The sequence below is a fragment of the Taudactylus pleione genome, unplaced genomic scaffold, assembly GCF_031769625.1.
Source record: "Taudactylus pleione unplaced genomic scaffold, aTauple2 ptg001881l, whole genome shotgun sequence".
NCBI classification, from domain to species: Eukaryota; Metazoa; Chordata; class Amphibia; order Anura; family Myobatrachidae; genus Taudactylus; species Taudactylus pleione.
Genome location: NW_028286278.1, coordinates 41002 through 185180, shown reverse-complemented (window position 1 = coordinate 185180; position 144179 = coordinate 41002). Strand labels below are relative to the sequence as shown.

The following is a 144179-nucleotide window of genomic DNA, read 5'->3' as shown; positions in this document are numbered from 1 at the left end:
GGAACATGTAGTATTATTATTACTGTGTACAGATAAGAGTGATATCACTGGGGACAGGTAACTGATACCAGAGGGGATGAGGGAAAGTGTAGTATTATTATTACTGTGTACAGATAAGAGTGATATCAGTGGGGACAGGTAACTGATACCAGAGGGGATGAGGGGAACGTGTAGTATTATTATTACTGTGTACAGATAAGAGTGATATCACTGGGGACAGGTAACTGATACCAGAGGGGACGAGGGGAACGTGTAGTATTATTATTACTGTGTACAGATCAGAGTGATATCACTGGGGACAGGTAACTGATACCAGAGGGGATGAGGGGAACGTGTAGTATTATTATTATTACTGTGTACAGATCAGAGTGATATCACTGGGGACAGGTAACTGATACCAGAGGGGATGAGGGGAACGTGTAGTATTATTATTACTGTGTATAGATCAGAGTGATATCACTGGGGACAGGTAACTGATACCAGAGGGGACGAGGGGAACATGTAGTATTATTATTATTACTGTGTACAGATAAGAGTGATATCACTGGGGAAAGGTAACTGATACCAGAGTGGATGAGGGGAACGTGTAGTATTATTATTATTACTGTGTACAGATAAGAGTGATATCACTGGGGACAGGTAACTGATACCAGAGGGGATGAGGGGAACGTGTAGTATTATTATTACTGTGTACAGATAAGAGTGATATTACTGGGGACAGGTAACTGATACCAGAGGGGATGAGGGGAACGTGTAGTATTATTATTACTGTGTACAGATCAGAGGTGATATCACTGGGGACAGGTAACTGATACCAGAGGGGATGAGGGGAACATGTAGTTTATTATTATTACTGTGTACAGATAAGAGTAATATCACTGGGGACAGGTAACTGATACCAGAGGGGATGAGGGGAACGTGTAGTATTATTATTACTGTGTACAGATCCGAGTGATATCACTGGGGACAGGAAACTGATACCAGAGGGGATGAGGGGAACGTGTAGTATTATTATTATTACTGTGTACAGATAAGAGTGATATCACTGGGGACAGGTACCTGATACCAGAGTGGATGAGGGGAACGTGTAGTATTATTATTATTACTGTGTACAGATAAGAGTGATATCACTGGGGACAGGTAACTGATACCAGAGGGGAGGGGGGGGGTACGTGTAGTATTATTATTACTGTGTACAGATCAGAGTAATATCACTGGGGACAGGTAACTGATACCAGAGGGGATGAGGGGAACGTGTAGTAGTATTATTATTACTGTGTACAGATAAGAGTGATATCACTGGGGATAGGTAACTGATACCAGAGGGGATGAGGGGAACGTGTAGTATTATTATTACTGTGAACAGATAAGAGTGATATCACTGGGGAAAGGTAACTTATACCAGAGTGGATGAGGGGAACGTGTAGTATTATTATTATTACTGTGTACAGATCAGAGTGATATCACTGGGGGACAGGTAACTGATACCAGAGTGGATGAGGGGAACCGTGTAGTATTATTATTACTGTGTACAGATAAGAGTGATATCACTGGGGACAGGTAACTGATACCAGAGGGGATGAGGGGAACGTGTAGTATTACTGTTATTACTGTGTACAGATCAGAGTGATATCACTGGGGACAGGTAACTGATACCAGAGGGGATGAGGGGAACGTGTAGTATTATTATTATTACTGTGTAGAGATAAGAGTGATGTCACTGGGGACAGGTAACTGATACCAGAGGGGATGAGGGGAACATGTTGTATTAGTATTACTGTGTACAGATAAGAGTGATATCACTGGGGACAGGTAACTGATACCAGAGGGGATGAGGGGGAACGTGTAGTATTATTATTACTGTGTACAGATCAGAGTGATATCACTGGGGACAGGTAACTGATACCAGAGGGGATGAGGGGAACGTGTAGTATTATTATTACTGTGTACAGATCAGAGTGATATCACTGGGGACAGGTAACTGATACCAGAGGGGATGAGGGGAATGTGTAGTACTTATTATTATTACTGTGTACAGATAAGAGTGATATCCCCTGGGGACAGGTAACTGATACCAGAGGGGATGAGGGGAACATGTAGTATTATTATTATTACTGTGTACAGATAAGAGTGATATCCCTGGGGACAGGTAACTGATACCAGAGGGGATGAGGGGAACGTGTAGTATTATTATTATTACTGTGTACAGATCAGAGTAATATCACTGGGGACAGGTAACTGATACCAGAGGGGATGAGGGGAACATGTAGTATTATTATTATTACTGTGTACAGATCAGAGTGATATCACTGGGGACAGGTAACTGATACCAGAGGGGATGAGGGGAACGTGTAGTATTATTATTACTATTACTGTGTACAGATAAGAGTGATATCACTGGGGACAGGTAACTGATACCAGAGGGGATGAGGGGGAACGTGTAGTATTATTATTACTGTGTACAGATAAGAGTGATATCACTGGGGACAGGTAACTGATACCAGAGGGGATGAGGGGAACGTGTAGTATTATTATTACTGTGTAGAGATCAGAGTGATGTCACTGGGGACAGGTAACTGATACCAGAGGGGATGAGGGGAACGTGTAGTATTATTATTATTACTGTGTACAGATCAGAGTGATATCACTGGGGACAGGTAACTGATACCAGTGGGGATGAGGGGAACGTGTAGTATTATTATTACTGTGTACAGATCAGAGTGAAATCACTGGGGACAGGTAACTGATACCAGAGGGGATGAGGGGAACATGTAGTATCATTATTATTACTGTGTACAGATCAGAGTGATGTCACTGGGGACAGGTAACTGATACCAGAGGGGATGAGGGGAGCCTGTAGTATTATTATTACTGTGTAGAGATAAGAGTGATATCACTGGGGACAGGTAACTGATACCAGAGGGGATGAGGGGAACGTGTAGTATTATTATTATTACTGTGTACAGATCAGAGTGATATCACTGGGGACAGGTAACTGATACCAGAGGGGATGAGGGGAACGTGTAGTATTATTATTATTACTGTGTACAGATAAGAGTGATGTCACTGGGGACAGGTAACTGATACCAGAGGGGATGAGGGGAACGTGTAGTATTATTATTATTGTGTACAGATAAGAGTGATATCCCTGGGGACAGGTAACTGATACCAGAGGGGATGAGGGGAACGTGTAGTATTATTATTATTACTGTGTACAGATAAGAGTGATATCACTGGGGACAGGTAACTGATACCAGAGAGGATGAGGGGAACGTGTAGTATTATTATTATTACTGTGTACAGATAAGAGTGATATCACTGGGGACAGGGTAACTGATACCAGAGGGGATGAGGGGAACGTGTAGTATTATTATTACTGTGTACAGATAAGAGTGATGTCACTGGGGACAGGTAACTGATACCAGAGGGGACGAGGGGAACATGTAGTATTATTATTACTTGGTACAGATCAGAGTGATATCACTGGGGACAGGTAGCTGATACCAGAGGGGATGAGGGGAACGTGTAGTATTATTATTACTGTGTACAGATAAGAGTGATATCACTGGGGACAGTTAACTGATACCAGAGGGGATGAGGGGAACATGTAGTATTATTATTATTACTAATGTGTACAGATAAGAGTGATATCACTGGGGACAGGTAACTGATACCAGAGGGGGACGAGGGGAACGTGTAGTATTATTATTACTGTGTACAGATAAGAGTGATATCACCGGGGACAGGTAACTGATAAGAGGGGATGAGGGGAACGTGTAGTATTATTATTACTGTGTACAGATAAGAGTGATATCAGTGGGGACAGGTAACTGATACCAGAGGGGATGAGGGGAACGTGTAGTATTATTATTACTGTGTACAGATAAGAGTGATATCACTGGGGACAGGTAAATGATACCAGAGGGGATGAGGGGAACGTGTAGTATTATTATTACTGTGTACAGATCAGAGTGATATCACTGCGGACAGGTAACTGATACCAGAGGGGATGAGGGGAACATGTAGTATTATTATTATTACTGTGTACAGATAAGAGTGATATCACTGGGGGACAGGTAACTGATACCAGAGGGGATGAGGGGAACGTGTAGTATTATTATTATTACTGTGTACAGATAAGAGTGATATCACTGGGGACAGGTAACTGATACCAGAGGGGATGAGGGGAACATGTAGTATTATTATTATTACTGTGTACAGATCAGAGTGATATCACTGGGGACAGGTAACTGATACCAGAGGGGATGAGGGGAACGTGTAGTATTATTATTATTACTGTGTACAGATCAGAGTGATATCACTGGGGACAGGTAACTGATACCAGAAGGGATGAGGGGAACATGTAGTATTATTATTATTAATGTGTAGAGATCAGAGTGATATCACTGGGGACAGGTAACTGATACCAGAGGGGATGAGGGGAACGTGTAGTATTATTATTATTACTGTGTACAGATAAGAGTGATGTCACTGGGGACAGGTAACTGATACCAGAGGGGATGAGGGGAACATGTAGTATTATTATTACTGTGTACAGATAAGAGTGATATCACTGGGGACAGGTAACTGATACCAGAGGGGATGAGTGGAACATGTAGTATTATTATTACTGTGTACAGATAAGAGTGATGTCACTGGGGACAGGTAACTGATACCAGAGGGGATGAGGGGAACATGTAGTATTATTATTACTGTGTACAGATAAGAGTGATATCACTGAAGACAGGTAACTGATACCAGAGGGGATGAGGGGAACATGTAGTATTATTATTATTACTGTGTACAGATAAGAGTGATGTCACTGGGGACAGGTAACTGATACCAGAAGGGATGAGGGGAACATGTAGTATTATTATTACTGTGTACAGATAAGAGTGATATCACTGGGGACAGGTAACTGATACCAGAGGGGATAAGGGGAACGTGTAGTATTATTATTATTACTGTGTACAGATAAGAGTGATATCACTGGGGACAGGTAACTGATACCAGAGGGGATGAGGGGAACGTGTAGAATTATTATTACAATTACTGTGTACAGATAAGAGTGATATCCCTGGGGACAGGTAACTGATACCAGAGGGGATGAGGGGAACGTGTAGTATTATTATTATTACTGTGTACAGATAAGAGTGATGTCACTGGGGACAGGTAACTGATACCAGAGGGGATGAGGGGAACATGTAGTATTATTATTACTGTGTACAGATAAGAGTGATATCACTGGGGACAGGTAACTGATACCAGAGGGGATGAGGGGAACGTGTAGTATTATTATTACCGTGTAGAGATCAGAGTAATATCACTGGGGACAGGTAATTGATACCAGAGGGGATGAGGGGAACGTGTAGTATTATTATTATTACTGTGTACAGATAAGAGTGATGTCACTGGGGACAGGTAACTGATACCAGAGGGGATGAGGGGAACGTGTAGTATTATTATTATTACTGTGTACAGATAAGAGTGATATCACTGGGGACAGGTAACTGATACCAGAGGGGATGAGGGGAACGTGTAGTATTATTATTACTGTGTAGAGATAAGAGTGATATCACTGGGGACAGGTAATTGATACCAGAGGGGATGAGGGGAACGTGTAGTATTATTATTATTACTGTGTAGAGATAAGAGTGATATCACTGGGGATAGGTAACTGATACCAGAGGGGATGAGGGGAACGTGTAGTATTATTATTACTGTGTACAGATAAGAGTGATATCACTGGGGACAGGTAACTGATACCAGAGGGGATGAGGGGAACGTGTAGTATTATTATTACTGTGTACAGATAAGAGTGATATCAGTGGGGAAAGGTAACTGATACCAGAGGGGATGAGGGGAACGTGTAGTATTATTATTATTAATGTGTACAGATAAGAGTGATATCACTGGGGATAGGTAACTGATACCAGAGGGGATGAGGGGAACGTGTAGTATTATTATTACTGTGTACAGATAAGAGTGATATCACTGGGGACAGGTAACTGATACCAGAGGGGACGAGGGGAACATGTATTATTATTATTATTACTGTGTACAGATAAGAGTGATATCACTGGGGAAAGGTAACTGATACCAGAGTGGATGAGGGGAACGTGTAGTATTATTATTATTACTGTGTACAGATCAGAGTGATATCACTGGGGACAGGTAACTGATACCAGAGTGGATGAGGGGAACGTGTAGTATTATTATTATTACTGTGTACAGATAAGAGTGATGTCACTGGGGACAGGTAACTGATACCAGAGGGGATGAGGGGAACATGTAGTATTATTATTACTGTATACAGATAAGAGTGATATCACTGGGGACAGGTAACTGATACCAGAGGGGATGAGGGGAACTTGTAGTATTATTATTATTACTGTGTACAGATAAGAGTGATGTCACTGGGGACAGGTAACTGATACCAGAGGGGATGAGGGGAACATTTAGTATTATTACTGTGTACAGATAAGAGTGATATCACTGGGGACAGGTAACTGATACCAGAGGGGATGAGGGGAACGTGTAGTATTATTATTATTACTGTGTACAGATAAGAGTGATATCACTGGGGACAGGTAACTGATACCAGAGGGGATGAGGGGAACGTGTAGTATTATTATTACAATTACTGTGTACAGATAAGAGTGATATCACTGGGGACAGGTACCTGATACCAGAGGGGATGAGGGGAACGTGTAGTATTATTATTATTACTGTGTACAGATAAGAGTGATGTCACTGGGGACAGGTAACTGATACCAGAGTGGATGAGGGGAACGTGTAGTATTATTATTATTACTGTGTACAGATAAGAGTGATGTCACTGGGGACAGGTAACTGATACCAGAGGGGATGAGGGGAACATGTAGTATTATTATTACCGTGTAGAGATAAGAGTGATATCACTGGGGACAGGTAACTGATACCACACGGGATGAGGGGAACATGTAGTATTATTATTACTGTGTACAGATAAGAGTAATATCACTGGGGACAGGTAATTGATACCAGAGGGGATGAGGGGAACGTGTAGTATTATTATTATTACTGTGTACAGATAAGAGTGATGTCACTGGGGACAGGTAACTGATACCAGAGGGGATGAGGGGAACGTGTAGTATTATTATTACTGTGTAGAGATAAGAGTGATATCACTGGGGACAGGTAATTGATATCAGAGGGGATGAGTGGAACGTGTAGTATTATTATTATTACTGTGTAGAGATAAGAGTGATATCACTGGGGACAGGTAACTGATACCAGAGGGGATGAGGGGAACATGTAGTATTATTATTTCTGTGTACAGATCAGAGTGATATCACTGGGGACAGTTAACTGATACCAGAGGGGATGAGGGGAACGTGTAGTATTATTATTATTACTGTGTACAGATAAGAGTGATATCACTGGGGACAGGTAACTGATACCAGAGGGGATGAGGGGAACGTGTAGTATTATTATTACTGTGTACAGATAAGAGTGATATCACTGGGGACAGGTAACTGATACCAGAGGGGATGAGGGGAACGTGTAGTATTATTATTACTATTACTGTGTACAGATAAGAGTGATATCACTGGGGACAGGTAACTGATACCAGAGTGGATGAGGGGAACGTGTAGTATTATTATTATTACTGTGTACAGATCAGAGTGATATCACTGGGGACAGGTAACTGATACCAGAGTGGATGAGGGGAACGTGTAGTATTATTATTATTACTGTGTACAGATAAGAGTGATATCACTGGGGACAGGTAACTGATACCAGAGGGGATGATGGGAACGTGTAGTATTATTATTATTGCTGTGTACAGATAAGAGTGATATCACTGGGGACAGGTAACTGATACCAGAGGGGACGAGTGGAACATGTAGTATTATTATTATTACTGTGTACAGATAAGAGTGATGTCACTGGGGACAGGTAACTGATACCAGAGGGGATGAGGGGAACGTGTAGTATTATTATTACTGTGTAGAGATAAGAGTGATATCACTGGGGACAGGTAATTGATATCAGAGGGGATGAGGGGAACGTGTAGTATTATTATTATTACTGTGTAGAGATAAGAGTGATATCACTGGGGACAGGTAACTGATACCAGAGGGGATGAGGGGAACATGTAGTATTATTATTACTGTGTACAGATCAGAGTGATATCACTGGGGACAGGTAACTGATACCAGAGGGGATGAGGGGAACGTGTAGTATTATTATTATTACTGTGTACAGATAAGAGTGATATCACTGGGGACAGGTAACTGATACCAGAGGGGATGAGGGGAACGTGTAGTATTATTATTACTGTGTACAGATAAGAGTGATATCACTGGGGAAATGTAACTGATACCAGAGTGGATGAGGGGAACGTGTAGTATTATTATTATTACTGTGTACAGATCAGAGTGATATCACTGGGGACAGGTAACTGATACCAGAGTGGATGAGGGGAACGTGTAGTATTATTATTATTACTGTGTACAGATAAGAGTGATATCACTGGGGACAGGTAACTGATACCAGAGGGGATGAGGGGAACGTGTAGTATTATTATTATTGCTGTGTACAGATAAGAGTGATGTCACTGGGGACAGGTAACTGATACCAGAGGGGATGAGGGGAACATGTAGTATTATTATTACTGTGTACAGATAAGAGTGATATCACTGGGGACAGGTAACTGATACCAGAGGGGATGAGGGGAACGTGTAGTATTATTATTATTACTGTGTACAGATAAGAGTGATATCACTGAGGACAAGTAACTGATACCAGAGGGGATGAGGGGAACGTGTAGTATTATTATTATTACTGTGTACAGATAAGAGTGATATCACTGGGGACAGGTAACTGATACCAGAGGGGATGAGGGGAACGTGTAGTATTATTATTACAATTACTGTGTACAGATAAGAGTGATATCACTGGGGGACAGGTAACTGATACCAGAGTGGATGAGGGGAACGTGTAGTATTATTATTATTACTGTGTACAGATAAGAGTGATGTCACTGGGGGCAGGTAACTGATACCAGAGTGGATGAGGGGAACGTGTAGTATTATTATTATTACTGTGTACAGATAAGAGTGATGTCACTGGGGACAGGTAACTGATACCAGAGGGGATGAGTGGAACATGTAGTATTATTATTACTGTGTACAGATAAGAGTGATATCACTGGGGACAGGTAACTGATACCAGAGGGGATGAGGGGAACGTGTAGTATTATTATTACTGTGTACAGATAAGAGTGATCTCACTGGGGACAGGTAACTGATACCAGAGGGGATGAGGGGAACGTGTAGTATTATTATTACTGTGTACAGATCAGAGTGATATCACTGGGGACAGGTAACTGATACCAGAGGGGATGAGGGGAACATGTATTATTATTATTATTATTACTATGTACAGATAAGAGTGATATCACTGGGGACAGGTAACTGATACCAGAGGGGACGAGGGGAACATGTAGTATTATTATTATTACTGTGTACAGATAAGAGTGATATCCCTGGGGACAGGTAACTGATACCAGAGGGGATGAGGGGAACATGTAGTATTATTATTACTGTGTACAGATAAGAGTGATATCACTGGGGAAAGGTAACTGATACCAGAGTGGATGAGGGGAACGTGTAGTATTATTATTATTACTGTGTACAGATAAGAGTGATATCACTGGGGACAGGTAACTGATACCAGAGGGGAGGAGGGAAACGTGTAGTATTATTATTATTACTGTGTACAGATAAGAGTGATATCACTGGGGACAGGTAACTGATACCAGGGGGGGTGAGGGGAACATGTAGTATTATTATTACTGTGTACAGATAAGAGTGATATCACTGGGGACAGGTAACTGATACCAGAGGGGATGAGGGGAACATGTAGTATTATTATTACTGTGTACAGATAAGAGTGATATCACTGGGGACAGGTAACTGATACCAGAGGGGATGAGGGGAACATGTAGTATTATTATTACTGTGTACAGATAAGAGTGATATCACTGGGGACAGGTAACTGATACCAGAGGGGATGAGGGAAAGTGTAGTATTATTATTACTGTGTACAGATAAGAGTGATATCAGTGGGGACAGGTAACTGATACCAGAGGGGATGAGGGGAACGTGTAGTATTATTATTACTGTGTACAGATAAGAGTGATATCACTGGGGACAGGTAACTGATACCAGAGGGGACGAGGGGAACGTGTAGTATTATTATTACTGTGTACAGATCAGAGTGATATCACTGGGGACAGGTAACTGATACCAGAGGGGATGAGGGGAACGTGTAGTATTATTATTATTACTGTGTACAGATCAGAGTGATATCACTGGGGACAGGTAACTGATACCAGAGGGGATGAGGGGAACGTGTAGTATTATTATTACTGTGTATAGATCAGAGTGATATCACTGGGGACAGGTAACTGATACCAGAGGGGACGAGGGGAACATGTAGTATTATTATTATTACTGTGTACAGATAAGAGTGATATCACTGGGGAAAGGTAACTGATACCAGAGTGGATGAGCGGAACGTGTAGTATTATTATTATTACTGTGTACAGATAAGAGTGATATCACTGGGGACAGGTAACTGATACCAGAGGGGATGAGGGGAACGTGTAGTATTATTATTACTGTGTACAGATAAGAGTGATATTACTGGGGACAGGTAACTGATACCAGAGGGGATGAGGGGAACGTGTAGTATTATTATTACTGTGTACAGATCAGAGTGATATCACTGGGGACAGGTAACTGATACCAGAGGGGATGAGGGGAACATGTAGTTTATTATTATTACTGTGTACAGATAAGAGTAATATCACTGGGGACAGGTAACTGATACCAGAGGGGATGAGGGGAACGTGTAGTATTATTATTACTGTGTACAGATCCGAGTGATATCACTGGGGACAGGAAACTGATACCAGAGGGGATGAGGGGAACGTGTAGTATTATTATTATTACTGTGTACAGATAAGAGTGATATCACTGGGGACAGGTACCTGATACCAGAGTGGATGAGGGGAACGTGTAGTATTATTATTATTACTGTGTACAGATAAGAGTGATATCACTGGGGACAGGTAACTGATACCAGAGGGGAGGGGGGGGTACGTGTAGTATTATTATTACTGTGTACAGATCAGAGTAATATCACTGGGGACAGGTAACTGATACCAGAGGGGATGAGGGGAACGTGTAGTAGTATTATTATTACTGTGTACAGATAAGAGTGATATCACTGGGGATAGGTAACTGATACCAGAGGGGATGAGGGGAACGTGTAGTATTATTATTACTGTGAACAGACAAGAGTGATATCACTGGGGAAAGGTAACTTATACCAGAGTGGATGAGGGGAACGTGTAGTATTATTATTATTACTGTGTACAGATCAGAGTGATATCACTGGGGACAGGTAACTGATACCAGAGTGGATGAGGGGAACGTGTAGTATTATTATTACTGTGTACAGATAAGAGTGATATCACTGGGGACAGGTAACTGATACCAGAGGGGATGAGGGGAACGTGTAGTATTACTGTTATTACTGTGTACAGATCAGAGTGATATCACTGGGGACAGGTAACTGATACCAGAGGGGATGAGGGGAACGTGTAGTATTATTATTATTACTGTGTAGAGATAAGAGTGATGTCACTGGGGACAGGTAACTGATACCAGAGGGGATGAGGGGAACATGTTGTATTAGTATTACTGTGTACAGATAAGAGTGATATCACTGGGGACAGGTAACTGATACCAGAGGGGATGAGGGGAACGTGTAGTATTATTATTACTGTGTACAGATCAGAGTGATATCACTGGGGACAGGTAACTGATACCAGAGGGGATGAGGGGAACGTGTAGTATTATTATTACTGTGTACAGATCAGAGTGATATCACTGGGGACAGGTAACTGATACCAGAGGGGATGAGGGGAATGTGTAGTATTATTATTATTACTGTGTACAGATAAGAGTGATATCCCTGGGGACAGGTAACTGATACCAGAGGGGATGAGGGGAACATGTAGTATTATTATTATTACTGTGTACAGATAAGAGTGATATCCCTGGGGACAGGTAACTGATACCAGAGGGGATGAGGGGAACGTGTAGTATTATTATTATTACTGTGTACAGATCAGAGTAATATCACTGGGGACAGGTAACTGATACCAGAGGGGATGAGGGGAACATGTAGTATTATTATTATTACTGTGTACAGATCAGAGTGATATCACTGGGGACAGGTAACTGATACCAGAGGGGATGAGGGGAACGTGTAGTATTATTATTACTATTACTGTGTACAGATAAGAGTGATATCACTGGGGACAGGTAACTGATACCAGAGGGGATGAGGGGAACGTGTAGTATTATTATTACTGTGTACAGATAAGAGTGATATCACTGGGGACAGGTAACTGATACCAGAGGGGATGAGGGGAACGTGTAGTATTATTATTACTGTGTAGAGATCAGAGTGATGTCACTGGGGACAGGTAACTGATACCAGAGGGGATGAGGGGAACGTGTAGTATTATTATTATTACTGTGTACAGATCAGAGTGATATCACTGGGGACAGGTAACTGATACCAGTGGGGATGAGGGGAACGTGTAGTATTATTATTACTGTGTACAGATCAGAGTGAAATCACTGGGGACAGGTAACTGATACCAGAGGGGATGAGGGGAACATGTAGTATCATTATTATTACTGTGTACAGATCAGAGTGATGTCACTGGGGACAGGTAACTGATACCAGAGGGGATGAGGGGAGCCTGTAGTATTATTATTACTGTGTAGAGATAAGAGTGATATCACTGGGGACAGGTAACTGATACCAGAGGGGATGAGGGGAACGTGTAGTATTATTATTATTACTGTGTACAGATCAGAGTGATATCACTGGGGACAGGTAACTGATACCAGAGGGGATGAGGGGAACGTGTAGTATTATTATTATTACTGTGTACAGATAAGAGTGATGTCACTGGGGACAGGTAACTGATACCAGAGGGGATGAGGGGAACGTGTAGTATTATTATTATTGTGTACAGATAAGAGTGATATCCCTGGGGACAGGTAACTGATACCAGAGGGGATGAGGGGAACGTGTAGTATTATTATTATTACTGTGTACAGATAAGAGTGATATCACTGGGGACAGGTAACTGATACCAGAGAGGATGAGGGGAACGTGTAGTATTATTATTATTACTGTGTACAGATAAGAGTGATATCACTGGGGACAGGTAACTGATACCAGAGGGGATGAGGGGAACGTGTAGTATTATTATTACTGTGTACAGATAAGAGTGATGTCACTGGGGACAGGTAACTGATACCAGAGGGGACGAGGGGAACATGTAGTATTATTATTACTTGGTACAGATCAGAGTGATATCACTGGGGACAGGTAGCTGATACCAGAGGGGATGAGGGGAACGTGTAGTATTATTATTACTGTGTACAGATAAGAGTGATATCACTGGGGACAGGTAACTGATACCAGAGGGGATGAGGGGAACATGTAGTATTATTATTATTACTAATGTGTACAGATAAGAGTGATATCACTGGGGACAGGTAACTGATACCAGAGGGGACGAGGGGAACGTGTAGTATTATTATTACTGTGTACAGATAAGAGTGATATCACCGGGGACAGGTAACTGATAAGAGGGGATGAGGGGAACGTGTAGTATTATTATTACTGTGTACAGATAAGAGTGATATCAGTGGGGACAGGTAACTGATACCAGAGGGGATGAGGGGAACGTGTAGTATTATTATTACTGTGTACAGATAAGAGTGATATCACTGGGGACAGGTAAATGATACCAGAGGGGATGAGGGGAACGTGTAGTATTATTATTACTGTGTACAGATCAGAGTGATATCACTGCGGACAGGTAACTGATACCAGAGGGGATGAGGGGAACATGTAGTATTATTATTATTACTGTGTACAGATAAGAGTGATATCACTGGGGACAGGTAACTGATACCAGAGGGGATGAGGGGAACGTGTAGTATTATTATTATTACTGTGTACAGATAAGAGTGATATCACTGGGGACAGGTAACTGATACCAGAGGGGATGAGGGGAACATGTATTATTATTATTATTACTGTGTACAGATCAGAGTGATATCACTGGGGACAGGTAACTGATACCAGAGGGGATGAGGGGAACGTGTAGTATTATTATTATTACTGTGTACAGATCAGAGTGATATCACTGGGGACAGGTAACTGATACCAGAAGGGATGAGGGGAACATGTAGTATTATTATTATTAATGTGTAGAGATCAGAGTGATATCACTGGGGACAGGTAACTGATACCAGAGGGGATGAGGGGAACGTGTAGTATTATTATTATTACTGTGTACAGATAAGAGTGATGTCACTGGGGACAGGTAACTGATACCAGAGGGGATGAGGGGAACATGTAGTATTATTATTACTGTGTACAGATAAGAGTGATATCACTGGGGACAGGTAACTGATACCAGAGGGGATGAGTGGAACATGTAGTATTATTATTACTGTGTACAGATAAGAGTGATGTCACTGGGGACAGGTAACTGATACAAGAGGGGATGAGGGGAACATGTAGTATTATTATTACTGTGTACAGATAAGAGTGATATCACTGGGGACAGGTAACTGATACCAGAGGGGATGAGGGGAACATGTAGTATTATTATTACTGTGTATAGATAAGAGTGATGTCACTGGGGACAGGTAACTGATACCAGAGGGGATGAGGGGAACATGTAGTATTATTATTATTTCTGTGTACAGATAAGAGTGATATCACTGGGGACAGGTAACTGATACCAGAGGGGATGAGGGGAACGTGTAGTATTAATATTACTGTGTACAGATAAGAGTGATATCACTGGGGACAGGTAACTGATACCAGAGGGGATGAGGGAACGTGTAGTATTATTATTATTATTACTGTGTACAGATAAGAGTGATATCACTGGGGACAGGTAACTGATAACAGAGGGGATGAGGGGAACATGTAGTATTATTATTATTACTGTGTACAGATAAGAGTGATGTCACTGGGGACAGGTAACTGATACCAGAGGGGATGAGGGGAACATGTAGTATTATTATTATTATTACTGTGTACAGATAAGAGTGATGTCACTGGGGACAGGTAACTGATACCAGAGGGGATGAGGGGAACATGTAGTATTATTATTATTATTACTGTGTACAGATAAGTGATGTCACTGGGGACAGGTAACTGATACCAGAGGGGATGAGGGGAACATGTAGTATTATTATTATTACTGTGTACAGATAAGAGTGATGTCACTGGGGACAGGTAACTGATACCAGAGGGGATGAGGGGAACATGTAGTATTATTATTATTACTGTGTACAGATAAGAGTGATGTCACTGGGGACAGGTAACTGATACCAGAGGGGATGAGGGGAACATGTAGTATTATTATTATTACTGTGTACAGATAAGAGTGATGTCACTGGGGACAGGTAACTGATACCAGAGGGGATGAGGGAACGTGTAGTATTATTATTACTGTGTACAGATCAGAGTGATGTCACTGGGGACAGGTAACTGATACCAGATGGGATGAGGGGAACGTGTAGTATTATTATTACTGTGTACAGATCAGAGTGATGTCACTGGGGACAGGTAACTGATACCAGATGGGATGAGGGGAACGTGTAGTATTATTATTACTGTGTACAGATAAGAGTGATATCACTGGGGACAGGTAACTGATACCAGAGGGGATGAGGGGAACATGTAGTATTATTATTACTGTGTACAGATCAGAGTGATATCACTGGGGACAGGTAACTGATACCAGAGGGGATGAGGGGAACGTGTAGTATTATTATTATTACTGTGTACAGATAAGAGTGATATCACTGGGGACAGGTAATTGATACCAGAGGGGATGAGGGGAATGTGTAGAATTATTATTACTGTGTACAGATAAGAGTGATATCACTGGGGACAGGTAACTGATACCAGAGGGGATGAGGGGAACGTGTAGTATTATTATTATTACTGTGTACAGATCAGAGTGATGTCACTGGGGACAGGTAACTGATACCAGAGGGGATGAGGGGAACATGTAGTATTATTATTACCGTGTAGAGATCAGTGTAATATCACTGGGGACAGGTAATTGATACCAGAGGGGATGAGGGGAACGTGTAGTATTATTATTAATACTGTGTACAGATAAGAGTGATGTCACTGGGGACAGGTAATTGATACCAGAGGGGATGAGGGGAACGTGTAGTATTATTATTACTGTGTAGAGATAAGAGTGATATCACTGGGGACAGGTAATTGATACCAGAGGGGATGAGGGGAACGTGTAGTATTATTATTACTGTGTACAGATAAGAGTGATGTCACTGGGGACAGGTAACTGATACCAGAGGGGATGAGGGGAACGTGTAGTATTATTATTACTGTGTACAGATAAGAGTGATGTCACTGGGGACAGGTAACTGATACCAGAGGGGATGAGGGGAACGTGTAGTATTATTATTACTGTGTACAGATCAGAGTGATATCACTGGGGACAGGTAACTGATACCAGAGGGGATGAGGGGAACATGTAGTATTATTATTATTACTGTGTACAGATAAGAGTGATATCACTGGGGACAGAAAACTGATACCAGAGGGGATGAGGGGAACGTGTAGTATTATTATTATTACTGTGTAGAGATAAGAGTGATATCACTGGGGACAGGTAACTGATACCAGAGGGGATGAGGGGAACATGTAGTATTATTATTATTACTGTGTACAGATCAGAGTGATATCACTGGGGACAGGTAACTGATACCAGAGGGGATGAGGGGAACGTGTAGTATTATTATTATTACTGTGTACAGATCAGAGTGATATCACTGGGGACAGGTAACTGATACCAGAGGGGATGAGGGGAACGTATAGTATTATTATTATTACTGTGTACAGATAAGAGTGATATCACTGGGGACAGGTAACTGATAAGAGGGGATGAGGGGAACGTGTAGTATTATTATTATTACTATGTACAGATCAGAGTGATATCACTGGGTACAGGTAACTGATACCAGAGGGGATGAGGGGAACGTGTAGTATTATTATTACTGTGTACAGATAAGAGTGATATCACTGGGGACAGGTAACTGATAAGAGGGATGAGAGGAACGTGTAGTATTATTATTACTGTGTACAGATAAGAGTGATGTCACTGGGGACAGGTAACTGATACCAGAGGGGATGAGGGGAACATGTAGTGTTATTATTACCGTGTAGAGATCAGAGTGATATCACTGGGGACAGGTAATTGATACCAGAGGGGATGAGGGGAACGTGTTGTATTATTATTATTACTGTGTACAGATAAGAGTGATGTCACTTGGGACAGGTAATTGATACCAGAGGGGATGAGGGGAACGTGTAGTATTATTATTACTGTGTAGAGATAAGAGTGATATCACTGGGGACAGGTAATTGATACCAGAGGGGATGAGGGGAACATGTAGTATTATTATTACTGTGTACAGATAAGAGTGATATCACTGGGGACAGGTAACTGATACCAGAGGGGATGAGGGGAACATGTAGTATTATTATTACTGTGTATAGATAAGTGATATCACTGGGGACAGGTAACTGATACCAGAAGGGATGAGGGGAACATGTAGTATTATTATTATTAATGTGTAGAGATCAGAGTGATATCACTGGGGACAGGTAACTGATACCAGAGGGGATGAGGGGAACGTGTAGTATTATTATTATTACTGTGTACAGATAAGAGTGATGTCACTGGGGACAGGTAACTGATACCAGAGGGGATGAGGGGAACATGTAGTATTATTATTACTGTGTACAGATAAGAGTGATATCACTGGGGACAGGTAACTGATACCAGAGGGGATGAGGGGAACATGTAGTATTATTATTACTGTGTACAGATAAGAGTGATGTCACTGGGGACAGGTAACTGATACCAGAGGGGATGAGGGGAACATGTAGTATTATTATTATTTCTGTGTACAGATAAGAGTGATATCACTGGGGACAGGTAACTGATACCAGAGGGGATGAGGGGAACGTGTAGTATTAATATTACTGTGTACAGATAAGAGTGATATCACTGGGGACAGGTAACTGATACCAGAGGGGATGAGGGAACGTGTAGTATTATTATTATTACTGTGTACAGATAAGAGTGATATCACTGGGGACAGGTAACTGATACCAGAGGGGATGAGGGGAACATGTAGTATTACTATTATTACTGTGTACAGATAAGAGTGATGTCACTGGGGACAGGTAACTGATACCAGAGGGGATGAGGGGAACATGTAGTATTATTATTATTATTACTGTGTACAGATAAGAGTGATGTCACTGGGGACAGGTAACTGATACCAGAGGGGATGAGGGGAACATGTAGTATTATTATTATTATTACTGTGTACAGATAAGAGTGATGTCACTGGGGACAGGTAACTGATACCAGAGGGGATGAGGGGAACATGTAGTATTATTATTATTATTACTGTGTACAGATAAGAGTGATGTCACTGGGGACAGGTAACTGATACCAGAGGGGATGAGGGGAACGTGTAGTATTATTATTACTGTGTACAGATCAGAGTGATATCACTGGGGACAGGTAACTGATACCAGAGGGGATGAGGGGAACGTGTAGTATTATTATTATTATTACTGTGTACAGATCAGAGTGATATCACTGGGGACAGGTAACTGATACCAGAGGGGATGAGGGGAATGTGTAGTAGTATTATTATTACTGTGTACAGATAAGAGTGATATCACTGGGGAAAGGTAACTGTTACCAGAGTGGATGAGGGGAACGTGTAGTATTATTATTACTGTGTACAGATCAGAGTGATATCACTGGGGACAGGTACCTGATACCAGAGTGGATGAGGGGAACGTGTAGTATTATTATTATTACTGTGTACAGATAAGAGTGATATCACTGGGGACAGGTAACTGATACCAGAGGGGATGAGGGGAACATGTAGTATTATTATTACTGTGTACAGATCAGAGTGATATCACTGGGGACAGGTAACTAATACCACAGGGGATGAGGGGAACATGTAGTATTATTATTATTACTGTGTACAGATAAGAGTGATGTCACTGGGGACAGGTAACTGATACCAGAGGGGATGAGGGGAACATGTAGTATTATTATTATTACTGTGTACAGATAAGAGTGATGTCACTGGGGACAGGTAACTGATACCAGAGGGGATGAGGGAACGTGTAGTATTATTATTACTGTGTACAGATCAGAGTGATGTCACTGGGGACAGGTAACTGATACCAGATGGGATGAGGGGAACGTGTAGTATTATTATTACTGTGTACAGATCAGAGTGATGTCACTGGGGACAGGTAACTGATACCAGATGGGATGAGGGGAACGTGTAGTATTATTATTACTGTGTACAGATAAGAGTGATATCACTGGGGACAGGTAACTGATACCAGAGGGGATGAGGGGAACGTGTAGAATTATTATTAATGTGTACAGATAAGAGTGATATCACTGGGGACAGGTAACTGATACCAGAGGGGATGAGGGGAACGTGTAGTATTATTATTATTACTGTGTACAGATAAGAGTGATATCACTGGGGACAGGTAACTGATACCAGAGGGGATGAGGGGAACGTGTAGTATTATTATTATTACTGTGTACAGATAAGAGTGATATCACTGGGGACAGGTAACTGATACCAGAGGGGATGAGGGGAACGTGTAGTATTATTATTATTACTGTGTACAGATAAGAGTGATGTCACTGGGGACAGGTAACTGATACCAGAGGGGATGAGGGGAACGTGTAGTATTATTATTATTACTGTGTACAGATAAGAGTGATGTCACTGGGGACAGGTAACTGATACCAGAGGGGATGAGGGGAACGTGTAGTATTATTATTATTACTGTGTACAGATCAGAGTGATATCACTGGGGACAGGTAACTGATACCAGAGGGCATGAGGGGAACGTGTAGTATTATTATTACTGTGTACAGATCAGAGTAATATCACTGGGGACAGGTAACTGATACTAGAGGGGATGAGGGGAACGTGTAGTATTATTATTATTACTGTGTACAGATAAGAGTGATATCACTGGGGACAGGTAACTGATACCAGAGGGGATGAGGGGAACGTGTAGTATTATTATTACTGTGTACAGATCAGAGTGATATCACTGGGGACAGGTAACTGATACCAGAGGGGATGAGGGGAACGTGTAGTATTATTATTATTATTACTGTGTACAGATCAGAGTGATATCACTGGGGACAGGTAACTGATACCAGAGGGGATGAGGGGAATGTGTAGTAGTATTATTATTACTGTGTACAGATAAGAGTGATATCACTGGGGACAGGTAACTGATACCAGAGGGGATGAGGGGAACATGTAGTATTATTATTACTGTGTACAGATCAGAGTGATATCACTGGGGACAGGTAACTGATACCACAGGGGATGAGGGGAACATGTAGTATTACTGTTATTACTGTGTACAGATAAGAGTGATATCACTGGGGACAGGTAACTGATACCAGAGGGGATGAGGGGAACGTGTAGTACTATTATTACTGTGTACAGATAAGAGTGATGTCACTGGGGACAGGTAACTGATAGCAGAGGGGATGAGGGGAACGTGTGGTATTATTATTACTGTGTACAGATCAGAGTGATCTCACTGGGGACAGGTAACTGATACCAGAGGGGATGAGGGGAACATGTAGTATTATTATTACTGTGTACAGATAAGAGTGATATCACTGGGGACAGGTAACTGATACCAGAGGGGATGAGGGGAACGTGTAGTATTATTATTATTACTGTGTACAGATAAGAGTGATATCACTGGGGACAGGTAACTGATACCAGAGGGGATGAGGGGAATATGTAGTATTATTATTATTACTGTGTACAGATAAGAGTGATATCACTGGGTACAGGTAACTGATACCAGAGGGGATGAGGGGAACGTGTAGTATTATTATTATTACTGTGTACAGATAAGAGTGATCTCACTGGGGACAGGTAACTGATACCAGAGGGGATGAGGGGAACGTGTAGTATTATTATTACTGTGTACAGATCAGAGTGATATCACTGGGGACAGGTAACTGATACCAGAGGGGATGAGGGGAACGTGTAGTATTACTGTTATTACTGTGTACAGATAAGAGTGATATCACTGGTAACAGGTAACTGATACCAGAGGGGATGAGGGGAACATGTAGTATTATTATTACTGTGTACAGATAAGAGTGATATCACTGGGGACAGGTAACTGATACCAGAGGGGATGAGGGGAACATGTAGTATTATTATTACTGTGTACAGATAAGAGTGATGTCACTGGGGACAGGTAACTGATACCAGAGGGGATGAGGGGAACATGTAGTATTATTATTATTTCTGTGTACAGATAAGAGTGATATCACTGGGGACAGGTAACTGATACCAGAGGGGATGAGGGGAACGTGTAGTATTAATATTACTGTGTACAGATAAGAGTGATATCACTGGGGACAGGTAACTGATACCAGAGGGGATGAGGGAACGTGTAGTATTATTATTATTACTGTGTACAGATAAGAGTGATATCACTGGGGACAGGTAACTGATACCAGAGGGGATGAGGGGAACATGTAGTATTATTATTATTACTGTGTACAGATAAGAGTGATGTCACTGGGGACAGGTAACTGATACCAGAGGGGATGAGGAAACGTGTAGTATTATTATTACTGTGTACAGATCAGAGTGATGTCACTGGGGACAGGTAACTGATACCAGATGGGATGAGGGGAACGTGTAGTATTATTATTACTGTGTACAGATCAGAGTGATGTCACTGGGGACAGGTAACTGATACCAGATGGGATGAGGGGAACGTGTAGTATTATTATTACTGTGTACAGATAAGAGTGATATCACTGGGGACAGGTAACTGATACCAGAGGGGATGAGGGGAACGTGTAGAATTATTATTACTGTGTACAGATAAGAGTGATATCACTGGGGACAGGTAACTGATACCAGAGGGGATGAGGGGAACGTGTAGTATTATTATTATTACTGTGTACAGATAAGAGTGATATCACTGGGGACAGGTAACTGATACCAGAGGGGATGAGGGGAACGTGTAGTATTATTATTATTACTGTGTACAGATAAGAGTGATATCACTGGGGACAGGTAACTGATACCAGAGGGGATGAGGGGAACGTGTAGTATTATTATTATTACTGTGTACAGATAAGAGTGATGTCACTGGGGACAGGTAACTGATACCAGAGGGGATGAGGGGAACGTGTAGTATTATTATTATTACTGTGTACAGATAAGAGTGATGTCACTGGGGACAGGTAACTGATACCAGAGGGGATGAGGGGAACGTGTAGTATTATTATTACTGTGTACAGATCAGAGTGATATCACTGGGGACAGGTAACTGATACCAGAGGGCATGAGGGGAACGTGTAGTATTATTATTACTGTGTACAGATCAGAGTAATATCACTGGGGACAGGTAACTGATACTAGAGGGGATGAGGGGAACGTGTAGTATTATTATTATTACTGTGTACAGATAAGAGTGATATCACTGGGGACAGGTAACTGATACCAGAGGGGATGAGGGGAACATGTAGTATTATTATTACTGTGTACAGATCAGAGAGATATCACTGGGGACAGGTAACTGATACCAGAGGGGATGAGGGGAACGTGTAGTATTATTATTACTTTGTACAGATCAGAGTAATATCACTGGGGACAGGTAACTGATACTAGAGGGGATGAGGGGAACGTGTAGTATTATTATTATTACTGTGTACAGATAAGAGTGATATCACTGGGGACAGGTAACTGATACCAGAGGGGATGAGGGGAACGTGTAGTATTATTATTATTATTACTGTGTACAGATCAGAGTGATATCACTGGGGACAGGTAACTGATACCAGAGGGGATGAGGGGAATGTGTAGTAGTATTATTATTACTGTGTACAGATAAGAGTGATGTCACTGGGGACAGGTAACTGATACCAGAGGGGATGAGGGGAACATGTAGTATTATTATTACTGTGTACAGATCAGAGTGATATCACTGGGACAGGTAACTGATACCACAGGGGATGAGGGGAACATGTAGTATTACTGTTATTACTGTGTACAGATAAGAGTGATATCACTGGGGACAGGTAACTGATACCAGAGGGGATGAGGGAAAGTGTAGTATTATTATTACTGTGTACAGATAAGAGTGATGTCACTGGGGACAGGTAACTGATAGCAGAGGGGATGAGGGGAACGTGTGGTATTATTATTACTGTGTACAGATCAGAGTGATATCACTGGGGACAGGTAACTGATACCAGAGGGGATGAGGGGAACATGTAGTATTATTATTACTGTGTACAGATAAGAGTGATATCACTGGGGACAGGTAACTGATACCAGAGGGGATGAGGGGAACGTGTAGTATTATTATTATTACTGTGTACAGATAAGAGTGATATCACTGGGGACAGGTAACTGATACCAGAGGGGATGAGGGGAACGTGTAGTATTATTATTATTACTGTGTACAGATAAGAGTGATATCACTGGGGACAGGTAACTGATACCAGAGGGGATGAGGGGAACGTGTAGTATTATTATTATTACTGTGTACAGATAAGAGTGATCTCACTGGGGACAGGTAACTGATACCAGAGGGGATGAGGGGAACGTGTAGTATTATTATTACTGTGTACAGATCAGAGTGATATCACTGGGGACAGGTAACTGATACCAGAGGGGATGAGGGGAACGTGTAGTATTACTGTTATTACTGTGTACAGATAAGAGTGATATCACTGGGGACAGGTAACTGATACCAGAGGGGATGAGGGGAACATGTAGTATTATTATTACTGTGTACAGATAAGAGTGATATCACTGGGGACAGGTAACTGATACCAGAGGGGATGAGGGGAACATGTAGTATTATTATTACTGTGTACAGATAAGAGTGATGTCACTGGGGACAGGTAACTGATACCAGAGGGGATGAGGGGAACATGTAGTATTATTATTATTTCTGTGTACAGATAAGAGTGATATCACTGGGGACAGGTAACTGATACCAGAGGGGATGAGGGGAACGTGTAGTATTAATATTACTGTGTACAGATAAGAGTGATATCACTGGGGACAGGTAACTGATACCAGAGGGGATGAGGGAACGTGTAGTATTATTATTATTACTGTGTACAGATAAGAGTGATATCACTGGGGACAGGTAACTGATACCAGAGGGGATGAGGGGAACATGTAGTATTATTATTATTACTGTGTACAGATAAGAGTGATGTCACTGGGGACAGGTAACTGATACCAGAGGGGATGAGGGGAACATGTAGTATTATTATTATTATTATTATTATTACTGTGTACAGATAAGAGTGATGTCACTGGGGACAGGTAACTGATACCAGAGGGGATGAGGGGGAACATGTAGTATTATTATTATTATTACTGTGTACAGATAAGAGTGATGTCACTGGGGACAGGTAACTGATACCAGAGGGGATGAGGGGAACATGTAGTATTATTATTATTACTGTGTACAGATAAGAGTGATGTCACTGGGGACAGGTAACTGATACCAGAGGGGATGAGGGGAACATGTAGTATTATTATTATTACTGTGTACAGATAAGAGTGATGTCACTGGGGACAGGTAACTGATACCAGAGGGGATGAGGGAACGTGTAGTATTATTATTACTGTGTACAGATCAGAGTGATGTCACTGGGGACAGGTAACTGATACCAGAGGGCATGAGGGGAACGTGTAGTATTATTACTACTGTGTACAGATCAGAGTAATATCACTGGGGACAGGTAACTGATACTAGAGGGGATGAGGGGAACATGTAGTATTATTATTATTACTGTGTACAGATAAGAGTGATATCACTGGGGACAGGTAACTGATACCAGAGGGGATGAGGGGAACGTGTAGTATTATTATTACTGTGTACAGATCAGAGTGATGTCACTGGGGACAGGTAACTGATACCAGAGGGGATGAGGGGAACGTGTAGTATTACTGTTATTACTGTGTACAGATAAGAGTGATATCACTGGGGACAGGTAACTGATACCAGAGGGGATGAGGGGAACGTGTAGTAGTATTATTATTACTGTGTACAGATAACAGTGATATCACTGGGGACAGGTAACTGATACCAGAGGGGATGAGGGGAACGTGTAGTATTATTATTACTGTGTACAGATCAGAGTGATATCACTGGGGACAGGTAACTGATACCACAGGGGATGAGGGGAACATGTAGTATTACTGTTATTACTGTGTACAGATAAGAGTGATATCACTGGGGACAGGTAACTGATACCAGAGGGGATGAGGGGAACGTGTAGTATTATTATTATTACTGTGTACAGATCAGAGTGATATCACTGGGGACAGTTAACTGATACCAGAGGGATTGAGGGGAACATGTAGTATTATTATTATTACTGTGTACAGATCAGAGTGATATCACTGGGGACAGGTAACTGATACCAGAGAGGATGAGGGGAACGTGTAGCATTATTATTATTACTGTGTACAGATCAGAGTGATATCACTGGGGACAGGTAACTGATACCAGAGGGGATGAGGGGAACATGTAGTATTATTATTATTACTGTGTACAGATCAGAGTGATATCACTGGGGACAGGTAACTGATACCAGAGGGGATGAGGGGAACATGTAGTATTATTATTACTGTGTACAGATCAGAGTGATATCACTGGGGACAGTTAACTGATACCAGAGGGGATGAGGGGAACATGTAGTATTATTATTATTACTGTGTACAGATCAGAGTGATATCACTGGGGACAGGTAACTGATACCAGAGGGGATGAGGGGAACATGTAGTATTATTATTACTGTGTACAGATCAGAGTGATATCACTGGGGACAGTTAACTGATACCAGAGGGGACGAGGGGAACATGTAGTATTATTATTATTACTGTGTACAGATCAGAGTGATATCACTGGGGACAGGTAACTGATACCAGAGAGGATGAGGGGAACGTGTAGCATTATTATTATTACTGTGTACAGATCAGAGTGATATCACTGGGGACAGGTAACTGATACCAGAGGGGATGAGGGGAACATGTAGTATTATTATTATTACTGTGTACAGATCAGAGTGATATCACTGGGGATAGGTAACTGATACCAGAGGGGATGAGGGGAACATGTAGTATTATTATTACTGTGTACAGATAAGAGTGATATCACCGGGGACAGGTAACTGATACCAGAGTGGATGAGGGGAACGTGTAGTATTATTATTATTACTGTGTACAGATCAGAGTGATATCACTGGGGACAGGTAACTGATACCAGAGGGGATGAGGGGAACATGTAGTATTATTATTACTGTGTACAGATCAGAGTGATATCACTGGGGATAGGTAACTGATACCAGAGGGGATGAGGGGAACGTGTAGTATTATTATTATTACTGTGTACAGATCAGAGTGATATCACTGGGGACAGGTAACTGATACCAGAGGGGATGAGGGGAACATGTAGTATTATTATTACTGTGTACAGATAAGAGTGATATCACCGGGGACAGGTAACTGATACCAGAGGGGATGAGGGGAACGTGTAGTATTATTATTACTATTACTATGTACAGATTAGAGTGATATCACTGGGGACAGTTTACTGATACGTCCCCCTCTTCTACCCTGTCCCTTTTATATTAGAGACCACCTCCCCCTCTTCTACCATGTCTCTTATATACTAGAGACCACCTCCCCCTCTTCTACCCTTTCCCTTATATATTAGAGACCACCTCCCCCTCTTCTCACCCTGTCCCTTATATATTAGAGACCACCTGCCACTCTTCTCACCCTGTCTCATATATTAGAAATACCACTCCCCTCTCACCCTGTCCCTTCTATATTAGAGACCACCTCCCCCTCTTCTACCCTGTCCCTTATATATTAGGGAGAGAGACCACCTCCCCCACTTCTACCCTGTCCCTTATATATTAGAGACCACCTCCCCCTCTTCTACCCTGTCCATTATATATTAGGGACAGTGTAGAAGAGGGAGAAGTGGTCTCTAGTATTTAAGGGACAGTATGAGGGGGGAGTGGTCTCTAATATATAAGGGACAGGGTGAGAAGAGGGTGAGGTGGTCTCTATTATATAAGGGACAGGGTGAGATGGGAGCAGTCTCTAATATAGCGGTCTCTCTCTTTCCTGTTCTCTGTCAATGTGCTCATTCCTGTTCTCTGTCGCTGTTCTCATTACCATTCCTGTTCTCTGTTGCTGTGCTTATTCCCATTACTACTCTCTGTCGCTGTGCTCTGTTTCTGTTCTCTGTCACTGTGCTCATTCCTGTTCTCTGTCAATGTGCTCATTCCTGCTCTCTGTCAATGTGCTCTTTCCTGTTCTCTGTAGCTGTTCTAATTCCCTTTCCTGTTCTCTGTCGCTGTGCTCATTATCATTCCTGTTCTCTATCACTGTGCTCATTCCTGTTCTCTGTCAATGAGCTCATTCCTGTTCTCTGTAGCTGTGCTCATTCCCATTCCTGTTCTCTATCACTGTGCTCATTCCTGCTCTCTGTCAATGAGCTCATTCCTGTTCTCTGTAGCTGTGCTCATTCCCATTCCTGGTCTCTGTCACTGTGCTCATTGCTGCTCTCTGTCAATGGGTTCATTCCTGTTCTCTATAGCTGTGCTCATTCTCATTCCTGTTTTCTGTCACTGTGCTCATTCCTGTTCTCTGTAGCTATGCTCATTCCCATTCCTACTCTCTTTTCGCTGTGTTCATTCCCATTCTTTTCTCTGTCACTGTGCTCATTCCTGCTCTCTGTCAATGTGCTCATTCCTGTTCTCTGTAGCTATTCTCATTCCCTTTCCTGTTCTCTGTCACTGTGCTCATTCCTGTTCTCTGTCGCTGTGCTCATCACCCTTCCTGTTCTCTGTCGCTGTGCTCATTCCCATTCCTGTTCTCTGTCGCTGTGCTCATTCCTGTTCTCTGTCGCTGTGCTCATTCCTGTTCTCTGTCGCTGTGCTCATTCCTGTTCTCTGTCGCTGTGCTCTTTCCTGTTCTCTGTCGCTGTGCTCATTCCCATTCCTGTTCTCTATCACTGTGCTCATTCCTGCTCTCTGTCAATGAGCTCATTCCTGTTCTCTGTAGTTGTGCTCATTCCTGTTCCTGGTCTCTGTCGCTGTGCTCATTGCTGCTCTCTGTCAATGGGTTAATTCCTGTTCTCTGTAGCTGTGCTCATTCCCATTCCTGTTTTCTGTCACTGTGCTCATTCCTGTTCTCTGTAGCTGTGCTCATTACCATTCCTACTCTCTGTCGCTGTATTCATTCCCATTCCTGTTCTCTGTCACTGTGCTCATTCCTGCTCTCTGTCAATATGCTCATTCCTGTTCTCTGTAGCTGTTCTCATTCCCATTCCTGTTCTCTGTCACTGTGCTCATTCCTGTTCTCTCACTGTGCTCATTCCTGTTCTCTGTTGCTGTGGTCATTCCTGTTCTCTGTCGCTGTGCTCATTCCCATTACTACTCTGTCGCTGTGCTCATTCCCATTCCTGTTCTGTTGTTGTGCTCATTCCTGTTCTCTGTCAATATGCTCATTCCCATTACTACTCTCTGTCGCTGTGCTCATTCCCATTCCTGCTCTCTGTCACTGTGCTCATTCCTGTTCTCTGTCGCTGTGCACATTCCTGTTCTCTGTCGCTGTTCTCATTACCATTCCTGTTCTCTGTCACTATGCTCATTCCTGTTCTCTGTCGCTGTGCTTATTCCCATTACTACTCTCTGTCGCTGTGCTTATTCCCATTACTACTCTCTGTCGCTGTGCTCATTTCTGTTTTCTGTCGCTGTGCTCATTCCTGTTCTGTGTCACTGTGCTCATTCCTGTTCTCTGTCAATGTGCTCATTCCTGTTCTCTGTCGCTGTGCTCATTCCTCTTCTTCGTCACTGTGCTCATTCCTGCTCTCTGTCAATGTGCTCATTCCTGTTCTCTGTAGCTGTTCTCATTCCCTTTCCTGTTCTCTGTCACTGTGCTCATTCCTGTTCTCTGTCGCTGTGCTCATTCCCATTCCTGGTCACTGTCGCTGTGCTCATTCCTGTTCTCTGTCGCTGTGCTCTTTCCTGTTCTCTGTCGCTGTGCTCATTCCTATTCCTGTTCTCTATCACTGTGCTCATTCCTGCTCTCTGTCAATGAGCTCATTCCTGTTCTCTGTCACTGTGCTCATTCCCATTCCTGGTCTCTGTCACTGTGCTCATTCCTGTTCTCTGTAGCTGTGCTCATTACCATTCCTACTCTCTGTCGCTGTGTTCATTCCCATTCCTGTTCTCTGTCACTGTGCTCATTCCTGCTCTCTGTCAATATGCTCATTCCTGTTCTCTGTAGCTGTTCTCATTCCCATTCCTGTCTCTGTCACTGTGCTCATTCCTGTTCTCTGTCACTGTGCTCATTCATGTTCTCTGTTGCTGTGGTCATTCCTGTTCTCTGTCGCTGTGCTCATTCCCATTACTACTCTGTCGCTGTTCTCATTCCCATTCCTGTTCTGTCGTTGTGCTCATTCCTGTTCTCTGTCAATATGCTCATTCCCATTACTACTCTCTGTCGCTGTGCTCATTCCCATTCCTGCTCTCTGTCACTGTGCTCATTCCTGTTCTCTGTCGCTGTGCTCATTCCTGTTCTCTGTAGCTGTTCTCATTCCCATTCCTGTTCTCTGTTGCTGTGCTCATTCCTGTTCTCTATCACTGTGCTAATTTCTGCTCTCTGTCAATGTGCTCATTCCTGTTCTCTGTAGCTGTTATCATTCCCACTACTGGTCTCTGTCGCTGTGCTCATTCCTGTTCTCTGTCAATATGCTCATTCCCATTACTACTCTCTGTCGCTGTGCTCATTCCCATTCCTGTTCTCTGTCATTGTGCTCAATCCTGCTCTCTGTCAATGTGCTCATTCCTGTTCTCTGTAGCTGTTCTCATTCCCATTCCTGTTCTCTGTCGCTGTGCTCATTCCTGTTCTCTGTCACTGTGCTCATTCCTGCTCTCTGTCAATGTGCTCATTCCTGTTCTCTGTAGCTGTTCTAATTCCCATTCCTGTTCTCTGTCGCTGTGCTCATTATCATTCCTGTTCTCTATCACTGTGCTCATTCCTGCTCTCTGTCACTGTGCTCATTCCTGTTCTCTGTCGCTGTGCACATTCCTGTTCTCTGTCGCTGTGCTCATTCCCATTCCTGTTCTCTGTCATTGTGCTCAATCCTGCTCTCTGTCACTGTGCTCATTCCTGTTCTCTGTAGCTGTGCTCATTCCTGTTCTCTGTCGCTGTGCTCTTTCCTTTTCTCTGTCGCTGTGCTCATCACCCTTCCTGTTCTCTGTCGCTGTGCTCATTCCCATTCCTGTTCTCTGTCGCTGTGCTCTTTCCTGTTCTCTGTCGCTGTGCTCATTCCCATTCCTGTTCTCTGTCTCTGTGCTCATTATAATTCCTGTTCTCTATCACTGTGCTCATTCCTGCTCTATGTCAATGAGCTCATTCCTGTTCTCTGTAGCTGTGCTCATTCCCATTCCTGGTCTCTGTCGCTGTGCTCATTGCTGCTCTCTGTCAATGTGTTCATTCCTGTTCTCTGTAGCTGTGCTCATGCCCATTCCTGTTTTCTGTCACTGTGCTCATTCCTGTTCTCTGTAGCTGTGCTCATTCCCATTCCTGTTCTCTGTCACTGTGCTCATTCCTGCTCTCTGTCAATGTGCTCATTCCTGTTCTCATTCCCATTCCTGTTCTCTGTCACTGTGCCCATTCCTGTTCTCTGTCACTGTGCTCATTCCTGTTCTCTGTTGCTGTGGTCATTCCTGTTCTCTGTCGCTGTGCTCATTCCCATTACTACTCTGTCAGTGTGCTCATTCCCATTCCTGTTCTGTCGTTGTGCTCATTCCTGTTCTCTGTCAATATGCTCATTCCCATTACTACTCTCTGTCGCTGTGCTCATTTCCATTCCTGCTCTCTTTCACTGTGCTCATTCCTGTTCTCTGTCGCTGTGCACATTCCTGTTCTCTGTCGCTGTGCTCATTCCCATTCCTGTTCTCTGTCATTGTGCTCAATCCTGCTCTCTGTCAATGTGCTCATTCCTGTTCTCTGTAGCTGTTCTCATTCCTGTTCTCTGTCGCTGTGCTCATTCCTGTTCTCTGTCACTGTGCTCATTCCTGCTCTCTGTCAATGTGCTCATTCCTGTTCTCTGTAGCTGTTCTCATTCCCATTCCTGTTCTCTGTCGCTGTGCTCATTCCTGTTCTCTATCACTGTGCTCATTTCTGCTCTCTGTCAATGTGCTCATTCCTGTTCTCTGTAGCTGTTATCCTTCCCATTACTGGTCCCTGTCGCTGTGCTCATTGCTGTTCTCTATCACTGTGCTCATTCCTGCTCTCTGTCAATGTGCTCATTCCTGTTCTCTGTCGCTGTGCTCATTACCATTCCTACTCTCTGTCGCTGTGTTCATTCCCATTCTTTTTCTCTCACTGTGATCATTCCCATTCCTACTCTCTGTCAGTGTGCTCATTACTGTTTTCTGTCGCTGTGCTCATTACCATTCCTACTTTCTGTCGCTGTGCTCATTCCTGTTCTCTGTCGCTGTGCTCATTCCTGTTCTCTGTCACTGTGCTCATTCCTGTTCTCTGTCGCTGTGCTCATTCCTGCTCTCGGTCACTGTGCTCATTCCCATTCCTGCTCTCTGTCGCTGTGCTCATTCCTGATCTCGGCCACTTTGTTCATTCCCATTCCTGTTCTCTGTCACTTTTCTCATTCCCATTCCTGTTCTCTGTCACTGTTCTCATTCCTGTTCTCTGTCACTGTTCTCATTCCTGTTCTCTGTCACTGTGCTTAGTCCCATTCCTGCTCTGTTACTGCGCTCAGTCCCATTCCTGCTCTCTGTCGCTGCGCTCAATCCCATTGCTCCTCTCTGTCGCTGTGCTCATTCCCATCCCTGCTCTGTGTCACTTTTCTCATTCCCATTCCTGCTCTCTGTCACTGTTCTCATTCTTGTTCTCTGACTCTGTGCTCATTCCTGCTCTTTGTCACTTTGCTCATTCCCATTCCTGCTCTCTGTTGCTATGCTCATTCCTGTTTTCTGTCACTGTACTCATTCCTATTTTCTGTTGCTGTGCTCATTCCCATTCCTGCTCTCTGTCACTTTGCTTATTCCCATTCCTGCTCTCTGTCGCTGTGCTCATTCCTGATCTCGGTCACTGTGTTCATTCCCATTCCTGTTCTCTGTCACTTTGCTCATTCCCATTCCTGCTCTCTGTCACTGCGCTCAGTCCCTTTCCTGCTCTCTGTCGCTGCGCTCGATCCCATTGCTCCTCTCTGTCGCTGTGCTCATTCCCATCCCTGCTCTGTGTCACTTTTCTCATTCCCATTCCTGCTTTCTGTCACTGTTCTCATTCCTGTTCTCTGACTCTGTGCTCATTCCTATTTTCTGTTGCTGTGCTCATTCCCATTCCTGCTTTCTGTCACTGTGTTCATTCCTGTTCTCTGTTGCTGTGCTCATTCCCATTCCTGTTCTCTGTTGCTTTACTCATTCCTGTTCTCTGTTCCAGTGCTCATTCCCATTCCTGTTCTCTGCTGCTGTGCTCATTCCTGTTCTCTGTAACTGTGCTCATTCCTGTTCTCTGTTGCTGTGCTCATTCTTGTTCTCTGTCACTGTGCTCATTCCTGTTCTCTGTCGCTGTGATCATTCCCATTCCTGTTCTCTGTCACTGTGCTCGTTCATGTTCTCTGTCGCTGTGCACATTACCATTCCTGCTCTCTGTCACTGTGCTCATTCCTGCACTCTGTCACTGTGCTCATTCCCATTCCTGCTCTCTGTTGCTGTGATCATTCCCATTCCTGCTCTCTGTCGCTGTGATCATTCCCATTCCTGCTCTCTGTCACTGCGCTCAATCCCATTCATGCTCTCCTTTGCTGTGATCATTCGCATTCCTGCTCTGTCGCTATGCTCAATCCCATTCCTGCTCTCTGTCGCTGTGCTCATTCCCATTCCTGCTCTCTGTCGCTATGCTCAATCCCATTCCTGCTCTCTGTCGCTGTGCTTATTGCCATTCCTACTCTGTCGCTGTTCTCATTCCTGCTCTAGGTCACTATTCTCATTCCTGCTCTCTCTCACTGTGCTCATTCTTATTCCTGCTTTCTCTTGCTGTGCTCATTCTTATTCCTGCTCTCTGTTGCTGTGCTCATTCTTATTCCTGCTTTCTGTCGCTGTGCTCATTCCTGTTCTCTAACGCTGGGCTCATTCCTTTTCTCTGATGCTGTGATCATTCCTATTCCTCTTCTCTGTCACTGTGCTCAATCCCATTCCTGTTCTCTGTCGCTGTGCTCATTCCTTCACCTGCTCTCTGTCACTGTGCTCAGTCTCATTCCTGTTCTCTGTCGCTGTGCTCATTCCAATTCCTTCTCTCTGTCACTGTGCTCATTTCTGCTCTCTGTCACTGTGCTCATTCCTGCTCTCTATCACTGTGCTCATTCCTGTTCTCTGTCGCTGTGTTCATTCCCATTACTACTCTCTGTTGCTGTTCTCATTCCTGTTCTCTGTCACTTTGCTCATTACCATTCCTGCTCTCTGTCCCTGCGCTAATTCCCATTCCTGCTCTCTGTCGCTGTGATAATTCCCATTCCTGCTCTCTGTCACTGTGCTCATTCCTATTCCTGCTCTCTGTCACTGTGCTCACTCCCATTCCTGTTCTCTGTTACTATACAGATTCCTGTTCTCTGTCGCTGTGCTGGTTCTCATTCCCATTTCCTGTGTAGGATCTCATTCTCTGTTACTATACAGATTCCTGTTGTCTGTCACTGTGCTGGTTCTCATTCCCATTTCCTGTGTAGGATCTCATTCTCTATTAGTATACAGACTCCTGTTCTTTGTCACTGTGCTGGTTCTCATTCCCATTTCCTGTGTAGGATCTCATTCTCTGTTGCTATACAGACTCCTGTTCTCTGTCACTGTGCTGGTTCTCATTCCCATTTCCTGTGTAGGATCTCATTCTCTGTTACTATACAGACTCCTGCTCTCTGTCACTGTGCTGGTTCTCATTCCCATGTCCTGTTTAGGATCTCATTCTCTGTTACTATACAGACTCCTGCTCTCTGTCACTGTGCTGGTTCTCATTCCCATTTCCTGTTTAGGATCTTATTCTCTGTCACTGTGCTGGTTCTCATTCCCATGTCCTGTTTAGGATCTCATTCTCTGTTACTGTACAGACTCCTGTTCTCTGTCACTGTGCTGTTCTCATTCCCATGTCCTGTGTAGGATCTCATTCTCTGTCACTGTGCTGGTTCTCATTCCCATTTCCTGTGTAGGATCTCATTCTCTGTTACTATACAGACTCCTGCTCTCTGTTACTGTGCTGGTTCTCATTCCCATGTCCTGTTTAGGATCTCATTCTCTGTTACTGTACAGACTCCTGTTCTGTCACTGTGCTGGTTCTCATTCCCATTTCATGTGTAGGATCTTATTCTCTGTCACTGTGCTGGTTCTCATTCCCATTTCATGTGTAGGATCTTATTCTCTGTTACTGTGCTGTTCTCATTCCCATTTCCTGTGTAGGATCTTATTCTCTGTCACTGTGCTGGTTCTCCTTCCCATTTCCTGTGTAGGATCTTATTCTCTGTTACTGTGCTGTTCTCATTCCCATGTCCTGTGTAGGATCTCATTCATTGTTACTATACAGACTCCTGTTCTCTGTCACTGTGCTGGTTCTCATTCCCATTTCCTGTTTAGGATCTCATTCTCTGTTGCTGTGCTGGTTCTCATTCCCATGTCCTGTTTAGGATCTCATTCTCTGTTACTGTACAGACTCCTGTTCTCTGTCACTGTGCTGGTTCTCATTCCCATGTCCTGTGTAGGATCTCATTCTCTGTTACTATACAGACTCCTGTTCTCTGTCACTGTGCTTTTCTCATTCCCATGTCCTCTTTAGGATCTCATTCTCTGTCACTGTACAGACTCCTGTTCTCTGTCACTGTGCTGGTTCTCATTCCCATTTCATGTGTAGGATCTTATTCTCTGTCACTGTGCTGGTTCTCATTCCCATTTCATGTGTAGGATCTTATTCTCTGTCACTGTGCTGGTTCTCATTCCCATTTCATGTGTAGGATCTTATTCTCTGTTACTGTGCTGTTCTCATTCCCATTTCCTGTGTAGGACTTATTCTCTGTCACTGTGCTGGTTCTCATTCCCATTTCCTGTTTAGGATCTCATTCTCTGTCGCTGTGCTGGTTTTCATTCCCATGTCCTGGTTAGGATCTCATTCTTTGTTACTATACAGACTCCTGTTCATTGTCACTGTGCTGGTTCTCATTCCCATGTCCTGTGTAGGATCTTATTCTCTGTCACTGTGCTGGTTCTCATTCCCATTTCCTGTTTAGGATCTCATTCTCTGTCACTGTGCTGGTTCTCATTTCCATGTCCTGTTTAGGATCTCATTCTTTGTTACTATACAGATTCCTGTTCTCTGTCACTGTGCTGGTTCTCATTCCCATGTCCTGTGTAGGATCTTATTCTCTGTTACTATACAGACTCCTGTTCTTTGTCACTGTGCTGGTTCTCATTCCCATTTCCTGTTTAGGATCTCATTCTCTGTTACTGTGCTGTTCTCATTCCCATTTCCTGTTTAGGATCTCATTCTCTGTTACTGTGCTGTTCTCATTCCCATTTCCTGTTTAGGATCTCATTCTCTGTCGCCGTGCTGGTTCTCATTCCCATGTCCTGTGTAGGATCTCATTCTCTGTCACTGTGCTGTTCTCATTCCCATGTCCTGTTTAGGATCTCATTCTCTGTCACTGTGCTGGTTCTCATTCCAATGTCCTGTTTAGGATCTCATTCCCATGTCCTGTGTAGGATCTCATTCTCTGTTACTGTGCTGTTCTCATTCCCATGTCCTGTTTAGGATCTCATTCTCTGTCACTGTGCTGGTTCTCATTCCCATGTCCTGTGTAGGATCTCATTCTTTCTTTCTGTGCTGTTTTCAGTTCTGTTTTTAGTCACTGAGAAGAGTCTTGTTCTTATTATCCGCCTTTGTACAGGTTCTCGATCTCACAGTTCCCTGTTCTCGAATGACACTATTTTATATCTGTTCAGTAACACAGGGAATAATTCTTCCATATTTGTTTTCTATTTTAGAGACTCCATTTTGTCTAAATCTTACATTCATCAACTGACTTCCAACATCAATACTCCTTGTTGAACACAGAGCTACCAAGGAACTGGATGAAACTCACTTAAACCTGGTGGATTATGGCTCTGATTGTACATATCCTGTCCTGCTTGCTGGGTCTTGGATCTTGGGTTGCCATCAATGGGGTTTGGGTGGAGCTGCCTCTTTTAGTGCCCTATACTCCTGAAGGTTGGGAGCTGCCCTCCTACCTCTCTCTTCTAATTCAGTTTGCCAATATTGGACCACTAGTAGTTACACTTGCCCACAAGTTGCGCCCGGGACTTCTCCACGAGGGGCCTGTGATCTTTGTGCTTCTGTCTGTTGGGGTTGTGTCCTGCTTATTGCTGGCTTTCCTCTGGCAGGAAACAAGCTGGGTAGGCACATCACGGAGAAGTACTGCTCTGCTGGCTCTCATTTTCTTCCTTTCATTGGTGGACTGCACTTCATCTGTCACCTTCCTTCCTTACATGACCCGTCTCAGACCAGACTACCTGGTATCCTACTTCATCGGAGAAGGGCTGAGTGGGCTTCTACCGGCACTACTGGCTCTGGGCCAAGGAGTTGGGGTGGTGAGCTGCGAATCCATGAACATTAGTGAACCAAATGGATCATACATTACTGGAAATCTAACAGCTATATACCAGCCAGCCAGATTCCCCGCATGGGGCTTCTTCCTGTTCCTGGCAGGGATGATGGGGATCAGTCTAATGGCTTTTACAATCCTTCACAGGACCCCTTGTAATCAATGCAAGAGGCACAAAGAGGTAGTGAAAGGCATGAAAGGAGGACAAACAGAGTCGAAGGAAAAGGGCGTGGAGCGGAGGCCAATGATGGATGATGATGAGGCCAGTAAGGAGAGTAGGCAGTTGGGAAGGTACTCTATATGGGAGATGGTCTTCATCTACCTAGTCCTGGCTTGGGTGAATGCTCTGACCAATGCGGTACTACCTGCCGTGCAGACTTACTCTTGTATTCCCTATGGAGGACGCATCTATCACCTCACAGCTACTCTGGCTTCCATAGCAAACCCACTGGCATGTGGCATCGCAATGTTTCTGCCCAACAGGTAAGAGGAATGGGCAGCTATTGCTAAGTAATAGTATATAGTATCAGTGGCTTAGTGCTCGCTCTCGCTGCAGGGTGTGAGCAGTGGGGATATTTACCCTTTACATACTGTGACGGTAGTGATACATCCTCACTGATCACACCCTGCACCTGGACTGAGCACTATTGCTATGACTGAGGTGTTGGTGGCCATTTTGTTGATGATCTATTATTGATGTGAATGCAGCCTATGAGAGCATTAGGTTACATTGTGCATCATGAATATATGATCAGAAAACGTCTCACTGATGACCTGAGGGCCTGATTCAGAGCCGGACGCTATTTGCGGACGGTCATTCTGATAAAGGGGGTAGCTATTTAAATGATCCGTTCGCTCTTTGCGGTCTGTTGCCGCCTCTATGTCTGAACGAGCGAACAAAACATGCGGTCGTTTTTTGAAACATACGCCCCCTAGCCGCTCGCACCATACGTCATGTCCGCTATTTAATAGATTAATCGAGTACATCGAACAGCGTATGAACTGCTCGCTATTCTTGTGGTTGGTTTTTCCTACCGCAATCTTGCGAGCAGTTCTGACTATAAAATAACCCAGTGACGTGGTCAATGACGCTGCTGTTTTAATTATGCACACCCATAAAACGCCCGTTTTGACCTTTAAGCACGCCTGCGTTCTGATCTCCACTCCCCGTTTTCAAGCACCCAAGATTTTCGGCCGCACTGACTGGTTCGCGCATGCGTATTACAATACGTACGCATGCGCAGATGTGCGAACATCGCTCGACACGAGCGAACGGCCGCTTACAAGCGGCTCTGAATGAAGCCCTTAGGTTGCAATCTGATGATGGTTCCACCCACAAAATGGCTGCCTTCACATCTGTAATGTGAGTGTATTTCTTCCCCTCACTGTTACTTTACCCCCACCACCCAAATAACAACTAAAGCAGGGGCCTAGAGTGGGGTTCCCTCTTCATTACCATCTCATCTCTGGAGCCTCAGGTGAACCCCACTCCTGGAGACAAACAACCCTGGGGAGAATCATGGCAACTGGTGTGGAACTACATGTCGCAGCACGCCTATGGCAGCCAATGAGCTTATTGCGGATCGTGTACTTTCACAATCGCTGTAATAAAAAATTAAACACACAGAACAGGAGTTTTTTTTAAATAGAGACAGCGGAAAACGCAGCTTTCACCCTTATTTAGCAGGAAATCTCCACCCTGGACACGGGCAATGGAAACCGGTATTGTTCAGCGATAACCTACGCGCAGGGCCTGATTCTAAGTCACACGCAGCGGCGTCTATTGGGCACCCATCTGTCAGTTTATGCAAATGCCACTACATACTCCATCCCTTGCCCACATCTGTGCAGCCAAATGTGCAAGGACAGAGATGCCCACTTCTAGCGCCTGCGCACGCTGTAATCATCCTTATACACCACCATTGTTTGCGCCATCAAAAACTTGTGCCAGCTCTATGGCAGATGCACGGTCTCCGTCTGACCACAGCCTCCAATACCTGTACCTGTGTGTTTGGGAACGCAGCCTTTTCTATTGACAAGCTCGTCACACTCCCATAACACACCCATCGCGCTCCCATAACACTCCCATCGCGCTCCCATAACACACCCTCCACACTCCCATAACAAGCCCTCCGTAGTCCCATAACACAACCTCCGCACTCCCATAACACACCCTCCACACTCCCATAACACACCCTCCACACTCCCATAACACGCCCTCCGCACTCCCATAACACGCCCTCCGTGGTCCCATAACACGCCCTCCGCACTCCATTAACACGCCCTCCGCACTCCATTAACACGCCCTCCGCACTCCCATAACACGCCCTCCACACTCCCATAACACGCCCTCCACACTCCCATAACACACCCTCCACACTCCCATAACACGCCCTCCACACTCCCATAACACGCCCTCCGCACTCCCATAACACGCCCTCCGCACTCCCATAACACGCCCTCCACACTCCCATAACACACCCATCGCTCTCCCATAACACACCCTCCGCACTCCCATAACACGCCCTGCACACTCCCATAACACGCCCTGCACACTCCCATAACACACCCTCTGTGGTCCCATAACACAACCTCCGCACTCCCATAACACGCCCTCCGTGGTCCCATAACACACCCTCTACACTCCCATAACACACCCTCTACACTCCCATAACACGCCCTCCACACTCCCATAACACGCCCTCCACACTCCCATAACACACCCTCCGCACTCCCATAACACACCCTCCGCACTCCCATAACACGCCCTCCGCACTCCCATAACACGCCCTCCACACTCCCATAACACACCCTCTACACTCCCATAACACGCCCTCCACACTCCCATAACACGCCCTCCACACTCCCATAACACACCCTCCACACTCCCATAACACACCCTCCGCACTCCCATAACACGCCCTCCGCGGTCCCATAACACGCCCTCCGCACTCCCATAACACACCCTCCGCACTCCCATAACACACCCTCCGCACTCCCATAACACACCATCCACACAACCATAACACACCATCCGCACTCCCATAACACACCCTCCGCACTCCCATAACACGCCTTCTACACTCCCATAACACGCCCTCCGTGGTCCCATAACACAACCTCCGCACTCCCATAACACACCCTCCACACTCCCATCACGCTCCCATAACACACCCTCCACACTCCCATAACAAGCCCTCCGTAGTCCTATAACACAACCTCCGCACTCCCATAACACGCCCTCTACACTCCCATAACACGCCCTCCACACTCCCATAACACACGCTCCGCACTCCCATAACACGCCCTCCGCACTCCCGTAACACGCCCTCCACACTCCCATAACACACCCTCCACACTCCCATAACACATCCTCCACACTCCCATAACATGCCCTCTACACTCCCATAACACGCCCTCCACACTCCCATAACACACCCTCCGCGCTCCCATAACACGCCCTCCGTGGTCCCATAACACAACCTCCGCACTCCCATAACACGCCCTCTACACTCCCATAACACACCCTCCACACTCCCATAACACGCCCTCCGCACTCCCATAACACACCCTCCACACTCCCATAACACGCCCTCCACACTCCCATAACACACCCTCCGCACTCCCATAACACGCCCTCTACACTCCCATAACACACCCTCCACACTCCCATAACACGCCCTCCGCACTCCCATGACACACCCTCCACACTCCCATAACACGCCCTCCGCACTCCCATAACACACCCTCCGTGGTCCCATAACACAACCTCCGCACTCCCATAACACGCCCTGCACACTCCCATAACACGCCCTCCGCGGTCCCATAACACGCCCTCCGCGGTCCCATAACACGCCCTCTACACTCCAATAACACACCCTCCGTGGTCCCATAACACAACCTCCGCACTCCCATAACACGCCTTCTACACTCCCATAACACGCCTTCTACACTACCATAACACACCCTCCGCGATCCCTTAACATGAACTCTACATTCCCATAACATGCACTCTACATTCCAATAACATGTACTCTACACTCTCATAACACGACCTCTACACTCCCATAACACGCCCTCTACACTCCCATAACACGCCCTCCGTGGTCCCATAACACAACCTCCGCACTCCCATAACACGCCCTCTACACTCCCATAACACACCCTCCGTACTCCCATAACACGCCCTCCGCACTCCCATAACACGCCCTCCACACTCCCATAACACACCCTCCGTGGTCCCATAACACAACCTCTGCACTCCCATAACATGCCTTCTACATTCCCATAACACGCCTTCTACACTCCCACAACACGCCGTCCGCACTACCATTACACACCCTCCGCGATCCCATAACATGAACTCTACATTCCCATAACATGCACTCTACATTCCAATAACATGTACTCTACACTCTCATAACACGACCTCTACACTCCCATAACACGCCCTCCACACTCCCATAACACACCCTCCGTGGTCCCATAACACACCCTCCGCACTCCCATAACACGCCCTCTACACTCCCATAACACGCCCTCCGCACTCCCATAACACACCCTCCGCACTCCCATAACACGCCCTTCACACTCCCATAACACGCCCTCCGCACTCCCATAACACACCCATCGCGCTCCCATAACACACCCATCGCGCTCCCATAACACACCCTCCGCACTCCCATAACACACCCTGCACACTCCCATAACACGCCCTCCGTGGTCCCATAACACAACCTCCGCACTCCCATAACACTCCCTCTACACTCCATTAACATGCCCTCTACACTCCTATAACACATCCTCTACACTCCCATAACACGCCCTCTACACTACCATAACACGCCCTCCGCACTACCATAACACACCCTCCGCGATCCCATAACATAAACTCTACATTCCAATAACACACCCTCTACACTCCTATAACACACCCTCTACAGTCCCATAGCATGCCCTCTACACTCCCATAACACACCCTCCGCACTCCCAAAACACGCCCTCCACACTCCCATAACACGCCCTCCACACTCCCATAACACACCCTCCGTGGTCCCATAACACAACCTCCGCACTCCCATAACACACCTTCTACACTCCCATAACACGCCTTCTACACTCCCATAACACGCCCTCCGAGCACCCATAACATGCCCTCTACACTCCCATAACGAGCGGGAGAATCATGGCAACTGGTGTGGAACTACATGTCGCAGCACGCCTATGGCAGCCAATGAGCTTATTGCGGATCGTGTACTTTCACAATCGCTGTAATAAAAAATGAAACACACAGAACAGGAGTTTTTTTTAAATAGAGACAGCAGAAAACGCAGCTTTCACCCTTATTTAGCAGGAAATCTCCACCCTGGACACGGGCAATGGAAACCGGTATTGTTCAGCGATAACCTACGCGCAGGGCCTGATTTTAAGTCACACGCAGCACCGTCTATTGGGCGCCCATCTGTCAGTTTATGCAAATGCCACTACATACTCCATCCCTTGCCCACATCTGTGCAGCCAAATGTGCAAGGACAGAGATGCCCACTTCTAGCGCCTGCGCACGCTGTAATCATCCTTATACACCACCATTGTTTGCACCATCAAAAACTTGTGCCAGCTCTATGGCAGATGCACGGTCTCCGTCTGACCACGGCCTCCAATACCTGTACATGTGTGTTTGGGAACGCAGCCTTTTCTATTGACAAGCCCGTCACTCTCCCATAACACACATCGCGCTCCCATAACACTCCCTCCGCACTCCCATAACACTCCCTCCGCACTCCCATAACACACCGTCCACGCTCCCATAACACACCCATCGCGCCCCCATAAAACACCCATCGCGCTCCCATAACACACCCTCCACACTCCCATAACAAGCCCTCCGTAGTCCCATAACACAACCTCCGCACTCCCATAACACGCCCTCCACACTCCCATAACACGCCCTCCGTGGTCCCATAACAAAACCTCCGCACTCCCATAACACACCCTCCACACTCCCATCGCGCTCCCATAACACACCCTCCACACTCCCATAACAAGCCCTCCGTAGTCCCATAACACAACCTCCGCACTCCCATAACACGCCCTCTACACTCCCATAACACGCCCTCCACACTCCCATAACACACCCTCCACACTCCCATAACACGCCCTCCGCACTCCCGTAACACGCCCTCCACACTCCCATAACACGCCCTCCACACTCCCATAACACACCCTCCACACTCCCATAACACGTCCTCCACACTCCCATAACACGCCCTCTACACTCCCATAACACGCCCTCCACACTCCCATAACACACCCTCCGCACTCCCATAACACGCCCTCCGTGGTCCCATAACACAACCTCCCCACTCCCATAACACGCCCTCTACACTCCCATAACACACCCTCCACACTCCCATAACACGCCCTCCGCACTCCCATAACACACCCTCCACACCCATAACACGCCCTCCACACTCCCATAACACACCCTCCGCGATCCCATAACATAAACTCTACATTCCAATAACTCACCCTCTACACTCCTATAACACACCCTCTACAGTCCCATAGCATGCCCTCTACACTCCCATAACACACCCTCCGCACTCCCATAACACGCCCTCCACACTCCCATAACACGCCCTCCACACTCCCATAACACACCCTCCGTGGTCCCATAACACAACCTCCGCACTCCCATAACACACCTTCTACACTCCCATAACACGCCCTCCGAGCACCCATAACATGCCCTCTACACCCCCATAACACGGCCTCCGTGCTCCCATAACACGCCCTCTACACTCCCATAACACGCACGCCGCACTCCCATAACATGCCCTCTACACTCCCATAACACACCTCCGCGCTCCCATAACATGCCCTCTACACTCCCATAACACGCACGCCGCACTCCCATAACATGCCCTCTACACTCCCATAACACTCCCTCCGCACTCCCATAACACGCCCTCCATGCTCCCAAAACACACCCTCTACACTCCCATAACACGCCATCCGCGGTCCCATAACACGCCCTCTACACTCCCATAATACGCCCTTCGCTCTCCCATAACATGAACTCTACACTCCCATAACACACCCTCCGCGCTCCCATAACACGCCCTCCGCGCTCCCATAACATGAACTCTACACTCCCATAACATGCCCTCTACACTCCCATAACATGCCCTCTACACTCCCATGAAACGCCCTCTACACTCCCATGAAACGCCCTCTACACTCCCATGAAACGCCCTCTACACTCCCATAACACACACTCTACACTAATATAACATGCCCTCTACACTCCTATAACACACCCTGTACACTCCCATAACATGCCCTCTACATTCCAATCACACGCACTCTACACTCCCATAACACGCCCTCCGCACTCGCATAACATGAACTTCACATTCCCATAACATGCACTCTACACTCCCATAATACACCCTCTACACTCCCATAACACGCCCTCTACACTCGCGTAATACGCCCTCTACACTCGCGTAATACGCCCTCTACACTCGCATAACACGCCCTCTACACTCGCATAACACGCCCTCTACACTCGCATAACATGCCCTCTACACTCGCATAACACGCCCTCTACACTCCCATGACATGCCCTCTACAATCCCATGACATGCCCTCTACACTCCCATAATACAACCTCTACACTCCCATAATACAACCTCTACACTCCCATAACACGCCCTCTACACTCTAATAACACGCCCTCTACATTCCCATAACACACCCTCCACATTCCCATAACACAACCTGCCACACTCCGCGACACTCCCTTAATACGCCCTCTACACTCCCATAACACACACTCTACACTCCCATAACACACCCTCTACACTCCCATAACAAGTCCTCTACACTCCTATAACACATCCTCTACACTCCCATAACACACCCTCTACACTCCCATAACAAGCCCTCTACACTCCTATAACACACCCTCTACACTCCCATAAGACGCCTGCTTTACTCCGCAACATTCCCATAACATTCCCTCCACACTCCCATAACATGCCCGAATCACTCCCATAACACGCCCTCCACACCCTTAACACGCTCTACACTCCCATAACGTGGCCGCATCACTCCGCAACATTCCCATAACATGCCTCCACACTCCCATAACACGTCCTCTACACTCCCATAAGACACTCCACACACTCCCATAACACACCCTCCATACTCCCAAAACTCACGGTCCACACTCCCATAACACGCCCTCCACACTCCCATAACACGCCCTCCACACTCCCATAACACATCCGAATCACACCTATAACACGCCCTCCACACCCCCATAACACACCCTCCACACTCCCATAAAACGCCCTCCACACTCCCATAAGACACTCAACACACTCCCATAACACAACCTCCATACTCCCAAAACTCACGGTCCACACTCCCATAACACGCCCTCCACACCCCCATAACACACCCTCCACACTCCCATAACACGCCCTCCACACTCCCATAACAAGCCCGAATCACTCCCATAACACGCCCTCTACACTCCCATAAGACACTCAACACACTCCCATAACACACCCTCCATACTCCCAAAACTCACGGTCCACACTCCCATAACACGCCCTCCACACTCCCATAACACGCCCTCCACACTCCCATAACTCATCCGAATCACACCTATAACACGCCCTCCACACTCCCATAACACGCCCTCCACACTCCCATAACAAGCCCGAATCACTCCCATAACACGCCCTCTACACTGCCATAACACAACTTCCGCACTCTGATAACTCGCAGCATCACTCTGCAACACTCCCATAGCACACCATCCACACTCCCATAACACGCCCGCATCACTCCGCAACATTCCCATAACAGTCCCATAACACGCCCTCCACACTCCCATAACACGCCCGCTTCAATCCCATAACACGCCCACATCACTCCCATAACACGCCCACATCACTCCGCAACATTCCCATAACACACCCTCCACACTCTCATAACACGCCCTCCACAGTCTCATAACACGCCCGAATCACTCCCATAACACGCCCGAATCACTCCCATAACACGCCCTCCACATTCTCATTACACGCCCTTCACACTCCCACAACACACCCTCCGCACTCTCATAACACGCCCTCCACACTCTCATAACACGCCCAAATCACTCCCATAACACGCCCTCCGTAATCCCATAACACGCCCTCCACATTCTCATAACACGCCCTTCACACCCCCATAACACACCCTCCACACTCCCATAACACGCCCTCCACACTCCAATAACACACCGCATCTCTCTGCAACACTCCCATAGCACACCATCCACACTCCCATAACTCGCTCTCTACACTACCATAACACACCCTCCACACTCCTATAACACGCCCTCTACACTCCCATGACACGCCCACTACACTCCCATAACTCGCTCTCTACACTCCCATAACACACCCGCATCACTCCCATAACACACCCTCCACACTCCCATAACACGCCCTCCGTACTCCCATAACACGCCCTCCACATTCTCATAACACGCCCTTCACACCCCCATAACACACCCTCCACACTCCCATAACACGCCCTCCACACTCCAATAACACACCGCATCTCTCTGCAACACTCCCATAGCACACCATCCACACTCCCATAACTCGCTCTCTACACTACCATAACACACCCTCCACACTCCTATAACACGCCCTCTACACTCCCATGACATGCCCACTACACTCCCATAACTCGCTCTCTACACTCCCATAACACACCCGCATCACTCCCATAACACACCCTCCACACTCCCATAACACGCCCGCATCACTCCTCGACACTCCCATTACTCACCCTCCGCATTCCCATAACACGCCCTCCACACTCCCATAACACGCCCTCTACTCTCCATAATACGCCCACTACTCTCCCATAACACACCCTCCACACTCCCATAACACACCCTCCACACTCCCATAACACACCCTCCACAATCCCATAACACACCCTCCACAATCCCATAACACACCCACCGCATTCCCATAACACGCCCTCCACAATCTTATAACATGCCCTCCACACTCCCATAACACGCCCTCTACACTCCATAATACGCCCACTACACTCCCATAACACACCCTCCACACTCCCATAACACACCCTTCACAATCCCATAACACACCCTCCACAATCCCATAACACACCCTCCGCATTCCCATAACACGCCCTCCACACTCCCATAACACGCCCTCCACACTCCCATAACACACCCTCCACACTCCCATAATACGCCCTCCAAACTCCCATAAAATGCCCTCCACACTCCATAAAACGCTCACTAAACTCTCATAACACGCCCTCCAAACTCCCATAACACGCCCTCCACACTCCCATAACACGCCCTCCACACTCTCATAACACGCCCTCCACACTCTCATAATACGCTCTCTACACTCCCATAACTCACCCGTTTCACTCCCATAACACACCCTCTACACTCCCGTAACTCGCTCTCTACACTCCCATAACACACCCGCATCACTCCGCAACACTCCCATAACACACCCGCAACACTCCCATAAGACACGCGCCACACTCCCTTAACATGCCCTCCACACTCTCATAACATGCCCTCCACGCTCCCATAACACACCCTCCACACTCTCATAACACGCCCACTACACTCCCATAACACACCCTCCACACTCCCATAACACACCCTCCACACTCCCATAACACGCCCTCCACACTCCCATAACACGCCCTCCACACTCCCATAACACACCCTCCGTGGTCCCATAACACAACCTCCGCACTCCCATAACACACCTTCTACACTCCCATAACACGCCCTCCGAGCACCCATAACATGCCCTCTACACTCCCATAACACGGCCTCCGCGCTCCCATAACACGCCCTCTACACTCCCATAACACGCACGCCGCACTCCCATAACATGCCCTCTACACTCCCATAACACACCTCCGCGCTCCCATAACATGCCCTCTACACTCCCATAACACGCACGCCGCACTCCCATAACATGCCCTCTACACTCCCATAACACTCCCTCCGCACTCCCATAACACGCCCTCCATGCTCCCAAAACACGCCCTCTACACTCCCATAACACGCCATCCGCGGTCCCATAACACGCCCTCTACACTCCCATAATACGCCCTTCGCTCTCCCATAACATGAACTCTACACTCCCATAACACACCCTCCGCGCTCCCATAACATGCCCTCAGTGCTCCCATAACATGAACTCTACACTCCCATAACATGCCCTCTACACTCCCATAACATGCCCTCTACACTCCCATGAAACGCCCTCTACACTCCCATAACACGCCCTCCGAGCACCCATAACATGCCCTCTACACTCCCATAACACGGCCTCCGCGCTCCCATAACACGCCCTCTACACTCCCATAACACGCACGCCGCACTCCCATAACATGCCCTCTACACTCCCATAACACACCTCCGCGCTCCCATAACATGCCCTCTACACTCCCATAACACGCACGCCGCACTCCCATAACATGTCCTCTACACTCCCATAACACTCCCTCCGCACTCCCATAACACGCCCTCCATGCTCCCAAAACACGCCCTCTACACTCCCATAACACGCCATCCGCGGTCCCATAACACGCCCTCTACACTCCCATAATACGCCCTTCGCTCTCCCATAACATGAACTCTACACTCCCATAACACACCCTCCGCGCTCCCATAACATGCCCTCCGCGCTCCCATAACATGAACTCTACACTCCCATAACATGCCCTCTACACTCCCATAACATGCCCTCTACACTCCCATGAAACGCCCTCTACACTCCCATGAAACGCCCTCTACACTCCCATGAAACGCCCTCTACACTCCCATAACACACACTCTACACTAAAATAACATGCCCTCTACACTCCTATAACACACCCTGTACACTCCCATAACACGCCCTCTACATTCCAATCACACGCACTCTACACTCCCATAACACGCCCTCCGCACTCGCATAACATGAACTTCACATTCCCATAACATGCACTCTACAGTCCCATAATACACCCTCTACACTCCCATAACACGCCCTCTACACTCGCGTAATACGCCCTCTACACTCGCGTAATACGCCCTCTACACTCGCATAACACGCCCTCTACACTCGCATAACACGCCCTCTACACTCGCATAACATGCCCTCTACACTCGCATAACACGCCCTCTACACTCCCATGACATGCCCTCTACAATCCCATGACATGCCCTCTACACTCCCATAATACAACCTCTACACTCCCATAATACAACCTCTACACTCCCATAACACGCCCTCTACACTCTAATAACACGCCCTCTACATTCCCATAACACACCCTCCACATTCCCATAACACAACCTGCCACACTCCGCGACACTCCCTTAATACGCCCTCTACACTCCCATAACACACACTCTACACTCCCATAACACACCCTCTACACTCCCATAACAAGTCCTCTACACTCCTATAACACATCCTCTACACTCCCATAACACACCCTCTACACTACCATAACAAGCCCTCTACACTCCTATAACACACCCTCTACACTCCCATAAGACGCCCGCTTTACTCCGCAACATTCCCATAACATTCCCTCCACACTCCCATAACATGCCCGAATCACTCCCATAACACGCCCTCCACACCCTTAACACGCTCTACACTCCCATAACGTGGCCGCATCACTCCGCAACATTCCCATAACATGCCTCCACACTCCCATAACACGTCCTCTACACTCCCATAAGACACTCCACACACTCCCATAACACACCCTCCATACTCCCAAAACTCACGGTCCACACTCCCATAACACGCCCTCCACACTCCCATAACACGCCCTCCACACTCCCATAACACATCCGAATCACACCTATAACACGCCCTCCACACCCCCATAACACACCCTCCACACTCCCATAAAACGCCCTCCACACTCCCATAAGACACTCAACACACTCCCATAACACAACCTCCATACTCCCAAAACTCACGGTCCACACTCCCATAACACGCCCGAATCACTCCCATAACACATCCGAATCACACCTATAACACGCCCTCCACTCCCCCATAACACACCCTCCACACTCCCATAACACGCCCTCCACACTCCCATAACAAGCCCGAATCACTCCCATAACACGCCCTCTACACTCCCATAAGACACTCAACACACTCCCATAACACACCCTCCATACTCCCAAAACTCACGGTCCACACTCCCATAACACGCCCTCCACACTCCCATAACACGCCCTCCACACTCCCATAACTCATCCGAATCACACCTATAACACGCCCTCCACACTCCCATAACACGCCCTCCACACTCCCATAACAAGCCCGAATCACTCCCATAACACGCCCTCTACACTGCCATAACACAACTTCCGCACTCTGATAACTCGCAGCATCACTCTGCAACACTCCCATAGCACACCATCCACACTCCCATAACACGCCCGCATCACTCCGCAACATTCCCATAACAGTCCCATAACACGCCCTTCACACTCCCATAACACACCCTCCACACTCCCATAACACGCCCTCCACACTCCCATAACACGCCCGCTTCAATCCCATAACACGCCCACATCACTCCCATAACACGCCCACATCACTCCGCAACATTCCCATAACACACCCTCCACACTCTCATAACACGCCCTCCACACTCTCATAACACGCCCGAATCACTCCCATAACACACCCGAATCACTCCCATAACACGCCCTCCACATTCTCATTACACGCCCTTCACACTCCCACAACACACCCTCCGCACTCTCATAACACGCCCTCCACACTCTCATAACACGCCCAAATCACTCCCATAACACGCCCTCCGTACTCCCATAACACGCCCTCCACATTCTCATAACACGCCCTTCACACCCCCATAACACACCCTCCACACTCCCATAACACGCCCTCCACACTCCAATAACACACCGCATCTCTCTGCAACACTCCCATAGCACACCATCCACACTCCCATAACTCGCTCTCTACACTACCATAACACACCCTCCACACTCCTATAACACGCCCTCTACACTCCCATGACACGCCCACTACACTCCCATAACTCGCTCTCTACACTCCCATAACACACCCTCCACACTCCCATAACACACCCTCCACACTCCCATAACACGCCCTCCGTACTCCCATAACACGCCCTCCACATTCTCATAACACGCCCTTCACACCCCCATAACACACCCTCCACACTCCCATAACACGCCCTCCACACTCCAATAACACACCGCATCTCTCTGCAACACTCCCATAGCACACCATCCACACTCCCATAACTCGCTCTCTACACTCCCATAACACACCCTCCACACTCCCATAACACACCCTCCACACTCCCATAACACGCCCGCATCACTCCTCGACACTCCCATTACTCACCCTCCGCATTCCCATAACACGCCCTCCACACTCCCATAACACGCCCTCTACTCTCCATAATACGCCCACTACTCTCCCATAACACACCCTCCACACTCCCATAACACACCCTCCACACTCCCATAACACACCCTCCACACTCCCATAACACGCCCTCCACACTCCAATAACACACCGCATCTCTCTGCAACACTCCCATAGCACACCATCCACACTCCCATAACTCGCTCTCTACACTCCCATAACACACCCGCATCACTCCCATAACACACCCTCCACACTCCCATAACACGCCCGCATCACTCCTCGACACTCCCATTACTCACCCTCCGCATTCCCATAACACGCCCTCCACACTCCCATAACACGCCCTCTACTCTCCATAATACGCCCACTACTCTCCCATAACACACCCTCCACACTCCCATAACACACCCTCCACACTCCCATAACACACCCTCCACAATCCCATAACACACCCTCCACAATCCCATAACACACCCACCGCATTCCCATAACACGCCCTCCACAATCTTATAACATGCCCTCCACACTCCCATAACACGCCCTCTACACTCCATAATACGCCCTCCACACTCCCATAACACACCCTTCACAATCCCATAACACACCCTCCACAATCCCATAACACACCCTCCGCATTCCCATAACACGCCCTCCACACTCCCATAACACGCCCTCCACACTCCCATAACACACCCTCCACACTCCCATAATACGCCCTCCAAACTCCCATAAAACGCCCTCCACACTCCATAAAACGCTCACTAAACTCTCATAACACGCCCTCCAAACTCCCATAACACGCCCTCCACACTCCCATAACACGCCCTCCACACTCTCATAACACGCCCTCCACACTCTCATAATACGCTCTCTACACTCCCATAACTCACCCGTTTCACTCCCAAAACACACCCTCTACACTCCCGTAACTCGCTCTCTACACTCCCATAACACACCCGCATCACTCCGCAACACTCCCATAACACACCCGCAACACTCCCATAAGACACGCGCCACACTCCCTTAACATGCCCTCCACACTCTCATAACATGCCCTCCACGCTCCCATAACACACCCTCCACACTCTCATAACACGCCCACTACACTCCCATAACACACCCTCCACACTCCCATAACACACCCTCCACACTCCCATAACACGCCCTCCACACACTGATAACACGCCCTCCACACTCTGATAACACGCCCTCCACACTCCCATAACACGCCCACCACACTCCCATAACACGCCCATCACACTCCCATAACATGCCCTGCACACTCCATAACACGCCCACTACACTCCCATAACACGCCCTCCACACTCCCATAACATACCCTCCACACTCCCATAACACGCCAACACACTCCCATAACACGCCCAACACACTCCCATAACACGCCCACCACACTCCCATAACACGCCCAACACACTCCCATAACACGCCCACCACACTCCCATAACATACCCTCCACACACCCATAACACGCCCTGCACGCTCCCATAACACACACTCCACGCTCCCATAACACACCCTCTACACTCCCATAACACACCCTCCACACTCTCAAAGCACACCCGAATCACTCTCAAAGCACACCCGAATCACTCTCAAAGCAAACCCGAATCACTCCCATAGCACACCCACCGCACTCCCATAAGACGCCCTTCACGTTCCCATAACAGGCCCTCCACACTGATAACACGCCCTCCACACTCCCATAACACGCCCTCCACACTCCCATAACACGCCCTGCACACTCCATAACACGCCCACTACACTCCCATAACACGCCCTCCACACTCCCATAACACCCTCCCGACTCCCATAACACGCCCTGCACACTCCATAACACGCCCACTACACTCCCATAACACGCCGCATCACTCTGCAACACTCCCATAACACACCCTCCACACTCCCATGACATGCCCTCCACACTCCCATAACACATCGACCACACTCCCATAACACGCCAGAATGACTCCCATAACACACCCGAATCACTCTCATAACACATCCGAATCACTCCCATAACACTTCCGCATTACTCCCATAAAACGCCCTCCACACTCTGATAACACGCCCACTACACTCCCATAACACGCCGCATCACTCTGTAACACTCCCATAGCACACCCTCCACACTCCCATAACACACCCGAATCACTCCCATAACACTTCCGCATTACTCCCATAACACACCCTCCACACTCCAATAGCACACCCTCCACACTCCCATAACACACCCTCCGCACTCCCATAGCACACCCTCCGCACTCCCATAGCACACCCTCCACACTCCCATAACACACCCTCCGCACTCCCATAGCACACCCTCCGCACTCCCATAGCACACCCTCCACACTCCCATAACACGCCCTCCACACTCCCATAACACGCCCTGCACACTCCATAACACGCCCACTACACTCCCATAACACGCCCTCCACACTCCCATAACACCCTCCCGACTCCCATAACACGCCCTGCACACTCCATAACACGCCCACTACACTCCCATAACACGCCGCATCACTCTGCAACACTCCCATAACACACCCTCCACACTCCCATGACATGCCCTCCACACTCCCATAACACATCGACCACACTCCCATAACACGCCAGAATGACTCCCATAACACACCCGAATCACTCTCATAACACATCCGAATCACTCCCATAACACTTCCGCATTACTCCCATAAAACGCCCTCCACACTCTGATAACACGCCCACTACACTCCCATAACACGCCGCATCACTCTGTAACACTCCCATAGCACACCCTCCACACTCCCATAACACACCCGAATCACTCCCATAACACTTCCGCATTACTCCCATAACACACCCTCCACACTCCAATAGCACACCCTCCACACTCCCATAACACACCCTCCGCACTCCCATAGCACACCCTCCGCACTCCCATAGCACACCCTCCACACTCCCATAACACACCCTCCGCACTCCCATAGCACACCCTCCGCACTCCCATAGCACACCCTCCGCACTCCCATAGCACACCCTCCACACTCCCATAACACACCCTCCACACTCCCATAGCACACCCTCCACACTCCCATAACACACCCTCCACACTCCCATAGCACACCCTCCGCACTCCCATAACACGCTCTACACTAACAAAACACGTCCTCCGTACTCCCATAACACACTCGAATCACTCCCATAACACGCCCACTACACTCCCATAACACGCCCACTACACTCCCATAACACGCCCACTACACTCCCATAACACGTCCACTACACTCCCATAACACACCGCATCACTCTGCAACACTCCCATAGCACACCATCCACACTCCCATAACACACCCTCCACACTCCCATAACACACCCTTCGCTCTCCCATAACACACGTAAATCACTCCCATAGCACACCCTCCGCACTCCCATAACTCTGATAACATGCTCTACACTCCCATAACACGCTCTACACTCCCATAACACACCGACCACACTCCCAAAACACGTCCTCCGTACTCCCATAACACACCCGAATCACTCCCAAACACACCCTCTACATTCCAATAAGACACCCTCTCCACTCCCATAACATTTCCGCATCACCTGCCACATTCCCATAACACACCCTCCATACTCTTATAATACAGCCTCCGCACACCCATAACACGCCCACCCAGTGGCGTAACTTCATCCCAGGTGCCCGGAGGCAAGATAAATGTTTGTGCCCCCCAAATTAAAATGTACCACCCCCCAGCACCTATGCCAGCCCCAGCTGCCGCCCCCCTATGCAGTTCCCCCAGTAGTGTTCCTCATGTGCAGTGCCCTCTGTAGAGGTCCCCCTATGCAGTGCCGCCTATGTAGTGCCCCCAGTAATGGTCCCCCTTTGCAGTGCCCCAGTACTAATGGCCCCTGTAGTGCTCCCAGTAGTAAACTCCCTGTAGTGCCCCAAGTAGTAAGCCCCCAGTAATTCCCCCTGTAGTAAGCCCCCGTAATTCCCCCTGTAGTAAGCCCCCTGCAGAAAGCCCCCAGTAATGTCCCCTGCCGTAAGCCCCCAGTAATGCCCCCTCTAGTGAGCCCCCGTAATGCCCGCTGTAGTGAGCCCCCTGTAATGCCCCGTGTAGTACGCCCCCGTAATGCCCCTGTAGTAAGCCCGCAGTAATGCCCCCTGTAGTGAGCCCCCTGTAATGCCCCGTGTAGTACGCCCCCGTAATGCCCCCTGTAGTAAGCCCGCAGTAATGCCCCCTGTAGTGAGCCCCCTGTAATGCCCCATGTAGTACGCCCCCGTAATGCCCCCTGTGGTAAGCCCCCAGTAATGCCCCCTGTAGTGCTCCCAGTAATGCCCCGTGTAGTAAGCCCCCTGTAATGCCCCCTGTAGTAAGCCCCCAGTAATGCCCCCTGTAGTGCTCCCAGTAATGCCCCGTGTAGTAAGCCCCCTGTAATGCCCCCTGTAGTGCTCCCAGTAATGCCCCCTGCAGTAAGCCCGCAGTAATGCCCCCTGTAGTGAGCCCCCTGTAATGCCCCGTGTAGTACGCCCCCGTAATGCCCCCTGTAGTAAGCCCCCAGTAATGCCCCCTGTAGTGCTCCCAGTAATGCCCCGTGTAGTAAGCCCCCTGTAATGCCCCCTGTAGTGCTCCCAGTAATGCCCCCTGCAGTAAGCCCCTGTAATGCCCCCTGTAGTAAGCCCCCTGTAATGCCCCCTGTAGTGAGCCACCAATAATGCCCCCTGTAGTGAGCCATCAATAATGCCCCCTGTAGTGAGCCATCAATAATGCCCCCTGTAGTGAGCCCCCAATAATGCCCCCAATAATGCCCCCTGTAGTGAGCCACCAATAATGCCCCCTGTAGTGAGCCACCGATAATGCCCCCTGTAGTGAGCCCCCAATAATGCCCCCTGCCTGTAGTGAGCCCCCAATAATGCCCCCTGCCTGTAGTGAGCTACCAATAATGCCCCCTGTAGTAAGCCCCGCTGCGAGCGCACACACATACAAAAAATAAAAAAAATACTTACCTGAAACCTCGCTCCAGTCCTGCTGCCTTCTGTACCCGGCGCCTGCTCCTCGGAACTATGGGAGTGACGTCATGATGTCACTCCGATAGGGCATTGCGGGACCCGGAAGCGGAGCTCACACTGAGCTCCGTTCCTCCGACTACCGCAAGGAGGAACGAAGGAGCCGGGTACCCGCTGGTAATACACTCAGCGGGCGCCCGGCAAATATTGACGCCGCTGGAGGTGGAGCGCCGATCAGCGGCGCTCCATCTCCATGGCAGTGACCGGAATGGCCCGGGGGACAATGGAGCCAAGTGCCCCCTTAAGGGCTGGAGCCCGGCGGCAAATGACTCCATTGTCTCCGGGAGTTCCACCACTGCGCCCACCACACTCCCATAACATGCCCACCACACTCCCATAATACGACCTCCACACTCCATAACACACCCGAATCACTCCCATAACACACCTGAATCACTCCCATAACACGCCCACCACACCCATAACACGCCCACTACACTCCTATAACACACCCTCCGCACTCCCATCACACGCCTGCCACACTCCCCATAACACATCCTCCTCACTCCCATAACACGCCCTCCACACTCGCATAACACGCTCTACACTCGCATAACACACTTTACACTCCCATAACACGCTCTGCACTCCCATAACACGCCCGCCACACTCCCATAACACGCCCGCCACACTCCCATAACACGCTTGCCACACTCCCATAACACGCCCTCCGCACTCCCATAACACGCTCTACACTCCCATAACACGCTCTAAACTCCCATAACACACCGAACACACTCCCATAACATGCACACTACACTCCCATAACACGCCCACTACACTCCCATAACATGCCCACTACACTCCCATAACATGCCCACTACACTCCCATAACACGCCCGCCACACTCCCATAACACGCCCTCCGCACTTGCATAACACGCTCTACACTCCCATAACACGCTCTACACTCCCATAACACGCCCTCCACACTCCTATAACACGCCCTCCACACTCCTATAACACACCCTCCACACTCCCATAACACGCCCACTACACTCCCATAACACGCTCTGCACTCCCATAACATGCCCGCCACACTCCTATAACATGTCCGCCACACTCCTATAACATGCCCGCCACACTCCCCTAACACGCCCGCCACACTCACATAACACATCCGCCGCACTCCCATAACACGCCCTCCGCACTCCCATAACATGCCCACTACACTCCCATAACATGCCCACTACACTCCCATAACACGCCCGCCACACTCCCATAACACGCCCTCCGCACTCGCATAACACGCTCTACACTCCCATAACACGCTCTACACTCCCATAACACGCCCTCCACACTCCCATAACACGCCCTCCACACTCCCATAACACACCCTCCGCACTCCCATAACACACCCTCTACACTCCCATAACACACCCTCTACATTCCCATATCACACCCCCCGCACTCCCATAAGACGCCCTCTACGCTCCCATAAGAGGCCCTCTACACTCCCATAACACACCCTCCACACTCCCATAACACGCCCTCCACACTCCCATAACACGCCGTCCACACTCCCATAACACACCCTCTACACTCCCATAACACACCCTCCGCACTCCCATAACACACCCTCCGCACTCCCATAACACACCCTCTACACTCCCATATAACAAACCCCCGCTCTCCCATAAGACGCCCTCTACACTCCCATAAGACGCCCTCTACACTCCCATAACACGCCCTCCACACTCCCATAACACGCCCTCCACACTCCCATAACACGCCCTCTACACTCCCATAACACGCCCAAATCACTCCACGACACTCCCATTACTCACCCTGCACACTCCCATAACACACCCTTTACACTGCCATAACACGCCCTCTACACTCCCATAACACACCCTCTACACTCCCATAACACGCCCTCCACACTCCCATAACACGCCCTCCACACTCCCATAACACCCTCCACACTCCCATAACACGCCGTCCACACTCCCATAACACACCCTCCATACTCCCATAACAAGCCCACATTACTCATTGTGCACACTCCCATAACAGGCACTTCACACTCCCATTACACGCCTGGCGCACTCCCATAACACGCCCTCCACACTCCCATAACACGCCCTCCAAAATCCCATACTACGCCCAAATCACTCCACGACACTCCCATTACTCACCCTGCACACTCCCATAACACACCCTCTACACTGCCATAACACGCCCTCTACACTGCCATAACACGCCCTCTGCACTACCTCTACACTCCCATAACACACTCTCTACACTCCCATAACACGCCCGCCAAACTCCCATAACACGCCCGCCACACTCCCATACCACGCTTGCCACACTCATATAACACACCCTCCATACTCCCATAAAACACCCTCTACACTCCCATAACACACCCTCCTCACTCCCATAACACACCCTCCATACTCCCATAACACACCCTCTATACTCCCATAACACGCCCTCCACACTCCCATAACACGCCCTCCACACTCCCATAACACGCCCTCCACACTCCCATAACACACCCTCCTCACTCCCGTAACACACCCTCCATACTCCCATAACACACCCTCTATACTCCCATAACACGCTCTCTACACTCCCATAACCTGCACTCTACAATCCCAAAACACATGCATGCATCACTCCATGACACTCCCATTACTCACCCTGCACACTCCTATAGCAGGCACGCCTCACTCCCATAACACGCCTGCTGCACTCCCATAACACACTTGCCACACTCCCATAACACATCCTCCACACTCCCATAACACGCCCACCACAATCCCATAACACGCCCTCCGCACACCCTTAACACGCCCTCCGCACTCCCATAACACGCCCTCTACATTCCCATAACATGCCCCCCACACTCCCATAACCTGCACTCTACACTCCCAAAACACACCCTCTACACTCCCATAACACGCCCTCCACACTCCCATAACACACCCTTCACACACCCATAACATGCCCGCATCAGTCCACGACTCTCCCATTACTCACCCTGCACATGCCTACCGCACTCTCATAACACGCCCTCCACACTCTCATAACACGCCCTCCACACTCCCATATCACGCCCTCTACACTCCCATAACACGCCCTCTACACTCCCATAACACGCCCTCTACACTCCCATATCACGCCCCCCGCACTCCCATAAGATGCCCTCCACACTCCCATAACACGCCCTCCACACTCCCATAACACGCCCACCACACTCCCATAACACGCCCTCCACACTCCCATAACACACCCTCCACACTCCCATAACACACCCTCCACACTCCCATAACACACCCTCCGCACTCCCATAACACACCCTCTACACTCCCATATAACAAACCCCCGCACTCCCATAAGACGCCCTCTACACTCCCATAAGACGCCCTCTACACTCCCATAACACGCCCTCCACACTCCCATAACACGCCCTCCACACTCCCATAACACGCCCTCTACACTCCCATAACACGCCCAAATCACTCCACGACACTCCCATTACTCACCCTGCACACTCCCATAACACACCCTTTACACTGCCATAACACGCCCTCTACACTCCCATAACACACCCTCTACACTCCCATAACACGCCCTCCACACTCCCATAACACGCCCTCCACACTCCCATAACGCCCTCCACACTCCCATAACACGCCGTCCACACTCCCATAACACACCCTCCATACTCCCATAACAAGCCCACATTACTCATTGTGCACACTCCCATAACAGGCACTTCACACTCCCATTACACGCCTGGCGCACTCCCATAACACGCCCTCCACACTCCCATAACACGCCCTCCAAAATCCCATACTACGCCCAAATCACTCCACGACACTCCCATTACTCACCCTGCACACTCCCATAACACACCCTCTACACTGCCATAACACGCCCTCTACACTGCCATAACACGCCCTCTGCACTACCTCTACACTCCCATAACACACTCTCTACACTCCCATAACACGCCCGCCAAACTCCCATAACACGCCCGCCACACTCCCATACCACGCTTGCCACACTCATATAACACACCCTCCATACTCCCATAAAACACCCTCTACACTCCCATAACACACCCTCCTCACTCCCATAACACACCCTCCATACTCCCATAACACACCCTCTATACTCCCATAACACGCCCTCCACACTCCCATAACACGCCCTCCACACTCCCATAACACACCCTCCTCACTCCCGTAACACACCCTCCATACTCCCATAACACACCCTCTATACTCCCATAACACGCTCTCTACACTCCCATAACCTGCACTCTACAATCCCAAAACACATGCATGCATCACTCCATGACACTCCCATTACTCACCCTGCACACTCCTATAGCAGGCACGCCTCACTCCCATAACACGCCTGCTGCACTCCCATAACACACTTGCCACACTCCCATAACACATCCTCCACACTCCCATAACACGCCCACCACAATCCCATAACACGCCCTCCGCACACCCTTAACACGCCCTCCGCACTCCCATAACACGCCCTCTACATTCCCATAACATGCCCCCCACACTCCCATAACCTGCACTCTACACTCCCAAAACACACCCTCTACACTCCCATAACACGCCCTCCACACTCCCATAACACACCCTTCATACTAGCTTAACACGCCCTTCACACACCCATAACATGCCCGCATCAGTCCACGACTCTCCCATTACTCACCCTGCACATGCCTACCGCACTCTCATAACACGCCCTCCACACTCTCATAACACGCCCTCCACACTCCCATATCACGCCCTCTACACTCCCATAACACGCCCTCTACACTCCCATAACACGCCCTCTACACTCCCATATCACGCCCCCCGCACTCCCATAAGACGCCCTCCACACTCCCATAACACACCCTCCACACTCCCATAACACACCTTCCACACTCCCATAACACACCCTCCACACTCCCATAACACACCCTCCGCACTCCCATAACACACCCTCCCCACTCCCATAACACACCCTCTACACTCCCATATCACACCCCCCGCACTCCCATAAGATGCCCTCTACACTCCCATAACACGCCCTCCACACTCCCATAACACGCCCTCCACACTCCCATAACACGCCCAAATCACTCCACGACACTCTCATTACTCACCCTGCACACTCCCATAACACACCCTCTACACTGCCATAACACGCCCTCTACACTCCCATAACACACCCTCTACACTCCCATAACACACCCTCTACACTCCCATAACACGCCCTCCACACTCCCATAACACGCCCTCCACACTCCCATAACACGCCGTCCACACTCCCATAACACACCCTCCGTACTCCCGTAACACTCCCACATTACTCATTGTGCACACTCCCATAACAGGCACTTCACACTCCCATTACACGCCCGGCGCACTCCCATAACACGCCCTCTACAGTCCAATAACACACCCTCTACACTCCCATAACACGCCCTCCACACTCCCATAACACGCCCTCCAAACTCCCATACTACGCCCAAATCACTCCACGACACTCCCATTACTCACCCTGCACACTCCCATAACACACCCTGCACACTCCCATAACACACCCTGCACACTCCCATAACACACCCTCTACACTGCCATAACACGCCCTCTACACTGCCATAACACGCCCTCTGCACTACCTCTACACTCCCATAACACGCCCACATTACTCATTGTGCACACTCCCATAACAGGCTCTTCACACTCCCATTACACGCCTGGCGCACTCCCATAACACGCCCTCTACACTCCAATAACACACCCTCTACACTCCCATAACACGCCCTCCACACTCCCATAACACACCCTCCATACTAATATAACACGCCCTTCACACACCCATAACATGCCCGCATCAGTCCACGACTCTCCCATTACTCACCCTGCACATGCCTACCGCACTCTCATAACAGGCCCTCCACACTCTCATAACACGCCCTCTACACTCCCATAACACACCCTCTACACTCCTATAACACGCCCTCCACACTCCCATAACACACCCTCTACACTCCCATAACACACCCTCTACACTCCCATAACACGCCCTCCACACTCCCATAACACGCCGTCCACACTCCCATAACACACCCTCCATACTCCCATAACACGTCCACATTACTCATTGTGCACACTCCCATAACAGGCACTTCACACTCCCATTACACGCCTGGCGCACTCCCATAACACGCCCTCTACACTCCAATAACACACCCTCTACACTCCCATAACACGCCCTCCACACTCCCATAACACGCCCTCCAAACTCCCATACTACGCCCAAATCACTCCACGACACTCCCATTACTCACCCTGCACACTCCCATAACACACCCTCTACACTGACATAACACGCCCTCTACACTGCCATAACAAGCCCTCTACACTGCCATAACACGCCCTCTGCACTACCTCTACACTCCCATAACACGCCCTCTACACTCCCATAACATGCCCGCCACACTCCCATAACACGCCCGCCACACTCCCATACCACGCTTGCCACACTCATATAACACACCCTCCATACTCCCATAACACACCCTCCACACTCTCATAACACACCCTCCTCACTCCCATAAAACACCCTCTATACTCCCATAACACACCCTCTATACTCCCATAACACAACCTCCACACTCCCATAACACATCCTCTACACTCCCATAACCTGCACTCTACAATCCCAAAACACACGCATGCATCACTCCATGACACTCCCATTACTCACCCTGCACACTCCTATAGCAGGCACGGCACACTCCCATAACACGCCTGCTGCACTCCCATAACACACTTGCCACACTCCCATAACACATCCTCCACACTCCCATAACACGCCCACCACACTCCCATAACACGCCCTCCGCACACCCTTAACACGCCCTCCGCACTCTCATAACACGCCCTCTACATTCCCATAACATGCCCCCCGCACTCCCATAACACACCCTCTACACTCCCATAACCTGCACTCTACACTCCCAAAACACACCCTCTACACTCCCATAACACGCCCTCCACACTCCCATAACACACCCTCCATACTAGCATAACACGCCCTTCACACACCCATAACATGCCCGCATCAGTCCACGACTCTCCCATTACTCACACTGCACATGCCTACCACACTCTAATAACACGCCCTCCACACTCTCATAACATGCCCTCTACACTCCCATAACACGCCCCCTACACTCCTATAACATGCCCTCAACACTACATCTACACTCCCATAACATGCCCTCTGCACTCCCATAACATGCCCGCTTCACTCCGCGACACTCCCATAACACGCTCGCCACACTCCCATAGCACGCCCTCTATACTCTTATAACATGCCCTCAACACTACGTCTACACTCCCATAACTTGCCCTCTGCACTCCCATAATATGCCCGCCACACTCCCATAACACGCCCGCCACACTCCCATAACACGCCCAACACACTCCTATAACACCTACCACACTCCCATAACATGCCCACCACACTCCCATAACACGCCCACCACATGCCCACCACACTCCTATAACACCTACCACACTCCCATAACATGCCCGCCACACTCCCATAACACGCCCACCACACTCCTATAACACCTACCACACTCCCATAACACCTACTACACTTCCATAACACGCCCGCTGGATGGGCCAGATATACATGGCCCCCTACCAGTCACTGCCCAGGAACGACCCCACATTTTTGATAGCACCTGACCCGATCGCATCAGAACCTTTGTGCGTACACTCAGGAAACACATTTTGCGCATGTGCAAATAATCGCTCAACTACGAGAACATCACTATTACGTGCAGATTACGTGCAAATCAGAAAGAGGCCCAAAGAGTCCAGCTGCACAATTACATAATAAATGACCATTGCCCTAAATGTTCCATTTGCTTCTGCACAGGTCTGTGGTGCGAAAAGTGTGGTGAGCACCCTATGCCGCGTGTATGGACTCTTGGGTAGTGATGGTCATTGATGGTTGATGCTTCTGATCTATTGGCAGAAAACCATCGATGATCTAGTCAATAATGGCTGAGTACTGCGCATGCACAGACCTCGAACATCAAACCTGTGCTACTGATGTTCTTCAGCATTGATGGACCTTCATCGATGGCAGAAAAAAACACTTGCCATTGGCCAACGACCATCAATTGTCAATAGCATTCCTACTCTTGCGTCATTTCTACCCTGATTTCAGGGCTTATCTATATGGCTGAGAAGGCAAAGCACAAAAGTCCTGAGTACGTCCGGTAACCCATCCAAGCAGTTAGGAGGACAAATCCAGATGATATAAGAGCATATTGATCATGTTATATATTCCATAGACAAAAAACCTTACGGTTTCACATGTCCCATTAAGGCTTCATTGGACATGATCTGAAATTTCACAAAACGTACTGAATTTGTGCCACTCAAGCTTAAAAAAGCAATGAAATTGTGATCATTAAGGCTGACACCCTAATGGATGTGTTCCTTTCACAATACAGATATGGTATGCCATCATACTCTGTGGTTAACTGCAGATTTAGCACACTCACGGAATGAGATTGCTGTCACTCACAAAATGGAACTCCCGATGGGGGGGCATGGTATTTATATGGAATACACCTCAAAAGCTATTATAGGTACCAAGCTGAAATTTGGCATGGGGAGGTAGAACTGTCGCTCGGTGCTGCATGCCAAATTTCAGGGCAAAAACATAAAAAATGAGGACATGGGAGTAATCTAAAGCTCCAACTGTCACTTTTTTTCTGATATTCTTAATTCATTCTGCTGTTCTTTATGGGGGATATTTGGGAAGGCAAAACTCAGGGTAGGGGTGGAATTTAGACTTGGGGTTTGGTTTATTAGGTAGCTATTGTTCCAGGGTATGTGCTTTTGGGGTTCGGGTAAATTAAAAAGTTACAGTTTTTAAACTATTACCTCACGAATGCGCCATTATACAGAAAGGAAGCTTCAACTCGTTGCACAGCCTCAGTTGGTGCATTCAGCAGGTGTACTCACTTTGGCTTTACTTGGGTGCACAAATATGGCTGGCCAGTGCGGGCGGTAGCAAAGGTGGAACTTTGGGGAAGGAAGCGCGGGCGTCGGCGTTGGCGGCAGAGGTAGACAGATGCAGGCTCGGATCAGGGATATCTGTGATGCCTGCATCTGTGTGTGTTAAAAATAAACACAGATGCATGGACGGATCAGTGAGATCCATCTGAGCTGCTTTGTTTAAAAAAATGAAAGTGCTAAATAAAACTAAAGGCGGGCCACCTTCCCCTCCAAGAACCAGCACCGGGCTTTGCAGACTCAGGGCCCGATTCAGAGCCGCTCGTAAGCGGCCGCTCGTTCACTCCGAGCGATGTTCGCACATCTGCGCATGCGTATGGGTTGTAATGCGCATGCGCCAACCAGTCAGTGCGGTCGGAAATCGTGTGCTCGCAAAATAGCGAGTGCCTGCTAATTTGAGTGACAGAATGAGGCATTTGTGGGTGGTAACAGGGGAAGGTGCTTGAAAACGGGGGAGTGGAGATCCGAACGCAGGCGTGCCAAACGGTCAAAATGGGCGTTTTAAGGGTGTGCATAATTAACAAAGCAGCGTCATCGGCCACGTCACTTTTTTGTCTTTTAGCCTGAACTGCTCGCATGATTGCGGTAGGAAAATGCTACCACAAGAATAGGGCGCAGTTCATACGCCTTTCGATGTACTCGATTAATCTAATAAATAGCGGAGATGACGTATGATGCGAGCGGCCAAGGGGCGTCTTTACAAAATAGCGAGCGCATGTTTCGTTCGCTCACTCAGACATAGAGTCCACAAAGAGCGAGCGCTCAATTTAAATATCCGGACCCTTTTTTAGAACGTAAATAGCGTCCAGCTCTGAATCAGGCCCTCTGTCCCCTGTATTTAGCACCACCAGGACTAACGACGTAGGGGTCGCACAACCAGCACCAGGATATTCAGAACCAGTCCTGGTTGCCAAAATACAGGGGACAAATTACGTAGGGCTCCCCCGTATTCAGCGCAACCAGCACTGGGTTCTGAGCTGGTTCTGGAAATACAGGGGAAAAAAATGGGTAGGGTTCCCCCTGTATAACCCAGAACTAGCACCGGACTTTTTGTAGTGGGGGGCTAATGCCACAGACAGGGGAGCCCTATCACCAGGTCCCCCAGCCGCAGCATCAACCCTGACTGCTAGTCAGCCCAAGCCAGGGATCCCTGTGGATCTGAGGACCCCCCTCAATCAAGGGGTCCCCCTCTTCAGTGCACCCCAAGCCTAGGCTGATAGCTGAGGCTATCCCCGGCACCCCTGGGCGGTGGGTGCCTGTTTGATTTGTGTAAAAGTGTAGTGCAAATTCAAGAGTTAAAAATATTGTCTTTTGCAGTAGAACTACAGGCCCCAGTAAGCCTCCCTCGCATGCTGGTTCTTGGAGAACCACAAGTACCAGCAAGCGGGGCATTATGGGCTTGCTGGTACCTATAGTAACCGTGTAAAAGAAATATATATATTAAAAAAACACAGACACAGTTTGTTTTATTTTTTATTGTTCTGCTCCCTCACCTGGGGGGCGGCAGCCTTTAAGCTTTTTTACATGGCCGCCGCCCGTTCACTTCTTCCCCGGTGTCGTCTTTCTTCAGAAGCTCTTCACTGCTGCCTCTCTACCGACGGACTGCCATGCCGCTGTCCTCGCTGACTTATATAAGCCAACAGAGGGGGCGGAGCGATATGTCGCGGCCACTGAGGCACCATTTTTTAAATGGGCACGCACAGTTCCCACCATTGAAGTCAGTGGTGAGAACCGCTCATTGGCTGAGAGGCGGAAGGCTCACCTCTCTCAGCCAATGAGCGCTCCGCACTGGGATTTCTATAGTAAAATGCTGCGGCAGAGCCGTCATTCGGGTAGTAGTGTCCTTAGAGGACAGGACTAAGGTCTGTGACTCACGAAATTCATTTCATTTGTTTTGCCAAGACCCTGAAACGAAGATGACGTAATCCACGAGGTGAGTATGGATTTTTTATTATCTACTTGGAGAAGTGGATGTGATAGGCTTCAGGGATACATAGGAGAGTGTGTGTGTGTATGTGTCTGCATGTGTGTGCGCACATGTATGCGTGTGTGCATGTATGTGTGTGTGTGCATGTGTGTGTGTATGTGTCTGCATGTGTGTGCGCACATGTATGCGTGTGTGCATGTATGTGTGTGTGCGCGTGTGTGTGCATGTGTATGTGTGCATGTGTGTGTGTGTGCATGTATGTGTGCATGTATGTGTGTGTATGTGTGCATGTATATGTGTGTATGTGTGCATGTATGTGTATGTGTGCATGTATATGTGTGTGTGTGTGCATGTATATGTGTGTGTGCATGTATGTGTGTGCGTGCGTGTGTGCATGTATGTATGTGTGCATGTATATGTGTGTATGTGTGCATGTATGTGTGTGTGCATGTATATGTGTGTGTATGTGTGTGTGCATGTATATGTGTGTGTATGTATGTATATGTGTGTGTATGTGTGTGTGCATGTATATGTGTGTGTATGTGTGTGTGCATGTGTGTGTGTGTGTGTGTGCGCATGTATGTGTTAATAAAGTTTCACTTTCTACGGTGTGTGTGTTCTGTGGTTTTTTAATATTGCTTTTGCTGTGGAACTGCAGTTACCAGTGGGGGAGTAATACCCCGCATGCTGGTACTTGTGGTTCTCCAATTACCAGCATGCGGGGGAGGCTTGCTGGGAACTGTAGTTCCACAGCAAAAGACAATAGGCCTGATTCAGACCCGCTCGCAAGATGCGATCGCTCGCTTGCAGAAAGGGGCCAGATATGTAAATTAAGCTCTCGCACTGCGTCACATAAAGACGCCCACTATGTGTCAGCGAGCTACGTGTATGAAGACGCCCCCTTGCCACTTGCAACAGACGTCATCTCCGGGAAATGAAGGATTAATCGGGATCATCGGGATCCATCGGAGCTGCTCACAGCCCATGAGGTTGCCTTTCCCCGCCGCAAGTGCGGGCTGAAATACATGCAGGCGACGTGTACAATGACGCTACTTTACTAATTATGCACGCCCATTAAATGCCATTTTGACGCCCAGACACGCCTGCGTTCGCAACACCACCACCCCGTTCACAAGCACCTTCCCCTGTTACCTCCCACAAACGGCGCCATCTGTCACTCTAAGCAGCGACCTGATAGTGGCTTACGAGCAACCAAAGATAGATCGCAATGAATGTCTTGCGCATGCGCACTGTGAATTATACGCATGCGCAGATGGGGGAAAATCGCTCAGAGCGAGCGATCGCCCCTTAGCAAGCGGGTCTGAATCAGGCCCAATATTTGTAACTCTTTATTTGCACTAGGGGTGTGCACCGGCCACTTTTCGTGTTTTGTGTTTTGATTTTGGATCTGGATCTTTCTTCGTGTTTTGGATCTGGATTGGTTTTGCCAAAACCACCCTTCCGTGTTTTGGGTTCTGGGTTTTGTGTTTTGGATCTGTATTTTTTTTTTAAAAAGCATAAAAACAGCTAAAATCACAGAATTTGTTGGTTTCTCTGCTCCTATGCTATTATTAACCTCAATAACCTTAATTTCCACTCATTTCCAGTCTATTCTGAACACCTCACACCTCACAATAGTGTTTTCATGTCCAAAAGGTTGCACCGAGGTAGCTGGATGACTATGCTAAGCGACACGAGTGGGCGGCACAAACACGTGACCCATCTAGGAGTGACACTGCAGTGGCAGACAGGATGGCAGTTAGAAAAACTAGGCCCCAAACTGTACATAATGCAAAGAAAAAAAAGAAGTGCAAGATGGAATTGTCCTTGGGCCCTCCCACCCACCCTTATGTTGTATAAACAGGACATGCACACTTTAACAAATCAATCATTTCAGCGCCAGGGTCTGCCACACAACTGTGGCTGAAATGATTGGTTCGTTTGGGCCCCCACAAAACAAGCTGGCAATTAATGTGTCCCTGCACAAACTGGCTCTACGGAGGCAAGATGTCATCCTCATCCTCCTCATCCACCGATTCCTCACCCTCTTCAGTGTGTACATCCTCATCCTCACAGAGTATTAATTCGTCCCTGCTGGAACCACAGGTCCCTCTGTACGTTCTGGAGGCTGGTCTCCCTGGAAGAGTTGATAATTCATTTTATGAACATCATCTTCTCCACATTTTGTGGAAGCAACCTCCTACGCCTTTCGCTGACAAGGTTCCCGGCTGCACTAAACACTCTTTCGGAGTACACACTGGAGGGGGGGCAACTCAGGTAAAATAGAGCCAGTTTGTATAGGGACCTCCAAATTGCTTCTTTTTCCTGCCAGTACAGGTACGGACTGTCTGACATGCCTACTTGGATGCTGTCACCGATGTAATCCTTTAACAGACAGACGCACGCTTGTCGCTGCTGCTTTGAGGATTCAAGTGCGGCTACAGCCCACACAATTCACAAAGACAGAAAAAAAAAAAGAATATTTTTATTGTTTGTGGAGCACACTTTGAGGGTTACACCACCCTTTAACAGACAGACGCACGCTTGTCGCTGCTGCTTTGAGGATGCAAGTGCGGCTACAGCCCACACAATTCACAAAGACAGAAAAAAGAAGAAGAATATTTTAATTGTTTGTGTAGAACACTTTGAGGTGTCACCACCCTTTAACAGACAGACGCACGCTTGTCGCTGCTGCTTTAAGGATGCAGGTGCGGCTACAGCCCACACATTTCACAAAGACCGAAAAAAAAAGAACAATATTTTAATTGTTTGTGTAGAACACTTTGAGGTGTCACCACCCTTTAACAGACAGACGCACGCTTGTCGCTGCTGCTTTAAGGATGCAGGTGCGGCTACAGCCCACACAATTCACATAGACAGAAAAAAAAAGAACAATATTTTAATTGTTTCTGTAGCACACTTTGAGGGTGTCACCACCCTTTAACAGACAGACGCACGCTTGTCGCTGCTGCTTTGAGGATGCAAGTGTGGCTACATCGCACACAAGTCACAAACACATTAAAAAAATAGTTTTTTATTTTTTGGAACACTTTGAGAGTTACACCACCCTTTAACAGACAGACGCACGCTTGTCGCTGCTGCTTTAAGGATGCAGGTGCGGCTACAGCCCACACATTTCACAAAGACCGAAAAAAAAAGAACAATATTTTAATTGTTTGTGTAGAACACTTTGAGGGTGTCACCACCCTTTAACAGACAGACGCACGCTTGTCGCTGCTGCTTTAAGGATGCAGGTGCGGCTACAGCCCACACAATTCACATAGACAGAAAAAAGAAGAAGAATATTTTTATTGTTTGTGTAGCACACTTTGAGGGTGTCACCACCCTTTAACAGACAGACGCACGCTTGTCGCTGCTGCTTTAAGGATGCAGGTGCGGCTACATCGCACACAAGTCACAAACACATTAAAAAAATAGTTTTTTATTTTTTGGAGCACTTTGAGAGTTACACCACCCTTTAACAGACAGACGCACGCTTGTCGCTGCTGCTTTAAGGATGCAGGTGCGGCTACAGCCCACACATTTCACAAAGACCGGAAAAAAAAGAACAATATTTTAATTGTTTGTGTAGAACACTTTGAGGTGTCACCACCCTTTAACAGACAGACGCACGCTTGTCGCTGCTGCTTTAAGGATGCAGGTGCGGCTACAGCCCACACAATTCACATAGACAGAAAAAAAAAGAACAATATTTTAATTGTTTCTGTAGCACACTTTGAGGGTGTCACCACCCTTTAACAGACAGACGCACGCTTGTCGCTGCTGCTTTGAGGATGCAAGTGTGGCTACATCGCACACAAGTCACAAACACATTAAAAAAATAGTTTTTTATTTTTTGGAACACTTTGAGAGTTACACCACCCTTTAACAGACAGACGCACGCTTGTCGCTGCTGCTTTAAGGATGCAGGTGCGGCTACAGCCCACACATTTCACAAAGACCGAAAAAAAAAGAACAATATTTTAATTGTTTGTGTAGCACACTTTGAGGGTGTCACCACCCTTTAACAGACAGACGCACGCTTGTCGCTGCTGCTTTAAGGATGCAGGTGCGGCTACAGCCCACACATTTCACAAAGACCAAAAAAAAAAGAACAATATTTTAATTGTTTGTGTAGCACACTTTGAGGGTGTCACCACCCTTTAACAGAGACAGACGCACGCTTGTTGCTGCTGCTTTAAGGATGCAGGTGCGGCTACAGCCCACACAATTCACAAAGACAGAAAAAAGAACAATATTTTAATTGTTTGTGTAGCACACTTTGAGGGTGTCACCACCCTTTAACAGACAAACGCACGCTTGTCGCTGCTGCTTTAAGGATGCAGGTGCGGCTACAGCCCACACAATTCACAAAGACAGAAAAAAGAACAATATTTTAATTGTTTGTGTAGCACACTTTGAGGGTGTCACCACCCTTTAACAGACAGACGCACGCTTGTCGCTGCTGCTTTAAGGATGCAGGTGCGGCTACAGCCCAAACAATTCACAAAGACAGAAAAAAAAAGAACAATATTTTAATTGTTTGTGTAGCACACTTTGAGGGTGTCACCACCCTTTAACAGACAGACGCACGCTTGTCGCTGCTGCTTTGAGGATGCAGGTGGAATCTAGACGGGATTTGGAACCGAGGACACACTACCTCCATCAATTGTCTAAATCCCACTGCACTAATGTCGGATACCGGACGCACGTCTAACACCAACATAGCAGTCAAGGCCTCAGTTATACGTTTTGCTTCAGGATGACTGCTGTCGTATTTCATCCTCATCGCTAGGGACTGTTGGAGGGTCAATTGTTTAGTAAAAGTAGTGATGTTCCTACTTCCTCTCTGGGATGATGAACAACTCCCAGCAGCAGCAACAGCACTAGGAGGAAGAGGTTCTTGATCTTTCCCTATTTTATTTTTATCGGAGAAAGTTTGGTCCTCCATTTATGTTATATTGATATATATACGTGCGGCTAAAGCGCACACAAACACAGAAAATATTATTTTATTTTTGCTGGAGAGTAGTGCACTTTGTGGGTTACACCACCCTTTAAGAAATGAGCCAGCCGGCTCTTTACTTATGGGACACAGGCGCACGCTTGGCGCTGCTCCTTTGTTGATGCACGTGCAGCCACAGTGCACACAATTCACAAACACAGAAAATAATTTTTTTTTTGGTTTGGACTGGAGTGTACTTTCGGGGGTTACAGCACCCTTAACGGTCAAGCCAGCCGGCCCTTTACTTATGACACAGGCGCACGCTTGGCACTACTTTGTTGATGCACGTGCGGCTACTGCGCACACAATTCACAAACACAGAAAATAATTTTTTTTTTGGTTTGGACTGGAGTGTACTTTGGGGGTTACAGCACCCTTTAACGGTCAAGCCAGCCGGCCCTTTACTTATGACACAGGCGCATGCTTGGCACTACATTGTTGATGCACGTGCGGCTACTGCGCACACAATTCACAAACACAGAAAATAATTTTTTTTTGGTTTGGACTGGAGTGTACTTTCGGGGGTTACAGCACCCTTAACGGTCAAGCCAGCCGGCCCTTTACTTATGACACAGGCGCACGCTTGGCACTACTTTGTTGATGCACGTGCGGCTACTGCGCACACAATTCACAAACACAGAAAATATTTTTTTTTTTGGTTTGGACTGGAGTGTACTTTCGGGGGTTACAGCACCCTTAACGGTCAAGCCAGCCGGCCCTTTACTTATGACTAGGGGTGAGCGGGTTCGGATTTCTGAAATCCGAACCCCCCCGAGCCCCCCCGATCCGAGTCCGATCCGAGTCAGGCTCGACTTTTCCCGCCTGACTCGGATCTGAAATCGAGGCAAAACGTCATCATCCCGCCTTCCGAGTCTCGCGGGTTTTGGATCCTATATAAGGTACCCGCGTCGGCGCCATTTTCTCACTCGGCTGTGGACAGTGAAGAGGGAGGGTGGGAGTTAGGGCTGTGTAGTGTAGTGTAGTGTAGTGCTGCTGTTGTCCACTACTTCAAAGTCCATAGGGGCTGGCTGTGTTGTGCTGTGCTGCTGTTGTTAATAGGGGCTGTGTCCACTACTTCAAAGTCCATAGGGGCTGGCTGGACTGTGTTGTGCAGTCAGTTCTCCATAGGGGCTGTGTCCACTCCAAAGTCCTGTGCAGTGTCCCAGACCTAAAGGGGTGCTGTAGTGTTGTCCAGGGGGTGCTCTGTCCATCAGGGGTGCTCCCCCCAAGTGCTAAAAAAATAATATATTTTCTGTGTTTGTGAATTGTGTGCGCAGTAGCCGCACGTGCATCAACAAAGTAGTGCCAAGCGTGCGCCTGTGTCATAAGTAAAGGGCCGGCTGGCTTGACCGTTAAAGGGTGCTGTAACCCCCGAAAGTACACTCCAGTCCAAACCAAAAAAAAATTATATTCTGTGTTTGTGAATTGTGTGCGCAGTAGCCGCACGTGCATCAACAAAGTAGTGCCAAGCGTGCGCCTGTGTCATAAGTAAAGGGCCGGCTGGCTTGACCGTTAAGGGTGCTGTAACCCCCGAAAGTACACTCCAGTCCAAACCAAAAAAAAAATTATTTTCTGTGTTTGTGAATTGTGTGCGCAGTAGCCGCACGTGCATCAACAAAGTAGTGCCAAGCGTGCGCCTGTGTCATAAGTAAAGGGCCGGCTGGCTTGACCGTTAAGGGTGCTGTAACCCCCGAAAGTACACTCCAGTCCAAACCAAAAAAAAAATTATTTTCTGTGTTTGTGAATTGTGTGCGCAGTAGCCGCACGTGCATCAACAAAGTAGTGCCAAGCGTGCGCCTGTGTCATAAGTAAAGGGCCGGCTGGCTTGACCGTTAAGGGTGCTGTAACCCCCGAAAGTACACTCCAGTCCAAACCAAAAAAAAAATTATTTTCTGTGTTTGTGAATTGTGTGCGCAGTAGCCGCACGTGCATCAACAAAGTAGTGCCAAGCGTGCGCCTGTGTCATAAGTAAAGGGCCGGCTGGCTTGACCGTTAAGGGTGCTGTAACCCCCGAAAGTACACTCCAGTCCAAACCAAAAAAAAAATTATTTTCTGTGTTTGTGAATTGTGTGCGCAGTAGCCGCACGTGCATCAACAAAGTAGTGCCAAGCGTGCGCCTGTGTCATAAGTAAAGGGCCAGCTGGCTTGACCGTTAAAGGGTGCTGTAACCCCCAAAGTACACTCCAGTCCAAACCAAAAAAAAAATTATTTTCTGTGTTTGTGAATTGTGTGCGCAGTAGCCGCACGTGCATCAACAAAGTAGTGCCAAGCGTGCGCCTGTGTCATAAGTAAAGGGCCGGCTGGCTTGACCGTTAAAGGGTGCTGTAACCCCCGAAAGTACACTCCAGTCCAAACCAAAAAAAAATTATTTTCTGTGTTTGTGAATTGTGTGCGCAGTAGCCGCACGTGCATCAACAAAGTAGTGCCAAGCGTGCACCTGTGTCATAAGTAAAGGGCCGGCTGGCTTGACCGTTAAGGGTGCTGTAACCCCCGAAAGTACACTCCAGTCCAAACCAAAAAAAAAATTATTTTCTGTGTTTGTGAATTGTGTGCGCAGTAGCCGCACGTGCATCAACAAAGTAGTGCCAAGCGTGCGCCTGTGTCATAAGTAAAGGGCCGGCTGGCTTGACCGTTAAAGGGTGCTGTAACCCCCGAAAGTACACTCCAGTCCAAACCAAAAAAAAATTATTTTCTGTGTTTGTGAATTGTGTGCGCAGTAGCCGCACGTGCATCAACAAAGTAGTGCCAAGCGTGCACCTGTGTCATAAGTAAAGGGCCGGCTGGCTTGACCGTTAAGGGTGCTGTAACCCCCGAAAGTACACTCCAGTCCAAACCAAAAAAAAAATTATTTTCTGTGTTTGTGAATTGTGTGCGCAGTAGCCGCACGTGCATCAACAAAGTAGTGCCAAGCGTGCGCCTGTGTCATAAGTAAAGGGCCGGCTGGCTTGACCGTTAAAGGGTGCTGTAACCCCCAAAGTACACTCCAGTCCAAACCAAAAAAAAAATTATTTTCTGTGTTTGTGAATTGTGTGCGCAGTAGCCGCACGTGCATCAACAAAGTAGTGCCAAGCGTGCGCCTGTGTCATAAGTAAAGGGCCGGCTGGCTTGACCGTTAAAGGGTACTGTAACCCCCGAAAGTACACTCCAGTCCAAACCAAAAAAAAATTATTTTCTGTGTTTGTGAATTGTGTGCGCAGTAGCCGCACGTGCATCAACAAAGTAGTGCCAAGCGTGCACCTGTGTCATAAGTAAAGGGCCGGCTGGCTTGACCGTTAAAGGGTGCTGTAACCCCCGAAAGTACACTCCAGTCCAAACCAAAAAAAAATTATTTTCTGTGTTTGTGAATTGTGTGCGCAGTAGCCGCACGTGCATCAACAAAGTAGTGCCAAGCGTGCGCCTGTGTCATAAGTAAAGGGCTGGCTGGCTTGACCGTTAAAGGGTGCTGTAACCCACAAAGTACACTCCAGTCCAAACCAAAAAAAAAATTATTTTCTGTGTTTAGCCGCACGTATATATCAAATCGATATAACATAAATGGAGGACCAAACTTTCTCCGATAAAAATAAAATAGAGAAAGATCAAGAACCACTTCCTCCTAGTGCTGAAGCTGCTGCCACTAGTCATGACATAGACGATAACATGCCATCAACGTCGTCTGCCAAGGCCGATGCCCAATGTCATAGTAGAGGGCACATACAATCCCAAATGGCAAAGTTCAGGAAAATGACCTTGAAAAAGACATTTAAATCAGCTGAAGAGAAACGTAAACTTGCCAATATGCCATTTACGACACGGAGTGGCAAGGAACGGCTAAGGTCGATCCCTAGTATGTTCATGACTAGTGGTTCAGCTTCACATGACGATGGAAGCCCTCCTCCCACTAAAAAAATCAAAAGAGTTAAGCTGGCAAAAGCACAGCGAAGAACTGTGCTTTCTAAGAAGATATCACAAATCCCCAAGGAGAGTCCAAGTGTGGTGGTGGTTGCGATGCCTGACCTTCCCAGCACTGGACGGGAAGAGGTGGCTCTTTCCACCATTTGCACGCCCCCTGCAAGTGCTGAAAGGAGCACCCACAGTCCACTTGCTGATATGCAAATTGAAGATGTCACTGTTGAAGTACAACAGGATGAGGATACTGGTGTAGCTGGCGCTGAGGAGGAAGTTGGCGAGGAGGATTCTGATGGTGATGTGGTTTGTTTAAATCAGGCTCCGGGGGAGACAGTTGTTGTCCGTGGGATGAAAAAGCCCATCACGGTCATGCCTGGGCAGAAGACCAAACATTCCACCTCTTTGGTCTGGCAATATTTCTATCCAAATCCGGACAACAACTGTCTTGCCATATGTACCATATGTAAAGGTGAAATAAGTAGGGGTAGGGACGTCAACCACCTAGGAACATCCTCCCTTATACGGCACCTGCAGTGCGTTCATAAAAAGTTACTGTCAAGTTCAGAAACTTTGGCTAAGACCGTAAGCAGTCCAGGGACACCTAAATCCCGTTGTCCTGTTGTATCCAAGCGCCTGCAAACCACACCGTCAACTCCCTCCTCGTCAATTTCCTCCTTAGTCAGGATCGGAAGTAGTCCTGCAGGCCATGTCACTGGCATGACTGACTCTCCTATCCGGGATTCCTCTGGAGGATCCTGCATTGCTACGCCTACTGCTGCCGCTGCTGCTGTTGCTGCTGCTGGGAGTCGTTCATCATCCCAGAGAGGAAGTAGGAACACCACTACTTTTACTAAACAATTGACCCTCCAACAGTCCTTAGCGAGGAGGATGAAGTATGACAGCAGTCATCCTGAAGCAAAACGTATAACTGAGGCCTTGACTGCTATGTTGGTGTTAGACGTGCGTCCGGTATCCGCCATTAGTGCAGTGGGATTTAGACAATTGATGGAGGTAGTGTGTCCCCGGTTCCAAATCCCGTCTAGATTCCACTTCACTAGGCAGGCGATACCGAGACTGTACAGAAACGTCAGAAAAAGTGTCCTCAGTGTCCTGAAAAATGCCGTTGTACACAATGTCCACTTAACCACGGACATGTGGACAAGTGGAACAGGGCAGACTAAGGACTATATGACTGTGACAGCCCACTGGGTAGATGTATCACCTTACGCAGCAACAGCAGCAGCGTCACCAGTAGCAGCATCTCAGAAACGCCAGCTCGTTACAAGGCAGGCTACGCTGTGTATCACCGGTTTCAGTAAGAGGCACACCGCCGACAACCTCTTAGAGAAACTGAGGGAAATCATCGCCCAGTGGCTTACCCCACTTAGACTCTCCTGGGGATTTGTGATATCTGACAACGCCACCAATATTGTGCGGGCATTACATCTGGGCAAATTCCAGCACGTCCCATGTTTTGCTCACACAATAAACTTGGTGGTGCAGAATTTTCTGAAAAGCGACAGGGGCGTGCAGGAGACGCTTTGGGTGGCCTGAAAAATTTCTGCCCACTTTCGCCATTCAGCGACTGCGTGCCGAAGACTGGAGCACCAGCAAACACTCTTGAACCTGCCCCGCCATCACCTGAAGCAAGAGGTTGTGATGCGGTGGAACTCAACCCTCTATAAGCTTCAGAGGATGGAGGAGCATCAAAAGGCCATACAAGCCTATACATCCACCTATGACATAGGCAAAGGAGGGGGTATGCACCTGACTCAAGCGCAGTGGAGAATGATTTCCATGTTGTGCAAGGTTCTCCAGCCCTTCGAACTTGCCACACGTGAAGTCAGTTCAGACACTGCCAGCTTGAGTCAGGTCATTCCCCTCATCAGGCTTTTGCAGAAGCAGCTGGAGAAAGTGAAGGAGGAGCTAAGACGGAGCGATTCCACTCGGCATGTGGGACTTGTGGATGAAGCCCTTCATTCGCTTTGCCAGGATTCCAGGGTGGTCAATCTGTTGAAATCAGACCACTACGTTTTGGCCACCGTGCTCGATCCTAGGTTTAAAGCCTATGTGGTGTCTCTCTTTCCGGCCGACACAAGCCTGCAGAGGTGCAAAGACCTGCTGGTGAACACACTGTCAGCTGAAGCGGAACGTGACACGTCAACGGCTCCTTCTTCATTTTCTCCTGCAACTGGGGCTGCCAGGAAAAACTTAGGTATCCTAAGCAACCCGCTGGCGGTGATGCAGGGCAGGCAGGACCAAGTTTGGACATCTGGTCCGGACTGAAGGACCTGGCAACAATTTCTGACATGTCTACTGTCACTGCATATGATACTGTCACCATTGACAGAATGGTGGAGGATTACATCGGTGACAGCATCCAAGTAGGCATGGCAGACAGTCCATACCTGTACTGGCAGGAAAAAGAGGCAATTTGGAGGCCCCTGTACAAACTGGCTCTATTTTACCTGAGTTGCCCCCCCTCCAGTGTGTACTCCGAAAGAGTGTTTAGTGCAGCCGGGAACCTTGTCAGCGAAAGGCGTAGGAGGTTGCTTCCACAGAATGTGGAGAAGATGATGTTCATCAAAATGAATTATCAGCTCTTCCAGGGAGACCAGCCTCCAGAAGGTACAGAGGGACCTGTGGTGGTGGATTCAAGTGGGGACGAGTTAATACTTTGTGAGGATGAGGATGTACACACTGAAGAGGGTGAGGAATCGGTGGATGAGGAGGATGAGGATGACATCTTGCCTCCATAGAGCCAGTTTGTGCAGGGACACATTAATTGCCAGCTTGTTTTGTGGGGGCCCAAACGAACCAATCATTTCAGCCACAGTTGTGTGGCAGACCCTGGCGCTGAAATGATTGGTTTGTTAAAGTGTGCATGTCCTGTTTATACAACATAAGGGTGGGTGGGAGGGCCCAAGGACAATTCCATCTTGCACTTCTTTTTTTTCTTTGCATTATGTACAGTTTGGGGCCTAGTTTTTCAAACTGCCATCCTGTCTGCCACTGCAGTTTCACGCCTAGATGGGTCACGTGTTTGTGCCGCCCACTCGTGTCGCTTAGCATAGTCATCCAGCTACCTCGGTGCAACGTTTTGGACATAAAAACACTATTGTGAGGTGTGAGGTGTTCAGAATAGACTGGAAATGAGTGGAAATTAAGGTTATTGAGGTTAATAATAGCATAGGAGCAGAAAAACCTACAAATTCTGTGATTTTAGCTGTTTTTATGCTTTTTTAAAAAAAAATACAGATCCAAAACACAAAACCCAGAACCCAAAACACGGAAGGGTGGTTTTGGCAAAACCAATCCAGATCCAAAACACGAAGAAAGATCCAGATCCAAAACCAAAACACAAAACACGAAAAGTGGCCGGTGCACACCCCTACTTATGACACAGGCGCACGCTTGGCACTACTTTGTTGATGCACGTGCGGCTATTGCGCACACAATTCACAAACACAGAAAATAATTTTTTTTTTGGTTTGGACTGGAGTGTACTTTCGGGGGTTACAGCACCCTTAACGGTCAAGCCAGCCGGCCCTTTACTTATGACACAGGCGCACGCTTGGCACTACTTTGTTGATGCACGTGCGGCTACTGCGCACACAATTCACAAACACAGAAAATAATTTTTTTTTGGTTTGGACTGGAGTGTACTTTCGGGGGTTACAGCACCCTTTAACGGTCAAGCCAGCCGGCCCTTTACTTATGACACAGGCGCACGCTTGGCACTACTTTGTTGATGCACGTGCGGCTACTGCGCACACAATTCACAAACACAGAAAATAATTTTTTTTTTGGTTTGGACTGGAGTGTACTTTCGGGGGTTACAGCACCCTTAACGGTCAAGCCAGCCGGCCCTTTACTTATGACACAGGCGCACGCTTGGCACTACTTTGTTGATGCACGTGCGGCTACTGCGCACACAATTCACAAACACAGAAAATATATTATTTTTTTAGCACTTGGGGGGAGCACCCCTGATGGACAGAGCACCCCCTGGACAACACTACAGCACTCCTTTAGGACTGGGACACTGCACAGGACTTTGGAGTGGACACAGCCCCTATGGAGAACTGACTGCACAACACAGTCCAGCCAGCCCCTATGGACTTTGAAGTAGTGGACACAGCCCCTATTAACAACAGCAGCACAGCACAACACAGCCAGCCCCTATGGACTTTGAAGTAGTGGACAACAGCAGCACTACACTACACTACACTACACAGCCCTAACTCCCACCCTCCCTCTTCACTGTCCACAGCTGAGTGAGAAAATGGCGCCGACGCGGGTACCTTATATAGGATCCAAAACCCGCGAGACTCGGAAGGCGGGATGATGACGTTTTGCCTCGATTTCAGATCCGAGTCAGGCGGGAAAAGTCGAGCCTGACTCGGATCGGACTCGGATCGGGGGGGCTCGGGGGGGTTCGGATTTCAGAAATCCGAACCCGCTCACCCCTAATTTGCACCACACTTTACATAATTAACCCAGCACCCACCGGCCACGGCTGTCGGGGATCGCCCCGGGCTATCCGCCTGGGGTGCCCTGGAGAACGGGACCCCATTATTGGGGTGTCCACAGCTCCCCAAGGATCCTCGGCCTGGGCTGACTAGTGGTCAGTGGTGAGTGATGCTTCGGCTCTGGAACACGGTGATAGGGCTCCCCTGGCTGTGACATTACCCCCCCCCCACTAGAGAGGGATCCAGTGCTGGTTCTGGTAAATACAGGGGGACCCTACGCATTTTTTCCCTCTGTATTTCCAGAACCAGCTCAGAGCCCAGTGTAGGTAGCGCTGAATATGGGGGACCCCCTACATCATTTGTTCCACCAGGACTGGGCCAAAAGCACATACCCTGGAACAATAGCTACCTAATAAAACAAACCCAAGTCTAAATTCGCCCCCTCCCCTGTGTTGTGCCTTCCGAAAAATCCCCCATAGAGAACAGCAGAAAAATGGTCCTAATTGAGAATGTCAGAAAAAAGTGACAGCTGGAGCTTTAGATTACTCCCATGTCCTCATTTTTTTATCATTTTGCCCTGAAATTTGGCATGCAGCACCGAGCGACAGTTCTACCCGCCCATGCCACATTTTAGCTTCGTACCTCCAATTACTTCTAGACCTTATGAATTCTGCAAATGGCTGATCCCTGATTCTTCCTACTGTAAGGAAATCCACATTGCAAAGTGGATCCCTCTATGATTTGTAACTCTTGGCGAGTTAGATACAAAATCCAATAATCCATCTCTCCCAACATTTGGGAGTGGGCACATGGAAAAGGGTGTGGCAGCAAGTCATGTAGGCGTGGCCACCCAAGCACCCCATCATCACTCTGTAGTATGCCCAGCACTTTCTCAGCCTCTCTCTGTGCATGCAGCAGGTGAGATTTCCGTCTCATCCTTGTCTATCCATGGGACACTGCGACCCGTAGGTAGGACGGCAGGACAATGGCAGAAAAGCAGGACTGTCCTCCTTAAATCAGGACAGTTGGGGGGGTATGTATAATCTTTGTGGGGCCATTTGCTGTGAATAATGAACAGGCATTAGTCACAGTCTCTTACAGGAATAGCTGGAGGGCTCACGGGAATAACCCTTACGTCCCATCATGCTGCCAGCTTTACAGCCTATATGAAGGAATGAGCCCTGGGAAATAACTATGGTAAATGTGAAGGAATGAGCCCTGGGAAATAACTATGGTAAATGTGAAGGAATGAGCCCTGGGAAATAACTATGGTAAATGTGAAGGAATGAGCCCTGGGAAATAACTATGGTAAATGTGAAGGAATGAGCCCTGGGAAATAACTATGGTAAATGTGAAGGAATGAGCCCTGGGAAATAACTATGGTAAATGTGAAGGAATGAGCCCTGGGAAATAACTATGGTAAATGTGAAGGAATGAGCCCTGGGAAATAACTATGGTAAATGTGAAGGAATAAGCCCTGGGAAATAACTATGGTAAATGTGAAGGGATGAGCCCTGGGAAATAACTATGGTAAATGTGAAGGAATGAGCCCTGGGAAATAACTATGGTAAATGTGAAGGAATGAGCCCTGGAAAATAACTATGGTAAATGTGAAGGAATGAGCCCTGGGAAATAACTATGGTAAATGTGAAGGAATGAGCCCTGGGAAATAACTATGGTAAATGTGAAGGAATGAGCCCTGGGAAATAACTATGGTAAATGTGAAGGAATGAGCCCTGGGAAATAACTATGGTAAATGTGAAGGAATGAGCCCTGGGAAATAACTATGGTAAATGTGAAGGAATGAGCCCTGGGAAATAACTATGGTAAATGTGAAGGAATGAGCCCTGGGAAATAACTATGGTAAATGTGAAGGAATGAGCCCTGGGAAATAACTATGGTAAATGTGAAGAAATGGATAAAGCCTCTAATAAGTGAAATGTGAGCTTAGGAACATGTCTCTGCCCAGCGAGTAAGTATTATGTTCCTTCTCGGATTAGGGGGCTCCATAGGAGGTTTATACTTAATTTTCCTCCTTCAGTTTTGACATTTATCAAATGTGCTGGAAATTTCTGCCCCAAACTGAGGGTCTTATTCTGAGGCGCTCGCTCTGAATCAGGGCGGATTTTATTTTCTTTTAATCTGCCTCCAGGCCGCTCGTAAAGCTGTGAGTGACCACCCACAGCTTGTGTGAGTGGCCTGGCGATGGTCGCGATTATCGTGACCATCGGCATTGTGAGGAGACCCTAAGGTAGGGTCTCAGCACTCGCAATGCTGAGTGGACTTCCTGCTCTAATAGAGCAGGAAGTCCACTACTGACATCATGAGTGATGTCAGTAGGGCCGCCCTCAAACGCCATGCGTTCCTTCAGGAACGCCTCCGTTTGTGCAGCCAACCCCCCTACCCGCCTACAAAACAGGGCGAGCTGTCGATCAACATCGATAGCCGCCCCGTTTTGTTGCGAGCCCCGGAGTGAGTGAAGTTCTCATTCACTACGGGGCTTGCTCAAGCATGCGGCGCCCGCCGCGCATGCGCTCCAGGCCACCATCGACCCACTTGCGAGCGCTATGCACTCGCAAGCAGGTCTGAATTAGGCCCCGTGTCCTTTGGACTCTTAGGGTTGTAAATTTACTAAGATTCGTTTTTGGTTGATTTAGTGTTATTTTGTGATTTGGGAGTGATTTTTACAAATCAGGAATTCACTAAAGCACAGACCGACGTCAACTTGCAGGTTAACCACAACTTAACACTCCAATTCAGCACAATACAACATCGGATAAACATCGCATCATGAACACTGACTCAAATGCAAAATCACAATTGCTAGTTAAAGTACGTTAATTGTTCCTATTTTTGGGTGTTTTTGCTTTCCCACAGAAGCAGGGAACGTATGTACAGCCATGGCCAAAAGTTGTGAGAATGACACAAGAATTGGTTTTCACAAAGTTTTGCTGCTTCAGTGTTTTTAGACCTTTTTGTCAGATGTTACTACATACTACCCTCCCGATTCAGCCGGGAGCCTTCCGAAAATCAGGTGCCAGTCCTGGCCCCTCAGAAAGGCAGGCAAGCCTCCCGGCCCCTGGTGATGTGTTCGCCCCCCTGCGGTTAAAAGTATAAACATCAGCCCATGATGTGATTTGTGCTGAATCGCGTCATCGTGGCTCCGCCCCCTGCTGCTCAATGCCATTAATCTCGGCATTGTGAAGATGGGGCGGAGCCATGATGATGCCATCACGCCACCATGCTCCTCCCCAAATGATGTGTCAGCTGCCAGGCCTCGGCCCATTTGACAGCGTCACGCCCCCTGCTGTGTAAGCCTGAATAGCTCTCTCCCGGAAGGAGGGAGCTGAATGTCAGCAAGCTTGTGTTACTATGGAATAATGAGGTAACATTACAGTATTACATAAGTGTCAGATGTTACTATGGTATAATGAGGTAACATTACAGTATTACATAAGTGTCAGATGTTACTATGGTATACTGAGGTAACATTACAGCATTACATAAGTGTCAGATGTTACTATGGTATACTGAGGTAACATTACAGCATTACATAAGTGTCAGATGTTACTATGGTATACTGAGGTAACATTACAGCATTACATAAGTGTCAGATGTTACTATGGTATACTGAGGTAACATTACATAAATGTCAGATGTTACTATGGTATAATGAGGTAACATTACAGTATTACATAAGTGTCAGATGTTACTATGGTATACTGAGGTAACATTACATAAATGTCAGATGTTACTATGGTATAATGAGGTAACATTACAGTATTACATAAGTGTCAGATGTTACTATGGTATACTGAGGTAACATTACAAGCATTACATAAGTGTCAGATGTTACTATGGTATACTGAGGTAACATTACAGCATTACATAAGTGTCAGATGTTACTATGGTATACTGAGGTAACATTACAAGCATTACATAAGTGTCAGATGTTACTATGGTATACTGAGGTAACATTACAGCATTACATAAGTGTCAGATGTTACTATGGTATACTGAGGTAACATTACAGCATTACATAAGTGTCAGATGTTACTATAGTATACTGAGGTAACATTACAGCATTACATAAGTGGCAGATGTTACTATGGTATACTGAGGTAACATTACAGCATTACATAAGTGTCAGATGTTACTATGGTATACTGAAGTAACATTACAGCATTACATAAGTGTCAGATGTTACTATGGTATACTGAGGTAACATTACAGCATTACATAAGTGTAAGATGTTACTATGGTATACTGAGGTAACATTACAGCATTACATAAGTGTCAGATGTTACTATGGTATACTGAGGTAACATTACAGCATTACATAAGTGTCAGATGTTACTATGGTATACTGAGGTAACATTACAGCATTACATAAGTGTCATGTTACTATGGTATACTGAGGTAACATTACAGCATTACATAAGTGTCAGATGTTACTATGGTATACTGAGGTAACATTACAGCATTACATAAGTGTCAGATGTTACCATAGTATACTGATGTAACATTACAGCATTACATAAGTGTCAGATGTTACTATGGTATACTGAGGTAACATTACAGCATTACATAAGTGTCAGATGTTACTATGGTATACTGAAGTAACATTACAAGCATTTCATAAGTGTCAAAGGCTTTTATTGACATTTACATTAAGTTTATGCAAAGAGTCAATATTTGCAGTATTGACCCTTCTTTTTCAAGACCTCTGCAATTTGCCCTGGCATGCTGTCACTCAACTTCTGGGCCACATACTGACTGATGGTCGCCCATTCTTACCTAATCAATGCTTGGAGTTTGTCAGAATTTGTGGGTTTTTGTTTGTCCACCCGCCTCTTGAGGATTGACCACAAGTTCTCACTGGGATTAAGGTCTGGGGAGTTTCCTGGCCATGGACTCAAAATGTCGATGTTTTGTTCCCTGAGCCACTTAGTTATCACTTTTGTATTATGGCAAGGTGCTCCATCATGCTGGAAAAGGCATTGTTCATCACCAAACTGTTCTTGGATGGTTGGGAGAAGTTGCTCTTGGAGGATGTTTTGGTACCATTCTTTATTCATGGCTGTGTTCTTAGGCAAAATTGTGAGTGAGCCCACTCCCTTGGCTGAGAAGCAACCCCACACATGAATGGTCTCAGGATGCTTTACTGTTGGCATGACACAGGACTGATGGTAGCTCTTACCTTTCCTTCTCTGGACAAGCGTTTTTTTCCTGATGGCCCAAACAATCTGAAAGGAGATTATAACTTTACCCCAGTCCTCAGCAGTCCAATCTCTGTACCTTTTGCAGAATATCAGTCTGTCCTTGATGTTTTTCCTGGCGCGAAGTGGCTTCTTTGCTGCCCTTCTTGACACCAGGCTATCCTTCAAAAGTCTTCGCCTCACTGTGCATGAAGATGCACTCAAACCTGCCTGCTGCCATTCCTGAGCAAGCTCTGCACTGGTGGTGCCCCGATCCCGCAGCTGAATCAACTTAAAGAGACGGTCCTGGCACTTGGACGTGGGGCGCCCTGAAGCTTTCTTCACAACTATTGAACCTTTCTCCTTGAAGTTCTTGATGATCCGATAAATGGTTGATTTAGGTGCAATGTTACTAGCAGTAAAATCCTTGCCTGTGAAGTCCTTTTTGTGCAAAACAATGATGACTGCACGTGTTTCCTAGAAGGTGACCATGGTTAAAAGAGGAAGAACAATGATTTCAAGCTCCACCCTCCTTTTAAAGCTTCTAATCTGTTATTCTAACTCAATCAGCATGACAGAGTGATCTCCAGCCTTGTCCTCATTAACACTCACCTGTGGCAATGAGAAAATAACTGACATGATGTCAGCTGGTCCTTTTGTGGCAAGGCTCAAATGCAGTGGAAATGTTGTTTTTGGGATTAAGGCCCTGATTCAGAGCCGGACGCTCTGACCAGAGCGCTCGTTCTGAATCAGGGCCCACCTCCATTAATATGGAGCGTCCTCCTGGACGCTCGTATAGCTGTGGGTCACCACCCACAGCATATACGAACGTGCAGGATGATGGTCTTGACCATCGCGACCATCGAAACTGCGAGCAAAAGACTGCGGTTGAGTTTCTCAACCGCAAGGCCAGGAGTGATTTTGGCTCTATCAGAGCCAAAATCACTCCCACTGACATCACTAGTGATGTCAGTGGGGCCGGCTTCAGACGGTAGGCGTTCCCTTGGGAACGCCTCCGTCTGGCAGGCACGCCCCCGGCACGCCCACCAAAGGGGGCGTGCTGTCAGTCAACATCGACAGCACGCCCCCTTTGATGAGACACTCCGAGCGAAGGAAAGTCCTTCGCTCGCCGCGTCTCGCAAATGCGCACGACAGAGCTCCCTCCGTCATGCGCATGCGCAGTGCAGACCATCGACCCACTTGCGAGCGGACAGCCGCTCGCGAGTGGGTCTGAATGAGGGCCTAAGTTCATTGTCATGGTAAAGAGGGACATTGCAATTAATTACAATTCATCTGATCACTCTTCATGACATTCTGGAGTATATGCAAATTGCCATCATAAACACTAAAAACAGCAGACTTTGTGAAAACCAATACTTGTGTCATTCTCAAAACTTTTGGCCATGGTTGTCCTACAATCCTATAGTTACCGCATTCCATCCTAATAATCGTAGTTTTATATGTTTACGGTTTTCTCGTCATTTGGAAATGCTACCTGTGATCGGGGAAATATGTTACATGCAGGACTTTTTGCAGTAATAACAATATCTTCTCAGCAATAAATAATGAATAACTTGTGGTTTATCTCTACTCCAGGTCTCTTCTCAGCGTAGGGGGCCTGGCAGTGACCGGTTCTGTCATCGGCTCATACATCATGAACACGGCGGTGTTAAGTCCATGCCCCCCCCTCCTACACGGTAACATTGGGGGCTCCCTCATTGTAGGTATCATGTTAAATACCTTTTTGACCTTGAACTATCATTTTTCATTTGCTTTTTTGTTTGATAGAACACACAGGGAGGAATTAAATTTGCCTCGTTAAGGTAATGGGTGCTAATTCACGCGGCAGCTATTTAATCCTTTACGGGGATTTCTTTTGGGGCCACATGAGACCCGAACATATATCCCTGATAAGAATGCAGTTAGAACTTTTCATGGACTTTGAGTTAACACCCCCGTTAACTGCACTTATCGCCCCTTATTAACACCCATTAACTGCATTTATCGCCCCCTTTTAACACTCCTTAAAAAGGGGTTTGGGTGAAAAAGGGAGTCTGAATAGCTTCAGGCCATAGAGCCTGAGGCTACCCCCCTTTTTCACCTGTGCAAACTTAACAGGCTGAATTGCATGCCCCCCGTAGGGCGACTCCCTGTGCTAGGTGAGATTGACCCCTGAATTTGCCCCAGAGTTGGGGCAGCTGCCCAGTCTTGCCCCATTGGATGCTCATAACTTAAAGTAGTGTTGGCATCAGGAAGGTGGTGACTCTGTGTCACGTTACCCGGGTCGCATGTAATACCGCTTTTATACCTTAATTCCGGGTCTGACATGGAGGTTGGAACAGGGGGCCTGATTCAGAGCCGAATGCTCTGACCAGAGCGCTCGCTCTGAATCAGGGCCCTCCTACCTGTTTTTGGAGCGGCCTCATGGACGCTCGCATAGCTGTGGGTTACCACCCACAGCTATAGCGAACGTCCATGATGATGGTTGCGATGGTCAAGACCATCGCGACCATCGGGCTTGCGATGAGACCCTGCGGTAGTATCTCGCTGCCGCAAGCTCTGGAGTGATTTTTGCTCTATCAGAGCCAAAATCACTCCCACTGACATCACTAGTGATGTCAGTGGGGCCGGACCCAGACGGTAGGTGTTCCCATGGGAACACTCACCATCGACAGCACGCCCCCTTTGGTGTGAGACCCAGAGCAACGACTTCCTCGTCGCTCGCCGGGTCTCGTGCATGTGCACGACGGAGCTCCCTCCGTCGTGCGCATGCGCACTTCGGCATCATCGACTCCCGCTTGCGAGCGAACAGCGCTCGCGAGTGGGTCAGAATCAGGCCCTCGGTTCCAAACCGGATCAGACCCGGAATTTAGCCGGCAGACCCAGGGTACTCCAGAGTTGGCGCTGTTCACACCGGAGTCATATCTGCAGTGACCCGGCTCTTCCGGTGTGGAAGTGGATGCTTGCAGATGACGTCATCTCCAAGCGCCACTGAAGCCGGCCAATCGGCTGGCATGCGGCACGCTCCAGGTAATCGTGACCTAGATCGCGCCATTTACACTGCAGGGTTTCACGAGTCATTCCCGTGTTAAACCCTGCAAGTTACCTGGGTTGGATTGTCAGGTCACCCGGGGATCCAATCCTCTCCCCTTTTACACAAAGGAGCCACCTGGGTTACCCCTGCAATAACCCGGGTTTTAGCTCTGGTGTAAAAGGGGTATTAGTGACTTGGCCCGTGATAATGCCTGACTGGTGGCCGCCACTGACCGATGGCGCAAGGATTGGTCAGTGTAGTGAGGAGCATGGTCACCACACCAGGCCAGAGGTAGTTACACTGCACAGTCCAGAGCACAACTTACCTTTATATTAGTGTGAGACTGATACATTATTTCTACAGATAACCCAGTAACATTGTGTCTCTACAGGTCCTGGCCTGGGTGCTATTTGTGGGGACACTCTCCTATGTCAAGGTGATTATTGGCATAATCCTGCGAGATGAAGGACACAGCGCCCTCGTATGGTGCGGGGCAGTGGTGCAGCTGGGCTCCATGCTGGGTGCTCTTACCATGTTTCCATTGGTAAATGTCTATTCCTATTTCCAGTCTGGGGATCCTTGTTCCCAGCACTGCCCCCAATAGCTGAGGGATTCCTAGAAGTTATATACAACAGAGAGCGGGATTATAGAGAGGTGTAATGGAGCAATAGGAGGAGTTACACTGATTATAAGCATTAATAGGAGGAGTTACATGGATTTATAGGAGGAGTTATAGTGATTATAACCATTAATAGGATGCGTTATATGGATATATAGGAGGAGTTACACTGATAATAATACGCATTAATAGGAGGAGTTACATGTATTTATAGGAGGAGTTATAGTGATTATAACCATTAATAGGATGCGTTATATGGATATATAGGAGGAGTTACACTGATGATAAGCATTAATAGGAGGAGTTACATGTATTTATAGGAGGAGTTATAGTGATTATAACCATTAATAGGATGCGGTATATAGATTTATAGGAGGAGTTATTATTGATCATAACCATTAATAGGATACGTTATAGGAGGAGCTACACTGATTATAAGCATTAATAGGAGGAGTTACATGTATTTATAGGCGGAGTTACACTGATAATAAGCATTAATAGGAGGAGTTACATGGATTTATAGGAGGATTTACATTGATTATAAGAAGGAGTTACATAGATGTATAGGAGGAGTTATATGGATTATAAGAAGCAATAGGAGGAGTTACATAGATTTATAGGAGGAGTTATATGGATTATAAGAAGCAATAGGAGGAGTTACATAGATGTATAGGATGAGTTATAAGGATTATAAGAAGCAATAGGAGGAGTTACATAGATTTATATTAGGAGTTATAAGGATTATAAGAAGCAATAGGAGGAGTTACATAGATTTATAGGAGGAGTTATATGGATTATAAGAAGCAATAGGAGGAGTTACATAGATGTATAGGAGGAGTTATATGGATTATAAGAAGCAATAGGAGGAGTTACATAGATGTATAGGATGAGTTATAAGGATTATAAGAAGCAATAGGAGGAGTTACATAGATGTATAGGAGGAGTTATATGGATTATAAGAAGCAATAGGAGGAGTTACATAGATTTATAGGAGGAGTTATATGGATTATAAGAAGCAATAGGAGGAGTTACATAGATTTATAGGAGGAGTTATATGGATTATAAGAAGCAATAGGAGGAGTTACATAGATTTATAGGAGGAGTTATATGGATTATAAGAAGCAATAGGAGGAGTTACATAGATTTATAGGAGGAGTTATATGGATTATAATAAGCAATAGGAGGAGTTACTGTTAGTAGATGGGTATTCGCTTTGTAAGAAAGTCCTGCATCAGCCTTGAGGGCTGGAATGCTTGGCTTGCCGTGGCCATGAAGCAGCCTTGAGGGCTGGAATGCTTGGCTTGCCGTGGCCATGAAGCAGCCTTGGCTAGTTGTCGCTGATGTGAGACTTGTGCCGCTGAGTTTACACAAGCAGCGGTACGCTGGATTGCGTACTTTGGATACTGGATTGCGGGCTGACACAAGCAGCTGGACGCTTGGCTGCGCACTCTGGACACTGAGGGCCTGATTCAGAGACGTACACTAATGCGATTGCACTCTGTTTCTGTACACAACGCGGTTGCAAAAATATGCTAAAGTTGGCAAAGATCACCCGAGTATAAAGACGCCCACTACTGCCTTCTTACCTGCGTGCGACTACGCATACCTACGTAAACATTTGTAACATCGAAGTTCATCGGTGGCCATTTTACCCTTGCGGAAGGTCTGACTGCAGGCCAGGGATCTCTTCTGCCATGCAAAGCTGCGTAAACAATTGTAGTGGCTAATTTATGCTCGCCAATGTAACGGCATTCAAACGGCCAGGCATGCCTGCGTATCTCTAACCACACCCTGTCAACACTCCCAAACAGTCACTTCCTGTCAATCAATCTCCAATGGGCCTCTGTGGTCTGCGTGAACGCATGGCGATTGCACTGCTGCCTTCGCGCACATGCACTACAATGCATACGCGTCCGCAATGGCAAACAATCGCTCGATCTTTGTGTGATTTGCAGTTGCGTTCATCTCTGAATCAGGCCCACCTGGTTGACACAAGCAGCAGGACCCTGGACTGCGCACTCTGGACACTGAGTGCGGTCTGTGCCGCCTGGATGACACACACGGCAGAGGGCTGGTATGCGGACCGTGTCGCCTAGATGACACAAGAAGTAACAATGCAAACAGGAGAACCGGGTACTCTACTGGAAAACAGGAGACTATGCCAGAACCGGAAACACGTGAAGAACTATCACCGGCATCAGAGCAGCATTCGCAGCAGAAGGAAATAGCCACATGAACCAATCCAGAACGAAGCAGGGATGATGGACAGCTGGTAGGAGGAGTTCAGCAAACGGTCCCCCGGTGTTTGCATGAGCAGCTTGTGACAGTAACCCCCCTTGATGAGAGGTTAAGGAACCCCTAAACCCTGGTTTCCCATGAAAGTTCTCATAAAACTTTTTCTTCAAGATAGGAGCATGCAAGGCTCTTTCAGGAACCCAGGAGGGCTCCTCTGGTCCATAGCCTTTCCGGTGGACCAAAAATTAAAGGCCACCCTGTGAGAATCTGGAATCAAGGATCTTCTCTACTACAAACTCTTGGTGATTGTGGACAAGAACTGGTGGAGGTCTGACTGAACGTCTAGGAGAAAACCTGGAGGAGAAGAATACTGGTTTAAGAAGTGAACAATGAAATGTATTATTAATCCTGAGTGTCCTGGGTAGCTGTAATCGAAATGCTACTGGATTGATCTGCAAAATGATCCTGAATGGGCCAATCAATTTGAGACCCAACTTGTGTGATCTCTGACGAAGATTAATGTTCCTGGAGGACAGCCACACCAAGTCTCCCACCTTAAATTTACATGGCCTATGATGCTTATCAGCCCAAAGTTTGGAAAAACTGGTAGCTTGGAGAAAGGCGTGTTGTACCTGCCTCCAGACTGATCGAAACCTCCAGACAGATGAAGATGATAGAGCTCCAGTTGATGCGATTTCAGAAGAGTTACTTCTAGGATGAGTCCCAAAATTGCAGAAATACTGAGAAACAGAAGAGGCAGAATGGCAGGAGTTGTTGAAGGCAAATTCAGCAAATGGCAACAAAAGAACCCAGTTGTTTTGATATTTCAAAACGAAACAGCGGAGGTATTGTTCCAAGGACTGATTGACCCGCTCTATCTGTCTATTGGATTGTGGATGATACCCCAAAGATAAACTCACATTGATACCCAGGTCGGTACAAAAACCTCTCCAAAAACGGGCAACAAGTTGAGTCCCACGTTCCGAGATGATATATGATGGAAGCCCATGGAATCTAAAGACATGTTGATGTTAAATTGATGAGTGGAATGAAATGAATTATTTTGGAGAATCGGTCCAATCGTCCAGATGACAGAACAGCGGGAAGACAATGGAAGGTCAATGACAAAGTCCATAGCAATATGGGTCCAAGGCTTAGAGGACATAGCAGACCTGAAGGAGTAATCTGGAGAGTCTTATTCCTGGAACAGATGACACACGCCAAGACAAACTCACGGGTGTCTCGAGACATGGACTGCCACCAAACAGAATGAGACAGAAGTTCCAAAGTCCAAGAAATGCCTGGGTGATCCACAGCTTTTGATAAGTGAAAGTCCTTCAAGACTGCTTTGCGAAACCTCTAAGGAACAAATAGCATACCTGATGTCAAGAGGAGCTTCAGATTGGCAAATCCTGAGAGAATCTTCCAAGATCCTGGTCAAGGCTAAATGAATCCTGGAAGCCGGAATAATGGTTTCTTCCAAAGTAATTGGAGGATGATTGATGGAGAAACTACGAGAAAGGGCGTCCGCCTTAGTATTCTTAGACCCGGATCGGAAGGAGATAATATAATTAAACCGGTTGAAGAACAGGGCCCAGCGAGCCTGCCTTGCATTCAACCTCTTGGCCATCTTGATATAGGCCAGATTTTTATTGTCCGTGAGAACCATCACCACATGATTAGCCCCCTCTAATCAGTGCCTCCAGGTGTCAAACGCCCATTAAATGGCCAAAAGCTCCTGGTTGCCAACGTCATAGTTCCTCTCTGCAGAGTCGAATTTCTGGGAAAAGAAGGCTCACGAATGAAACTTGCCATCTTTGAAATCCTTCTGAGAAGATAGTGCCCACACTGATCTCAGAAGCATCCACCTCAATGATAAATGGAAATTCTGGATTAGGATGCCGAAGAACAGGAGCAGACACAAAAGCAGCCTTAAGTGTGTTGAAGGCTTGAATGGCACTAGTCGACCAATTAGCGACCTCAGCTCCTTTTTTGTTAATTCCACGATGGGCAAGACAATGGAGGAGAAGGATTTTATTGACCTGCGATAGTAATCCGCGAAACCCAAAAAATGCTGGATGGCCTTCAGAGTAGTGGGTTGTTCCCAGTCCAGGATGGCCTTCACCTTGCCAGGATCCATGGAAAATCTTTGTGAGGAGATTATGTAGCCTAAGAAGGAGACCCCTTTCACCTCAAACTCACACTTCTGCAGCTTGGCATACAGGTTATCGAATAGCCTCTGTTAGACCTGCCTCACATGTCTATGATGTTCCTCCACAGACTTGGAATAGATGAGGATGTCACCCAAGTAGACCACTGCAAATACTCCAAGAAATCCCTTAACACCTCATTGATAAAATCCTGGAAGATGGCTCGGGCATTGGAAAGGCCAAATTGCATGACAATATACTCATAATGTCCCGAATTGGTGTTAATTGCCGTCTTCCACTCATCTCCTTCTCTGATGCAAATGAGGTTATTTGTGCCACTGAGGTCGATCTTAGAAAAAATGGAAGCTTCCCACAGTTGATCAAAGAGATCGGAAATGAATGGCAAGGGATATGCATTTTTGACAGTGATCTCATTCAAACCTCGAAAGTCAATGCAGGGTCGGAGTGATCCATTATTCTTCTGGACAAAGAAGAAGCCCGCTCCTACTAGGGATTTGGAAGGACGAATGAATCCCTTATCCGGAGCCTCTTCAATATATTCCTGCATAGCTTTTTCTTTCGGGATGAACAATGCATGTAATCTGCCTTTTGGAAGCCTGGTACTCGGTAACAAATCAATGAGAAAAACAAGCAGATCCCCACTCGTGAATTTCAACAGTTTGCCATTGGATCACGGGGTTATGTTTTATCAGCCAAGGTAATCCCAACATGACTGGAGCCAGTGGACATTGAAGTAGGAGAAATGACAACTCTTCCTGATACAGAGCTCCAATGGACAATTGTAAAGGAGGGGTCCGAAAGGCAACCAGAACTTTGGAGAGACTTTCGCCATCAAGACCAATAACTGACACAGGACTGGATAAAGATTCAGGACTCAGGCCCAAGGTCTTAAAAAACGACAGGTCCATAAAAGTATCCGCAGCTCCAATATCCACGAAGGCAGAGACGGAAATTTGAGATTTAGGTACGTTGATTATTGTGGAGATAAGGACAGAATTTTCAGGAGAGATAGATGCAAGGCCTAGATGTAGCTCTCCAAATACAACTAGACCTTGGCTTTCCCGACTTAACTGGACAAAGCTAGGCTACATGTCCTTTACAGCCACAATAGAGACAAAGGCCTAAAGAACGTCTCCTACATTTCTCTTCGGCTGAAAGATGAAATGCCCCAAGTTGCATTTTTGTCTTGCTGGGTTCTGACAAAGCCATCCAAACTGGAGATCGTGGAGGCAGAGAAGGTAGATTCTTTTCCACCCTGCGCTCCCGGAGTCGCCGATCGATGCGGATGGCCAAATTCATTAAATCGTCCAAAGACTCCGGAGAAGGATATTGGACTAATATATCCTTAATTTGGTCTGAAAGTCCCCAACAGAACTGACTTCGGAGGGCCGGGTCATTCCAACCCACATCAACAGCCCATTTATGGAACTCCATACAGTAGTCCTCAGCTGCCCTGTACTCCTGCTTCAAAAACCTGAAACTAGCTTCTGCCAAAGCCACCTTATCTGGGTCATCGTAGAGTAGACCTAACGCAGTGATTAAAAGAGTCCACCATCTGTAGTGCAGCACTATGAGGGAAGACCAAAGGCCCAGGTCTGAGGGTCTTCCTGTAAAAGCGAAATAATGATCCCAACTTGTTGGACCTCTGAGCCCAAGGATCTGGGCCAGAGCTTAAAGTAGAGCTTACAGCTCTCTTTGAAATTCAAGAAATCTTTGCAGTTCCCCGAGAACCGATCAGGCAGATTTAATTTCGGTTCAAGCACTGCAGGAGCTGAAGCACCTCGAGTCTCCTCAACCTGAAGAGAAAAGTCTTGCACTTTTTGGGTCAGGACCTGAATATGCGTTGCCAATATATGAGCAGGATTCTGAGAGGCCTCCATGACTGTAATGTCAGAAGATAAAGAACAATACCCAGTCGTTAGATATAATGTCTTGGGCCGGTGATAATGTTAGGAGATGGGTATAAGCTTTATAAGAAAGTCCTGCAACAGCCTTGAGGGTTGGAATGCTTGGCTTGCTTCGGCCATGAAGCAGCCTTGAGGCTGGATAACCTTGACTGGTTGTGGTCTGTGGGCCGTAGAACAAGATGCGGCCTTTGGACTGTGCAGCAGCTTTGAGGGCTGGTGACCCTTGGCTAGTTATCGGTGATGTGAGACTTGTGCCGCCGAGTTGACACAAGCGATGGTACACTGGATTACGTACTTTGGATGCTGGATTGTGGCCTGTGCCGCCAAGTTGACACAAGCAGCTGGACACTGGAGTGCGACCTGTGCCACCGAGTCGACACAAGCAGATGACACTGTGGTGCGGCCTGTGCCGCCGGGTTGACACAAGCAACTGGATGCTGGGCTGTGCACTCTGGACACTGAGGGCCTGATTCAGAGCCGCTCATAAGCGGGCGCTCGTTTGCTCCGAGTGATGTTCGCACATCTGCGCATGCGTATGGGTCGTAATGTGCATTCGCCAACCAGTCAGTGTGGTCGGAAATCGTGTGTTCGCAAAATAGAGAGTGCCTGCTAATTGGACTGACAGAATGTACCATTTGTGGGTGGTAACAGGGGAAGGTGCTTGAAAATGGGAAGTGGAGATCCGAACGCAGGCGTGCCAAACGGTCAAAACAGGCGTTTAATGGGAGTGCATAATTAACAAAGCAGCGTCATCGGCCACGTTACTTGGTTGTCTCTTAGCCTGAACTGTTCGCATAATTGCGGTAGGAAAATCCAACCACAAGCACTGCGAGCAGTTCAGACGCCTTTTTCGATGTACTCGATTAATCTAATAGCGGAGATGACGTATGATGCGAGCGGCCAGGGGGCGTCTTTACAAAATAGCGAGCGCATATTTCGTTCGCTCGCTCAGACATAGAGGCGTCAACAGACCGCAAAGAGGGATCACTCTATTTAAATATCCGGCCCCTTTTTCTGAATGAGCGAGCGCAAATAGCGTCCGGCTCTGAATCAGGCCCTGAATGCGGTCTGTGCCGCCTGGATGACACAAACGGCAGAGGGCTGGTATGCAGACCGTGCCGCCTAGATGACACAAAGGGCAGGAAATAACAAGGCAAACAGCAGAACAGGGTACATGACTGGAAAACAGGAGACTATACCAGAACCAGAAACACGTGAAATGCTATCACCGGCATCTGAGCAGCGTTCGCACCAGAAGGAAATAGCCGCAGGAACCAATCCAGAATGGAGCAGGGATGATGGACAGCTAATAGGAGGAGTTACATGGATTTCTAGGAGTTATACGGAGTAATAGGAGGAGTTACATGGATTTCTAGGAGTTATACGGAGTACTAGGAGGAGTTACATGGATTTCTAGGAGTTATACGGAGTAATAGGAGGAGTTACATGGATTTCTAGGAGTTATACGGAGTACCAGGAGGAGTTACATGGATTTCTAGGAGTTATACGGAGTACTAGGAGGAGTTGCATGGATTTCTAGGAGTTATACGGAGTACTAGGAGGAGTTGCATGGATTTCTAGGAGTTATACGGAGTACTAGGAGGAGTTACATGGATTTCTAGGAGTTATATGGACTACTAGGAGGAGTTGCATGGATTTCTAGGAGTTATACGGAGTACTAGGAGGAGTTACATGGATTTCTAGGAGTTATACGGAGTACTAGGAGGAGTACTAGGAGGAGTTACATGGATTTCTAGGAGTTATACGGAGTACTAGGAGGAGTAATAGGAGGAGTTACATGGATTTCTAGGAGTTATACGGAGTACTAGGAGGAGTTGCATGGATTTCTAGGAGTTATACGGAGTACTAGGAGGAGTTGCATGGATTTCTAGGAGTTATACGGAGTACTAGGAGGAGTTACATGGATTTCTAGGAGTTATACGGAGTACTAGGAGGAGTAATAGGAGGAGTTACATGGATTTCTAGGAGTTATACGGAGTACTAGGAGGAGTTGCATGGATTTCTAGGAGTTATACGGAGTACTAGGAGGAGTTGCATGGATTTCTAGGAGTTATACGGAGTACTAGGAGGAGTTACATGGATTTCTAGGAGTTATACGGAGTACTAGGAGGAGTTGCATGGATTTCTAGGAGTTATACGGAGTACTAGGAGGAGTTACATGGATTTCTAGGAGTTATACGGAGTACTAGGAGGAGTTACATGGATTTCTAGGAGTTATACGGAGTACTAGGAGGAGTTACATGGATTTCTAGGAGTTATACGGAGTAATAGGAGAAGTTGCATGGATTTCTAGGAGTTATACGGAGTAATAGGAGGAGTTGCATGGATTTCTAGGAGTTATACGGAGTACTAGGAGAAGTTGCATGGATTTCTAGGAGTTATATGGACTACTAGGAGGAGTTGCATGGATTTCTAGGAGTTATACGGAGTAATAGGAGGAGTTGCATGGATTTTTAGGAGAGTTATATGGAGTAATAGGAGGAGTTGCATGGATTAATAGGAGAGTTATACGGAGTAATAGGAGGAGTTACATGGATTTCTAGGAGTTAAACGGAGTACTAGGAGGAGTTACATGGATTTTTAGGAGAGTTATATGGAGTAATAGGAGGAGTTGCATGGATTTATAGGAGAGTTATACGGAGTAATAGGAGGAGTTACATGGATTTATAGGAGAGTTATATGGAGTAATAGGAGGAGTTACATGGGTTTATAGGAGAGTTATACGGAGGAATAGGAGGAGTTACATGGATTTATATGAGGAGATATATGGAGTAATAGGAGGACTTACATGGATTTATAGGAGAAGTTATATGGAGTAATAGGACTTACATGGATTTGTAGAAGGAGTTATATGTAGTAATAGGAGGAAATACATGGATTTATAGGAGGAGTTATATGTAGTAATAGGAGGAGTTACATGGATTTATAGGAGAGTTATACGGAGTATTAGGAGGAGTTACATGGATTTATAGGAGAGTTATATGGAGTAATAGGAGGAGTTACATGGATTTATAGGAGGAGATATATGGAGTAATAGGAGGACTTACATGGATTTATAGGAAGAGTTATATGGAGTAATAGGAGAACTTACATGGATTTATAGGAAGAGTTATATGGAGTAATAGGACTTACATGGATTTATAGAAGGAGTTATATGTAGTAATAGGAGGAAATACATGGATTTATAGGAGGAGATATATCGAGTAATAGGTGGACTTACATGGATTTATATGAAGAGTAATAGGAGGAGTTATATGGATTTATATGAGGAGATAGGGAGGGATATGAGGGGAAATAGGAGGAGTTACATGGATCTATAGGAGGAGATATACAGAGTAATAGGAGTAGTTAAATGGATTTATAGGAGGAGATATGTTGATTAATAGGAAGAGCTATATGGATTTATAGGAGAAGATATAGGGAGGGGATATGAGAAGTAGTAGGAGGAGTTACACAAATTTGTAGGAGGAGTTATACCCATTCTCTACTCCCACCACTGGCTGCCTGTATAATTAATAATCTGTTTAAAGATTGACTGCTGACATTCCTAAGGACATCCAACGCAGCTTCTGATCCCTTACTGCTCAAATCAATTACTGCGATCTGTAGATGAAGAACTTTTAGTACCTGGAACATTCCTACATTCATCTGGGTGGTCAAACTTTTAGCTTTACGGCTCCAAGCAATGTAATTCAATTCCCCGCACAGTTCAAGAGACCACCAAAAACTCAGGACTCATCTGTTATCTCATGCATTTCACTAATGTCACTTCACTAATGTCACTTCACTAATGTTTCTCTTTGCTGTTAAGCTTATTTTGTATTTTGTACTTTAAATGGAAATGTAAATAAGATTTTTGTTATTATGTTATTATTATTATTACTATTATTATTATTAGGATTAATATGAGGAGTTACATGGATTTATATGAGGAGATATAGGGAGAGGATATATGGAGTAAAAGGAGGAGTTACATGGATTTATATGAGGAGCTATAGAGAGGGGATATGTGGAGTAATAGGATGAGTTACATGGATTTATAAGAGGAGATATAGGGAGAGGATATGTGGAGTAATAGGAGGAGTTATATGGATTTATAGGAGGAGATATAGGGAGGGGATATGTGGAGTAATAGGAGGAGTTATATGGATTTATAGGAGGAGATATAGGGAGAGGATATATGGAGTAATAGGATGAGTTACATGGATTTATAGGAGGAGATATAGGGAGGGGATATGTGGAGTAATAGGATGAGATACATGGATTTATAGAAGGAGATATAGGGAGGGAATATGTGGAGTAATAGGAGTTATATGGATTTATAGGAGGAGATATAGGGAGGGGATATGTGGAGTAATAGGATGAGTTACATGGATTTATAGAAGGAGATATAGGGAGGGGATATGTGGAGTAATAGGAGGAGTTACATGGATTTATAGGAGGAGATATATTGAGGGGATATTTGGAGTAATAGGATGAGTTACATGGATTTATAGGAGGAGATATAGGGAGGGGATATTTGGAGTAATAGGATGAGTTATATAGATTTATAGGAGGAGATATAGGGAGGGGATATGTGGAGTAATAGGATGAGTTACATGGATTTATAGGAGGAGATTTGTGGAGTAATAGGATGAGTTACATGGATTTATAGGAGGAGATATAGGGAGGGATATGTGGAGTAATAGGATGAGTTACATGGAATTATAGGAGGAGGTATAGGGAGAGGATATGTGGAGTAATAGGAGGAGTTATATGGATTTATAGGAGGAGATATAGCGAGAGGATATATGGAGTAAAAGGAGGAGTTACATGGATTTATATGAGGAGCTGTAGAGAGGAGATACGTGGTTTAATAGGAGGAGTTACATGGATTTATATGAGAAATAGGGAGGAGATATGTGGAGTAATAGGATGAGTTACATGGATTTATAGGAGGAGATATAGGGAGGGGATATGTGGAGTAATAGGATGAGTTACATGGATTTATAAGAGGAGATATATTGAGGGGATATTTAGAGTAATAGGATGAGTTATATAGATTTATAGGAGGAGATATAGGGAGGGGATATGTGGAGTAATAGGATGAGTTACATGGATTAATATGAGGAGATATATTGAGGGGATAAGTGGAGTGATAGGAGGAGTTACATGGATTTGTAGGAGGAGATATAGGGAGAGGATATGTGGAGTAATAGGATGAGTTACATGGATTTATAGGAGGAGATTGGGAGGGGATATGTGGAGTAATAGGATGAGTTACATGGATTTATAGAAGGAGATATGTGGAGTAATAGGATGAGTTACATGGATTTATAGGAGGAGATATAGGGAGAGGATATGTGGAGTAATAGGAGGAGTTATATGGATTTATAGGAGGAGATACAGGGAGAGGATATATGGAGTAAAAGGAGGAGTTACATGGATTTATATGAGGAGCTATAGAGAGGGGATACGTGGAGTAATAGGAGGAGTTACATGGATTTATATGAGGAGAAATAGGGAGGAGATATGTGGAGTAATAGGATGAGTTACATGGATTTATAGGAGGAGATATAGGGAGAGGATATGTGGAGTAATAGGAGGAGTTATATGGATTTATAGGAGGAGATATAGGGAGAGGATATATGGAGTAAAAGGAGGAGTTACATGGATTTATATGATGAGCTATAGAGAGGGGATACGTGGAGTAATAGGAGGAGTTACATGGATATATAGGAGGAGAAATATGGAGGAGATATGTGAAGTAATAGAATGAGTTACATGGATTTATAAGAGGAGATATAGGGAGAGGATATGTGGAGTAAAAGGAGGAGTTATATGGATTTATAGGAGGAGATATAGGGAGAGGATATATGGAGTAAAAGGAGGAGTTACATGGATTTATATGAGGAGCTATAGAGAAGGGATACGTGGAGTAATAGGAGGAGTTACATGGATATATAGGAGGAGAAATATGGAGGAGATATGTGGAGTAATAGAATGAGTTACATGGATTTATAAGAGGAGATATAGGGAGGGGATATGTGGAGTAATAGGATGAGTTACATGGATTTATAGGAGGAGATATAGGGAGGGGATATGTGGAGTAATAGGATGAGTTACATGGATTTATAGGAGGAGATATATTGAGGGGATAAGTGGAGTAATAGGAGGAGGTACATGGATTTATAGGAGAAGATATAGGGAGGGGATATGTGGAGTAATAGGATGAGTTATATGGATTTATTTGAGGAGATATAGGGAGGGAATAGGTGGAGTAATAGGAGGAGTTACATGGATTTATAGGAGGTGATATAGGGAGGGCATATGTGAAGTAATAGGATGAGTTATATGGATTTATAGGAGGAGATATAGGGAGGGATATGTGGAGTAATAGGATGAGTTACATGGATTTATAGGAGGAGATATTTTGAGGGGATATGTGGAGTAATAGGATGAGTTATATGGATTTATAGGAGGACATATAGGGAGGGGATATGTGGACTAATAGGATGAGTTACATGGATTAATATGAGGAGATATATTGAGGGGATAAGTGGAGAGATAGGAGGAGTTACATGGATTTATAGGAGGAGATATAGGGAGAGGATATGTGGAGTAATAGGATGAGTTACATGGATTTATAGGAGGAGATATAGGGAGGGGATATGTGGAGTAATAGGATGAGTTATGTGGATTTATAGGAAAAGATATAGAGAGAGGATATGTGGAGTAATAGGAGGAGTTACATGGAATTACATGAGGAGCTATAGAGAAGGGATAAGTGGAGTTATAGGAGGAGTTACATGGATTTATAGGAGATATAAGGAGGGGATATGTGGAGTAATAGGAGAAGTTACATGGATTTATATAAGGAAATACCTGGAGGGGATAAGTGGAGTAATAGGAGAAGTTACATGGATTTATAGGAGGAGATTTACGGAGGGGATATGTGGAGTAATAAGAGGAGTTACATGGATTTATATGAGGAGATATAGGGAGGGAATATGTGGAGTAATAGGAGGAGTTATATGGATTTATAGGAGGAGATATAGGGAGGGGATATGTGGAGTAATAGGAGGAGTTACATGGATTAATATGAGGAGATAGAGGGAGAGGATATATGGAGTAATAGGAGTTACATGGATTTATATGAGGAGATATAAGGAGAGGATATGTGCAGTAATAGGATGAGTTACATGGATTTATAGGAGATATAGGGAGGGGATATGTGGAGTAATAGGAGGAGTTATATGGATTTATAGGAGGAGATATAGGGAGGGGATATGTGGAGTAATAGGGGGAGTTACATGGATTTATAGGAGGAGAAATAGGGAGGAGTTATGTGGAATAATAGGATGAGTTACATGGATTTATAAGAGGAGATATAGGGAGGGGATATTTGGAGCAATAGGATGAGTTACATGGATTTATAGGAGGAGATATAGGGAGGGTTTATGTGGAGTAATAGGATGAGTTACATGGATTTATATGAGGAGAAATATTGAGGGGATAAGTGGAGTAATAGGAGGAGGTACATGGATTTATTGGAGGATATATAGGGATGGGAAATGTGGAGTAATAGGCGGAGTTACATGGATTTATAGGATGAGATATAGGGAGGGGACATGTGGAGTAATAGGATGAGTTACATGGATTTATAGGAGGAGATATAGGGAGGGGATATGTGGAGTAATAGGAGGAGTTACAAGGATTTATAGGAGGAGATATAGGGAGAGCATATATGGAGTAATAGGAGGAGTTACATGGATTTATATGAGGAGCTATAGAGAGGGGATAAGTGGTGTAATAGGAGGAGTTACATGGATTTATAGGAGGAGATATAGGGAGGAGATATCGGGAGGGGACATTTGGAGTAATAGGATGAGTTACATGGATTTAAAGGAGAAGATATAGGGATGGGATATGTGGAGTAATAGGAGTAGTTACATGGATTTATAGGAGGAGATATAGGGAGGGGATATGTGGAGTAATAGGAGGAGTTACATGGATTTGTAGGAGGAGATATAGGGAGGGGTTGAGTTATATGCATTTATAGGAGCAGATATAGGGAGGAGATATGTGGAGTAATAGGAGGAGTTACATGGGTTTATAGGAGGAGATATAGGGAGGGGATATTTTGAGTAATAGGAGGAGTTACATGGATTTATAGGAGGAGCTATAGAGAGGGGATAAGTGGAGTAATAGGAGGAGTTACATGGATTTATAGGAGGAGATATAGGGATGGGATATGTGGAGTAAAAGGAGGAGTTACATGGATTTATAGGAGGAGATATAGGAGGGGATATGTGGAGTAATAGAAGGAGTTACATGGATTTGTAGGAGGAGATATAGGGAGGGGTTGAGTTATATGCATTTATAGGAGCAGATATAGGGAGGAGATATGTGGAGTAATAGGAGGAGTTACATGGATTTATAGGAGGAGATATAGGGAGGGGATATGTGGAGTAATACGAGGAGTTACATGGTTTTATAGGAGGAGCTATAGAGAGGGGATAAGTGGAGTAATAGAAGGAGTTACATGGATTTATAGGAGGAGATATAGGGAGGAGATATCGGGAGGGGACATTTGCAATAATAGGATGAGTTACATGGAATTATAGGAGGAGATATAGGGAGGGGATATGTGGAGTAATAGGAGGAGTTACATGGATTTATAGGAGGAGATATAGGGAGGGGATAAGTGGAGTAATAGGAGGAGTTACATGGATTTATAGGAGGAAATATAGGGAGGGGATATGTGGAGTAATAGGAGGAGTTACATGGTTTTATAGGAGGAGATATAGGGAGGGGATATGTGGAGTAATAGGAGGAGTTACATGGATTTATAGGAGGAGATATAAGGAGGGGATATGTGGAGTAATAGGAGCAGTTACATGGTTTTATAGGAGGAGATATAGGGAGGGGATATGTGGAGTAATAGGAGGAGTTACATGGATTTATATGAGGAGATATAGGGAGTGATATGTAGAGGAATAGGAGGTGATATAGGGAGGGACAAGTGCATTAATAGGATGAGTTACTTGGATTTATAGGAGGTGAGATAGGGAGAGTATATGTGGAGTAATAGGAGGAGTTACATGGATTTACATGAGGAGCTATAGAGAGGGGATAAGTGGAGTTATTGGAGGAGTTACATGGATTTAAAAGAGAAGATATAGGGAGAGGATATGTGGAGTAATAGGAGTTGTTACATGGATTTATATGAGGAGCTATAGAGACGGGATAAGTGGAGTTATAGGAGGAGTTTCATGGATTTATAGGAGGAGATAAAGGGAGGGGATATTTAGAGTAATAGGAGGAGTTACATGGATTTATAGGAGGACATATAGGGAGAGGATATGTGGAGTAATAGGATGAGTTACATGGATTTATAGGAGAAGATATATTGAGGGGATAAGTGGAGTAATAGGAGGAGGTATATGGATTTATAGGATTTGATATAGGGAGGGGATATGTAGACTAATAGGAGGAGTTATATGGATTTATAGGAGGAGATATATGGAGAGGATATATGGAGTAAAATGAGGAGGTACATGGATTTATATGAGGAGCTATAGAGATGGGATAAGTGGAGTAATAGGAGGAGTTACATGGATTTATAGGAGGAGATATAGGGAGGAGATATGTGGAGTATTAGGATGAGTTACATGGATTTATAGGAGGAGATATCGGGAGGGGACATTTCGAGTAATAGGATGAGTTACATGGATTTATAGGAGATATAGGGAGGGGATATGTGGAGTAATAGGAGAAGTTACATGGATTTATATAAGGAAATACCTGGAGGGGATAAGTGGAGTAATAAGAGAAGTTACATGGATTTATAGGAGGAGATTTACCAAGGGGATATGTGGAGTAATAGGAGGAGTTACATGGATTTATATGAGGAGATATAGGGAGGGAATATGTGGAGTAATAGGAGGAGTTATATGGATTAATAGGAGGAGATATAGGGAGAGGATATATGGAGTAATAGGAGGAGTTACATGGATTTATATGAGGAGCTATAGAGAGGGGATACGTGGAGTAATAGGAGGAATTGCATGGATTTATAGGAGGAGAAATAGGGAGGAGTTATGTGGAATAATAGGATGAGTTACATGGATTTATAAGAGGAGATATAGGGAGGGTTTATGTGGAGTAATAGGATGAGTTACATGGATTTATATGAGGAGATATATTGAGGGGATAAGTGTAGTAATAGGAGGAGTTAAATGGATTTATAGGAGGAGATATAGGGAGAGGAAATGTGGTGTAATCGGTGGCGCTATATGGGTTTATAGAAGGAGATATAGGGCGAGGATATATGGAGTAATAGGAGGAGTTACAGGGATTTATATGAGGAGCTATAGAGAGGGGATAAGTGGAGTAATAGGAGTAGTTACATGGATTTATAGGAGGAGATATAGGGAAGAGATATGTGGAGTAATAGGATGAGTTACATGGATTTATAGGAGGAGATATTTTGAGGGGATATGTAGAGTAATAGGATGAGTTATATGGATTTTTAGGAGGAGATATAGGGAGACGATATGTGGAGTAATAAGAGGAGTTACATGGATTTATATGAGGAGCTATAGAGAGGGGATAAGTTGAGTAATAGGAGGAGTTACATGGATTTAGAAGAGGTGATATAGATAGGGGATAAGTGGAGTAATAGGAGGAGTTACATGGATTTATAGGAGGAGATATAGGGAGGAGATATCGGGAGGGGACATTTGGAGTAATAGGATGAGTTACATGGAATTATAGGAGGAGATATAGGGAGGGGATATGTGGAGTAAAAGGTGGAGTTACATGGATTTATAGGAGGAGATATCGGGAGGGGACATTTGGAGTAATAGGATGAGTTACATGGATTTATAGGAGGAGATATAGGGAGGGGATATGTGGAGTAATAGGAGGAGTTACATGGATTTATAGGAGGAGATATAGGGAGGGGATATGTGGGGTAATAGGATGAGTTACATGGATTTATAGGAGGAGATATAGGGAGGGGACATTTGGAGTAATAGGATGAGTTACATGGATTTATAGGAGAAGATATAGGGAGGGGATATGTGGAGTAATAGGAGTAGTTACATGGATTTATAGGAGGAGATATAGGGAGGGGATATGTGGAGTAATAGGAGGAGTTACATGGATTTATAGGAGGAGATATAGGGAGGGGATGAGTTATATGCATTTATAGGAAGAGATATAAGGAGGAGATATGTGGAGTAATAGGATGAGTTACATGGATTTATAGGAGGAGATATCGGGAGGGGATATGTGGAGTAATAGGAGGAGTTACATGGATTTATAGGAGGAGACATAGGGAGGGGATATGTGGAGTAATAGGAGGAGTTACATGGATTTATAGGAGGAGATATAGGGAGGGGATATGTGGAGTAATAGGAGGAGTTACATGGATTTATAGGAGGAGATATAGGGAGGGGATGAGTTATATGCATTTATAGGAAGAGATATAGGGAGGGGACATTTGCAGTAATAGGATGAGTTACATTGATTTATAGGAGGAGATATAGGGAGGGGATATGTGGAGTAATAGGAGGAGTTACATGGATTTATAGGAGGAGATATAGGGAGGGGATGAGTTATATGCATTTATAGGAGGAGATATAGGGAGGGGATATGTGGAGTAATAGGAGGAGTTACATGGATTTATAGGAGGAGCTATAGAGAGGGGATAAGTGGAGTAATAGGAGGAGTTACACGGATTTATAGGAGGAGATATAGGGAGAGGATATATGGAGTAATAGGAGGAGTTACATGGATTTATATGAGGAGCTATAGAGAGGGGATATGTGGAGTAATCGGAGGAATTGCATGGATTTATAGGAGGAGAAATAGGGAGGAGTTATGTGGAATAATAGGATGAGTTACATGGATTTATAAGAGGAGATATAGGGAGGGTTTATGTGGAGTAAGAGGATGAGTTACATGGATTTATATGAGGAGATATATTGAGGGGATAAGTGTAGTAAAAGGAGGAGTTACATGAATTTATAGGAGGAGATATAGGGAGAGGAAATGTGGTGTAATCGGTGGCGCTATATGGGTTTATAGAAGGAGATATAGGGCGAGGATATATGGAGTAATAGGAGGAATTACAGGGATTTATATGAGGAGCTATAGAGAGGGGATAAGTGGAGTAATAGGAGTAGTTACATGGATTTATAGGAGGAGATATAGGGAAGAGATATGTGGAGTAATAGGATGAGTTACATGGATTTATAGGAGGAGATATTTTGAGGGGATATGTAGAGTAATAGGATGAGTTATATGGATTTTTAGGAGGATATAGGGAGACGATATGTGGAGTAATAGGAGGAGTTACATGGATTTATATGAGGAGCTATAGAGAGGGGATAAGTTGAGTAATAGGAGGAGTTACATGGATTTAGAAGAGGTGATATAGATAGGGGATAAGTGGAGTAATAGGAGGAGTTACATGGATTTATAGGAGGAGATATAGGGAGGAGATATCGGGAGGGGACATTTGGAGTAATAGGATGAGTTACATGGAATTATAGGAGGAGATATAGGTAGGGGATATGTGGAGTAAAAGGTGGAGTTACATGGATTTATAGGAGGAGATATCGGGAGGGGACATTTGGAGTAATAGGATGAGTTACATGGATTTATAGGAGGAGATATAGGGAGGGGATATGTGGAGTAATAGGAGGAGTTACATGGATTTATAGGAGGAGATATAGGGAGGGGATTTGTGGAGTAATAGGAGGAGTTACATGGATTTATAGGAGGAGATATAGGGAGGGGATATGTGGGGTAATAGGATGAGTTACATGGATTTATAGGAGGAGATATAGGGAGGGGACATTTGGAGTAATAGGATGAGTTACATGGATTTATAGGAGAAGATATAGGGAGGGGATATGTGGAGTAATAGGAGTAGTTACATGGATTTATAGGAGGAGATATAGGGAGGGGATATGTGGAGTAATAGGAGGAGTTACATGGATTTATAGGAGGAGATATAGGGAGGGGATGAGTTATATGCATTTATAGGAAAAGATATAAGGAGGAGATATGTGGAGTAATAGGATGAGTTACATGGATTTATAGGAGGAGATATCGGGAGGGGATATGTGGAGTAATAGGAGGAGTTACATGGATTTATAGGAGGAGATATAGGGAGGGGATATGTGGAGTAATAGGAGGAGTTACATGGATTTATAGGAGGAGATATATGGAGGGGATATGTGGAGTAATAGGAGGAGTTACATGGATTTATAGGAGGAGATATAGGGAGGGGATGAGTTATATGCATTTATAGGAAGAGATATAGGGAGGGGACATTTGCAGTAATAGGATGAGTTACATGGATTTATAGGAGGAGATATAGGGAGGGGATATGTGGAGTAATAGGAGGAGTTACATTGATTTATAGGAGGAGATATAGGAAGGGGATATGTGGAGTAATAGGAGGAGTTACATGGATTTATAGGAGGAGATATAGGGAGGGGATATGTGGAGTAATAGGAGGAGTTACATGGATTTATAGGAGGAGCTATAGAGAGGGGATAAGTGGAGTAATAGGAGGAGTTACACGGATTTATAGGAGGAGATATAGGGAGGGGATATGTGGAGTAATAGGAGGAGTTACACAGATTTATAGGAGGAGATATAGGAGGGGATATGTGGAGTAATAGAAGGAGTTACATGGATTTATAGGAGGAGATATAGGGAGGGGATATGTGGAGTAATACGAGGAGTTACATGGATTTATAGGAGGAGATATAGGGAGGGGATAAGTGGAGTAATAGGAGGAGTTACATGGATTTATAGGAGGAGATATAGGGAGGGGATATGTGGAGTAATAGGATGAGTTACATGGATTTATATGAGGAGATATATTGAGGGGATAAGTGTAGTAATAGGAGGAGTTACATGGATTTATAGGAGGAGATATAGGGAGAGGAAATGTGGTGTAATCGGTGGCGCTATATGGGTTTATAGAAGGAGATATAGGGCGAGGATATATGGAGTAATAGGAGGAGTTACAGGGATTTATATGAGGAGCTATAGAGAGGGGATACGTGGAGTAATAGGAGTAGTTACATGGATTTATAGGAGGAGATATAGGGAAGAGATATGTGGAGTAATAGGATGAGTTACATGGATTTATAGGAGGAGATATTTTGAGGGGATATGTAGAGTAATAGGATGAGTTATATGGATTTTTAGGAGGAGATATAGGGAGACGATATGTGGAGTAATAGGAGGAGTTACATGGATTTATATGAGGAGCTATAGAGAGGGGATAAGTTGAGTAATAGGAGGAGTTACATGGATTTAGAAGAGGTGATATAGATAGGGGATAAGTGGAGTAATAGGAGGAGTTACATGGATTTATAGGAGGAGATATAGGGAGGAGATATCGGGAGGGGACATTTGGAGTAATAGGATGAGTTACATGGAATTATAGGAGGAGATATAGGGAGGGGATATGTGGAGTAAAAGGTGGAGTTACATTTATTTATAGGAGGAGATATCGGGAGGGGATATTTGGAGTAATAGGATGAGTTACATGGATTTATAGGAGGAGATATAGGGAGGGGATATGTGGAGTAATAGGAGGAGTTACATGGATTTATAGGAGGAGATATAGGGAGGGGATTTGTGGAGTAATAGGAGGAGTTACATGGATTTATAGGAGGAGATATAGGGAGGGGACATTTGGAGTAATAGGATGAGTTACATGGATTTATAGGAGAAGATATAGGGAGGGAATATGTGGAGTAATAGGAGTAGTTACATGGATTTATAGGAGGAGATATAGGGAGGGGATATGTGGAGTAATAGGAGGAGTTACATGGATTTATAGGAGGAGATATAGGGAGGGGATGAGTTATATGCATTTATAGGAAGAGATATAAGGAGGAGATATGTGGAGTAATAGGATGAGTTACATGGATTTATAGGAGGAGATATCGGGAGGGGATATGTGGAGTAATAGGAGGAGTTACATGGATTTATAGGAGGAGATATAGGGAGGGGATATGTGGAGTAATAGGAGGAGTTACATGGATTTATAGGAGGAGATATAGGGAGGGGATATGTGGAGTAATAGGAGGAGTTACATGGATTTATAGTAGGAGATATAGGGAGGGGATGAGTTATATGCATTTATAGGAAGAGATATAGGGAGGGGACATTTGCAGTAATAGGATGAGTTACATGGATTTATAGGAGGAGATATAGGGAGGGGATATGTGGAGTAATAGGAGGAGTTACATCGATTTATAGGAGGAGATATAGGAAGGGGATATGTGGAGTAATAGGAGGAGTTACATGGATTTATAGGAGGAGATATAGGGAGGGGATATGTGGAGTAATAGGAGGAGTTACATGGATTTATAGGAGGAGCTATAGAGAGGGGATAAGTGGAGTAATAGGAGGAGTTACACGGATTTATAGGTGGAGATATAGGGAGAGGATATATGGAGTAATAGGAGGAGTTACATGGATTTATATGAGGAGCTATAGAGAGGGGATATGTGGAGTAATAGGAGGAATTGCATGGATTTATAGGAGGAGAAATAGGGAGGAGTTATGTGGAATAATAGGATGAGTTACATGGATTTATAAGAGGAGATATAGGGAGGGTTTATGTGGAGTAATAGGATGAGTTACATGGATTTATAGGAGGAGATATAGGGAGGGGATGAGTTATATGCATTTATAGGAAGAGATATATTGAGGGGATAAGTGTAGTAATAGGATGAGTTACATGGATTTATAGGAGGAGATATAGGGAGAGGAAATGTGGTGTAATCGGTGGCGCTATATGGGTTTATAGAAGGAGATATAGGGCGAGGATATATGGAGTAATAGGAGGAGTTACAGGGATTTATATGAGGAGCTATAGAGAGGGGATAAGTGGAGTAATAGGAGTAGTTACATGGATTTATAGGAGGAGATATAGGGAAGAGATATGTGGAGTAATAGGATGAGTTACATGGATTTATAGGAGGAGATATTTTGAGGGGATATGTAGAGTAATAGGATGAGTTATATGGATTTTTAGGAGGATATAGGGAGACGATATGTGGAGTAATAGGAGGAGTTACATGGATTTATATGAGGAGCTATAGAGAGGGGATAAGTTGAGTAATAGGAGGAGTTACATGGATTTAGAAGAGGTGATATAGATAGGGGATAAGTGGAGTAATAGGAGGAGTTACATGGATTTATAGGAGGAGATATAGGGAGGAGATATCGGGAGGGGACATTTGGAGTAATAGGATGAGTTACATGGAATTATAGGAGGAGATATAGGTAGGGGATATGTGGAGTAAAAGGTGGAGTTACATGGATTTATAGGAGGAGATATCGGGAGGGGACATTTGGAGTAATAGGATGAGTTACATGGATTTATAGGAGGAGATATAGGGAGGGGATATGTGGAGTAATAGGAGGAGTTACATGGATTTATAGGAGGAGATATAGGGAGGGGATTTGTGGAGTAATAGGAGGAGTTACATGGATTTATAGGAGGAGATATAGGGAGGGGATATGTGGGGTAATAGGATGAGTTACATGTATTTATAGGAGGAGATATAGGGAGGGGACATTTGGAGTAATAGGATGAGTTACATGGATTTATAGGAGAAGATATAGGGAGGGGATATGTGGAGTAATAGGAGTAGTTACATGGATTTATAGGAGGAGATATAGGGAGGGGATATGTGGAGTAATAGGAGGAGTTACATGGATTTATAGGAGGAGATATAGGGAGGGGATGAGTTATATGCATTTATAGGAAGAGATATAAGGAGGAGATATGTGGAGTAATAGGATGAGTTACATGGATTTATAGGAGGAGATATCGGGAGGGGATATGTGGAGTAATAGGAGGAGTTACATGGATTTATAGGAGGAGATATAGGGAGGGGATATGTGGAGTAATAGGAGGAGTTACATGGATTTATAGGAGGAGATATATGGAGGGGATATGTGGAGTAATAGGAGGAGTTACATGGATTTATAGGAGGAGATATAGGGAGGGGATGAGTTATATGCATTTATAGGAAGAGATATAGGGAGGGGACATTTGCAGTAATAGGATGAGTTACATGGATTTATAGGAGGAGATATAGGGAGGGGATATGTGGAGTAATAGGAGGAGTTACATTGATTTATAGGAGGAGATATAGGAAGGGGATATGTGGAGTAATAGGAGGAGTTACATGGATTTATAGGAGGAGATATAGGGAGGGGATATGTGGAGTAATAGGAGGAGTTACATGGATTTATAGGAGGAGCTATAGAGAGGGGATAAGTGGAGTAATAGGAGGAGTTACACGGATTTATAGGAGGAGATATAGGGAGGGGATATGTGGAGTAATAGGAGGAGTTACACGGATTTATAGGAGGAGATATAGGAGGGGATATGTGGAGTAATAGAAGGAGTTACATGGATTTATAGGAGGAGATATAGGGAGGGGATATGTGGAGTAATACGAGGAGTTACATGGATTTATAGGAGGAGATATAGGGAGGGGATAAGTGGAGTAATAGGAGGAGTTACATGGATTTATAGGAGGAGATATAGGGAGGGGATATGTGGAGTAATAGGATGAGTTACATGGATTTATATGAGGAGATATATTGAGGGGATAAGTGTAGTAATAGGAGGAGTTACATGGATTTATAGGAGGAGATATAGGGAGAGGAAATGTGGTGTAATCGGTGGCGCTATATGGGTTTATAGAAGGAGATATAGGGCGAGGATATATGGAGTAATAGGAGGAGTTACAGGGATTTATATGAGGAGCTATAGAGAGGGGATACGTGGAGTAATAGGAGTAGTTACATGGATTTATAGGAGGAGATATAGGGAAGAGATATGTGGAGTAATAGGATGAGTTACATGGATTTATAGGAGGAGATATTTTGAGGGGATATGTAGAGTAATAGGATGAGTTATATGGATTTTTAGGAGGAGATATAGGGAGACGATATGTGGAGTAATAGGAGGAGTTACATGGATTTATATGAGGAGCTATAGAGAGGGGATAAGTTGAGTAATAGGAGGAGTTACACGGATTTATAGGTGGAGATATAGGGAGAGGATATATGGAGTAATAGGAGGAGTTACATGGATTTATATGAGGAGCTATAGAGAGGGGATATGTGGAGTAATAGGAGGAATTGCATGGATTTATAGGAGGAGAAATAGGGAGGAGTTATGTGGAATAATAGGATGAGTTACATGGATTTATAAGAGGAGATATAGGGAGGGTTTATGTGGAGTAATAGGATGAGTTACATGGATTTATAGGAGGAGATATAGGGAGGGGATGAGTTATATGCATTTATAGGAAGAGATATATTGAGGGGATAAGTGTAGTAATAGGATGAGTTACATGGATTTATAGGAGGAGATATAGGGAGAGGAAATGTGGTGTAATCGGTGGCGCTATATGGGTTTATAGAAGGAGATATAGGGCGAGGATATATGGAGTAATAGGAGGAGTTACAGGGATTTATATGAGGAGCTATAGAGAGGGGATAAGTGGAGTAATAGGAGTAGTTACATGGATTTATAGGAGGAGATATAGGGAAGAGATATGTGGAGTAATAGGATGAGTTACATGGATTTATAGGAGGAGATATTTTGAGGGGATATGTAGAGTAATAGGATGAGTTATATGGATTTTTAGGAGGATATAGGGAGACGATATGTGGAGTAATAGGAGGAGTTACATGGATTTATATGAGGAGCTATAGAGAGGGGATAAGTTGAGTAATAGGAGGAGTTACATGGATTTAGAAGAGGTGATATAGATAGGGGATAAGTGGAGTAATAGGAGGAGTTACATGGATTTATAGGAGGAGATATAGGGAGGAGATATCGGGAGGGGACATTTGGAGTAATAGGATGAGTTACATGGAATTATAGGAGGAGATATAGGTAGGGGATATGTGGAGTAAAAGGTGGAGTTACATGGATTTATAGGAGGAGATATCGGGAGGGGACATTTGGAGTAATAGGATGAGTTACATGGATTTATAGGAGGAGATATAGGGAGGGGATATGTGGAGTAATAGGAGGAGTTACATGGATTTATAGGAGGAGATATAGGGAGGGGATTTGTGGAGTAATAGGAGGAGTTACATGGATTTATAGGAGGAGATATAGGGAGGGGATATGTGGGGTAATAGGATGAGTTACATGTATTTATAGGAGGAGATATAGGGAGGGGACATTTGGAGTAATAGGATGAGTTACATGGATTTATAGGAGAAGATATAGGGAGGGGATATGTGGAGTAATAGGAGTAGTTACATGGATTTATAGGAGGAGATATAGGGAGGGGATATGTGGAGTAATAGGAGGAGTTACATGGATTTATAGGAGGAGATATAGGGAGGGGATGAGTTATATGCATTTATAGGAAGAGATATAAGGAGGAGATATGTGGAGTAATAGGATGAGTTACATGGATTTATAGGAGGAGATATCGGGAGGGGATATGTGGAGTAATAGGAGGAGTTACATGGATTTATAGGAGGAGATATAGGGAGGGGATATGTGGAGTAATAGGAGGAGTTACATGGATTTATAGGAGGAGATATATGGAGGGGATATGTGGAGTAATAGGAGGAGTTACATGGATTTATAGGAGGAGATATAGGGAGGGGATGAGTTATATGCATTTATAGGAAGAGATATAGGGAGGGGACATTTGCAGTAATAGGATGAGTTACATGGATTTATAGGAGGAGATATAGGGAGGGGATATGTGGAGTAATAGGAGGAGTTACATTGATTTATAGGAGGAGATATAGGAAGGGGATATGTGGAGTAATAGGAGGAGTTACATGGATTTATAGGAGGAGATATAGGGAGGGGATATGTGGAGTAATAGGAGGAGTTACATGGATTTATAGGAGGAGCTATAGAGAGGGGATAAGTGGAGTAATAGGAGGAGTTACACGGATTTATAGGAGGAGATATAGGGAGGGGATATGTGGAGTAATAGGAGGAGTTACACGGATTTATAGGAGGAGATATAGGAGGGGATATGTGGAGTAATAGAAGGAGTTACATGGATTTATAGGAGGAGATATAGGGAGGGGATATGTGGAGTAATACGAGGAGTTACATGGATTTATAGGAGGAGATAAGTGGAGTAATAGGAGGAGTTACATGGATTTATAGGAGGAGATATAGGGAGGGGATATGTGGAGTAATAGGATGAGTTACATGGATTTATATGAGGAGATATATTGAGGGGATAAGTGTAGTAATAGGAGGAGTTACATGGATTTATAGGAGGAGATATAGGGAGAGGAAATGTGGTGTAATCGGTGGCGCTATATGGGTTTATAGAAGGAGATATAGGGCGAGGATATATGGAGTAATAGGAGGAGTTACAGGGATTTATATGAGGAGCTATAGAGAGGGGATACGTGGAGTAATAGGAGTAGTTACATGGATTTATAGGAGGAGATATAGGGAAGAGATATGTGGAGTAATAGGATGAGTTACATGGATTTATAGGAGGAGATATTTTGAGGGGATATGTAGAGTAATAGGATGAGTTATATGGATTTTTAGGAGGAGATAAAGGGAGACGATATGTGGAGTAATAGGAGGAGTTACATGGATTTATATGAGGAGCTATAGAGAGGGGATAAGTTGAGTAATAGGAGGAGTTACATGGATTTAGAAGAGGTGATATAGATAGGGGATAAGTGGAGTAATAGCAGGAGTTACATGGATTTATAGGAGGAGATATAGGGAGGAGATATCGGGAGGGGACATTTGGAGTAATAGGATGAGTTACATGGAATTATAGGAGGAGATATAGGGAGGGGATATGTGGAGTAAAAGGTGGAGTTACATTTATTTATAGGAGGAGATATCGGGAGGGGACATTTGGAGTAATAGGATGAGTTACATAGATTTATAGGAGGAGATATAGGGAGGGGATATGTGGAGTAATAGGAGGAGTTACATGGATTTATAGGAGGAGATATAGGGAGGGGATTTGTGGAGTAATAGGAGGAGTTACATGGATTTATAGGAGGAGATATAGGAAGGGGACATTTGGAGTAATAGGATGAGTTACATGGATTTATAGGAGAAGATATAGGGAGGGGATATGTGGAGTAATAGGAGTAGTTACATGGATTTATAGGAGGAGATATAGGGAGGGGATATGTGGAGTAATAGGAGGAGTTACATGGATTTATAGGAGGAGATATAGGGAGGGGATGAGTTATATGCATTTATAGGAAGAGATATAAGGAGGAGATATGTGGAGTAATAGGATGAGTTACATGGATTTATAGGAGGAGATATCGGGAGGGGATATGTGGAGTAATAGGAGGAGTTACATGGATTTATAGGAGGAGATATAGGGAGGGGATATGTGGAGTAATAGGAGGAGTTACATGGATTTATAGGAGGAGATATAGGGAGGGGATATGTGGAGTAATAGGAGGAGTTACATGGATTTATAGGAGGAGATATAGGGAGGGGATGAGTTATATGCATGTATAGGAAGAGATATAGGGAGGGGACATTTGCAGTAATAGGATGAGTTACATGGATTTATAGGAGGAGATATAGGGAGGGGATATGTGGAGTAATAGGAGGAGTTACATCGATTTATAGGAGGAGATATAGGAAGGGGATATGTGGAGTAATAGGAGGAGTTACATGGATTTATAGGAGGAGATATAGGGAGGGGATATGTGGAGTAATAGGAGGAGTTACATGGATTTATAGGAGGAGCTATAGAGAGGGGATAAGTGGAGTAATAGGAGGAGTTACACGGATTTATAGGTGGAGATATAGGGAGAGGATATATGGAGTAATAGGAGGAGTTACATGGATTTATATGAGGAGCTATAGAGAGGGGATATGTGGAGTAATAGGAGGAATTGCATGGATTTATAGGAGGAGAAATAGGGAGGAGTTATGTGGAATAATAGGATGAGTTACATGGATTTATAAGAGGAGATATAGGGAGGGTTTATGTGGAGTAATAGGATGAGTTACATGGATTTATAGGAGGAGATATAGGGAGGGGATGAGTTATATGCATTTATAGGAAGAGATATATTGAGGGGATAAGTGTAGTAATAGGATGAGTTACATGGATTTATAGGAGGAGATATAGGGAGAGGAAATGTGGTGTAATCGGTGGCGCTATATGGGTTTATAGAAGGAGATATAGGGCGAGGATATATGGAGTAATAGGAGGAGTTACAGGGATTTATATGAGGAGCTATAGAGAGGGGATAAGTGGAGTAATAGGAGTAGTTACATGGATTTATAGGAGGAGATATAGGGAAGAGATATGTGGAGTAATAGGATGAGTTACATGGATTTATAGGAGGAGATATTTTGAGGGGATATGTAGAGTAATAGGATGAGTTATATGGATTTTTAGGAGGAGATATAGGGAGACGATATGTGGAGTAATAGGAGGAGTTACATGGATTTATATGAGGAGCTATAGAGAGGGGATAAGTTGAGTAATAGGAGGAGTTACATGGATTTAGAAGAGGTGATATAGATAGGGGATAAGTGGAGTAATAGGAGGAGTTACATGGATTTATAGGAGGAGATATAGGGAGGAGATATCGGGAGGGGACATTTGGAGTAATAGGATGAGTTACATGGAATTATAGGAGGAGATATAGGGAGGGGATATGTGGAGTAAAAGGTGGAGTTACATGGATTTATAGGAGGAGATATCGGGAGGGGACATTTGGAGTAATAGGATGAGTTACATGGATTTATAGGAGGAGATATAGGGAGGGGATATGTGGAGTAATAGGAGGAGTTACATGGATTTATAGGAGGAGATATAGGGAGGGGATTTGTGGAGTAATAGGAGGAGTTACATGGATTTATAGGAGGAGATATAGGGAGGGGATATGTGGGGAAATAGGATGAGTTACATGGATTTATAGGAGGAGATATAGGGAGGGGACATTTGTAGTAATAGGATGAGTTACATGGATTTATAGGAGAAGATATAGGGAGGGGATATGTGGAGTAATATGAGTAGTTACATGGATTTATAGGAGGAGATATAGGGAGGGGATATGTGGAGTAATAGGAGGAGTTACATGGATTTATAGGAGGAGATATAGGGAGGGGATGAGTTATATGCATTTATAGGAAGAGATATAAGGAGGAGATATGTGGAGTAATAGGATGAGTTACATGGATTTATAGGAGGAGATATCGGGAGGGGATATGTGGAGTAATAGGAGGAGTTACATGGATTTATAGGAGGAGATATAGGGAGGGGATATGTGGAGTAATAGGAGGAGTTACATGGATTTATAGGAGGAGATATAGGGAGGGGATATGTGGAGTAATAGGAGGAGTTACATGGATTTATAGGAGGAGATATAGGGAGGGGATGAGTTATATGCATTTATAGGAAGAGATATAGGGAGGGGACATTTGCAGTAATAGGATGAGTTACATGGATTTATAGGAGGAGATATAGGGAGGGGATATGTGGAGTAATAGGAGGAGTTACATCGATTTATAGGAGGAGATATAGGAAGGGGATATGTGGAGTAATAGGAGGAGTTACATGGATTTATAGGAGGAGATATAGGGAGGGGATATGTGGAGTAATAGGAGGAATTACATGGATTTATAGGAGGAGCTATAGAGAGGGGATAAGTGGAGTAATAGGAGGAGTTACACGGATTTATAGGAGGAGATATAGGGAGGGGATATGTGGAGTAATAGGAGGAGTTACATGGATTTATAGGAGGAGATATAGGGAGGGGATATGTGGAGTAATACGAGGAGTTACATGGATTTATAGGAGGAGATATAGGGAGGGGATAAGTGGAGTAATAGGAGGAGTTACATGGATTTATAGGAGGAGATATAGGGAGGGGATATGTGGAGTAATAGGAGGAGTTACATGGTTTTATAGGAGGAGATATAGGGAGGGGATATGTGGAGTAATAGGAGGAATTACATGACTTTATATAAGGAGATATAGGGAGGGGATAAGTGGAGTAATAGGAAGAGTTACATGACGTTATATGAGGAGATATAGGGAGAGGATATGTGGAGTAATAAGAGGAGTTACATGGATTTATATGAGGAGATATAGGGAGGGGATAAGTGGAGTAATAGGAGGAGTTGCATGGATTTATTGGAGGAGATATAGGGAGAGGATATGTGCAGTAATAGGAGGAGTTACATGGATTTATAAAAGGAGCTATAGAGAGGGGATAAGTGAAGTAAATAAGGAGTTTCGTGACTTTATATGAGGAGATATAGGGAGGGGACATGTGGAGTAATAGGAGGAGTTACATGACTTTATTTGAAGAGATATAGGGAGAGGATATGTGGAGTAATAGGAGGAGTTACATGGATTTATATGAGGAGATATAGGGAGGGGATAAGTGGAGTCATAGGAGGAGTTACATGGATTTATATGAGGAGATATAGGGAGAGATATGTAGAGGAATAGGACGAGTTACATACATATAGGAGGAGATATAGGGAGGGGATACTAGGAGTAATAGGAGGAGTCACATAAATTTATATGAGGAGATATAGGGAGTGATATGTAGAGAAATAGGAGGAGTTACATGACTTTATATGAGGAGATATAGGGAGGGGACATGTGGAGTATTTGGAGGAGTTACCTGGATTTATAGGAGAAGATATAGGTAGTGATATGTGGAGTAATAGCATGAGTTACATGGATTTATAGGAGGTGATATAGGGAGGAGATATGTGGAGTAATAGGAAGAGTTACATGGATTTATAGGAGGAGATATGTAGAGTAATAGGAGGAGTTACATGGATTTATAAGAGGAGTTATAGGGAGGGGCTATGTGGAGTAATACGATGAGTTACATGGATTTATATGAGGAGATATATTGAGGGGAAATGTAGAGTAATAGGAGGAGTTACATAGATATGTAGGAGGTGATATAGGGAGGAGATATGTGGAGTAATAGGAGTTACATAGATATGTAGGAGGTGATATAGGGAGGAAATATCTGGAGGGGGTAAGTGGAGTAATAGGAGAAGTTACATTGATTTATAAGAGGAGATATGGGGAGGGGATATGTGGAGTAATAGGATGAGTTACATGGATTTATATGAGGAGATATATTGAGGGGATAAGTGGAGTAATAGGAGGAGGTACATGGATTTATAGGAGGAGATATAGGGAGGGGATATGTGGAATAATAGGAGGAGTTACATGGATTTATAGGAGGAGATATAGGGAGGGGACATGTGGAGTAATAGGATGAGTTACATGGATTTATAGGAGGAGATATAGGGAGGGGATATGTGGAGTAATAGGAGGAGTTACATGGATTTATATGAGGAGATATATTGAGGGGATAAGTGGAGTAATAGGAGGAGGTACATGGATTTATTGGAGGAGATATAGGGAGGGGATATGTGGAGTAATAGGAGGAGTTACATGGATTTATAGGAGGAGATATAGGGAGGGGATATGTGGAGTAATAGGATGAGTTACATGGATTTATAGGAGGAGATATAGGGAGGGGATATGTGGAGTAATAGGAGGAGTTACATGGATTTATAGGAGGAGATATAGGGAGAGGATATATGGAGTAATAGGATGAGTTACATGGAATTAAAGGAGGAGATACAGGGAGGGGATATGTGGAGTAAAAGGAGGAGTTATATGGATTTATAGGAGGAGATATAGGGAGGAGATATGTGGAGTAATAGGAGGAGTTACATGGATTTATAGGAGGAGATACAGGGAGGGGATATGTGGAGTAAAAGGAGGAGTTACATGGATTTATAGGAGGAGATATAGGGAGGGGACATGTGGAGTAATAGAAGGAGTTACATGGATTTATAGGAGGATTTATCGGGAGGGGACATTTGGAGTAATAGGATGAGTTACCTGGATTCATAGGAGGAGCTATAGGGAGGGGATATGTGGAGTAATAGGTGGAGTTACATGGTTTTATAGGAGGAGATATAGGGAGGGGATATGTGGAGTAATAGGAGGAGTTACATGGATTTATAGGAGGAGATATAGGGAGGGGATATGTGGAGTAATAGGAGAAGTTACATGGATTTATATAAGGAAATATCTGGAGGGGGTAAGTGGAGTAATAGGAGAAGTTACATTGATTTATAGGAGGAGATATATGGAGGGGATATGTGGAGTAATAGGAGGAGTTACTTGGATTTATAGGTGGAGATATAGGTAGGGGATATGTGGAGTTATAGGAGGAGTTACATGGATTTATAGGAGGAGATATAGGGAGGGAATATGTGGAGTAACAGGAGGAGTAACATGAATTTATATGAGGAGATATAGGGAGTGATATGTAGAGGAATAGGAGGAGATATAGGGAGGGACATGTGCATTAATAGGATGCGTTACATGGATTTATATGAGGAGATATAGGGAGAGATATGTAGAGGAATAGGATGAGTTACATAGATATAGGAGGAGCTATAGGGAGGGGATATTTGGAGTAATAGGAGGAGTCACATGAATTTATATGAGGAGATATCGGGAGGGGCATGTGCAGTAATAGGATGAGTTACTTGTATTTACAGGAGGTGATATAGGGAGGAGATATGTGGAGTAATAGGAGGAGTTACATGGATTTATAGGAGGAGATATAGGGAGAGGATATGTGGAGTAATAGGAGGAGTTACAGGGATTTATATGAGGAACTGTAGAGAGGGGATAAGTGGAGTAATAGTAGGAGTTACATGGATTTTTAGGAGGAGATATAGGGAGGAGATATATGGAGTAATAGGAGGAGTTACATGGATTTATATGAGGAGCTATAGAGAGGGGATAAGTGGTGTAATAGGAGGAGTTACATGACTTTATATGAGGAGATATAGGGAGGGGACATGTGGAGTAATAGGATGAGTTACATGACTTTATATGAGGAGATATAGGCAGGGGACATGTGGAGTAATAGGAGGAGTTATATGACTTTATATGAGGAGGTATAGGGAGGGGATAAGTGTAGTAATAGGAGGAGTTACATGGATTTATAGGAGATATAGGGAGGGGATATGTAGAGTAATAGGCGGAGTTACATGACTTTATATGAGGAGATATAGGGAGGGAACATTTTCAGTAATAGGAGGAGTTACATGGATTTATAGGAGGAGGTATAGGGAGGGGATATGTGGAGTAATAGGAGGAGTTACATGGATTTATAGGAGGAGATATAGGGAGGGGATATGTGGAGAAATAGGAGGAGTTACATGGATTTATAGGAGGAGATATGTGGAGTAATAGGAGGAGTTACATGGATTTATATGAGGAGATATAGGAAGGGGATATGTGGAGTAATAGGAGGAGTTACATGGATTTATAGGAGGAGATATGTGGAGTAATAGGAGTTACATGGATTTATAGGAGGAGATATAGGGAGGGGATATGTGGAGTAATAGGATGAGTTACATGGATTTATAGGAGGAGATATGTGGAGTAATAGGAGGAGTTACATGGATTTATATGAGGAGATATAGGAAGGGGATATGTGGAGTAATAGGAGGAGTTACATGGATTTATTGGAGGAGATATGTGGAGTAATAGGAGGAGTTACATGGATTTATATGAGGAGATATAGGGAGGGGATACGTGGTATCGATTCCTACCTATCTATACACTAAAATTGTCGTTGTTTAGCGTTATGAGTCGCACAAGAAATAATTGCTTTCAGACTTTGATTGTGGTTCCAAAGCACAAAAAGTTATTATTCTACATAAAAGCAGATGGTTACACGCTATGATCTAAATACAATTAGCGCAAACAAATTATACAGTCACAAGGTACAGTCGGTACATACAAATGCGCTCTGGATCCTGATCCCGGCATCAAAGATGAAACCTCCGTCAACAGCAAAGAAAGGATGACTGGCATCTAGTTTCAGAGAGCCTACATATATACTCTTACAGAGATAGGTAATATAATAGGACAGGTTGGTATGATTCCATTGGTTCTTCTTCCTGGTTCTTCTGTTACAGTACAGTTCTTAGGTCAGTTCGTATGGTCACAGTCCAGCCTCCAACATCTCTTTGTGTCCATTTTCCCGCTGCATAACTAATCTATACTGGCTGTATTACATAGTACATTTTAATGCCTAACTCACTATGATCCATAATTTGCAGACACATGTTGCGATTTCTTCACCATTGGAACCGGAAATCTGCAAAGACACAGTGGTTTAGAATGACACCAAACACGGTCTGCTTATCCTGCACTAAATCTTAGATATCAAATAACATGTATTTCACAACATTACTGATAATAAATAAAACCTTAAATATTAACCTTAGTGCTAGGGAACCTTTTTATGTAAGTGTGCAAGTATTGGGATATTAAAAAAGACGCTAGTTAGCGTTGTGCGGTTACGTGTTTGTGAAGTACACCGTGGTACGTGTTTTGCAGGGTTGATCATATTATATGTTTATATCAATGTATGCATTTATATAATGGGGACTTTTAACAATGTTCTATTGCATGGGAATCGCACGACGCTAAATAATAGCATCGCCGTATGTACTTATAATGTGTGAGATTTGCTAAAATGGCGCTGGGCGGCCAGTCGCAAAATGGCGTCTTGGGGCCATTCGCAAAATGGTATCATGCAGATTTTCATATTTAACAGATTCAGTCTCAGCCAATTATCCGGCTTCTAGAGTCCACCCTTTGCTAGCAAACAACATGCTATCACACTCTGATTTTAAAAATGAATTTAGTTTAGGCTTACATTATGACATATTTTATTTAATGTTATATTATGGATTGCTCTGGGAGGGACATAAAACTACCCTTATACGCACACCGCGGATCTTGGAAGATCATGGGAAAGGTGTGGGGATGCACCAATCCTATAAAGGAAGTCTTGAAGAGGAATAGGGACTTACATTATTTAAGATGTTTTAAAACTAACATTTCATAATACATTTCATGCATGTCTAAATCTCATACATCATATGATGGTACCTTCTAGTTCAGGGTTGTAATGCAGTCCTACATTTACCTCAGTATTCATATTGTTACTTCTAACCACCATCATAATCTCATTCCTTCGATTCACCTTATCTCTACATTTTCCACATTTCAACAAAGTAGGAACACACCTGACACATATGCCAATTACTATGATGACAACCAGTATAAGGATCAGGAGTTTACCTATACTCGCAACCATTTCCTGGACCCACTCTCCTAGACCTGAGAACCATTTCACTGGGTTCAACCATGAAACCCATTCCTCTACCTTCTCCTCTTCTTCAGCCATTAAAGCATTATGGTTCTTCCGAAATTCCCATTTCAGCTGCAGAATTTCGTCCATCTTCCGATCTATCACCTCCTTGGGGTAACTAGTGTTATTTGTAATGTATGTGCAACACTTTACACCAAATTGGGTTGCCAAAGTTACACATACCCTCCAGTGACAGCTGTTAAATAATTTAACACTAGAATATGTTGCACAAGTTCTTTCTTATAAGCTTGTAACTTCCTACCTGTATACCTAAACGTGTCGTCATACATCTTGGTGATATTATCTATTAATTTAGCAAGATCTTGAATGTATCTGAAATTTAGTGTACCCCGAGCGATCCCGGCGCAGTCCAATGCGACTAAAACTTGAAAGCCAGTTGTTTCACTAATTAACTGTGTGGCTTTATGTACATCACCAGGTATCATATTTCTTTTGTCTCTATGTTCATACTGTGTGTGAAGACACCAACACATTTCATGTGTGAGGGTCATAACTTCTGGGACTACTCTTTCCAGATAACACAAACTTTCGGAACTCGGAGAGAGCCACTTGTATGCTTTCCTTCCACATATAAAATATACATCATCGGGGAGAACATAAGGGATAGTAAACATCAGTAACCCACACATTTCCCTAGCAAGTGATCCTATTTCAAGTTCTCCCATTTGACTCATACAAGTTTTTCATTATAATGTCTTGGCACAATATCCTTCTGGTACCCTACCAATCATTTATTTGATGCTACTTAATATATACCGATACTGGAAGTGTCTCCCATTTAACCTAATTGTGCGTAACAATTCAAAATTCATAGGCTCATGATCAGCTCTTAGTGAGAAGGTCATCGTCTGGTTATTCCCAGTCACCTCCCAACTTCCTGGTTTATTGGAGTTGGTGATGTTCAAACATAAAAGTGATTTATCTACTTGGTACTGGTGGAGTTTGAAATGTGGTGGTTTAGACTTAAGAAATTTTCCATCCAGCGTCTTCCCTTGTTGCAGTTCGAAAACCTCAGAGACATTTAATGGAAATGGCACTAACCCTACATTATGCTGTCCCTGGGGCACATGAGAACACACCCAACAGTCAATCTGGTTTAAAACTTTGCCCAACATAGTATGATAATCCTATAAAGGATACCCAACCCAATACTGGTTATACTTAGGTTGGCACTGCTGGATGCAATTCTCATTAACTAAGGACCCACAAAACTCACATATACAATAATCTTCAGTCGAGAGACCTTCACACTGTCTCTGAGTTTCCACAATAGCAGATCTCTTAACAATTACTGTACTGAGTTTGGTCAGATACTCTCCCGGTTGGTTTAGCACTCCTTCTCCCAACTCCACTCCATTGATATCACCATCAGCTCCCCTCTCCATCCTCTGTACTCTGTCACAGAAACCAGAGATCCCGAAACAACCCAAGATAATGAGTAATCTGGGAGAGAACACAAAGATAACCACAGCAGACCAATCCATTGCTGATAATAATAATTTACAAATTTCTTTAGCTCAGGTGTCTCACTGTAACCTTTAACCTTCCCGGAACAGAATCGCAATTGACAGGTCTACGTTATCTACCTCGTTTCCGCCTTGTCTCTCCACTGGTTGTTTGACCCTCTTACAGTGAGTGGAATGGACCCAAGTATCTCTCTCCGCCACTTTCAATGAAGTTGTACTCGTCAGCAAAACCTGATACAGACCTTCTCACCGATCTGTCAAACAACCTGAACATAAGAAATTTCTGATCATAACAAAATTCTCCAGGTTCAACATCATGACAGATTGTTTCTGGCATATCATGTGACAACAATTTCAGTTTCTGCTGTTGCTGTTTTAACTGTTTACTCATTGTTATAAGATACCTTACAGTTACCTCGTTGTTACTTTTCAAATCCTCCTGTGGGCTTATTATCAAATGAGGTTGTCTACCAAACAGTATTTCAAAGGGGGACAGATTGAGAGGGGGTGTAGAAGTTGTCCTGATACTATGAAGGACAAGTGGTAGTGCTTCTGGCCAACCCAGTCCAGTTTCTGCCATGATTTTACTCAATTTGTTTTTAATAGTCCTGTTCATCCTCTCCACCTTTGCACTGGCTTGCGGTCGGTAGGGGGTATGACGTCTACTATTAATACCCATCAACTTACACATGTTTTGGAAGACATCACCTGTGAAATGAGTACCCCTATCACTTTCAATAATCCTAGGGATACCGTATCTGCATACAAACTCCTGAACAATTTTCTTGGCAGTAAACACAGCAGTATTAGTGGAAGCTGGGTATGCCTCAACCCAATTAGAAAACACATCAGTGCACACTAATACATACTTGAGATTCCTGCAGAGTGGTAATTGGACAAAATCAATTTGTATTACCTGAAAAGGTCCGTCGGTCGGAGGAATGTGGGATGGTTCGGTAGGGATCGTTTTCCCAATGTTTTTCCTCAAGCAGGTCAGACAGGACATTGCTCTCTTTTTCACTTGAGAAGAAAAACCTGGTGCACACCAGTATGCTTTCACCAATTTGCACATACAATGCTTTCCCAAGTGAGTCAGACCGTGCACTGCCTCAGCCAGGCTTGGGTGGTACGCTTTGGGGGCCACTGGCTTACCTTGTCCATCTCTCCAGAGTCCAGAAGACTCTTGCCCACATCCCTTGGACCTCCAGACTGCCTTTTCCTGAGTGGAACACACATTTTGCATCTCAATTAATTTCTGCATGTCAATCATTTGGAACATCATTTGGTTAATTGGCAAATTTACTTTTAAGCCTGCTGCCCATTTGGCAGCTCCCTCTGCCCTGTTTGTTGCCCAGTGACACTGGGTCATCCTCACATGTATGGGCTTTACACTTAATTACCACCACTGCCTTAGGCAATGGGATCACTGTCAGTAGTCCTTTTATATGTCTGGAATGTGCGATTGGTGTGCCTGCTGCTGTCATAAAATTTCTCAGATGCCATAGAGCCCCAAAATCATGTACCACCCCAAAGGCGTACCTAGAGTCAGTGTAGATATTAGCAGATTTACCTTCTGCTAACTCACACGCTCTCCTTAATGCCACCAGTTCCGCCACTTGGGCCGAGTGAGGTGGACCTAAAGGTTCGGCCTCTATGATGTCTTTGTCATTTACCACAGCATAACCTGTACATAACTCTCCAGTGTCAGTCTGTCTATGACAACTCCCATCCGTGTAAAATGTCACATCTACATTTTCTAAAGGTGTATCCCGTATGTCAGGTCTTGCAGTAAAGGTTTGATTCAGATATTCCATACAATCATGTGCATCAATATACCTGCAGAACTCACCTTCCGCCAGCAACTCACCTCTCTCCACCCTTTGTGCATCATGTTACACATATGGTAAATACGTTGCTGGATTTAAAGTACTGCACCATTTGATGGTGATGTTTGCAGGTGATATTAGGGCTAGTTCCCATTTTGTGAACCTAGCTGAGGAGACATGTCTGGTTTGGGCAGAATTCAGCAAAGCAGATACAGCATGGGGAGTATAGACAATTATATCATGGCCTAATACTACATCCTCACTCTTACTGACCAATAGAGCAGTTGCTGCTATACTTCTTAAACACTTTGGGAGTGATCTTGCCACAGTGTCCAACTGTGCACTGTAGTATGCTACGGTCCTACTGGCATCACCATGTTTTTGTGTGAGGACACCTGCTGCACAACCATTAGCTTCCGTACAATACAAATCAAAAGGTTTTTCATAATCAGGTATTCCCAATGCAGGTGCTCTTGTCAGACTATCCTTAAGATTAAGGAAAGCCTGCTCTGATTCCTCTGTGTGTGTATGACACAATTGGGCTTTGAGGAAGAGACTGAGGGGCCTGATTCAGAGCCGCTCGTGAGTGGGCCACTCGTTTGTTCCGAGCGGCCACTGGAACGAACATCTGCGCATGCATATGGGTTGTAATGCGCATGCGTGAACCAGTCAGTGCGGTCGGAAATCGTGTGCTCGCAAAATAGCGAATGCCTGCTAATTTGAGTGACAGGATGAGGCGTTTGTGGGTGGTAACAGGGGAAGGTGCTTGAAAACGGGGAGTGGAGATCCGAACGCAGGCGTGCCAAACGGTCAAAACGGGCATTTTAAGGGTGTGCATAATTAACAAAGCAGCGTCATCGACCACGTCACTTGGTTGTCTTTTAGTCTGAACTGCTCGCATGATTGCGGTAGGAAAATGCTACCACAAGAATAGCGAGCAGTTCATGCGCTTTTCGATGTACTCGATTAATCTAATAAATAGCGGAGATGACGTATGATGCGAGCAGCCATGTTTAGTTCGCTCGTTCAGACATAGAGGCGTCAACAGACCACTAAGAGCGAGCGCATAATTTAAATATCCGACCCCTTTTTCAGAATGACCGTCCGCAAATAGCGTCCGGCTCTGAATCAGGCCCTAAGTCCTGTAGAGGCAAGGCCAAAATAGAAAAATCTGGGATCCACATTCTGCAGTATCCACACATTCCCAAGAAGATACGGATTTGCTGTTGGTTCTGCGGCAGTGTCAAGGTCTGTATGGCTTGGATTATGTCATTTGTACGATGTCGTAACCCCTGGGTTAGGCAATGTCCCAAGTATGTAACCCTGGACTGGCATGGCTGTAGTTTGTCCTTAGCAACCTTGTGTCCTGTTTGCGAGATGGAGCAATAAAAGTTTAGTATAATTCAAACATGACATAAACAAATCAGAACATAGTAATAAATCATCTACATATTGTATTACAACAGATCCATTGGCAGGTTGAAAAGATAGTAAACAGTCGTGTAAGGCCTGGGAGAAGATACTGGGGCTGTCCATGTGTATTGTACACCTCTGTATGTAAAAGCGAACAGGTACTGATAGTCAGGATGAAGAGGCACAGAGAAGAAAGCAGAACAGAGGTCAATGACAGTGAAATGGGTTGCATTTGGTGGGATCTGCATAAGAATGACAGGTGGATTTGGCACTATGGAAAATTGGCTCTCTACCACCTTATTAACCCCTCTAAGGTCTTGTACCAGCCTATAACCCCTCCCACCACTCTTCTTTACAGGAAAGATGGGACTGTTGGCTACACTTGCTGTATGAACTAAAATTCCCTGTTGCAATAATCGCTCAATTATTGGATAAACCCATATCTCTACTTCCTGTTTTAATGGTTACTGGGGAATTTTTGGAGCTTGCCTACCGCTTTTTAGATTTACCATTACGGGAGCTACATTTGCCATTAATCCAGTGTCCTGTCCATCCTTAGTCCAAAGTGAATCTGGAATTTGGGATAACATTTGATCTACCTGAGATGGATTTTTACCTGAACCAGTAGAGTGATACATTAACCTTTGGGGAGTGTCCAATATATCCCTCACCTCGTGTGCCACTTTCTCTGGGATATCTAAGAATATACCATCAGGGGTACAATATATGACACATCCCATCTTACATAACAAATCCCTTCCCAGTAGGTTAGTAGGAGCCGCTGCTGCCAGGAGGAAAGAATGCCTGGTATGCAATGGCCCGATAGTAACCTCTGTGGATCTGGTTAAAGGATAATGTTGCACTTTACCCATTACACCCATTGCTGGTACCGTTTCGCTGGTTACCTGTAAGTTAGCGGAAGATTTTGTCACTGATCTGGTCGCCCCTGTGTCTACAAGAAAAGGATGTTTAGTACCAGCTACATCAACCATCATCACCGGTTCTTCCCTAGTACTTCCAGTTAACCTGACTATCTGTAGACTATAGGTATGACCTGACCCTTAGCGTTGACTCTCACTCGACAATACAGCATTTAAGGCCACAATTGGAGCTGGTGACTGTTGGAAATTTCCTGTACTCTGTGTATATCCCTTATGTGGATATCCAGGTACTCTGGTTAGGGGATCCTACCTTCTTCATCTTACAGTTCCTACTTACATGTCCCACTTGGTTGCAGTTAAAGCACCTAGGTGAGTGGGGTGGGTGGTAGGGAAAGATTGTGGGTGTGGATAAGGATTTTGAGGGTGATATGGTGGCTGTGGATAGTATAGGTTTTGTGGCTGTGTGTGATAAGTGGGGTAGGGTTGTGTTTGAGGTGGTGCAGGATTGGTGAGGATGTGTAGCTCTGCAGGTGCATGTGTGTCTGGTGGCTGTGATGTTACAGTCATTCCTTCTAGAGCTTGAATACTAACAGCCATTAGCTTCTCGCTCTGGGTCTCTCTCTTTTTGAGGATGTTTTTATCATGTTCTATAGCGGATTCTATGAGTGTGGCTACAGTATCTCCTCTCCAGCAAGGTTGTGAGGTCTGAACTCGGGTCTTTAAATTGTCTTTTAAACCATCCATAAGTACAGTGATGACCATTTCCCTGTAATGAGTGCTATCTTTAATATCCTCTATCCCAGTGTACTGGGTGATAGCCTGCAGAGCTCGGTTACAGTAATCCTCTGCGGATTCACTCTCTTTTTGTTTTATGGTGAAAATTTTACTCCAGTTAACTACTACTGGAAAATACACACACAATTGAGTTATAATGCGGGAAATGTTACCTTGGTTACTCTCATCTGTTACAGGAACATTTCCATCCAATACGCAATCCGTGATACACTTTTTCACGTCGGTATTGTGTGGAAGACAAGTCCATAACACCACTCGCCAATCTTTATTGGTTGGCTTGTGAGCACTACCCAAATTTTTCAAAAATCTTTGGCATTTGGCTAATTCCTTTTTAGGATCAGGGAAATCATTCATTATGGAGTTTAGCTCAGCTCTTGCCAAGGACAATGCATTGCTACCTCCCTTGTGGGCACTACACCATTCGCATCCGCATTCCCATTTGGAACAATTATTGTCCAGATGGGATGCAAACCGGCCGCACTGCTACTTTTGACCTTGTAACCTGGCTGGGGATTTAGTCTATTACTGCTACGTATAGGGCTAACAAATTCCTCTACGGGTGCAGTGGATGGTAACACTTCCTGTACTATCACTGATGGAGATGGCGGCACCACTTGTGCTTGTTGTGGTGTCACATCTAACATGTGTACAGCATGGGAAATGGCAGACATGACAACAGGTTCATCATCCGCATCATAAACATTTTCTTTGTGATTACTCAGGAGAGGGTACAAGTTACTTGTTACATTTTTATGGGTTTTTACAATGACTACCTGCACCCCCATCCGCATAGGGCGTTGGTGGTGCGTGTGAACCACTGGCAATACCTTTAGCAACGCTACCTTGCTGCACGTGCGCGCTCTCTCACGGCGCTCACGCACCGCAGTTTAGCACTGCGTGTGCACTCTCCTGTAACGTGCTTGCGATGCTAGTTTGCGTCACGCGCACACCTTTAAGCCACGCATCCTGCTCACGCTGCCATAATTTTAAACACTCGTTATATTTTACCTTTTTCATTCGAGAGTGCACCATACAGATGCTTTCTCGGACATTGTTCAATACCTCCTTATCACAGCTGCCAATTCTGGCGAAAGGTCTAAAACTCTTCATCGTCATTTTAAACCATACATCAGTTACCTAGTTGCATAAGCACCGTACTTAGCATGCATAATATGCCATGCCGACCCAAGCGGCACTTCCAACAGCAGCAAATCATCTAACATCTATACCGTTTGCTTGGCCCCCATCCTGGGAGAACCCTAAGCTTTTCAGTAGAGATTTAGACTGGTGAAAGAAAGTCAAGATACTTTCACTTTACCTGTGCACGATATTAACAGGATGCGCCCACACACCTATGGAAGAATAACCAGGCTGCTTCCATGCACCTAATCCCTTTTTGACTACCTTTCATCTGCTAGCATGTAGGCATTCCCATAACACCCTTTTCTGTGATTTCATCCACCCTCTACTCAGTTCACAATCACAATTTAGCCACAACTGTGCGGTTCAATTACAATGCTCAAAGGGGGTCATTGAGACCCGCTCGCGAGCAAAGGTCGCTCGCAAGCGGGTCGATGTTGTGCGAATGCACATGCGCACGACGGAGGGAGCTCCGTCGTGCGCATGCGCGGGACCCGGCGAGCGACAAGAAATACGTCGCTCGGGGTCTCGCACCAAAGGGGGCGTGCTGTCGATGGTGATTGACAGCATGCCCCCTTTGGTGGGTGTGCCGGGGGCGTGGCTGCCAGACGGAGGCGTTCCCATGGGAACGCCTACCGTCTGAGTCTGGCCCCACTGACCTCAGTAATGATGTCAGTGGGAGTGACTTTGGCTCTGATAGAGCCAAAATCACTCCTGGGCTTGTGGCAGAGAGACCCTACCGCAGGGTCTCGTTGCAAGCCCGATGGTCGCGATTGTCTTTGACCATCGTGACCATCATCGTGGACGCTCGCATAAGCTGTGGGTGGTAACCCACAGCTATGCGAGCATCCAAAAGGCCACTCCACATTTAAATAGGATGGCCCTGATTCAGAGCGAGCGCTCTGGTCAGAGCGTTCAGCTCTGAATCAGGCCCAAATAACCCTAACTGATCACTAAATGCTGCAATCACACTGAGAGCCAAAAACTACAACAACTACACCTGCAATGTTTATAGACTGTGGTATCTACTACTGAGCCACTAGGCCGACACCAGGCGCCTAGCACTTATGGGTCCTACGATTCCCTTAACTAGGGAACATGTTACCCCTTCCAACAAATATTCACTGTTACACACCCTTTTCCTGCGCAGAAAAATAAACGTTTTCACAGACTATGGCAACACTGATGAATGTATTTACAACAATGCTATCTATCAACATCACCGCGCACTCTTACCGGCTAGGTTTAAAACACGTGGCAGCAATACTGGAAATACGTATACGCTATTGTCCTAATTGTCACATACACAATAATGCGACTACTACACAAAACGTATTATTACCCTTACGCTATTGTGCGACTTCCCCTTTTTAACATTACAAAAATCTATCAATGAAGGAAAACTTTTTCCTCCCTTGTCCCTGGATTCTAATCAGCGCTCCTTAGGCCACAATAATGGGTAGCGGGCTCTCAGCAACAAAGTGGTAGCAGATTTTCGAAGGCACAATGTGTTCTCCTGCTATGGCGCCTCCAGTCCAGAGATCGCTGACTGAGTCTATACCTTCTAAAATTGTCGCTGTTTAGCGTTATGAGTCGCACAGTAAATAAATGCTTTCAGACTTTGGGGTATATTCAATAGGCTGCGAGAAAAGCCAAAAGCCCGCACCTGAGAGGTATTTCCTGCAGGTGCGTGTTTTTTGCTATTCTATTAGCTGCGTGTCTTTTATAAAAACACGCGCTGGGAGGTTTTTTTTTGCGCACCTCCTGAGCAAGCGTGATATTTCCAGAAATCACTATTCTTAGGAAAAATGACGTGTACTTGCTCTGACTACCCCCCCCCCCCCTCCCCAAAGGACTAATTAAGCAATTGGAAGTATCCAATTAGCTTAATTAGTCCTTAATTACCTTCCGAAACGCTGTCTTCTCATCTTCTTCTGCATCCAGCTTCGGGAGCCGGCTCTTCTGCAGCACCGGTAAGTATGTCAGTGTGTATGAGTGTGTGTGTGGTGTGTGTGTGTGTGTGTATGAGTGTGTGTGTGTGCTGTATGTCAGTGTGTGTGCTGTATGTCAGTGTGTATGAGTGACTGTGTGGTGTGTGTGTGTGTGTGTGTATGAGTGTGTGTGTGTGTGCTGTATGTCAGTGTGTGTGCTGTATGTCAGTGTGTATGAGTGACTGTGTGGTGTGTGTGTGTGTGTATGAGTGTGTGTGTGTGTGTATGAGTGTGTGTGTGCTGTATGTCAGTGTGTGTGCTGTATGTCAGTGTGTATGAGTGACTGTGTGGTGTGTGTGTGTGTGTGTATGAGTGTGTGTGTGTGTGCTGTATGTCAGTGTGTGTGCTGTATGTCAGTGTGTATGAGTGACTGTGTGGTGTGTGTGTGTGTGTATGAGTGTGTGTGTGTGTGTATGAGTGTGTGTGTGCTGTATGTCAGTGTGTATGAGTGACTGTGTGGTGTGTGTGTGTGTGTATGAGTGTGTGTGTGTGTGTGTATGAGTGTGTGTGTGTGTGTGGTGTATGTCAGTGTGTATGAGTGACTGTGTGGTGTGTGTGTGTGTATGAGTGCATGAGTGTGTGTGTGACACCTGGTGCGGTGTGTGTGGCCCCCCCGGAATGGGCGCTGGGAGAACTACATCTCCCAGCAGCCCTTGCTCCTCCCATCAGCCCTCGGGACTCCCAGCAGCCCCCTCTCCAGTAAGAAGAGAGAGGGGAGCCGCGGAGACCTGGACAGGTAAGTGATTTTTTTTTTTTTAATTTACGCGGCGCATTGTTTTCAGTGATGAAAACCCCGCACCCACTGTTTTTTTAATTGAATCCCGCGGGTATCGGGAGCACGCATACCCGCGGGATTTCGAAATTGGGCGCGAGGTTTTTTCCTCGCAAAACCTCGTGGCCAATTGAATATACCCCTTTGAGTGTGGTTCCAAAGCACAAAAAGATATCAATCATATAAAAAGCATTTAGTTATACGCTGTGATCTAAATACAATTAGCGCAAATAAATCATACAGACCCAAGGTACAGTTGTTATATACGCACGCGCTCCAGACCCAGATACCGGCATCAAAGTAGAAACCTCTGTCAACAGCAAAGATTCCACAGGTGCCGTGAAACATGGAGCGAGCTTGAAGGTGAATCGGCGGGACTGTTCCTTCTCTCCTGCTCTCTCTCTGTGGCGAAGATCTACCCGGATACACAAGGAGATTAAGTCATCCAATGTGGTTGGCAATTCCCTGGATGCGAGTACATCTTTGATCTGTTCAGACAGCCCCTGCATAAATGCGGAAATCAATGCTTCATTATTCCACCCTCATTCTGAAGCAAGGGTTCAAAAGTGCACAACATACTGTCCTGCAGAATGGCTGCCTTGTTTCAGCTGCAAGATATACTATATACTATAGATGCAAAGGATACTCGTCCGGGCTCATCGAAGACCCTCCGAACAAACTTTCAGAAACTCAGCGCTGTTATTGACCAAGGGATCATTACTTTCCCACAACGGTGAAGCCCAGGCCAATGCCTGACCGGACAGTAGTGAAATCACGTAAGCCACCTTTGTCCTCTCTCAAAGGAAATTTGCTGCTTGGACCTCAAATTGAATTGAGCATTGGTGGAGGAATCCTCGACAGCCTTTTGGGTCCCATCATATTTCGTAGGATTCGGTATGTGTAATGGGGCGGTAGCTCCCATAGCTTGTACAGTCTCTGTAGGAGAGGTGGTTAACTGCACCAGAGGCGGCTGAGCAGCACCGACTTGCTGCATTAGGGTCTGCAGACACTGTATAATCTGAGCCTGGTCTTGTTCTTGTTTCTCGACCATCGCAAGAAGATTCTCAAGAAGGTCTCGTGGTGATGGATTTCCAGCAGCATCCATGTTATTTTTTTTGCCAGAGTATTCTGTTACAACTCGGGTAGATAATGGATGCAACCCGTATTTAGGGAATTGGCATGATCTTTTTCTCAGGCGTAGAGTCTAATGTGCTGGCGGTATTCACCAGGGACCCTCGCAAGAAGATTTGGACTTGGCTGCATCCAACACACAGGTCGCGGCCCTCAGGATAGGTTCCCCTATGCAGGTGCTGGAAAACTCTGGATAGAGCGTAGAGAATATTCAGCGAAGTCGACAGGCCGGGTCAGAACCAACAGACAGTACGGAACCAGGGAGCAGACCAAAAGCGGGTCTCAGGGAAAAGCCAAGGTCAGAACCACATATAAACGCAGTACCAATGGTCAGGCAAAAGTCACAAGTAAGCCAAAGCACAACAGGATATACACTGGAATGCTGGAGTAAGGTAATGGAGCCTATACTCTGGCACAGGAGTGCTCCAAGGGACTTCCTTAAATAGGCAGGTCTGAAACTGGCGCCTACTGTGACGTCACCCTAACTTGTGTATGGTGATATAATTTTCCTTAACCACTTAACTGACAAATTCTTTTTCCAAAAACCGCTCCAAAATTGTCGGTTTCTTTTATGATTGAATTAGGTCAAGAACATAATTTTAAACTTATCCATCACTATTTTATTTGAAATTTTTTTTTTTTTAAAACACAGTATACCATAAAAATAGCGATTTTTATGTTATACTGTAGTGATGGCCATTGAATCCGTACCATCGATAGTTCAACCATCGTTAGAAGCCATCAGTTGTTTAGCGATTAGTCGAGGAGATCTGTGTAGACCACAACTGCCGATGTTTCTTAAACATCGATTGAGGGTTGCCATCGATGGTGCAACATTGATGCCCACCAGCAATGGCAAACTGCTTGTTTTCAGTCAGGCCATCGATGGTTTGCAAACCATCGATGGATGGTTGCCATCCCTAATCAGAGGCTCTGCGATATCTATCAATATATATATCGAACATATATATATATATATATATATTTATACAGTCAGGTGCATAAATATTGGGACATTGACAGAATTTTCATATTTTAGCCTCTATTCACCACCACAATGGCTTTGAAATGACACAAATAAGATGTGATTTAACTGCAGACTTTCAGATTTAATTTGAGGGTAATTACATCCAAATCAGGTTAACGGTGTAGGAGTTACAACGGTTTCTATATGTGCCTCCCACTTTTTAAGGGGCCAAAAGTAATGGGACAAACTAAACAATCCTAAATCTAACTTTCACTTTTTAATACTTTGTTGCAAATCCTTTGCAGGAAATTACAGCCTGAAGTCTGGAACGCATAGACATCACCAGACGCTGGGTTTCATCCCTGGTGATGCTCTGCCAGGCCTCTACTGCAAATGTCTTCAGTTCCTGCTTGTTCTTGGGGCATTTTCCCTTCAGTTTTGTCTTCATCAAGTGAAATGCATGCTCAATCGGATTCAGGTCAGGGGATTGACTTGGCCATTGCATAACATTTTAGCCTTAAAAAACTCTTTGGTTGCTTTTGCAGTATGCTTCGGGTCATTGTCCATCTGCACTGTGAAGCACCGTCCAATGAATTCTGAAGCATCTGACTGCATATGAGCATATAATATTGCCTGAAACACTTCAGAATTCATTCTGCTGCTTTTGTCAGCAGTCACATCATCAATAAATACAAGGGAACCAATTCCATTGGCAGCTATACATCCCAACGCCATGACACTACCACCACCATGCTTCACTGATGAGGTGGTATGTTTTGGATCATGAGCAGTTCCTTTCCTTCTCTTCTCTTCCCATCACTCTGGTACAAGTTGATCTTTGTCTCATCTGTCCATAGGATGTTGTTCCAGAACTTTAATGGCTTTTTTAGATGTTGTTTGGCAAACTCTAATCTGGTCTTCCTGTTTTTGTGGCTCACCAATGGTTTACATCTTGTGGTGAACCCTCTATATTCACTCTTGTGAAGTCTTCTCTTGATTGTTGACTTTGACACATATACACCTACCTCCTGGAGAGTGTTCTTGATTTGGCCAACTGTTGTGAAGGGGTTTTTCTTCACCAGGGAAATAATTCTTTTGTCATCCACAACAGTTGTTTTCCGTGGTCTTCCGGGTCTTTTGGTGTTGCTGAGCTCTCCGGTGCGTTCTTTCTTTTTAAGAATGTTCCAAACACTTGATTTGGCCACACCTAATGTTTTTGCTATCTCTCTGATGGGTTTGTTTGGATTTCTCAGCCTAATGATGGCTTCACTGATCGTGACAGCTCTTTGGATCTCATATTGAGAGTCGACAGCAACTGATTCCAAAAGCAAATGTCACACCTAGAATCAACTCCAGACCTTTTACCTGCTTAATTGATAATGAAATAACGAGGGAATAGCCCACACCTGTCCATGAAATAGCTTTTGAGTTGATAGTCCCATTACTTTTGGCCCCTTAAAAAGTGGGAGGCACATATAGAAACCGTTGTAATTCCTACACCGTTCACCTGATTTGGATGTAATTACCCTCAAATTAAATCTGAAAGTCTGCAGGTAAAGCACATCTTGTTTGTTTCATTTCAAAGCCATTGTGGTGGTGACTAGAGGCCAAAATCTGACAATTCTGTCAATGTCCCAATATTTATGCACCTGACTGTATATATATATATATATATATATATATATATATATATATATCTGCTGTTGCTTACACACACGTGTATATACATATTTATGTGTGTGTGTAATCCACAAGGTGGCACTCCGGAATACAAGAATCACACACGGCTGATTAGGCACATATGTGTATATATATATAGATACACATTATAATAAATTATATATACATATATATATATATATATATATATACACAAATGCTGTACCAAAGAATTATATTGCTTCTTTGCATTAACTTCTGGAGTGCTGGTTTTTCTGGTATCATAGCTTTGGTGCAGCATTTGTATTTATTCATTATGACTTTGCACCCTCCATTCATTCCGTTTTTTTGGGACTGTGCAGCATTTGTCTACTATTGTATATATATATAATCTTACTATGGCCTGGCCCCTTATAAATATGGGCGTTATGGTGGAGGAGGAGGACCGGCTGAGGCCGGAGGGAGTGGCCCGGATATCTAGAACATCGGCGGCTACCAGTGCCGCCGCCGCTGCTTGTACTCAGCCAGTGATCACTGTGTGTTCCCGGAGCCGCAGCGGGAGGGTGTTCCGCTGGCGGCTCCATTGCAAAGCATCACTGAAGGGGGTGGGGCCGGCCGGGCTGCCCGATCACTGCTGGCCACAGTGATCGGGGTCACAGCAGCAGCCGGGGCTACATGAGCCCTGGCTGCTTCATCTATTGAAGTGGCGCCGGGAGGGTACCGACAGTGCCCGATCACTGTTGCCAGCAGTGATCGGGAAACACAGGAGGGGGAGCCGAGGGTGTAGAGGGACCAGAAGGTCCCTCTGATATAGGCTGCAGTAGGAAGATTAACTTCCCATAGCCGCCTAGTGGCCATTTCTGACTGGTCTTATCTGATACGACCGTGCCAGGCAAGTGGTTAAAGGTCGGCATGGGTGCTCCTAGGAGCCGCAGCCGCCTGTAGTTCACCAGCCACCCAGCAGGGGAAGCCGCAGCCATCTTCCATGGACGCTGCACATACGAGCAGTGGGCGTCGGGGATACATGCCCGCCACCAGGAACTCCAGCGCCGCCAGACCCGGTATGTGACAGCCGATGTCTGGCACGCCATGACACACCAATACGGTCCATCTTCCGCATACACCACTACGGTCACATCGTCCACATACACCACTACAGTCACCTCATCCACATACACCACTACAGTCACCTCATCCACATACACCACTACAGTCACCTCATCCTCATACACCACTACAGTCACATCATCCGCATACACCACTACAGTCACATCACCCTCATACACCACTACAGTCACATCATCCGCATACACCACTACAGTCACCTCATCCGCATACACCACTACAGTCACCTCATCCACATACACCACTACAGTCACCTCATCCTCATACACCACTACAGTCACCTCACCCTCATACACCACTACAGTCACATCATCTTCATACACCACTACATTTACCTCATCCTCATACACCACTACAGTCACCTCATCCTCATACACCACTACAGTCACATCACCCTCATACACCACTACAGTCACCTCACCCTCATACACCACTACAGTCACCTCATCCGCATACACCACTACAGTCACATCACCCTCATACACCACTACAGTCACATCACCCTCATACACCACTACAGTCACCTCATCCACATACACCACTACAGTCACCTCATCCACATACACTACTACAGTCACATCATCCTCATACACCACTACAGTCACATCATCCGCATACACCACTAAAGTCACATCATCCTCATACACCACTACAGTCACCTCATCCACATACACCACTACAGTCACATCATCCTCATACACCACTACAGTCACATCATCCGCATACACCACTACAGTCACATCATCCTCATACACCACTACAGTCACATCATCCTCATACACCACTACAGTCACATCACCCTCATACACCACTACAGTCACATCACCCTCATACACCACTACAGTCACCTCATACACCACTACAGTCACATCATCCGCATACAGCACTACAGTAACCTCATCTACTTACACCACTACAGTCACCTCATCCACATACACCACTACAGTCACATCATCCACAAACACTACAGTCACATCATCTGCATACACCACTACATTCACCTCATCCACATACACCACTACAGTCACCTCATCCACTTACACCACTACAGTCACATCATCCTCATACACCACTACAGTCACATCATCCTCATACACCACTACAGTCACCTCATCCACTTACACCACTACAGTCACATCATCCTCATACACCACTACAGTCACCTCATCCTCATACACCACTACAGTCACCTCATCCGCATACACTACAGTCACCTCATCCTCATACACCACTACAGTCACATCATCCTCATACACCACTACAGTCACATCATCCTCATACACCACTACAGTCACCTCATCCTCATACACCACTACAGTCATCTCATCCATACACCACTACAGTCACCTCATCCGCATACACCACTAGTCACCTCATCCTCATACACCACTACAGTCACCTCATCCGCATACACCACTACAGTCACCTCATCCTCATACACCACTACAGTCACCTCATCCGCATATACCACTACATTTACCTCATCCTCATACACCACTACAGTCACATCATCCGCATACACCACTACAGTCACCTCATCCTCATACACCACTACAGTCACCCCATCCTCATACACCACTACAGTCACATCATCCTCATACACCACTACAGTCACCTCATCCTCATACACCACTACAGTCACCTCATCCACTTACACCACTACAGTCACATCATCCGCATACACCACTACAGTCACATCATCCGCATACACCACTACAGTCACCTCATCCTCATACACCACTACAGTCACCTCATCCACATACACCACTATAGTCACATCATCCACATACACCACTACAGTCAGAGTGTCTTCCTGCCATCCATTAATCAGTGGGAAATATTTTTGCCAATTAACAAATTGTCTCGGAATACCGCACTTTGACATAGTTGTACACAGATTATTATGTTCTACTCAATGAAAGCCTTCAGCCTGGTCTACACCAACTTCTCACACCAAAGGGTTTTGCATTTCTCAAACATCCTTCTAATTAGAGAAGATATAACTGCTCCTGAGATGTTCTGCCCTTTTACTGTGCTAAACTGACAGCCTGATAATAGTGCTGGGGAGAAACACTCTAATCTAGAAAACAAATCTTCTCCACAATTTTCCTATCGACATTAAAGAGGGTTTTTGGCCTCCAATTCTTGATGTCGCCAGGCTCTTTACAGTCATCAGAATCAGCGATGGCACCCTCATGGACTGAGGATCCATCGCTTTTCAAAACAGTTTTTATATACAGCCACTTGGCTTTTATACTGTCTGGCCCTGGTGCCTTCTTTTGACGGAAGTTATCAATATCCTCTTTGACCTCCTCCACCGTTAAACCTTCTGTACCGATGCTGCCTTATTTCAGACTTTAGCCAGTAAATCTTTGGTCCCACATCCTTCACTCCTCATAAAGTGAATCCAGTTATTAGATACTGGCTATAATTACTATTTGTCACGACCCTGTCTAGTTGTCACCTTTTTGTCTTGAGACTTACCCCTGTCAGCTGCCCCATGGATCTGTGTGTGTAGTTCTCCTGGGGGATCTGCTCTGACTTCTCTATGCATTCCTGTCACAGTAATTACTGCACCTGGTCTCTCCTGCCTGTGAGCACTGCTAGCCCTGATTGGAATCACAGGTGTGGTTCTGATTCTCAGAGCTGCAGAGATGAATACTCCCTCTGCATGTTGTGCCTTCCACCACTCAGAATGCTACTACCAGACCACCTGTCCGTATCCACCAATTGCTGCCAGACCCATGGTATATATATCCTCTCCTGATAGCATTCTGGGCCTGAACATCTCGTCTTCCCGTGGTGTATGGTTCATGCTGTTTCTGCATTTAAGTGTATCCCTGAAACCTGTTACAGCTATACCTGGCAATCCAGTTAACCTGCTGGCAGCAACCCCTGGTGCATCCCGCAAACCTGCTACAGTAATACCTGGCATCCAGTCGTCCTGTTACGGCAATACCTGGCCTGTGCTCTGCTGCTAGTCCTACTCCTGGTTGGTCCCTGGCACTCTGTAAACCTGCATCGTGTTACCCTGCCTTGCTTCCTGCTGTGGATCAACTCCTGCTCCTTTTACCTACCTACTCCCTCCCTGAACCTAAAATTCCCAAACCTACCTATTCCTTCCCAGCTACCAGCGTCTACCCACGGCTATCCAGCCGCTCCACGTAGCCACCCAGCTACCAGCGTCTACCCACGGCTAACCGGCCGCTCCACATAGCTACCCAGATACCAGCTTTTACCCACGGCTATCCAGCCGCTCCACGTAGCTTCCACGCTACCATCCGTCTGCAAGCCCATCTACTAGTAACCCGACCAGCCCAGTCAGCCTACCTGCCGGTCCCAATCCAGTCCCTCCAAGTTCCTTCTGCTTACATTCCAACGTCTCAAGTTTCCAGTTCCAGTCACTCATCACCAAAGGCAGTTCTCACTGCTACCCACTTCTTATAATAAAAGAGCTATTCATCTACATCATCTGTGGTTCCAGTCATGCCGGCCTCCGTTGAAAACCGATCACCACCTGAGACAGGTAACTCGCAGACACCAATTGTGACACTATTCCCCTAATAAGTGACAGTCTCTTAAATAGAGAAGCGATATCCTTCC

At 45.6% G+C, this 144179-nt stretch overlaps 1 protein-coding gene across 1 annotated transcript; it reads left to right on the top strand.

The window, feature by feature from the left end:
* The first annotated feature begins 36472 nt into the window (after positions 1-36472).
* LOC148436235 (solute carrier family 52, riboflavin transporter, member 3-B-like) lies at positions 36473-89760 on the top strand. The gene is made up of 3 exons (XM_088465162.1): positions 36473-37458; positions 87719-87842; positions 89548-89760. Exons 1-3 carry the CDS (start codon positions 36473-36475, stop codon positions 89758-89760), a joined length of 1323 nt encoding a protein of 440 aa, XP_088321288.1.
* Positions 89761-144179: the final 54419 nt, after the last annotated feature.

Coding starts and splice junctions, on each gene's coding strand:
- LOC148436235 (XM_088465162.1), top strand. CDS start 36,473: ATGGCTCTGATTGTACATATCCTGTCCTGCTTGCTGGGTCTTGGATCT. Junction 37,459..87,718: donor GCAATGTTTCTGCCCAACAG/GTAAGAGGAATG, acceptor TCTCTACTCCAG/GTCTCTTCTCAGCGTAGGGG. Junction 87,843..89,547: donor ACATTGGGGGCTCCCTCATT/GTAGGTATCATG, acceptor GTGTCTCTACAG/GTCCTGGCCTGGGTGCTATT.